The sequence below is a fragment of the Vicugna pacos genome, chromosome 11, assembly GCF_048564905.1.
Source record: "Vicugna pacos chromosome 11, VicPac4, whole genome shotgun sequence".
In the NCBI taxonomy this organism is placed as follows: Eukaryota; Metazoa; Chordata; class Mammalia; order Artiodactyla; family Camelidae; genus Vicugna; species Vicugna pacos.
In genome coordinates, this window is record NC_132997.1 from 18,932,741 (window position 1) to 19,076,919 (window position 144,179).

Below are 144,179 nucleotides of genomic sequence, written 5' to 3' on the forward strand. Positions count from 1 at the left end.
TGTAAAGGCCAGTTACTCAGAGGATGTTCACTCCACTGAAGCCAATAATTGTAGCTTAAAAATGGTGGCTTTACATTTTAATGATTAATCTCACTTTCAGCAGAAGTGGTCCGAATCTGCCCAGCTACCCGTTGGCTTCAGTTAAATGAAATATTTCTTTTGTTATACATGCAAGATGCTAGTAAAAGAAAGATTGGCTCTATAAAGTATTTCTTTTATAAATATGATTAGCTAAGACCCATCAGTTTTCCTGAAGATTAAAGATAGGGAGTTTTTTTGTTTGCTTGCTTTGTTGTGTTTTTCAACACTCAGCCTAAAGTGTGATATGACAGCAGGGCACCATGTTATTTTGTTCATTGGATCTCCACTTGGTCTTCTTTTTTTAAAAATTGAAGTACAGTCAGTTACAATGTGTCAATCTCTGGTCTACAGCACAATGTCCCAGTCATGAACATACATACATATATTCATTTCCATATTTTTTTTTACTAAAGGTTATTATAAGATATTGAACAAATTTCCCTGTGCTATACAGAAGAAAAAAAATTTTTTGTCTATTTTTCTATAAAGTGGCTAATATTTGTGAATCTCAAACTCCCAAATTTATCCTTTCTGACCCTTTCCATGGTAACCATAAGATTGTTTACTATGTCTGCAAGCCTGTTTCATAGATGTCCTTTTTTTCTTTTTCTTTTTTTAAGATTTCACATATGAATGATATCATATGGTATTTTTTCTTTCTCTTTCTGATTTACTTAACTTAGAATTATGATCTCTAGGTCCATCCATGTTGCTGCAAATGGAATTATTTTATTCTTTTTATGGCTGAGTAGTATTCCATTGTATAAATATACCACGACTTCTTTATCCAGTCATCTGTCAATAGACATTTAGATTGCTTCCATGTCTTGGCTATTGTATGTATTGCTACTATGAACACTGGGGTTCATGTATCTTTTTGAACTAGAGTTCCCTCTGGTTATACAACCAGGAGCTGGATTGCTGGATCATATGGTTCCATTTGGTCTTAATATATATGATTCCAATTACCTTCTCTATCAAAGCATAGAAAGGTTTATTTTTTTTTTTTATTAAACATTCCCTTTCCTTACCAGTAACTTTATTTGAGATCTAGATAGGTCTGAACTTACCTACCCTTGTTCTCACATAGGAGATCAGTTCTTTAAAAAAAAAACAAAAAATCTTTTTTTCATGGTGAAATAGGAACCATTTCATATTAAATCAAACTGGGTTCCAGGCACTCTAGTGTCTATCCAGCTGTGTTAGGAATAATGTGATTCACCTGTTCAGTAACCATGTAAGTTAGGCATTATTATCCCTATATATATGATAGGAAAATGAGGCTCATGGAGGTTAAGAGAGGAGTTCAAAGTGACACAGTGGAAATCAGCTAATGACGGATCGAGCCTCCTTCTGTGATTCCCGTGCCGGTGCTCTTTCTACAACAGAACATTTTGCTCATTGCGTGGAGGCAATCAGAAAGAAAGCTGATAGTGTTCAGATGATGCCCTTAATTCAGTTCCGAGCTGTGCTGCCTTTGATTTGGATTGGTCCTCTTTTCTCTTAAAAATTAAAACTAATGCCAAACTCTCCATTATAATTAAAACATCCAGGAAAGGCTGGCTTAGTCTCTTGTTGCAGCTTTTCTAGTTTAGAAATAAAGTAGGCATATCTATTATTGAGCTTTCAAAGTCAGAAGTCAAAGGAGGCAAGAAAGCCAAAATGATCTCTGGAAGTTAATGGGAACTTTCTCATTCTGCCACAGAGTCGTCATTTCTCTTGTTTAGTTAGAGACCATTTCTTCCTGCTTTCTCTTCTCACAACCAAGCAATATTTGCATTTTCTTATATGTTCCTAAGTATGGAGTTATCTTCAGTATTTCAAACTCATTCAAAAGTAGCCCTTTAAAGAAAGTTCAACATAGGAGAGAATGTGGGCTTTGTCACGGACAGACTTGGCATCAAATTCCTTACCTGAGCCACTCCCACACTGTAAGAAGAGGCAAGCTCGAAAACTCTTAGCCTTGGTTTCCTGACGATATTCGCACTACAGTGTTTTTGCTGAATAAGATAACATTAACATCATGTCTGAGACAGCAGGAAACTTCTGTGGTAAAAATTACCCCCTTTCTCTCCATTCCCCTGTGTTAGTTCATCAAGAGGCAGCTCATTTTCTATAAAGCAGCTTTCTCCATCGCTGCTCTTTCTGGCCTACACAGTAATTTATTAATTATTATTATTGTTGTTGTTGTTGTTGTTGTTGTCGTCGTGGTGGTGGTGGTGATGGTAAAACACACATAACATAAAATTTACTACTTTTACAACTTTTAAGGGTACAGTTCACATTGTTCTGCAACCATTACCACCATCCACCTCCAGAACTGCTTCATCTTCCCAGACTGGGCCTCTGTACCCAGCAAACATTAACTCCCCATTGCTTCCTCCCACCAGCCACTGGCAAACACCATTCTACTTTCCCTCTAACAATTTGACTACTCTAGGCACCTCATGTAAGTGGAATCCCACAATATTTATCCTTATTTCCCACAATGTAATGTCCTCAAGGTTCACCACTGTTATAGCACGGGTCAGAGTTTCCTTCCTTCCTGAGGATGGATAGTAATCCGTTGCATATCTATGCCATGCTCTGCTTGTACTTCCTTCTGGATGGTGATTTTGACCATAGGGATGCTTGGGCAAGAACCTGAGACTGATTTCCTTCAGAAAGGACCTCTGTAGCTCATTCTGGGAGCTGAGTAGGTTAAGTAACCAAGGAGCCCCCAGAGAAACTAGCGCTGGTGGGTTGTCCTCGGCAGCCCCCTCCCCGCTTTCTCCTCTCTGTGATCCAGTGCTGTTTGCTTGTTGTCCTTTCCTTCCTCTGTATGGGGTGTATGATTTAAATGGCAACAGCCTAACCCGCACCCTAACCCCAAGTTTTCATTCCAACAGTAAACTAGGCAGCCACCCAGCATGAGCACAGGTACGTAATAGTTACTGTGAGTTTTCAAATCTTCCTGAAATGGAGCTTGGATTGATGACTCAGGATTTTTATGCCTGTGAGATTAGGAGAGAGTCTGTTTTCACTCACCTGTTTCTCTCCTCCCTCTCTGCCTGTCTCTCCCTGCCCCTCTTTCATTTCTTACACTTGTGATAATTCTTTTGCTGTCGTGATATATTTGAGCCTACATTCTTTCCCTGAAGTGGGGGCAAAGAAATATAGTATTAACTCAGATCAATAACTTCCTAATTCAAAAATATTCCTAGGAAATTCTCCCCTTTTGGCTCATTTCATTTTGTATCTCTAGGTCTCCATATCTTAGGAGGAAGAGAAGAGTGAAAAGCTAAATGCCACAGCACATTATTGTGTAGTTTACTGGGAATTTGAAATAATGGAAAATCTGTTAAAAATACACCAAACTTCCAGGTTAGTCCTCAAGACATCTATCTTTTTACTGTAAGTAAAATAGAATATGGGACATTCATATTTCTCTTTAGAAGATGAATATATGTTAATCCTAGTTTCTTGCCTTCAGAACACTGTGAAAATTCATCAGAGGAAAACTTGTGTTCTTCTCAACCTAGGCAGCTCTCTAATTGTCTCTTTAAAAAAGGGAATGAGTGATTTTTATCAGAAGCTTTATAAAGTCCAAGTCCCAAAGCAAACATGTTTATAATCAAACTGTCCCTAGAAGCACGTCTACTACAACGCTGGATGGTTTGGTGCCATGAGAAGAATTGTGGGGTTTTAGAGTTGGAAGGATCTTGGTCCAAAACTCTAAATGGATTCTTCTCTTCTAGTTCACAAAATGGAAGAGGTAGGCCCCAAAGAGTAGGGGCTGCGGCGTGTGTGCTCCATGGTGGTTGTAGGGTGCTGGGGCGTAGGATCAATGTATTTTGGGCAGCATTAACGTGGAGGAAAGAAAGGCTGAGAGAGGGAGGAAGGAGGGGGAATAATGGAGAAAATAAAGGGAGGGAGGAAGGAGGCAGGGAAGAAGGACAGGAAGGTAAATAGTATTTATTACACACACACACACACACACACACACATATGTAATTTTTGTTTTAGAGCTTTTACTATTTAAATTATCCCAGCAAAGCACGAATAAAGATATTAATATCCCATATTTAGAGTTGAAGAAGTTTAAGTTCAAAGAGTGTGGACTCAGATATTTGTAGCTTATTGGAGAAAAGAGGCACTGATAGGGGAAGCAGAATCTCTCTCGAAGGGGACATAAGGCAGAGAAGGGCAGAAAGGATGCGTGCGATGGACCCACATCTATTAACTGCCTCCTACGTTTGACCGCGGCACTACGATGATGAGACCGCGGCCAAGCCCAGGAGTTACACAGACCCTGAATTAATATTGACTGAAATGAATCCCCTCCGTTGTCAGATATGGGAAAAGAAAAGGTGACAGTAGGATTCACCTCGTTCTTCTTTCTGCAAGTCCCAGTACACCGCCAGTGTCTCTGTTGGCCCCTCACCAGCTGTGGTGCGTGGTACCTTACAGACACACGGTAGGAAGTGGCCTAACGCACAGATGCAGTGCTTCAAGGGAGGAAAGCTTCCCTTTGATCCAGGCAGTATTCGTGCCCCAAGACGTGAGTTTTGGTTATTCTGATTTCAGCTCCTAGAACAGTGAGTGTTAGGACTGATTGGGCTAATAACTGATTTCAGGAGAAGAGAAGAGACTCCTGGAGCACACTGTGTCTGACTCCTAAGCAGGCCTTTGCTGATGTATTATTTAAATAACTTAGGAAGAGTGAAGGGCTCGCCAATTCACCAGTGCCTCTGACCTCCAGGCATGTAAATGTATTTTTCAGCATCTCACATGTAATGTTCTGAGGCTTCAGGCCAACTTCTCTGGCAAATCATTTAACATCCATGTGTCCCAGGTTCTTCCACAATAAAACGTGAAAGCGAGGCTGGTCTCTCGGGCATCTGCCAGCTCCAGCTTTCTGGGTTCCTGCAATTCCCTGTGTATGAACTGTTGTCTGTGGATGGAGTATTGGATTCACACTTTTTTCTGCACTGGTGCAAAGATTTAGACACAGACTTTCATCACCATCATCATCACCCCAGTGATTTTTACAGAGTGTGCTAAGAATTATTCCTATTTCTATTCTTAATTCTCACTATAATTCTTAGAACCGGCATTATTATCTCCAAAATGCTGATGAAGAATTGGCACTAGTTCAAGAGTGATCCAATACTGGTGACTAATTTGGGGTTGCTGTAGGAGCGCTGCAGTATGTAGAATATTTTCAGAGTTGACTCACTCAAAAGGGTTTTTGTTTGTTTGTTTCCTTTGCTGTGTTTTTTGCTTCTTTCTTTTTCTTTATTTAAGACCGCTTCCTCAGGCTAGATTCCCAAGAGAATGATTGTGTTTTCAAAGACAGGGAGGTTCAACTCCTGTTCAAGGCAACACAAATCTCACTCCATCTTGCAAGTAGCTCCTGAACTTACCTTCCTACCCACAGAATGGACCATTGACCCCTTGGTGTCATTTCTGGACCCTGGACACATTCTTGTGACAGCACCTCTAGCATTTTATCAAATTGAATCGCTACATGCCTATCTCTCCTTACCAGAGTGTACTGTGAATCCCTAAGCCAATTACTTTTATATTTATTGAGAGAGAGTTTTTAAATCTTTGTTCCATCAGTTCAATAGCACTTGATATATAATAAGCACATAAAAACTCTTGACTGAATGAATGAAGCGTTGATAAATTAGCTTTCACAGTATTGTGTAAATTTAAACTACAAGCAAAGAATGTGTGTGTTCTGTCTTTTCTGCATTTGCATCAGAGTGGAGGGCTGCCTGGGAAAATGACCTAAAGCACTCTTCCTTTTCCTGGGCACCACACTCTATGAAATGTTCCTGTCAGTACTCTCCCTTTTAGCTCAGGAAATTCTCTCTGGTCTACTTACTCTCAACCATCTAGCCCTGATGCGATTTCCATGGTTTCTGCTTCATCTTGATCCTGTGTTTTTCTTGTTCACCTGTCTCCTCATTATTGACAGCTAGTTGGATGGTTAAGTGTTGCTGCAGTTTCCACTGACAAGAGATGGAATTGGTTACCATGTTCTCTGGGTTTATACCATTATATCTTGATTGATCAACATTAGCATTAGTTTAGTTATTGGTTATAAAAATGATCCTCTTGTTCCTCCTTTTTCCTACCTACTTGTGATGGTTAATTTTACATGTTAACTTTACTGGGCTGTGGGATATCCAGGTATCTGATGAAATGATATTTCTGATTGTGTCCATGAGGGTGTTTCTGGGAGACATTAGCATTTGAGTTGGTGGATTGAGTAAAGCAGATGGCTCTCCCCAGTGTGGGTGGCCATCATGCAACCTGTCAAGGACCTGAACAGAACAAAAGGCAGAGGAAGGCTGGATGCGCCCTCCCTTTGCCTGAGTGCTTGAGTTGAGACATTGATTTTCTCCTGCTCTCAGTGCTCCAGGTTCTCGGGGCTTCAGACTATGCCACCAGCTTTCCTCGGTCTCCCACATGCAGACAGCAGGTTATGGGACCTTTCAGCCTCCATAATTGAGCCAGTTCCTCACAATAAATCTCCTTGTAGAAGATATATGTATGTATTTTATATATATAAATATATAAATATATATATAAATAGTCTCAGAAACAGAACCAATGGGATTGTATATATAATTTGTTTCTCTGGAGAACCTCCAATAGAAGTAGAATACCTATTTTTATTTCCTCTATTGGATTCATTTAAACTTATCTTCCCATCAGTACTTTTTTCTTAGTTTATACCCTCCATTTGTTGAGGAGAACATCTTCAAGTAACTTTATAAGAAGAGTACATGGGAGGCAGATTTTCAATATACTGGTATATTTGAGTATGTTTATTATTGGGTTGAACATTTGAATGAGAATTCTGTTCTAAATTGAAAATAATTTCCCTGATACTTCAAAAACATTGATCCACTTCCTTTTAGCATCACAGTTATTGTTGAAAATTTTGATGTCAATCTGGGTCTCATCTATTTGCATGTGACCTCCCTCCTACTGCTCCAGTCCTGCTCCCACTACTGGAAACTTCATGATCTCACATCCAGAATTGCACAGAATATCATTCTGTGTACAACCTAAGTGTGTATAATGACTCACTAATCCTGTTTGGCATACAATAGGCTCTTTTTTATGGGAAATTTGTGAGTCTGTGGTGTCTCAAGTGTCACTATCTGAGTGACACTTTGCCTGACCACCCAACTGAAGTTGCAGACCTGCCCCAGTATTCAGTCTGTCTTCCTTCCCTGCCTTGATTTTGTCCAGAGCACATACCAGTCTCAAAAACACTGAATAATTACTTTACCTTTTTTCCCCCTCTTCCATCACTAGAATGTAAACTCCAAGAGTGCACAGATTTTGCCTTTTTTTACTCACTACTATATGCCAAGAACTCTGCCCAGCATTGAGTGGGTATTTAATAAGCACTTGTTAAATAAATTGTTTCATATTTAAGAAAGAAGCAATAAAAGCTGCATCTGCGTGTGAAGGGCTTGTCAACTGGCTTCTTCAGTTTAGATTGGGTGTATGGGCTGCTGCCCATGAGGAGAGCCACCCATCACACTGGGAACTCTCAGGGGGGAGGTTAGAGAAGAAGTTACACTGGGGAGCAAATACCCAAGTTCTTTCCAGAGGGTTCATTCGGAAAACCAATTGAGATACAAATTTTTATTTAGAGTTATGAATAAATATCTTTAAAAATATGTAGGAGGAGACTGCACAGTGAGAAAGAGAGAATAGAAATCAGAAGTAACTCCACTTAAATATATGGTAGGATTATTGGTGATAATTTTTTCTTTGTATTTTTCAATACCTTTCAGATTTTTCTATATGTTATAGAACTTACAGAAATTAAAAAAAAAAATGTTGACAAGATGCCCTAGTAAGGTTTACCCCGTGGTTGCTGTGTCATGTGAACTGCTTGTGTGTGTATCTATTCAGTAATTCCTCTTCATTCCAAGATTCATTCCAAGCCCATCCCTGTTCCTTCCTCATTCCAAGCTGATTCTTCTCTTCAGCTCTCTTCATGTCCCTGTACCTCTTTAACCATTGGAAATACCATTTTAATTTAGACATCGGTTTATTTAGAACTCTTATATTTGATGGAGTTTTTAGCATTTCTGCTACTTAAGCAACAAAGCCTGATTTCTATCACTAACTTTTTTTTGTTTTTAGCAAAGTGAAATCTTAAACTCTTTTATTAAACTTGTAAAAATAAAAGCCAAACTTAAATATGTTCCTTTCTCTTACAGAAAAAAAAATGGGGAGTGGGGATAAGTATAAATGACTGCATGTATGACTGTGTTTCTTGGAGAAAGGAGAACAAATTTGGAAACAGAGAGAAGGGTGCATGTTTCAAAATGAAAGAAAAAACATCCTGAAGTACCAATAACATCCAGTTTTAATTTCCAAAGTTTGATGTTTCTTTTTTTTTTAAACTTTCACTTCACTATCTTATTTATTATCCAACTCCCCCATTAGTATATAAGTACTATGAGGACAGAGGTTTTTGACTGTTTTTTTAACTACTGTAACCCCAGTGCCCAGAACCGCATAGTAGATGTTCAATAAATACTTCTCAAATGTATAAAATGATAGTTTTTAAAAATTATTTTGATTGTTGGGTATGGAATAAACTGGAAGGTAACCAGAGTGGAGTGTAAAGGAGCCTAATGCAACAATCTGGGCAAGAGGTAACAGGGTTTAGACTAGAGTGATGGCAGGAGGAGGACAGTTTGGGGGATGTGTTTTGGAGGGAGAGCTGACAGGTTAGACAAATGGTTATTCTTACAGATTGGGAGAAGGGAGATCATCACTGTTCCTGGCTGAGCAATGGGTGTTGTCATTTACTGAGACAGAGAAGACCGCAGCAAACAGGTTGTGCACTGAAGAAGAAAGGGGAGGTTACGGAAACTGGTAGTTCTCTGTTTTCCTTGCTTTCTCTGTAGTGCTTAACATTCAGATAATACCTGTTCAGCTATGGAAATCTTAACATAGTGACAAGTCAATTCACCTATGACCAGAGCACCCAGAGCACTTGGATACTGTTGGAGAGTCACTCAAGGAAACAGAAACTTCATCACAGGGTTTAAAAAATAAAAAAGATTAGTGAACTGATAATGAAAACAAATTCCAAAACACCAAATTCGGCCAGAGGCTCTACTAGCATGGTGGTTACAGTGAGACGTCAGCGTTACGTATACACTTTGTGTCTTCAGCAGGGAAACGTGAGTTAAAATCAGGGTGTTGGGAACCAGGCAGGTACGAACTGAATCACACGCCACCACCTCTTAGCTGTGTGGTCTTTGGTTAAGTTACTTAAACCTCTGTGGGTTCCTCAGCTGTTCAAAAGGAAGCATTCTATCTTAACTGAGGCAATTCTTTTAACTCAGAGTTGTGAATGTCAAAGAGAACGTGTAAAGTGAAGGGCTAAGCATCCTCCCTGCCACACAGCCCAGTAAGTGGTGGCACAACCCACGACGCCTGTGGGGAAGCGCACTCGGACGTCAGGGGCAGCTCCCACTGGGAGAGCCACGCGCTCACGCTCCAGGTGTCCACCCTGGGAAGGCTGGAGGAACCCGAACTCACCGCAAAGTCATTCCCGCCTTTCTCAGATCCAGGGCAAGGCTCTGGCCTAAGGGGATACAAAACCACGGAACCCTGAGGACACCAACTACTGAAGAAGTACCAGGCCCACGGCTTGGAGGGCAGTCCCCTCGCCCTGGCCAACTTCCCTACACCTCACCCAGACTGACAGAACCAGTCTGTTCCCGGGAAGCGCAGCCCTGCCTCCCGAGCCGGCGCCCAGCTGCATCCTGAGTCCGTCATTGTGCAAATGAAGCTCCCGGGCAGACCGGGACCCTCCAGGCGACGGCGTCGCGGAGGGGACCCGCGGGAGTGCAGGGCCTTCGATGTGGGGACCCTGGCCTGCAGGCCTCGGGGCGCTGGGCGCTTCTGGAAGCGGGGACCCCGGGCGAGGGGGCTGGAGGATGGACGCAGTCCTGGTCGAGGGGTGGGATTATCCGGCTGCCACTGTCGCCTGGATGGTCCCTGCGGCGTCCCGGGCGGAGTCTGTGCAGGACTCCCCCAGCCGCTGCCTAGAAAACCGCCGGAGCCCGGCGGGAAGGGTCGTCGGCCCCGCGTGGGGACGGCGAGGCCCGGCGGCCGCGGTGCCCTGAGGGCGAGCGGGGCCGGCGGGCCCGTGTCCGCGACAAGGAGGAGCCGGAGGACGGCGGAGAGCTGCGGCGACCGGGCTGAGGGCGAGCCGGGGCTGCGGCCGGTGCGCGGGCCGCCCCGCCGCCCCGCCGCCCTCCTCAGGCCGGTGCGCGGAGTCGGAGGGGCGGGCGCCGCGGCGGCACACGGCTCCGGGGGCCGCGGCCCCGGGGGCAGCCCGGACACCTGGGGGCACCCTGGGCGCGGCCCCCGGCGCGCCGCCGCCCCCGCAGCTGCAGCCCCGGCCGCCACCCCCGCAGCCGGAGTGGCCGCCACCCCCGCAGCCGGAGTGGCCGCCACCCCCGCAGCCGGAGTGGCCGCCACCCCCGCAGCCGGAGTGGCCGCCTCTGGGGCCCGGCGGAGCGCGCCCTCGCGGCTGGCAGTCGGAGGGCGCGGGCGCGCGCCTGACACCTCCCCTCCCCCCTCTGGGGCTCCCCGCGCCTCCTCTCAGGCCGCGGCCGCAAGAGCCGGAAGGGGGGGGGCGAGGAAGGCTGCGCGCGGCCCGGCGGGGGCGCCAAAGTTTGATCAATTTCTTGAAGAGCAGACTGACTGACTGACACACACTGCACGTGAAATACACGTAGACTCATACATATACGGTACCTCTTATGAAAAACAAAAAAGTATTAAAGACGCAAATAATGATCCCAACTGAAATCCCCTGCCCTAAATTTTAGAGATACGTTCTCTAGGATGAATTCTATACTTTTACTGAGAAACTATATAGTGAACATTTACAAATCATTATATTTCTTTAAAATCAGATTCTTTTTCAGAATCATCAATGTACCATAAACTACCATTCCAATACACTTTTTCATTTAACTTATTTCCAGTTTTTGATAGTATAAATAGAAAGTAAAGAACATCTCTGTTCAAAAAGCATTGTTCACATCTCTTTCTCATTTCTAATGACGGCTTTCCAGAAGAATCCCTGGCCAACTGACCAGATGATTTTAGTCTCCAGAAACTTACCACCAAATATCTCCCCAGGAAGCTAGTGACGGACACTCCCCCCACACCCACCCCCAGTTATCTGACAGTAGCCACCACCTGACTCTCTCTTACCCTGAGTTGGCAATTAAATAGGGTTAAAGTGATGCTGAGATTTGTGAGATTATCAGAAATGTGAACTTCCCTCCATCTTTATTGACCATTGGTAATTTCTAAGTGACTTATGCCTCTTTATCCATTTTTTTCCTATAGAAGTGTTAGTATTTTTCTTAAAAATTTATTAAAACTCTAGGAAAAATGTTACCTCTTTGCCTATCATCAGTGGCAAATATTTTTCCAACTTTTTCATTTTAATGTTTCCCATGATATTCTTTTTATTTTAAGAAATGAGAATTTTGATATAGTGTTTAAAACTTTGTCATCAATTCTATCAATCTTGTCCTTTGCTCAAACTTTCCTTCTAAACTGAAAAAGATTATATATATATATATATATATATATATATAGCTGAATCACTTTTCTGTACACTTGAAACATTGTACATCAACTATACTTCAATTAAAAAATAAAGAATTAAAAGACCCTTGTCCTGAGAGTCATTTTTGTTTGTTTCTAATATTTGCATTGTTCTATTTGCTATATACATTGTTTTATACAGACATCACTGGAATTGCTTAGTGTGGGTGACATAGGGGATAAGCTAAGGACCTAGCCTCATGTTTTCATATTCCATTTATTGTGTCATCCATTCCTTCCTTTGTTTTGTAACATTGCCTTTACAGTATCTAAAGCCATTGTACATTTGAGGGTGCTTTCTTTTTTGAGGGCTAGTCTCTTTTATTAATCCATACCTGTGCAAATGCCACTCTTTACAGTTGCTTTGTAATCTATCTTCTAATGAGTAGTAAAATGGTAAAATGAGTTCACCCTCACCTGTCCTCATTAGCTTTCCTTTCCAAATTTTCTTTTGCTATTTTTATATATTTATTCTTTGAGCAAAACTCCCAAAGAAAAATCCCATTGAGAGTGGCCTCCCAGAGGAGGGCCTAGGAGTTGAATAGATTTTCCACCAGTCAGTCCCCTATTCCCAGCATGGGGCTTCCTCCCCACCTTCCACAGCCCCAGTGCCTCTCAGCTCCCCTCTTCTTAGAGGTCTGCCAGGAAAATGAGTACATTACTCAGCGGCATTTCCTCCGCTAGGACTTAGGGCACCACTCCATTGTCTCCTTTATCCTCCATCAACCAACAATTTGCTGGCTTCTTTTGCTCACATTTTAATTTTTTCACTTTAGTGAGGTTTCTACAGTGAAATAAGATAACTTTGTACATTGACTCTACCATTTTAAACTGGAGATTGGATTTGTTTGCTTTGGGTGGGGTATACAGCATCCTCACTTACCCTGTCTCATATACTCCTCACGAAAATTTTTTAAAGATGGCTCCTATGATTGGAATTTCACAGCTAAGCAAATGGGATTTCATGAAGGAAATTAACTTACCTACAATCACACAGCTGGTAAGTGGGGACCCCAGGATTTGAAGGCAAGTCTTTAAGGAATATTAGTAATAATAAGAATAATTCAAGGAAGGCTAACACCTGTCTAGCTCTAGCATGTGGAAGGCAGGATAATGGCCCTCAAAGATGCCCATATTCTAATCCCTGGAACTTGTGAATGTGTTATGACACCTGGTAAAAAGGAATTAAGACTGCAGGTGGATAGAATTATTTGCTAACCAGATAATCAGCAAGGGGGATTATTGTGGGCTATTTGGGTGGGCCTAACTCTGCTTAGCTACAAAATGCCAGCTGTCCCTAAGCTCCAATTGCTTACTACTCACCAACAGTCCATGTACAAAATAGAACTATGCCCAGACTGGCAGAGAAGCCCTGGACAATACTGCAGATTCAAGAATTATCAGGACTATTCTAATGCCTTTCAGCTAAAAATGCTTCAATTCATTATAATTTCTGAGTATATACTTATAGAATCAAAGTTTTAAATTTGTTTAGTTCTGTGTGCATGTGTGTGTTCACAGGAATTCAGGCTTTTTATCTACAGTCTGAAAAAACAATATTGAACTCTAATGCCTCAGTGATCTGCCAGTATGATTTGTAATGCCAGACCATGTCCCTCCTGGCAAAAACGGCCCTGATAGCCACTAACTGAAAACTGTTTACGCTGGAGGGAAAATTCTGACATGATCCCCCCACCACCAGCCTCTTTCTCCTGATGTTGACATTCCCTTCACTGTCCTCCATTCACAGAGGCCTTGGTTAAGCACTTACTATGTGCTCTATGCCAAGTGCTTTAGATGCATTATCTTATTTAACATTCATAAGAGTACTAGGAAACAGATATTATTGTCATTTTATAGATAAATAAATTCATATTCAGAAATTATGAACCTTGATTGAGGTGACATAAACACTGAGTGTTGACGCTACCTATTTCTCTATGTACTGATTCAACCCCAAGATACACATCTTCCCTTAATTCAGACCATATGTCCAACTGCCTTATTGATCTCTCCACTTGAATGTCAAATAGGTATCTTAAATTTAGCACACTTAATAATCCAAATCAGAAATTTTGTGTTGGTAAGGATGTGGAGAAAAGGAAATCCTTATATACTCTTGGTAGGAATGTAAATTGGTGCAGCCACTGTAGAAAACAGTATAGAGGTTCCTCAAAAAAATAAAAAATACAACTATCAGGATCCAGCAATTCCAGAAGAAGCAAAAGCACTAATTTGAAAAGATACATGCACCCCAATTTCATAGTAGCACTATTGACAATAGCCAAGACATGGAAGCTACTCAAATGCCCATCAACAGACAAATGGATAAAGAAGAAGTGGTACATATATATAACAGAATATTACTCAGCCATAAAAAGGAATGAAATTTTACAATTTGTAGCAATGTGGATGGACCTAGAGAATATTATTCTTAAATAATTAAATAAGTCAGAGAAAGACAAATATGATATGATAACATTTATATATAGAATATAAAAATTAATGCAAATGAATGTATATATAAAACCAAAACAGACTCACAGACATAGGGGGAAAAAACACATATGGTTACCAAAGGGGCAGAAAAGGGACAAATTAAGAGTATGGAATTAATGCATACAAACAACTATACATAAAATAGACAAACCACAAAGTTTTGCTGTGTAGCACAAAGAATGTTACCCCATATTTTGTAGTAACCTATAATGGACTATAATCTTCAAAAATCAACTAAATCACTTAGCTGTGCACCTGAAACTAATGCAATATTGTAAATCAATCATACTTCAATATTTTACAAAAAGACAGGGACCAAAAAAAAAAAAAAAGAGGGAAAAAAGAATTTTTTGTTTCCCCTTTTTATTCCCGTCTTCCCAACATCAGTCAATTGCACCACACAGTTGCCAAAAACAAAAGCTTGGGTGTCATCTTTCATTTCTCTCCTTTCCTCAAAACCAACATTCAGTTTCTCAGCACCTCCTGCCTGGCTTCTGTCCAAAACATAACCTCAATCAGCCCACTTCTCTCATCACCATTGCTACTAGCCTAATCTGAGCCATCTTCAACTCCCACCTGAGATAAGAGCTTCCCGACCGGACTCCCTGTATCTACACACCTGTCCATCCCATGGTATCTGTCACCATCTCTAGGAAAACTCACCACTCACTCCTTAAACCTGCCCCAGGACTTCTTCCCATTACACTTAGAGCCAAACTCCACCACAGCCTTCAAAATTATACTTGGTCTGGCATCCCTGCCAGTGTTCTACCCTCATTGTTGTTGTCCTTGTTGTTATTGTTGCTGCTGTTGCTAGGGAAGGGGAACCCAACAACAGAGGGCTGTGTCACTCACACTCCTTAACACATGGTGCCAAATCATCTTTGTCACACATGATCCACACTTGTTTGTTAGTTGGTTGGCTTATTTCCTTTTGCCCATATCCCCCTTTGCAATTCCTCTCCTTAAGGGAAGCAACTATTCTAATATGGTTTTTTCTGTGTTATTATAAATTGTATATTGCTGTTTTGTATACATATATTTTTAATTTATGTAAATGATACTGTGTAATAAGTCACATTCTGCTTCATACGTTTTTCACTCAGTGTCATGTTTGGAAGATCCATTTATGTTGCATGTTGCCTCTAGTCTGTGTCTTCTAACTGCTGTGTAGTAGTCTCTGGTGCATCTGTCACCTTTTGAAACATCATCCCCTGAGGAGTGGACCCCCAGGCTAGCCTGGCTCCTGCTCCCCAGCACCACAAACAATAAACATCCCATTACTGGGAACTCATCTGAGCATTGCTTTGCAATAGATATCAGAGTGGAGTTGCTGGTAAACTGCACTGCCAAATTGCTATCCAGAAGGCTCTCACTCTATGTTCCCCCCAGCAATGCGTAACAGGGCCATAAATCCCCTGCGCTGTGTCCCTGCCAGCCTAGGTATAATCTTGCTTTCTGAATTTCATCCCTCAAATAGAGGAAGGTTTATGATAGCTAATGGCTTTGAGCATCTTTTATGTGTCATAGAACTTTAGGTTTCCTCTTCTGTAATTTTCCTGTACACAGCCTTCACCAATTTTTTTCCACTAGAATTATATGTTTTCCTTGCTAATTTTGCAAGAGCTCCCTGCAAATTCTGCGTATAGTCTCTTGATCAATGCTAGACAATGAAAATACTTTCTCCCAAACTATCATCTGTCTGTTAATTTTATCAGTGTTATTTCCTGTTGAATCAATTCTTTACTTTGATAAAATTGAAATTATCTTTTCTTTTTTTCTTTATGGTTTGTGCTTCTGAATATGGTTTAGGAACTCCTTTTTCATGACCAAGATGCAAGTAATCAGGGCTTTTTATTTTTCCCTTCCAACACTTGCAGCTCTTTTTCCCTCTCTCTTTTTCCTAGGAAAAGACCTCCAGTTTATATTACAAAGAAGCAATGATAGTGAGTATCCTTCTCGTGTTCCCAATTTTAAAGAAACTAAATCTTCATTTCCCAGAAGTATAGTGTTTGTTGTGGGTTTTCAGTTAAAGTGAGTCCCTTCAGTCCTTGTTTCCTTATGGGCTTATCATAAATGTGTATGGACTTCTTTATGTTGTATCAAGTGATTTATCTTCATCACTTGGGATTAGTACTATTTGAATAAATAGTTATAAATATTAACATTTTTATAGTATTCTGATGTGATGAATCAGGTTGATAAACTTTTCTCATGTTAAACCATCCCTTCACTCCAAGATAAAATGGATAATTAATCTTTCAAATAGAGTTTGGCATCTATCATCACAAGTGAAATAGACCTATCATTTTCTTTTGAGTATTTAACATTTTTTTGTTGAGTTATAGTCATTTTACAATGTTGTGTCAAATTCCAGTGTACAGCACAATTTTTCAGTTATATATGTACATACATATATTCATTGTCACATTTTTTTCCACTGTGAGCTAACACAAGATCTTGTATATATTTCCCTGTGCTGTACAATGTAATCTTGTTTATCTATGCTGCATATGCCTGTCAGTATCTACAAATTTTGAAATCCCATTCTTTCCCTTCCTACCCCCAAACCCGTTGGCAAGCACAAGTTTGTATACTATGTCTATGAGTCTGTTTCTGTTTTGTATTTATGTTCTTTTTTTTTTTTTTTTTTTAGATTCCACTTATGAGCGATCTCATATGGTATTTGTCTTTCTCTTTCTGGCTTACTTCACTTAGAGTGATATCCTCCAGGAACATCCATGTTGCTGCAAATGGCATTATGTTGTAGGTTTTTATGGCTGAATAGTATTCCATTGTATAAATATACCACTTCTTCTTTATCCAGTCATCTGTTGATGGACATTTAGGCTGTTTCCATGTCTTGGCTATTGTAAATAGTGCTGCTATGAACACTGGGGTGCAGGTATCATTTTGAAGTAGGGTTCCTTCTGGATATATGCCCAGAAGTGAGATTCCTGAGTCATATGGTAAGTCTATTCCTAGTCTTTTGAGGCATCTCCATAGTGTTTTCCACCGTGGCTGCACCAAACTGCATTCCCACCAGCAGAGTAGGAGGGTCCCTCTTCTTCACAGCCTCTCCAGCATTTGCCATTTGTGGACTTTTGAATGATGGCCATTCTGGTTGGTGTGAGGTGATACCTCATTGTAGTTTTGATTTGTCTTTTGAGTATTTCTTGTGTCATCCTTATCTGCCTGTGAAGTCATTGCACTGGCCTACTAGAGTAATCTGGGCAACTCATTTCCTGTGTTCTGTAAGTACTTTTATAAGACAGAAATTGATTACTCCTTGAAATGTTAGTAACACTAATGTGTAAAACAGTCTGTACTTGAAATGTGAGGGGATGGTTTGCCTTTCAGACAACATTTCAGCTCATAACTATTGATATATAAGTATTAAGTATTATTGGGATTTAACTGGAATATTTAAGTTCTTCATTTTTTCTCATGCCAACTTTGACATCCTGTAATTTCTTGGCATCTGTCTAATATATATAGGTTTTCTAATGCTATTTGGTAATAACCCTTAATTATTTTTTAAAATCTTTGTTGAGGCTGACATTTTTGCTTTTTAGTTTTGATTCTTATTTATATTCTCTATCATCATGTATTAAGTAAACATTTTACTGAAGTAAAACATATGCACAGAAAATTATGTATCATAAGTGTGTAGCTCTATGAATTTTTGTGGGGTATATACCTAGGAATAGAAATGATGGATTAAGCACACATATGTACAAAAAACACTTCTACAAAAATCATTATAGCAACATAACTTGTAACCACCAAAAGTGAAAGCAACCTAAATGTTAATCAATGATAGGATAAAGACACTTTAGTGTGTTTACACCATGGAATACTATGCAGCAATAAAAATGTACACTCCTCCTACTCACACAAACATGGAAAAATACACAAACATAAGGTTTGACCGAACAAACCAAAAAAAAGGGGTACATATTATATCACTTCAGTTATGTAGCATTTAAAATAGACAAAACCAAAATATGGTTATGGGAGTCAGAATAATGGTTAACTTTGCGGGGTCAGGGACTTGGAGGGGCTTCAGGGAGGACTCTGGCGTGCTCACAGTGTTCTGTATCTTTTTTTTTTTCCCCACCTACAACTTCCATTACTTCTGAGCACCACAGAGGACTAACAGAGACGACTACCATAGTCAGGAGTATCCAGAACACGCATGTCAATTTAAAGACACTGTCAAAAGGCAAATGCCCTCCGCTGCGGGACCTGGTTATGCGCAGCACCACCCTGCACGCAAGTCGTGCCCATGACCGCAGCAGCCGCTCGCAGCCACTCCAGCCTGCAGGATGAGCGGAGAGCGGGCCTGGCCGCCTTGGCCCTGTGCCCTGCAGTCCAAGCCTCCTCCCCAGGCACGTGTCTCCCTATCAGCCCCGCCCCCTGCCCGGCCTCCCGCCCGAGTGACTGATAATCTGCCCCCACCCAGGACCCCCTTAGCCTCGGCCAGGAGCCCTAGGGGCTGCTCTTCGCTCGCAGCCCCTTCTCCACTGATCCCGTCGGCGGCGGTGGCGGCCGCCGCAACGAGGGGATCACAGGCGCCGAGGCGCTTCGCGCCGGGGGCCCCGCCGCCCCGTGCATCCGCCCGCGCTCCAGCGAAGGCAGCGGCGGTGGCGGGTCCTCCGCCCCCTCCCCCGCCGGAACCCCCCACGCGTACATCCCCCAACAACGGCCGCCAGGCAGGGCCGAGGGGGGCCCGCCTCGCCCACCGCCTCCGGCACCGCGGGGCACACTCGGGCCCCACGTTCTGGCCCCGGCAGCCGCCCCTCTGCCTCCCAGCTGAGGCGGCCGCCCCGACCCCGACCCCGGAATCCAGGCCCCTGATCTGGCCTGGCCTCGGGCGGTGGCCTCCTCCCGGCCCACCCAAGCCGGGCCGCACAAGACCTGCCGCCTCCTTCACCCTCTGCCAGTGACGAGGGACCGCAGCCTCTGCCCGAGAACTACTGATCTACACCTTGATCTGGGTAGTATTCACAGACGTGTTCACTTTGTAAAATTCTGTGAGCTATGTGTACTTATGATTTATGTACTTTCCTACGTGTGAAAGTACTGAACGGGATACAGATGAATATAATGTGATAAATAAAAGCACAATATTTATGAAGAAGTTATAATACCATAAGCTTTCTTACACTTAATAAATTAAGAGTTAAATACATATAGCAAACTTATTGGAATCTATTTAAAATGTAATTAGAGTGGGAGACATCAGTATGCTTCTTTTAGACTCAGAGAACCTGGTACTCAAAAATAAAGACAAGGAGAGACTGAATAATATACCAACAAATTCAAATTAATAAATCTTTAGAATAATTTTGGAAAACTCCAGTGGACAATACAGTCTTCATATACAAAAAGTATTTACAGAAATCAGTAACAGACATATCCAAAAAGAAAACAGCATACATTAAGGTTATTAATAATCCCATAAAATTAAGAATAAATAATAAAATGGTGACCAAAAGTAGAAAACATTTAGTACTTGCAAAGTAAGAAATATATTTCTAAATAGACATTAGGTCAAGAAGATTTCAAACTAAAATGATAAACTCTATAGAAAGCAATGAAAAAGGAGGACTCTTCACACATGAACTTATGGGTCAAAGATGTATTCTGAGCTAAAAAATCATCATAATGGTCATAATGCTTTAATTATTTTAAGTAAGAAAGGTAAAAGACAGGGGGAAGATACAGCTCAAGTGGTAGAGTGCATACCTGGCTCAATCCCCAGTACCTTCATTAAAAAATAATTAAGTAAATAAAACTAATTACCTCCACTCCCACCCCTAAAAAGAAAAGAAAGATGAAAGATGAAGAAATTTGCTGTCTATCTAGGAAATTTTAGAAAGATTAGTAAACTTTTTAATTTTGCAATTTAGAAAGAGAGAATTTATAGAGATAAAAATTGAACCTGACGAAATGAGAAAAAAAATTAGTAGAATAATTAGTGAATCCAAATGCTTGTATTTAAAAACAATAATAAAATGCATAACCTAGTGCAAACTTGCTTTAAGAAAACAGAAGTAAAAATATGAATAATTAGCAATGAGAAAAGAGACAAATTACAATATAAGAGAGTTTTTTTTAATTATAAGACAGAATTATATGAAGCTCCATGGCAACAAATTTGCAAATCTAGAGGAAATGGATAATTTCTCAGTAAAATATAAATGACCAAAATTAACCCAGGATGGAGGTATGAAAAAGTTTGAATAAACCAGTTACCACAGAAGACATTGGAAAATTCAAAACGACCTTTAACTAAAAATGTTACCTACTGGTTTTACAGCTGAGATCTATCTAACCTTTAAAGAGCAGATAGTTCCTATGTTATTTAAATGATTCTAAGCCAGAGAGAAAAATCCAGAAGCTCCTGATTCATTTGACAAAGCCCACTCAACTTACTGCACAAAGTTTTACACCAGAACTTTGTAAAGAAGAAATGGATAACTGTAATCTCTTTTCCGAAAAGCAAATAGAATCTAGCAGTGTAACTAAAGAATAAAACAACATGGATAATTAGGATTTATTCAAAGTGCAAAGGCTGCTGTGCATTAAGAAATCTATCAAAGTAATCTGTTAGAGCAACAAGGGGAAAATCTGATCATACCAAAGATGCTTAAAAAGACACAATGAATTCAGTAATCATTCCTATAATGATCCAGGTAGGGGGTGTAACTTCCAGAATGCCTGAGTTCAGAAAATACTATCCCCAGAAAACTGTGATAAAACTTGACAAAATTGTCAAGAAAAAGTATTATTTCAAACTCTAGAAATTAACCAAAGCACACAACAAATTAAAAAGTATGATTTACTCCTGGTTACATTCCATGCTGTGAAACCTCTTTTGTCTGATATTAATGTAGAATTCTTTACATTGGTGTTTTTTATCTTCTCTCCTATTTGTAACTTTACATGCAAAGTGGATTGCTTGTAGAAACCTCATGTCATTTACATGTAATGCTATGAATAATATTAGATTTAAATACACTCTTTTGCTATTTGTTTTCTCTCTGCCCCATCTATCCTTCGCTGCTTTTTTCTCCCTTTTCTACTTAAAAAATTTTTAGTATTCCATTTTATCCACTATTAGCTTAGTAGGTACAGCCCCTTTTTCTTTTGTATCAGTTGTTCTACAATTTATAAGATTCATATTTTATCATTGTCTACCTTCAAATAATTTTATAACACTTCCTATATATTTTGAGAACCTTATAACAGGGTACTTCTCCCCTCAAAAAATGCATTATTGTCATATATTTCAGTTCTACATATGTTGTAAACCTCACAACATATGCTTACTTTCCCTAAACAAATATCTTTTAAAGAGATTTTAAAAGTGAGGAAAATGTATCTTATGTTTAATCATAAATTACCATTTTCAGTGATCTTTATTATTTGGTGTAGATCCAAATTTCTTCTAGTTTCACATCCTGTCTGAAGAATTTCTTTGTACATTTGAACATTATTTGTAGCACAGGCCTGCTGGCAATAAATTTTCTCAGTTTTTATTCACCTTTAAAAAGTCTGTACTTAACTTTCATTTTTGAAGATGTTTGTAGTTTATTGAATTCGAGATTGGCACTGTTTCCTTTCAGTGTTTTAAGATACCACCTCATTGTCCTCTGGCTCTGACCAGAAGTCTGCTGTCTGCATATTTTCATTTTTCTCTCTATTATTGTGTCCTCCCTCATCCCCACCTGCATTTATGATTTTCTTCTTGTAGCTAGTGCTTTTCAACAATTTGATCATGATGCGTCTTGGTGTGATTTTCTTTGTTCTTTGTTTGTGGTTCATTGGGCTTCTTACATTTGCAAGTTGAGAGTATTCATCAAATTTAGACTTTTTTTAGCCATTATTTCTTCAAATAATTTTTCTCTCTCCTCTCCCATTCCAGGATTCCAGTTACACATATTTTAACTGCTTGATATGATCTCACAACACTAATGTTCCATTCAGTTTGTCCTCAGGTTTTTCCCCTTCTGCATTTTATTGGATGTTATGTCTTTGCCCTGTGGTGTCTCAGCTACTGTTAATCCCATTCAGTGTAATTTATACTTCAGGTATTGCACTGAGAAAAATAAAGTAGGGAAGGGAGATAGAATCCAGGTGAATATTTTAACTATGGTCATCAGGGAAAATCTTAGGTGAGATTCAAGCAATGTCCTGAAGGAGGTGAGGTCAAGAGAGTCAAGTCTTCAGCATCCTCCAAATCTTTTTCTATTACTTTAGCATTTTTTTCTATTTAACCTGTTCTTTTCCCTAATGCAGTAAGGATAGTTTTCCTTTGTCTCCTGTATGCTCCTTTTTGTCTCAGAGTCTGCTTAATTATGTTCTTTCACATTTATCTCCCTCTTGCCTTCTTTCCCTTGTTATTGAGTCCTTGTGGCTTCTGGTTCTATAATGGTTTTATTTTACTCTACTCATCCTTTCCAAAGCTTTGGCTTCTCACTCATCAGCTCCTTCCTTCATATATTTGAATACTTTCCTCTCCTTTAACTTCTTATTTCTAGAGACCACATTTTCTTTAACTTAGTTGATAATTAAGGGGAAACATATTCCATGGCATGTCTTCATCTGGTGAATATCCATCACCTGATTTTTGCTTGTCATGTACTTTGTTTTTCTTTGTGGCTTTTTTTCTGATTATTACTCAATTTTGAATGGTACCAATTCCTTCTGGATCAATTAATTAGGGAAGGTTATACAGGGAAGTTTCGTGAACTGAGTAGAGACAGAAGTCAGCTTGGACTTAGGACTTTCTCACTCTTTTGTACCATATACATTTACACATTGCATGTTCTCAAAGTCTAACATTCTAGAACCACTTTTGGGGTAAGCAGAAAGTTTGCTTGTCTCCTGTATGCAATGGTTTTTCGGTATGGTAATTTAGTGTTTATTGTTCCTGATTATTTTGTTTATCTAGTATCAGCAGCAGCTGAGCTCATTGTCACTTAGGCTCATTCACTCATTTACCCCATTAAACTGATAGCCTCTTGTAGAAATGATAGGTCCACACAGACTTTCATTTAGCCTTGCATCTCCTGCCTCTCTATGGTGCTAGGCCTGGTTTGGGATACTCCCAAAAGCCCACCTCCATCCTGCCAGACCTACTGGTACAAGAGAGTAAATATGGTCTGGCCCTCAACGTGGTCAGCTTCTTAGAAGTCCATGTGCTCCTCAAGACCTGCCAAGGCATGTGCCCATCCTTGCCAAGTCCCTGTGTTTGGTCCACATATTACCACAGTTGACAGGTGTCCCTCATAGACCGTTGCTCCCTGGCATTGCTCCTCCTTTATCTCATGTTCTTCTCTGTGGGTTGCTATTGTTGTTTTGGAATTGCTGGTTCTTTTCCTTTCTTTTTTTTTTTAACATATTTAAAATTGCGTTTTAGTCATTTTACGTTGTGTCAAATTCCAGTGTAGAGCACAATTTTTCAGTTATACATGAACATACATATATTCATTGTCACATTTTTTTTTTTGCTGTGAGCTACCACAAGATCTTGTATATATTTCCCTGTGCTGTACAGTATAATCTTGTTTATCTATTCTGCATATGCTGGTCAGTATCTACAAATTTTGAATTCCCAATCTGTCCGTTCCCACCACCTCGCCCTTGGCAAACACAAGTTTGTATTCTATGTCTATAAGTCTGTTTCTGTTTTGTATTCATGTTCATTTTTTTTTTACATTCCACATATGAGTGATCTCATATGTTATTTTTCTTTCTCTTTCTGGCTTACTTCACTTAGAATGACATTCTCCAGGGACATCCATGTTGCTGCAAATGGCATTATGTTGTCATTTTTATGGCTGAATAGTATTCCATTGTATAAATATACCATTTTTTTATCCAGTCATCTGTTGATGGACATTTAGTCTGTTTCCATGTCTTGGCTATTGTAAATAGCGCTGCTATGAGCATTGGGGTGCAGGTGTCTTTTTGAAGTAGGGTTCCTTCTGGATATATGCCCAGCAGCAGAATGACTGGGTTACATGGTAAGTCTATTCCTAGTCTTTTGAGGAATCTCCATACTGTTTTCCACAATGGCTGCACCACTGTGAAGAGCAGAGTGTAACAGAAAAGCCTTGATCCCAGTCTTAATTGGTGGTCTCCAAATTTCAACTCAATAAATATTTACTGAACACCACAAGGAATAAGGTGCTGTGTTTAATGCCAGGCAGGGTAAGAAGATGGAGGTAGAAAACCATGGCAAATGTCTGAAAACACAAGCAATCCCATTCTTTTGGACACAAGCATAAGGAAACAAATCCGCATCTGTCTTTGTAGTGGGAATAGGAGTGTTGTTTCAGCAGAAAAGTCTCTGCAACTTTTCTTTAAGTGCAACAGTCCTATTCATGTGCAGGGCACCCTCAAGACTGCCCTAATATTACAATGCTTGGGATTATTAATAAATGATGCTGAACCATCCAAATAATTGTAACTAATATTTTGTGTGTTCTTTGGTCGGTGCTTTCATTCAGAACTATGTGGGTCACTTAACAAAATAGAATTTTATGACCAAAAAATATCAAATTAGAAGAAACAGTTCTCTGAAGTGGCTCCTTGCCTAGCTAATAATGTGACTGTGCCCTGCAGACTTAAAGTAATCATTCTGTGGTAATTAAGCCAAAAAAGGCTTGGTGCCTCTTCAGGATACCAGGTGAAAAGTAAGTGGGACCAGGGGCTTTGGGGACCCTGATGATGCTGCAGGGGAGAAGTGGATTTGAATACAACTAAGCAGGAAAGGGGGGATGTGGCCACTTTTATTCTCCTTAAATCTGGTGATATTGAAACCAAAAGTTAAACTGCAAGATGTCATGAGGTTAAATTGTTTCTCTCTTCTTCCCCAAACCATGATAAAAACCCTTCACCTCAAAGAGTGAGTAAATGATTCCCACAGCATTTGCTCATTCATTGCCCCCTCCAACTGCCTGGCCATCCCTTTCCTCTGACTCCTCTGTATTTCCCCAGGAAGCATATTTTGCTCAATCTCTGGGTTCTGGGGAGAAGCCAATGAAACTCTGACCTGCTATTTGTAAAACAGATCTTACAAGGTGAACAGTAGGCATTTTTCCTCTTTATGAATCTTGTGGGATGTCCTACAGATGGATTAGCTATGGGAGCCCTTGAATTGAAGAGGAACCTGGGGTGAAAAGCCTTAAGTGCTGCTGGTCTAACATCAGATATTGGCTTTCAAAAATATAAGTAAACTTGGCAAAGTTGTGATAGATGGTTCTGGACTGGAAAAAGCTACATGTAAGCAGATTTCTAGAGACTATATTTGATTACATTAGCAATAATAGTTAGATGGATCTTATGGGGAGAGATGGAAGGAAGAGAATTACAGAGCTAAAGCCTCTTCCAGGAATTATGGTTCTCTGAAATGTGGTCCCCTGGGCAGCAGCATCAGTATCACCTGGAAAATTGTTAGAAATGCAAATTGTCAGTCCTCACTTCAGACCTGGTGAATCAGAAATTTTGCAGGAAGGACCCAATAATCTGTTTTAACAAGCTATCCAGGTGATTCTGTTGTATCTGTATTCTGTAAAATTTGAGAACCAATGCACCAGGGGAAGAAAACAAACTCAAGTTGCAGATATGTAGTTTTCAAACTTCTTTATCTAGCATCCAAATCATCTGGAGAGCTTATTAAAACAGATTACCAGGTCCTACTCTAACTAGAGTTCCTGATTCAGTAGGGCTAGTTGGGGTGGAAGATACTTTGCCTGCTAACATGTTCCTAGGTGATGCTGATGCTGGTGGACCAGGAACCACACTTTGAGAACCCCTGGTCTACATAAAAGATTTGAGTAAAGGCAAGACTTCAGGTTAGAAAAGGATTTTCTGGAGTGAAGATTTGAGGGTGGGTTGGGAATGGGAGAAGAGGTACAACTACATTCACGTGTCAATGATTTACAGTGAGAATGGCTCTGTCTGCTTTGTGCTCTGGGGAGGCAGCAAATCCTAGTGAGTCAGGGATTGTATTTCGCTCATCAAGTTTCTTGCTGCCCATGCTTGAGAGTGGCAGGAAAGTAGTAGAAAGAGCCAGCAGTCCAGAAAGCACCAGGGAGACATTCTTCCAAGGGCCTGCATGAACCAAGGCCCAGGAACCAACCATGGCAGTCACACATCAGTAGACACCTCTGGGGAGAGATGAGTTCATCAGGCAGATTCCCCTCCTCAGACCCTGACAAGTTAGCACCTCAGAAGCCTCCAGAACTGAACCAGAACTGAGGGAAAGTGCTGACATGTCCAAATGGACTTAGATTGTTCTCACCACCATGTAGGAAGAGGGCCAGGGCCATCCCTGAAAGGGTGAGGGATCCAGGGGCCTACAACAGAGACATGGCATTTGAAAGGGTCCATGCTGTTAGTGTCTTTCATAGGCTCTTTGAGAGACTGTTAAAGACAGAAAATTTGAAATTTAATTTCAATGATGCTTCATCAACATGGGTAAGGGGCAGCGCCTGTGACAAGCCCTCAAGCTTGGGCCTGAAATGACCGCCGCAGTTGCCTGACCCAAGGGACTGGCCTGGTGGAGGCATAAAATAGAAATTAAGTTGGGTTCTGAGGCATAAAATGACTAATTATGAAGAAACAGTTGATAAAACTCAAACTGAGGGACATTCTACCAAACAGCTGGCTTGTACATTCAAATGTGTACTGCACACTAGATTATGGAATTGTGACAACAGTTTCCTAAATTTGAACAAAAATGAATCTGAATTTGTCTATGGATGTAGCAGGTCCAAACCACAATCCACAGACCAGTATAGTGAAGTTCATAATTCATCACAAAGAACTTACACATCAAGAATAGAAATTGTTTCTTTTTCATTTTTAAAAATTATTTTAGAACTTTCAAGAGTCCATGGTTGAGTTCCTTCTCTGGGTGGTTGGCAGGCTGTTCTCAGAGTGGGCAGTGCTGGATCTGTCCAGGGCAGGTGTGGAATATCACACGGTCTTGATCTCAACTTTTCCCAGGGTGATAAGAGGCATAGAGTTTACTGCTGACATCTGAGACAGGAAGAGCAGCTTCATGAAATACCTTTCAAAGTAACTGCTCTTTGATTTCTCTTCTTGTGTGATCTTTCTTGTTTCTGAGACTCTACAGTGCTTGCAACCTGAACCAAGCACCCGAACACTTGATTTTATCCAGCCTGGTGTTCTCCCCAGTTGTTTCGTGTATGTATCATTCATCTCCCAACCCAGATGTAACCTCTTCAAGGCAGGAACTGTGTCTTCCATTACATTTTTATCCTGAATACCATTGCCCTGTACCGGACTCCTGTAAGCACAGAAGAAATATTGGTCAGTTTATCCACAGAAAGAATGAATGTATAAATTAACAGCAGTGCACTTTTCTCCTGTTATGCTAATTGAATAAATAATAAAAAAAAAAGCTCCCCCCAGGAACATGTCCATTGGATTTGAGAGAATTTGAGTAACAAATTATTTACTAAAAAATGTAAGAATTCTCCATCTATATATAAGTTGTAATTTGCATAATTAATGGTTGCCTGTATATTTCTTTCAACTTCTAGTTAGACAATTACAGCGTGCCTCATTCTTAGATCCAGTGATGATGCATCTATAAGCTTACGCACTGCTTATCTCAAGTGGGCTGTTGGACTAAGTCAGGCTAGACTGTGAAATAAGCAAAATCTAGCTCTGCCACCCCTCCTTCCTCTGGCTGTGCACACCCTCCTAAAGTATCCCCTGTCCCCACTCTCCATCTTCTTCCTAACTAGTAGCCAACCAATTAATTAGCTGTAAAGAGCTAACGTACTACCCCTGTATAGGACTATTTGTCTTTTAGAAAATCATTAAGAGCTAGCTTTTAGAATCTAAGAAGAATTATCTCTAATTGTACACTTTCATATATTGAAAAGCCAGTGGGAGAGAGATTTAGGGATCAGGTTCCTTAAATCTCCCCTTCTAGGAAGAACCCAATTTTACCTGTGCATGAAGAAGCACCCATTTCTTTTTCTTTTTTTTTCTTTGGTTCTCCATTGTAAAATTTCCTTTTTTTTTAATTGAAGTATAATCAGTTACAATGTGTCAATTTTTGTTGTACAGCACAGTGTCCCAGTCATGCATATACATACATATATTTGTTTTCATATTATTTTTCATTAAATTTTATTACATGATATTGAATATAGTTCCCTGTGCTATGCAGAAGTTTGTTCTTTATTTTTACATATAGTGGTTAATATCTGCAATCCTCAAACTCCCAAATTTATCTCCTCCCACCTTCTTTACCCCAGTAAGCCATAAGATTGTTCACTATGTCTGCGACTCTGTTTTGTAGATGAGTTCATTAGTGTCTTCTTTACTTTCTTTCTTTTTTTTTCAGATTCCACATATGAGTGATATCACATGGCATTTTTCTTTCTCTTTCTGGCTTACTTCACTTAAAATGAAAATCTCCAGGTCCATGCATGTTGCTGCAAATGGCATTATTTTGTTTTATTTTACTTACTTAGTTTCTAATGGAGGCACTGGAGATTGAACACAGGACCTCGTGCATGTTAAGCACACACTATCACTGAGCTTTACGCTCCCCTGAGGTGTACTTCTTTTAGTGGTGGGTCCTGCTCTTCCTGGGCCCTTCTGTAAAGATACCTGTTTTACTGGGATGATCCCTGGTAGAGCAACCTGGACTGGGGAAGGGATGCTAGAGGGTCGGCAGTAAACAGGAGGCAGGCTCCGAGCCCCCTGCTGCCCAGGCCTGTGTCCGTGAGACAGTCGTGCTCTGCCGGCACCTGCTGGGCCGGCACTGTGTGCCCTTTGCTCTACTAGGTGTGGATGCTGCCAGGAACCCCTGCTGACTTACCCAGAGGAGCTGGGTGGGCAGAAGAGGGGCCCACAGCTAGAAGGCTTCCTGCACTCGCCTGAGGCTGTCTGTACCCATGTGAGAAAGGTCACCCCCAGGAATAACCTTGGACAGGGCTGCAAGTTAGCCTTGCCTGGGAGGGACAACCCAGCAGTGCACTGCCCCTGAGGACCACCGCCCACCATGGGCCTCGCCTCCAAGCCAGCGATGGTCCACCAGCCCCTTCCCTGGGAGCTCCAGCTGGCGTCATTGGTGGTTGATTTAGAAATGGATGCCAGGCTTGCCTGTGCTGGGGGTATGTTTGAATCAGGCAGGAGGCAGTGGCCGCCTGACAGATTTTTGGCTTGATTCACTCATCACCCCCAGTCCTAATCCCAGAGGCCATGTCAGAAAGGGGCATGGGCACTGCTGTCTCCTTTTGGAAGGAATCTTAGCAGAGATTGTGTGTTGCCTCCTTAGGCACCAGGATATAATTCACCCCTTGATATCATTGTCTCATTGTTTGCCTGGATTGTTGTGTTTATTTTCATAGGAAAGATCAAGGGTGTCTGTGGCTCAGGAGTTGTCAGGTCAGAACATCAGGCCCAAGTGGGGTGGGCTCCTTGGCACCACCTAGTGTCAGGCACAGCCGTCGGTGAGGAGAATGCTCACAAAATGGGATTCGCCCACCTCCTACTTAAATTCTTGGGTCCTGGCACAATGGGAGTAGACAGAGCACTTTTCTTTCTTCCTAAAGATAATAGTCAAGTGGCAGTGACTGAGCTGGCATGAGTGAAATAATGCTACATGGTAGTGAGCACAAAGAGCTCATGCGGAACACACTGGATCATCCTGAGAGTTCAGAGCAGAGGCCATGGGTGTGAAGGGATGACCAAGACATGGACAGATGGAGGAGGAAATGCAGAGTGAGGGGGTGAGTGCAAGTGGGGCAATCAGTTTACAGCAGTGGCTGAAGGGGAAACCAAGATAAAACTGGAAAGGAAGATGAGAGCCTCCAATGCTGGAAGATATAGTTTGAAGCTCACCTTAAAGTTCCGGGGATACTTGAAAACTTTCAGCAGGGAAGTGACAGGTTGAAAAGGGTGGGTTGGAATATTGATATGGTCAGATCCCACCTGTGACAACCATGCAGGGCCAGCAGTGCTCTAAGGAATGCAGAACAAACCAGGAGCGGAGACATATGAAACAGGCAGACCAGGGAGCTGTTGAGCGCATTTCCAAGGCTGGATGAGTTCAACCTAAAACCCACCTCTCTGATTTTGGCAGCCAGCTCTCCTCCCTGGGGCCTGAAGGTTTCAACATCAGAGTTCTGCAGCCACACAGCCAGCCCTGTGTGGGGGTAAACTTCTTCAGAAGCTGGAGTTATTAGGCTGAGAATGGAACCAGGAGGCTGACTCCTGGATTTCTGGCTTGCCCTGGGTTGCTTTTGACCCTCCATCCCCAGAGGCAGCCTTCCAGGCCACAAGAGAGGTACCCACAGCTTCCAGCCATCTCTAGTCTGGCAGGAGCTGCCCCAGGCTCTTGGCTTTACCCTTCCTCCCACAGGGCTTAGCTGGGTGCTGAGTTTGTGGAAAATGTGCTTCCTGAATCTGGGGCTTCCCCGTGGAGCTTGACAGTAATGGGCATCCCTGGTCTCAGCCTGAGGGGTGACTGTGAGGGGGCGGCCACATGTCTCAGGAACTCATGGCAGCTGCTCCCTCCTCAGGTGGGCAGTGAGGGGGCAGCTGTGTGGCCCCTTCCACTCCTTCAAGCATCACTCAGAGGAAGATGATTCTTCTCCAGTGGAAGGCAGGATAAAGAAGGGACTGCAGAGGGGGTCATGCACGCCTCAGTACCCTCTGGGCGCTGAAGTCCTGACCTAGCTCTGGGCATGGGCCTGCCACAGTCAGGGCGGCAGAAGGCAAAACGGAGGGCAGCATGTGGCCCCTGCCAAGGGGAATCCCAATCCCCTCACCGGAGGTCTCTGCCATATCTGCACAGGGAGCGGGTAGTGGCCCAGAGGGGAGTGTGGGTGTGTGTGTGTGTGTGTGTGTGTGTGGTTTGAGCCAACATGGAGCCTCACGCTGCAACACTGCATTTCTGCTGGCAGAGTTTCCTGCTCCAGATGACTTCCTGCCCCAGATTCACCATGGAGACTGCTTGAAATTTGGTCCCACACTTTCCAAATTCAGGACAAGATCTGGCAAAGTTTCCCTCCCTTTACCTCCCACCCTCTCACTTTGCAGGGAGGAAGCCACCTGAGCAGCCAGCCCTCCTCCACTTCTCTCTAGGGAGACCCAGGCTGGGATCTGCATGACTGTCAGATTTGAATTAAAGCAGTTTCCCCTCTGTACCTGGGAGAGGGGGATGGGGGCAGCTGCTGCCCAGGAGGATAGGGTTGGGAAGGGGCAACCCAGAGGACTGGTGGCTGGCAGGGAAGGGTTTGGCCTGAAAATCAAGGTATTAAAAATGGCTGGTAATTCAGGCACTTGGCTCATTCTTCCCATGGCTTGGCTGCAGGCCTCAGTTTCCCCAACTTAGAAAGTTAGAATCTTGCAATTCATGACTGACTGATGAGGTCTCCTGAGTTGGCTGTTGGAGGAAGGGTAGGAGGGAGCAGGAGATGGGCAGACTGCCTCCTCCCTCCCAGTTAATAGCCACTTGCTCCTCAGGCCTCCAGCTACAGCCCCTCCCCCAGAGGCTCAGGTGCAAGTTTGCATGTCCACCAGCTCTCTTGTCTCCTCTAGGGAAGTTGGGTCCTGCTGGGATTTTTCCAGCCAGCTCACCTTAGAGGCCACCAACCCATCTGGTCACCAGGCTGCCTCCCTTTTAGCAGCTGTCAGGGCTCCCTTTCAGGGTCAGGGGTGGTGGTATCCCAGGGACCAAAAGACGGTGGGGGTGGGGACAGGGAAGCCTCTGGGCTGCTCCCCTGACCCCCCTACCCCCGGCTCACTTCCTCAGATCCTGAAGCCCCCCCCCCCCAGCATTAGGGTACTTGAGTGAGGAAGAGATTTGGGCCGAGGTGGGATTTAGATCGGGCCCAGGACACAAGGCTCTACGCAGTTGTTGGAAAGGGTTTCCCTGTGCTGAGGTTCACTTCCCTCTCCGATCTCACCAGGTTTCTGAGAGGCTGAGTGACTTGCCTCACGGGACACAGCTGGGAGCGCGGGGACGCCAACGCCCAGGTCACCGCTGTTCCCACCGCCAGCACGTGCGGCTGCGCTTCCTTCCGCGCTCCCATCTGGTCGCTGTCGCCCCCCACCCCCCGCTCGGTTTCGTTTTGGCGTCAGGAGGGCAGACCGGCTGCTGGGCCGAGGGCGGGACCTCCCCAGGCGGGGGTCCCCGCTCCTAGGCTGGGGGCGCGCAGGACAGCAGAGCGGGGCCTGTTCCTGGTCGGCACTGGGGGCCCCCCAGCCCCCCGCCCCCCTGCGCACCGCGCCCCCGACCCCCCCAGCCCCTCCCCGCCTCCGGCTCGGGGTGTCCCGGGGCCGCGCCCAGCCGCCCGCCCGTTTGCCCGGGAGCGGCGCGGCCGAGGCGGCGTGGAGGGGCCGTCCCGGGGCCACGCGGGGCCGGCGGGACGTCTTCGCCGTGGAGCCGCTCGGCGGCCGGGGTGAGTCGCCCACCCCGGGCCCACCGGGGCCTCTGCCCCGGCGCCGACTCCCGCGCCCCGGCCCGGGTCTGCGCTCCCCGCCCCCCCGCAACAGCCCGCCCGAGGCCCCAGACCTCCCGGCGCCCCCCTCGCCACCTCCCTTCGGAAGGGCAGGGGGATCGCGCCTTGCACGTTGGGCACTCTTGGCGTTAAACCGGCCATCGCCGCTATCCCCCTTCCTCTGGGTCCACGTCCCTCTAATCCCTAGTCTGGATGCTCCCCGCCCCCCGGCCCCTGCCCCAGCCTGCAGTCCCGAAAAGTTCCCCCGGCGGCGGTGGCTGCGGACCCCTTGCCAAAGGAGCCGCGCAGGGCTGGGCTTCCTGGCCCACTTTCTTGCCCAGACGGGCCTGGTCTGGCACCCAGCCCTCCTCCCGCTGGCCGGCTGGGAGACGAAGGCAGCCCTCCATCCTCTCCAGGTTCAGTTTCTGCATGTTTACAATCAGGGCATCCAGATAGTAGCAGAGCCCGGCCAGGGGGCTTGTACTATTTTATTCTTTTTTTATCGCAGTTTAGGAACCCCCCCCTTTTTTCCCTCCATTTCACGTAAATATAATCATGCTTTGGAGAATGGATGTGGGATAATGAAACTTACAAATCACAGGTTTATAAGTCAGAAAGTCATTAATTCACTTGTTTATGCTTTCTTGTTAGAATAGCCATGTATTCTACTTAAGACATAGATGTCAAACACCTGGTAGAAGCGCCAACAAGTTCTCCTAACATGCTCATCGCAGATGTTGCCAATCGAGCATGGCACGCCTTTCCTTCTCCACACCAGGCTCCAGGCAGCCGTCGCCATCGCCCGGTGCTGGCATGCAAGATCAAACCCTCCTGCCACTGCTGTTCTTCCTAATAACAAAATACCTATGAAGCAACAATTTGTCAGAATATTATTTGAAGTCAGAGCAAATGACCCGTTACCAAAAAATACAAGGAGGAAATAAAATAACGCAAGTGAAAATAAATTAGAAGGAAGGACTTATAAAAAGAAGTGGGAAGTCAAGGGGAGAGGATGGACAGGGTTCCATGTAGTTAATGTCAGAACTTAATTACATCAACCGCATTCAGAAGTTTAAATAAAAGAAAAAAGAAAGAAAGAAAAGAGGAGGGAAGGGAGGAAGGAATGGGAGACGTTTTTGGAGGGAGTGTCACATGAGGGAGGGATGAATGATGTTAGACAGTGTCCTTATTTCTGTGACAGATGCAGCAATGAAATTCATAAGGCTGCCCTTCAGTAAATGCCGAGGGCGTAAGCCTTAGGCATAATTCAACGAAGGCAGTTTTATAGTGGGTCAAGATAATGTGTTCTAATTTGATACCAAAAAAAGAACCTAGACGACTGAGACACATGAGTGGGTAATCCCAAAGGGAATTGAGTGGTTTTGCAGAATATTTCCTACATTTGGGATATTACTGCCAACCCATTACACAGTACATACAACTCTGCCAACTCACTACAGAGTATAACTTTCTAATGACTATAATACCCCAAACTAGTATCATCCTTGGGTAAGCCCTGATAAAACATTACCCTTCCTCTCTCCCTTTTAAGTCACTTTTAGAGTGCACCAGAAACTTCTGTCACTGCCTTCCCTCACAACATTGCTATGTCCTACAATAAGGCATTTCTGAACTGGTTATATTTGAGAAGAACTGTTTCTTGCAAACATGTGAAACATATTAAACTGACAATGTCTTTCTTCGCCGTGGTGTGACACATGCTGGTGCTGTGTCCTCCGACATGGCAGCGGTACTTCCAGTTGCTTCCCAGTCAAGAACGGTTTCTGACATAACTCAATAGATGGTGCTCCATGAATATGCCTTGAATAAATAAATATCAAAGACCTTCTTATGTTTTTTTTAAATTTATTTTTATTGAGTTATAGAGAGTTTACAATGCTGTGTCAATTTCTGGCATACAGCACAATTTTTCAGTCATACATGAATATATACATATATATTATTTTCATATTCTATTTCCCTGTGAACTACTACAAGATCTTGAATTAATTTCCCTGTGCTATACAGTATTACCTTGTTTATCTATTCTATGTATACCTGTCAGTATCTACAAATCTTGAACTCATAGTCTGTCCCGTCCCACCCTTCTCCCTCCTGGCAAATGCAAGTTTGTATTCTATGTCTGTGAGTCTGTTTCTGTTTTACATTTAAGTTCATTTATCTTCTTTTGTTTTTTGTGTTTTTTTAGATGCCACAAACGAATGATTATCATATGGCATTTTTCTTTCCCTTTCTGGCTTACGTCACTTAGAATGACATTCTCCAGGGACACCCATGTTGCTGTAAGTGGCATTGTGTTTTCATTTTTATGGCTGAGTAGTATTTCATTGTATAAGCATACCACTGCTTCTTTATACAGTCATCTGTCAATGGACATTTAGGCTGTTTCCATGTCTTGGCTATTGTAAATGCTGCTGCTGTGAACATGGGGGTGCAGGTGTCATTTTGAATTAGGGTTCCCTCTGGATATATGCTCAGGAGCGGGATTCCTGGGTTACATGGTAAGTCTATTCCTAGTCTTTTGAGGAATCGCCATACTGTTTTCCACAGTGGCTGCACCAAACTGCATTCCCACCAGCAGTGTAGGAGGGCTCCCCTTTCTCAACAGCCTCCCCAGCATGTCATTTGTGAACTTTTGAATGATGGCCATTCTGACTGGTGTGAGGATACCTCATTGTAGTTTTGATTTGCATTTCTCTGATAAATAGCATTGAGCATTTTTTCATATGCCTACTAGTCATTTGTATGTCTTCATTGGAGAATTGCTTGTTTAGGTCTTCTGCCCATTTTTGGATTTTTTTTTCATATTAACTTATGTGAGCTTTTTATATATTCTGGAGATCAAGCCTTTGTCAAGTTTCATCTTTTGCAAAACGTTTCTCCCTTTCTGTAGATTGTTTTTGTTTTGCTTGTGGTTTCCTTTGCTGTGTAAAATCTTTTAAGTTCAATTAGGTCTCATTTTTTATTTTTGGTTTTATTTCTATTTCTTGAATAGACTGCCCTAGGAGATCATTGCTGACATGTATGTGAGATAATGTTTTGCCTATGTTTTCTTCTAGGAGGTTTATTGTTTCTTATGTTTATGTCTTTAATCCATTTTGAGTTTATTTTAGTGTATGGTATGAAGAAGTGATCTAGCTTCACTGATTTATATTCTGCTGTCCAGTTTTCCCAACACCATTTTTTGAAGAGACTGTCTTTATTCCATTGTGTATGTTTTTGCCTCCTTTGTCAAATACTAATTGGCCAAAAGTTTGTGGGTTCATTTCTGGGCTCTCTGTCCTGATCCATTGATCCATATGTCTGTTTTTGTACCAGTCCCATGCTGTTTTGATGACTGTAGTTCTGTAGTATAGTCTGAAGTCTGGAAGGGTTATTCCTCCAGCCTCATTCTTTTTCTTCAGTAATGCTTTGGCAATTCTAGGTCTTTTGTGATTCCATATAAATTTCATTATGATTTGTTCTAGTTCTGTGAAATATGCCCTGGGTAATTTGACAGAGATTGCATTAAATCTGTAGATTGCCTTGGGCAGTATGACCATTTTATCAATATTGATTCTTCTAATCTAGGAGCAGGGGATATCTTTCCATTTTTGAAGTCTTCCTTAACTTCCTTAATCAATGTTTTGTAGTTCTCTGTGTATAAGTCTTTCGCCTTCTTGGTTAGATTTATTCTTAGGTATTTTATTACTTTGGGTGCTATTTTAAAAGGGATTGTTTCTTTACTTTCTTTTCCCATTGATTCATCATTAACATAAAGAAATGCAACTGATTTTTGTACATTAGTCTTGTATCCTGCTACCTTGCTGAATTCTTTTGTTAATTCTAGTAGTTTTTGTGTGGAATTTTTAGGGTTTTCTATATATAGTATCATGCCATCTGCATAGAGACACTATTTTAATTCTTCTTTTCCAATTTGGATCCCCTTTATTTCTTTTTCTTCCCTGAATGCTGTGGCTAGGACCTCCAAGAGTAAGTTGAATAGAAGTGGTGAGAGTGGACAACCTTGTCTTATCCCAGATTTTAGTGGGAAGGTTTTCAGTTTTTCACCATTGAGTACTGTGCTGGCTGTACTTTGTCATAAATAGCTTTTATTATGTTGAGATACGTTCCCTCTATACCCATGTTGGTGAGAGTTTTTTACCATGAATCGGTGTTGAATTTTATCAAATGCTTTTTCTGCATCTATTGAGATGATCACATGGTTTTTGTCCTTTCTCTTGTTGAAGTGGTGTATTACATTGATTGATTTGTGTATGTTGAGCCATCCTTGTGCTCCTAGGTTGAACCCAACTTAAATGGATAAAGCACATTTACAAAAAACCTACAATTAAAACCATTTCTTATGATCAAAGACTGAAAGCTTTCTCCCTAAGACTGGGAGCAAGGCAAGGATGTTTACTCTCATAATGCTTATTCTTTATAGTACTGGAAATTATCGATGCTGCAAAAGGCAAGGAAAAGTCACACCAGTTCTAATGGAAGAAGTAAAATAAAATTATTGCTATTACAGGTGACATGAGTATCTATGTAGATGGAGATAATCCAAAAAAAATCTACAAAAAACTTCTAGAACTGATAAGTGAGTTCAGTAACATTGCAATAATAACATTCAAAAATCAACTGCACTTGTAAATAATAAAAACAAATATTCATAACACATAGTTTAAAAATGAAACACCAGTTGTAATTACTGAACCAAATGAAGTACTTAGGTGTAAATCTAATAAAATACTTATAGAATTTGTATGCTAAAAACTATTAAGTGCTGATAAAAGAGACCAAGAGGTTCTAAAGAAATGAAAGTCACTGTTTTTATGATTTGGAAGACTCAACAGAGTAAAGATGCCTGTTTTCCTTAAACTAATCATAGATTCAAAGCAATTCTTATGGAAATCTCAGCAAGCTTTCTCATTTTGTTTTGTTTTGTTTATATGTATATTACTAATAGGATTTACTTTTTTAGAGCAGTTTCAATTTCACACAAAAATTGAGCAGAAAATACAGAGAGTTCCCACATAACCCTCCCCACCCACACGTGTATACTCCCCTACCCTCAAGATCCCTCATCAGTGTGGCATATTCGGTGCAATCAATGAACCACATGCACACATTATTATCAACCAAAGTCCACAGTTTACATTAGGGCTCACTCTTGATGGGGTACGTTTTATGGATTTTGACAGATGCATAATGACATGTAGCCACCACTGTAGTATCACACAGAATAATTCCATTGCCCTAGAAATCCCTTGTGCTCCATCTGTTCATCCCTCCCTCCCTCTCCCCAAACCCCTGGAAACCACCATCTTTTTATTGTTTCTGTATCTGTGCCTTTTCCAGAATGTCATTTGGTTGGAATCGTACAGTTGGTAGCCTTTTCAGACTGGCTTCTTTCATTTAGTAATATGTCTTTTAAGTTTCTTCCATGTCTTCCATGGCTTGATAGCTCATTTCTTTTTTTTTTTTCCCTGCACATATATTTCTTTAATTTACATGTATGTACTGTTCATTGTTTCTAAGAATGTGTAAAGCATTAGCTTTTTTAACTTCCATAGTTATTAGAGGAATAAAGCCAATGAGAAAATAAGAATTAATTCAGAAAGATACATACACCCTACCATTAACAGCAGCATTATTTATAGTTGCCAAGATGAGGAAGCATCTTAAGTGCACACCAATATTTGAACAGATAATGAAGATGCAGCATATATATATGTAATGGAATACAGCTCACCCATAAGGAAGAAGGATATTTTGCCATTTGTGGCCCTTCATTCCCTTTTTTTTTTTTTTTTGGTTCAAAAACCAGAATTTTATGACTGGCATAAACATTTCCATTACATCACAAACAATAAAATACCTAGAAATAAACTTAACCAAGGGGGTTACCTATACTCCAAAAACTGAAATGACACAAGGAAATGTAAAGATTTCTTGTGCTCTTGGATTGGAAGAATCAACACTATCTAAATGGCTACACTGCCCAAAGCAACCCACAGATTCAACACAACCCCCATCAAAATACTCGTGACATTCCTCACAGAACTAGAACAAATAATTCCAAAATTTTTATGGAACCCCAAAATCCCTGAACAGACAAAGCAATCTTTTGTAGGTCAGTTTTTTTTTCTCTTTCTTTTTGTTCTCTTTTCTTATGGTTTAATGTCTAGAGAAGGTCCTTTAACATTTTTTTGTAAAGTTGGTTTAGTGATGCTGAAATGTTTTAGCTTTTACTTATCTGTGAAGCTTGTGATTTCTCCATCAATGTACACTTAAACTTTAAAAAATTAAAAAAAAGAGAGAGAAAGAATGGATTTCAGATAATAATGTGTCACTATTGGTCACCAGTTGTGACAAATGGGCCATAGTAATATAAGATCTTAATATTAGGGGAAACTGGTTGAAGGGGATAGGGGACCTCTTTGCATTGTCTTTGCAACTTTTTCATAAATGTAAAATGATTCTAAAATAAAAATTTTATTTAAATAAAAACAAAGAAATAAAATGTACTGAAAATCATTGTATTGTCCCTTGTAGTAAGTGAACTTCATAGTATATAAATCATACCTCAATAAGCTGTTTAAAAAGTTAATAAAGTCAGAATGGGATCAGGGCTGGGCTCAGGCAGGGTCAAAGCCAGGGTCAGGAAAGGGTCAGGGCCCAGGCTCAGGGGCCAGACTCAGGGCTGGGTCAGGCCAGGGTAAGGCCAGGGTCAGGTGGGGGTCAGAAGCCTTGGAAATGGGCACGGAAGCATGGATCCCCAAAGGCTGAGGCCAGCTTGGGGCCCTCCTCTGGCTGCTGCTGCTGCCGCCCACGGCCGCCCTGGAGCTGTGGGGGCCCACCCCCAGGGGTCCGGGGCGCAGCCCTGCCCTCCCAAGTGGGGGTCCTAGAGCCAGGGCTGTCTTCATTAGCCCTCTCCCACTTTTAGAAATGGAGGGTCCTGAGTCAGAGAGGGGGAGTGACTTTCCTCAGGCCACACAGAAACACAGACTTCTGCCTGTGAGCCTATTTCCCTGAGATACTGGGATGACATGGAGGGGGCATGAGCCCTTAGCAGCCATGACCTTGAGCAAGAAATACTGGCAACCTATGAGGCCTGTAGTTCATTGACCTGCAGAGCAGGCCCTGAGGTGTGCTGAGTGAGGGATGCAATGGTTGTGATGGTCCAGCCCTTGGCAGGCTCCCTCAGGGATGTCTGTCACCCTGGAGATGCTGCTGTCACCTGCTGTGGCTGCCCTTGGTCCCCCTGCCCTGCCCACCGGGCCACTGAGCCCTCATCCCCACAGGGCTTGCTCAGTTGTGCTCTGCTGTCCAGTTCTCAGTGGCACCCTGGCATTGTGGCCAGGCCTCTGGATGCTTGGCCTTGGTTTCCCATCTATGAAGCGGACAGGGCCTCCCCGGTAGTGGTACCTGGGGCACTACCAGTGTCTCTGTCATAGGAGACAGGGGCATCCCCACAGTGTGCGGGAAGCCCAAGGTGACAGGGAGGATGCACGGCGGCCGGGTCACGGCGGTGGGCCCGAGGCCGTGGCAAGCCCACCTGCTGGGCCCGGTCTCGCGTGTCTGTGGGGCCGCCCCCATCGGCTCCCGCTGGCTGGTTGCTGCCGCCCACTGCCTCCTCAAGTGTGTCCTCCTGCGGTGCTAGCGGAGGTGCTGGCAGGGGAGGGGTGTGCGGGGGAAGGGGAGGAAGGGGGTGATGGTCACCCCATAGCAGTCCTCTGGGGCAGTCTGTGGCCTTCGCATGCACGTCATCCCTGCCTTTGCCCTGTGTGCCCTCCACCTGGACTATCCACGCCGCTCACTCGTCTGATCCTCCTCATGCTGTGCCCTCAGCCCTCGTGCCTGTCCCCCCACACAGATGTGCCCGAGGAGAGTGGCAGTGTCGGTCCTGGCTGCCATGTGGTGTGGACCAACCTCAGACCACAGCTTCTTCTCAGTGTCCCCACATTCCTGGCTGTCAGCCTCTAGGCGGGGGACTGGAACTGCGTGTATGGCCAGCAGCTGGGCCACTCTTCTTACTTGTGCAAAGTGACTTCCCAGGAGGAGCTGTGGTCACTGATGTGAGTGGGGGGACCCCTGCTGCCAGGCTGCATAGGCGGGAGATGGGGCTCCCTGGAGAGTGACAGGAGTCTAACTCACTGCCCCTCTTGGGCCTGGCTCCGTGCTCAGCTTCTGAATGGATGAGGAGCGGTCTCCAGGGAGCAGGGGCATCATAGCCTAGGGCCAGGTGCTGGAGCTTTGACAACCCAGAGTCCTGTCATGCCTAGTCTGTGCCACGCTCCATACACACCTCTCTGTGGCATCGGGGGCAGCAAGACCCCACCTCACCCTGTCCCCACCCTGTCAGAAGGGAAAGCCCAACATGGGTGAGAAGGGCAGACCGCACGGTGGGTGGGGAGGTCAGGAAAAGCCCTGCGCACCAGTGGAGAGGGAGGGGCTTGCTGGAGGGGGCATGGGCAAGGGTGTCCGGGTGGATGAGCCACGCATGCAAGCTCAGGGAGGTGGGAAGTTTCACCACCTGTGTTCAGGGAACAAGGCAAGGTTCCATTTCCTGTCCTCATTGGCTCATTTAACAAATCTTTTGTGAGTGCTTATAACTAGTGAACAAGCAGCGCTTGGGCAAGAAGATGTTTAAAGAAAGGAGGAGTCGGGAAAAGTGTGGGGCCAGAAGGTGGAATGTAGGGAGCCCTGGGAAGGGTGAAGTCAGAGCTGAGAGTGAACCAGAACTCCTCCTGCATACAAGCACAAGGCCTTCATTTGATGACCCCCCTACCCCCCATCCAGCCCTAAGATTAAATGCTCCTCCAATTCTAGGGTGTGATGGAGAAGCCATATGCTGAGGTTGTAAGTAGAGTATCAATTAGCCTCAAGAAAGAAGGGCTCCTGACCATTAAAAATGGGGAGGCAAAAGCTGCCTGGCATCATGTGGGTTAGAGGGGTCCAGAGGGATGTGGGCAGTTAGATGAGGATTCAGGGAAAGAGAACTAGCTCACACTCAGACATGATGGTGACAATGTGCCTTTCCTCCTCAAGAAAATCTCACATCCTGGAGAAATACCAGGTTTTGTTAGGAAACCCCCAGCTGTACCAGCACACCAGGTGCACCCAGAAGATATCTGTGAGCCGTATTATCATATACCCAGACTCTGATAAATGTCATCCCTCTGGGAATGAAAAAGCCATGTTGCAGCTGCTCTTTCCTGTGAACTTCACCTCCTGCATCGTACATAGTACTGGAAGTCCTAGCCACAGCAATCAGACAAGAAAAGGAAAACACATAGAAATTGAAAGGGAAGAAGTAAAACTGTCCTTATTTTCAAATGACATCAAAATATATAGAGAAAGCCCTAAAGTATCTATCAAAATATCAGAACTAATAAACAAATTCAGTAAAGTTTTCAGGGTACAAGATTAATATACAGAAATCTGTTGCTTTTCTATACACTAATAATGAGCTCTCAGGAAGAGAAATTAAGGAAAATGTCTGATTACAGTTGCATGAAAAATAATAAAATACATAAGAATAAACTAGAGAAGTGAAAGACCTATGCTCTCAAAACTATAAAATATTGATGAAGGAATTTGAAAATGATAACAGAGAAATGGAAAGATATCCTATGTTCTTGAAATGGATGAATTAGTATTGTTAAAATATCCATTCTACCCAAAGCAATCTACAGTTTGAATGTAATCTCTATTAAAACACCCATGATATTTTTCACATAACTAGAACAAATAATTCTAAAATGTATACAGAACCATAAAAGGTCACAAATTGCCAAAGCACTTTTGAAAAACAGAAAGTGCAAAGCTGGGGCTATCATTCTCCCCGACTTCAGACTATAATACAAAGCTACAGTAATCAAAAGAACATGGTAATGGCACAAAAACAGACACAAATCAATGAAACAGAAATAAATCCAGGCAGTGATGATCAATTAATTTACAACAAAGGAAGCAAGAATGTACAATGGAGAAAAGATAGTTTCTTCAATAAGTAGTGCTGGGCAAACGGGAAGGGGGCATATAAAGGACTGAGATTAGGCCACTGCCCCCACACCATGTACAAAAAACAAACTCAAAATGGATTAAAGTCCTAAATGTAAGAACTGAAATAATAAAATTCCTAAAAGAAAACATATGCAGCACATACTCTGTAATAAATTTGGAGCAATAATTTTTTGGATCTGTCTCCTAAGGCAAAATAAATAAAAGCAAAATAAACAAATGGGATCTAATCAAACTTAAAAGTTTTTGCACAGTAAAGAAAAATGTTAACAAAACAAAAGAGACAACCTATTGAATGAGAGAAAATATACAAACAATTTGACTGTTAAGGGGTTAATATCTAACATATATAAACAGCTCATAAAACCCAACATAAAAAAAAAAAAACCAACTTAAAAAAATGAGCAAAAGATTTGAATATACTTTTTCCAAGGAAGAAATGCAGATGGCCAACAGGCACATGAAAAGATTCTCAGCATCACAGAGCATCAATCATCTGTCAGAATGGCTATCATCAAAAATAAAAAATGAATGCTGGTGAAGACGTGAAGAAAAGGGAACGTATACACTCTTAGAAGAAATGTAAACTGGTGCAGCAACTGTGGAAAACAGCATGGAGTTTCCTCAAAAAACTGAAAGTAGAAGTAATACATGGTGGTGCAGCAATTCCACTCCTGGGTATGTGTCCAAAGAAAACAAAACAGCTAATTCCAGAAGACACTTGCACCTCCATGTTTATAGCAGCATTACTTATGGGAGCCAAGACACAGAAGCTCTACAAACACCCCTCTACTCGTGACTGTGTGGATAAGCCGTAACAGCAATGCAGTTCTGCCGTTTGCAGCAACATGAACGGACCTAGGGAGTGTTACGCTTAGGGAGGTAAGTCAGACAGAGAAACACAAATGCCCTATGTTATCACATACGTGTGGCATCTAAAAACCAAATGAATACATATAACAAAACAGAAACGGACTCAGATACATGAAGAATACACTAGTGGTCACCACTGGGGTGAAGGAAGGCAGGTGAGGCAAGGTTGGAATATGAGATAAAGAGATACTGATTACTATGTATAAAATACATAAATAACAAGGTTATATTGATCACCACATGGAAATATATTCATTATTTTGTAATAATTCTTAATGGATATAATATGTAAAATATTGGATCACTATGCTGTACACTTTAATATAATATTGCAAATCAACTATATTTCAATTAAAAAATAAAATAAAGTTCACCTTAAAAAGGCAGGAAAACACAGGTTCTCTATTAGTTTCCTAGGGTTGCTGTAGTAAAGTACCATCAACTAGGTGACTTTCAACAACAGAAATTTATTTTTTCACATTTCTGAAGGCTAGAAATCTGAAATTAGGATGTGCACATGGCCATGTTCTTGCTTTGAGGGCTCTGGGGGAGAGTTTGTTGCATCCTTTCTCACATTCTGAGGTTCTGAGGACATGAACTGTGGCAGGATATTAAGAACAAGTTGTATCTCTCAACCAGTTCCTTGACTCAAAATCATTGAGAAAAGCAGGTACCACAAATTTAGTGGCTTAAAACAATACAATTCTACTGATCAGAAGTCAGCATGGGCTCAACAAGATTTACTGCTTAGGGTCTCACAAGACCAAATTCAAGCTGTCATCCAGTCCAGGCTATTATCTGGAGGGTCTGCGAAAGAATCTGCATTCAAGTCATTCATGTTGTTAGCAAATACTGCAGAGTAGTGGAAGGGAAATTCTCTCCTGGAATTAAAAAGGAAGATTAAACTTAATTTCACTTGGGGTATTGTCAAAAGCAGAGATTGAGTAAGAACACGTATACAGGTAATTTGCTGGAAAAAATCCCAGATAGTGGAAAGGAGGCCTCTGGGAGATCTGCTATGGAATGAATCTTTGTGTCCCCCCGAAATTCATACTCTAAAGCCAAATATCCAATGTGATACTATTTGCAGTTAGGTCCCCTGGGAGATGATTATGTCATAGGGCAGAACTCTCATGAGTGGGACCAGGGCCCTCTTTAAAGAGACCCATGTTGTCTCTCTGGTCCTTTCCACCACGTGAGGGCACAAGAGAAGATGATTATCTATGAAGCAGGAAGTGGGTCCTCACCAAACACAAAATCTTTCAGTGCCTTGATTTTGGTCTTCCCAGCCTCCAGAGCTGTGAGAAATAAATGTTTGTCATATAAGCCGCCCAGCCTATGGCTGTTTGTTATCCCGGCCAAATCAGACTTAAGACAAAATGATGGAAGGAGTAAAGACTGAGGGCAACAAAAACTTGATCCCACGGGAACCTTCAGAGGAACATATAGAGTGTCTCTTCCAGTTATGTGTGTGAGAGCCGCCAGGAGAGGTGTTTACCCATTGGCTCTGATAGGGCTGCTGTCCAGGGGAGTAAATCTCCCCACTACCACTTCCAGATCATGGCGGTGCTTCTGTGCTTGACCGTGGGCTGCGGTCTCTGATATCAGTCTTTCTTTGCAATCTATTTTGCATCTATCTTTGTTTCTAGCAATCTATCAATGTTTCTAGAAACATACAGTTTTATTAACCTATAAAATATTTAACCTTGGCTTTGTTATATTTTCTAATTTTATTTTTAAAATTATGAATTCATGTCTTTAGAACAGTTTTAGGTCCACACAGGGAAAATGAGGAGAATGTACAGATACTGCCCATATACCCCCATAGATGCAAAACATATTCTGTTATCAGTATTCTCCACCAGGCTGGTACAATTGTTACTGTTGATGAACCTGCACTGAAACATTAAAATCACTCAAAGTTCATAGTTCACATTACCATTTACACTTGGTGCTATATATTCTATGGCTTTGCACAAATGTATAGTTAAATATGTCATACAGAGTATTTTCAATGTCCTAAAAATCCTCTGTTCTCCACCTAGTCATCTCTCCCCTCTGCCGAGCCCTGGAGCCCACTGGTATTTTTACTGTCTCCATAGTTTTGCCTTTTCCAAAATGTCATATAGTTGGAATTGTGGGGTAAGTAGCCTTTTTAGGTTGGCTTTTTTCACTTAGTAATATGCATTTAAGGTCCTTCCATGGCTTGACATCCCCATTTGTTTAGTGTTGAATAATATTCCACTGTCTGGATATACCATGATTTATTATTTATTCACCTATTAGAAGACATCTTGGTTGCTTCCAAGTTTTGGCAGTTATGAATAAAGCTGCTTTAAATGTCTGCGTGTAAGTTTTTGTGTAGAAATAAGTTTTCAAATTCTTTGGGTAAATACAATTTCTGGATTGGATAAGAGTGTTTAGTTTTATAAGAAATTGTCAGACTATCTTTCAAAGTGGCTACAGCATTTTACACTCCCACCAGAAATGGATGAGATTTCCTGTTATTCTGCATCATCTTTGTTAGTATTTAATATTGTCAGTGTTACAGATTTTGGCCATTTTAATAGCTGTGTAGTGTCTCTAACTGATGTTTTAATTTGCATTTTCATGATGACTTATTATGTGGAGCATCTTTTCATGTGTTTATTTGTCATCTGTTCATTTTCTTTAGTGAGTTATCTGTTCAGGTCTTTGGCCCATTTTAAAAATTGTGTTGTTTGTTTTTGTATTTTAGGATTTTAAGAGTTCTTTGTATATTTTGGATAACAGTCCTTTATCAGATGTGTCTTTTACAAATATTTTCTCCCAATCTGTGGCTTGTATCCTCGTTTTCTTGACCTTGTCTATTGCAAAACAGAAGTCAGTCAGCAATAGAAATTTAATACAAGTAGTTATGCAATTGAAACAAATATGCTTGTTGTTAAAATGAGGGATTTCTTCCCAATTCCTGATGCTTCTTTCTATGCAGTCTCCTGTAGTTGTAACACATTTCTTTCTTTCAACCTCATTCACTGCTCTCCCACAGAGGTGTGGGCTGGGGATGACCTATGTTATTGGTGAGTTTTGAAGGAAAAGCTGAGCAGGTATGTCCCAGTTCCTCTCTTTCTGCTTCCTCTTAGAAGCAATCTGCCCCACAGTTCTTCTCTATTTCTCCAGTGGCAGGCTCCCCCATGGGGTCATTTTTGCCCCCAAATTCAAAGCAGTGCATTATAGGGCCCATTTTTCTGCACCCTCATCAGTACTGGATACTAGTGCACATCAGGGATTTGCCATTGTATAGGCAACATCTGGATCTTGCTCTTTTAAATGATTTAGAATGAATTGGATTTATCATGTGTATTTTTGATTGAAATTCTACTTTCGTCCTTATCTAGTCCTATCTTTGACCATATTTCTTTCAGTGCTTATATTTTACTTGTTGATGTGGATGATCTATTTGACATATTAATAATATTATTTTTTCTCTCATATACTCCCAATAGTTTTTGATATACGGAAGTTTAACATTTTACATAGTTAAATCTATTATCTCACTATTTCTTCCTCTCCTTCACTTCCTTCTTCTTCTTCTTTTTTGTATTCAAGTTATTTACCATTAAAAGATGAGTTAGTCATCATAGTTTTCTGGGATTTTATTGTACATATTTAACTTTTTAATTCAAGTAGAATTTATTTTATAATCTATTGTGAGCTGAGTAGGTATTTTTGTAAACACTTTAAATAACAACACTTGTTTGTAAAGCTATATTTACTACATGTTAATTTATTACATATTTAGAGTTTATTTCAAACCTGTTTTTTCTGTTCTGTTAAATAATAATACTTTTATTTGAAAATGTTAGCCAGATGATAAAGCCCAGCATATCAGCTTTTAAAATCATAGCCTTTATTTCAAAGGTAAAGGGAACAAACATGTGCTAGGCTCCTCTGTGGTTTCAAGCCACTTCACATGAGACAGACTTCAGAGGCAAAGCCAGTGAACACAGTGACACAAATGCAAAAAGTGATAGAAAGTTGTCCTCAGTTGTCCTACTCCATACCCACTGTGTCTCTCTGCCTCTCTGTACAGACACAGGGTCTCATAAAATTCACTCCAGCTCAGTTCATTTTATCTCATCTCATCTCACTAACTTCATAGCATTTTCTCTGTCTTCCAGTTTTTCAAAGGGCCATGTTATCCTAATAGCCAGAGAAGTGGTGGAGAGAGATGGGAGATGGAGTAAGACGAATACATGTTATATGAGAGTTGAGGAAGAAGGCCCTATAAACTCAAAAGATCCCCAATTAATCAACAACATGTACTCTAAGTCTGCAGACCAGCCTCTTGCAAAAGCCTGCTCACTAACCCAGGGCATCATTAGCACAAAGGCATATAATTCCTCGAGTGGACAGTCCCTCTGGGGCCTCCACTTCCCCAGGCACACCCTCACTCAGCCTGCAGATTTTCCTCTTAGTTATCATAATTCCCTTGGAGCCCATCTGTCTCTGACCTACTATGGGAAGTTAACAAAGGCTCCTAGAATAATCTATGGCCAGAAGTGTTTCCTGAAAACTTGTTCCTGATCCTTCAAGCTCCCTAGAAGCACTCACTGAGAGACCTGCTTCCATGAGATAAAAAGCCCGTAGAGACAGGTGGGTAATGGCCAAAGCCCAGGATCCCTGAGGATGTTTCCAGGGCTCGGTCTCCATCTCCAAGTTCCAGAACCTTCTTTTTGTTTTTACCACAGACTTTCTGGGAGTAATTAATACACAGGAGCAATATCAGAAAATTACTGAGCCAGAGTTCCAGGAGGTAGCCCTCCAGGGTGACTCCATTCTGGGCTGAGGAAGCACAGGCCCCTCCCCTTGACTGTCACATCTGTCTCTGCTGTTTCCCTTGCTCCTCCTGCTGAGTGCTGGGCTGTAACAAACACCAAGTGCAGAGGATGACGTGTGAGGAATCAGGGTAGTCAATCTGAAGTCCTCTTTTGGAAATCTTAGTGTTTCCACATTGCCATGTGTTTTAATATTGATAACTAATTGGCAAAATGAATTTCTTATATATTAGCTTTCATCCACACAATGGCCTCAGGAATCAACAATTTACTAGTGTGGATGCTGTGCCTGGGACACAAATCTTTGCACATAGATTCCTATGTACTGGGCCTTACGTTCTGTAGGAAGCATCTCCCAGGTGCGATTGCTCAATCAAAGGCTATGCCTGCTTTAAATGTCACTGGGTACTGTGCCAAGGTCTACTCTACTCTTACTTAGTGCAGACAACAATAAAACAGGGAGAGGACAACATGCGTGTGATGTCTTCCCTCCAGTGAGTAATCTCAGCAACACCCCTCCTCACCTCTCAGATGCAAGAGCATTCCAAAGGTTCTGACAGTATTGTTATATAGAGTCATCCTCAGTAGATCATAGACTCCATGGCTCTGGCCTTGAGAGCCGCTAGAGTCACAGAAGGAAATACTGCTGGACAATGACAGGCCCACCTGTTTGGCTGCATCCCTTACCACTTTGCCTTTACCTCTTTCCTGTAGGAAATTCGCATCCCAATTCTGGGTTTGCACTCAGCTGTGGCAGATCTTTCCCATATATGTTTCCCACCTCAAGCATGTGTATCTCTTTCCTTCTCTACCCAAAGTCTTTCTCTGGCATTCTAGGAACTTGCTCATCCCAATGTCAGGAGAAGTCTGTGAATGATTTAACACATCACCACCCCACCACGCCCCATGTCCAGGAAGTAACCCTCAATCAAGGAGGAATTGGAGTCAATCGATAAATATTGTATATCTAAGATCTCTCTGCCTAACCCTAAGAATTTAAGAATTTCTCCTTGGTTTTCCTCTAAAAGATTTATAGCTTTTCATTTACATTTCGATCAATAATCCATTTTGACTGATTTGAATTAGGTTTAAGGTTTTTTTTTTCTTTTTCATATGGATACCCAGTTGCCTCAGTTCCATTTGTGGAAAGTTTATCATTTCTGCATTGAACTGTCTTTGCAGCTTTTCACAAAATCGATAGACCATATTTGAATGAGTCCATCTCTGGACTCACTATTCTGTTCCATTGATGTATGTCTATATCTTTACCAATACCATGATGTCTTTATTGCTCTGGTTTTTTAGTAATTCTTATAATCAAGTAGTATGTCCAATTTTATTTTCCTTTTTCAAAATTGTTTAAAGTGTTCTAAACCTTTGCATTATAATATTTTGCATTGTAGAATCAGTCTATATCTAGTATAAATCTTGCTGAGGTTTTTATTCAAATTGAATTAAATTTTAAGAATTGACACCTTTACAGTATTGATTCTTCCAATCCATGGACACAGTATTTATTTAGGTCTTCTTTTCTGTCTTCATCAATTTGTGATTTTCAACAAACAAACCCTGCACATTTTATGTTGTATTTATTCCTGGGTATTTGATAATTTAAAATAATGTAAATGGCATTTTAAAAAAAATCTGCTTCCAAATACATGTTGCTAGTATGTAGAAATATGAGTGATTTTTGTGTGTTGAACTTGTACCCTGTGGCTTGTTGAACTTATCAGTTCTAGGAAGCTTTCAGTAGTGTAGGTTCCTCGGGTTTTGTATAATTACATCATGTCATCTGCTCATAGGCATAGTTTTATTTTTCCCTTTACAATCTGTGTGCCTTTCATTTATCTTTCTAACATTATTAATACTGGTGGCTCCTTATAGTATGATATTGAATAAGGTTGGTGAGAGAAGACATCCTTGATTTGTTGAACTCAATGAAAATATACTCAGCCTTTCACCATTAAATATGTCAAGTGAAAGTATTTTAAAATACCCTTTTTTCCAGGTTGAGGAAGATTACTAAGAAATGTTCATCATGAATGGATGTCGAGTTCTATCATACCCTTGTTCTGCATCAATTGGTGTTACGATGTGGCTTTTCTTTTGTCTGCTAATATTGTGCATTATGTTTACTGGTTTTCAAAATTGAACTGTCTGTGAATTTCTTAGATAAACCCTGGTTTAATAGTCTTAATATAGTCTTGGATTTAACTTGCTAATATTTTATTGAAGTTTTTGTATTTATATTCATGAAAGATACACATCTGTAGTTGTTTTAACACCTTTATTGTGGCATGATTCCTGTAGAGGAAACTACACATATTTCAGATGTACAATTTGATGAATTTTGGTAGAGGCAAACATCAATGAAACCACTACCACAGTCAAGATAGCTAACATTTCCATCACTCCCCAAGAGGGGCAAATTTTGAATTCCCAATATATCCCTTTCCAAAAGCTTTATCCTCTGATAACCATAAATTTGTTCTCTATGTCTGTGAGTCTGTTTCTGTTTTGTAGATGAGTTCATTTGGGTCCTTTAATATTCCACATATAAGTGATATCATATGGCATTTTTCTTTCTGTTTCTGGCATACTTTACTTAGAATGATGTTCTCCAGCTCCAGCCATGCTGCTACACATGGCGTTATCTTATTCTTTATTATGGCTGAGTAGTATTCCATTGTGTGTATGTATGTATGTATGTATATATGTATAAATACATACCAGATCTTCTTTATCCAGTCATCTGTCAATGGGTATTTGGGTTGGCTACTGTAAATAGTGCTGCTGTGAACACTGAGGGTGCTTGCATCTTTTCAACATATGTTTTTCTCCAGATGTATGTCTGTGAGTGGGATTGCTTGATCATATGGCAAGTCTATTAATAGTTTTTGGACTACCCCCAATACTGTCCTCCATAATGGCTGCACCAATTTACATTCCCACCAACAGTATAAGAGGGCTCCTTTTTTCTCCACATCCTCTCCAGCATTTATCACTGGTGGAATTTTTAAAGGTGGTCATTCTGACTGATGTGAGGTGATATCTCATCGTAGTTTTGATTTGCATTTCTCTAACAATTAGTGATATTGAACATCTTTTCATGGGACTGTTGGCCATCTGGATGTCTTCTTTGGAGAAATGATTTCTTAGGTCCTCTGTCCATTTTTTGATGGGATTGCTTATTTTTTTATATTAAGCTGTATGTGTTGGTTGTATGTTTTGGAAATTAGTCCCTTGTCAGTCACATCATTTGCAATTTATTTTCTTCCATTCTGTAGGTTGTCTTTTCATTTTATTTATGGTATCCTTAGCTGTACAAAAGATTTTAAGTCTAATTAGATCTCATTTATTTATTTTTTGCTTTTATTTCCATTAGTCTAGGAGCTGGTCATAAAAAATATTGCTGTGATTTATGTCAAAGAGTATTCTGCCTATGTTTTCCTCTAGAAATGTTATAGTATATGGTGTTACATTCAGGTCTGTAATCCATTTTCAGTTTATTTTTGCACATGGTGAAGAGATGTTCTAATTTCAGTCTTTTACAGGTAGCTGCCCAGTTTTCCCAGTACCACTTTTGAAGAGACTGTCTTTTCTCCATTGTATATTGTTGCCCCCTATGTCATAGATTAATTGACTGTCAGTGCAAGGGTTTATTTCTGGACTTTATATTCTGTTTCATTGATCTAGGTGTCTGTTTTTGTGCCAGTAACATACTGTTTTGATTTCTGTAGCTTTGTATTATAGCCTGAAGCCAAGGAGGGTGATTCGTCCAGCTCCATTCTCCTCTTTTAAGACTGTTTTGGCTATTTGAGGATTTTTGTGTTTCCATACAATTTATAACAATTTTTTTCTTCAACTTTGTGAAAAATGTCATTCATAAGTTGATAGGGATTGCATTGAATCTGTATATTGCTTTGGGTATTATGGCCATTTTAACAATATTGATTTTTCCAATCCAAGAACATGCTATATCTTTCCATCACTTATGTGTCTTCAAATTCTTTCCTCAGTGTCTTATAGTTTTAAGAATACAAGTGCTTTGTCTACTTGGTTTGGTTTAGTCCTAGGTATTTTATATGTTTTGATGGAATGGTAAATGGTATTATGTCCTTAATTTCTTTTTTCCCATTTTTCAGTATTATTAGGTAGTATTGCTACAATTTGACTGCACATATACAATGTATTGCATGTAAATACATATACCCAATATACTGTACATTGTTTTAAAATTTACATATATGTATTTTTCATTGTTTCTAAGAAGTTTTAGAGCTTTAGCTATTTAAACTTACATTGTTATCAAAGGAAGAAAGCCAACAACAAAATAAAAATTAATTGAAAAAGATAAATACACCTGCTATCGACAGCAACATTATTTTTATAATTGCCAGATATAAGTACCAAGGTATGGAAGCGTTATAAATGCACATCAATAGATGAATGGATAAGGAAGATGCAGCATGTATATGTAATGGAATAAAACTCACCCATAAGAAAGAAGGGTATTTCGCCATTTGCAGCCCTTCATTCACTTTTTTTCCACTTCAAAAACCAGAATTTTATAACTGGCATAAACATTTCCATTGCATCAAAAGTACCTAGAAATAAACTTAACCAAGGAGGTTGCCTATACTTTGAAAATTATAAAACATTGACAAAGGAAATTGAAGATGATACAAAGAAATGGCAAGATATCTTATGCTCCTGGATTGGAAGAATCAACATTATCAAGATGGCTGTACTACCCCAAACAATCTACAGATTCAATGCAACCCCTGTCAAAGTACTCACAATATTTTTCACAGAACTCGAGCAACAATTCCAAAATGTATATGAAACTATAAGAGACTCTAAACTGCCAAAGTAATCTTTTGAAGGTCTTTTTTCCCCCTGTTTCTTCTTTTTGTTCTTTTCTTATAGTTTGATTACTAGAGAAGTTTCTTTAACATTTGTGGTAAAGCTTGTTTGGTGGTTTGGTGGTTTGGTGGTGCTGAATTCTTTTAGCTTTTGCTTATCTGTGAAGCTTTTGAATTTGCCATCAAATCTGAATGAGAGCCTTGCTGGGCAGAGTATTCTTGGTTGTAGGTTTTTCTCTTTCATCACTTTACTATATCTTGCCACTCTCTCCTGGCCTGTAGAGTTTCGGCCAAAAAATCAGCTGATGGCCTTATGGGTGTTCCCTTGTATGTGATTTGTTGCTTTTCTCTGGTTAATTTTAATACTTTCTCCTTATCCTTAATTTTTGTCAGCTTGCTGACTATGTGCCTTGGTGTGTTCCTCTTTGGGTTTAGTATCTCTTCAAAAAATATCTCAAGTTCTTTCTCTCTCTCTTCTCTTTCTGGTACCCCTATAATGAGAATATTAGTAAGCTTCATATTGTTCCAGAGTTCTCTTAAATAATTTCTTTTTCTGCTATTTGCTTATTAGTGGATAGAAATGCCACTGATTTCTGTATATTAATTTTGTATCCTGCAACATTACCAGATTCATTGATAAGCTCTAGTAGTTTTCTGGTTGCTTCTTTAGGGTTGTCCATGTATAGTACCATGTCATCCACAAACAATGACACTTTTACTTCTTCTTTACTGATTTGGATTCCCTTTTTCTGCTCTGATTGCTGTGGCTAGGGCTTCCAAAACTATATTGAATATAATGGTGAGAGTGGCATCCTTGTCCTGTTTCTGATGTTACAGGAAATGCTTTCAGCTTTTCATCATTAAGTATGATGTTAGCTGTGTGTTTGTCATACATGGCCTTTATTATGTTGAGGTATGTTTCATCTGCATCCCATTTCTGGATAGTTTTTTTTTATCATAAATGGATTTGACTTTTATCAAAAGCTTTTCCTGCATCTATTGAGATGATCATATAGCTGTTACTCTTCAGTTTGTTAATGTGGTGTATTCACATTGAAAAATCTTTGTATCCCAGGGATAAATCTCACTTGATCATGGCGTATGATCCTTTTAGTGCATTGTTGGAGTCCATTTGCTAGTTTTTTGTTGAGGATTTTTGCATCAATACTCGTCAGTTATATTGGCCTGTGATTTTCTTGTTTTTTGATATCTGTCTTGTTTTGGTATCAGGGTGAGTGTGGCCTCATAGAATGAATTTGGAATTGTTCCTTCGTCTTCAATTTTTTGAAATGGTTTCAGAAAAATAGATGTTAACTCTTCAGTAAATGTATGGTAGAATTCACCTTGTGAAGCCAACTAGTCCTGGACGTTTGCTTGTGGATACTTTAAAATTACTGACTTAATTCAGTACTGGTAATTGGTCTACTTATATTTTCTATTTCTTTCTGATTCAGCCTTGGCAAATGGTACCTTTCTAAGAAATTGTCCATTTCTTCTAGGTTGTCCTTTTTGTTGGCATATAGTTGATCATAGTAGCCTCTTATGAGCCCTTGTATTTCTGTGATATTGATTGTGATTTCTCCTTTTTTATTTTATTAATTTGGGCCCTCTCCCTTTTTTCTTGATGAGTCTAACTAAAGGTTTATCAATTTTATTCATCTTTTCAAAGAACCCACTTTTAGTTTCACTGATTTTTTTTCTGTTTGTTTTTTTTCTTTATTTCATTCATTTCTGCTCTGAATTTTATGATTTCTTTTCTTCTGCTAACTTTGGGTTTTCTTTGCTCCTTTTTCTCTAGCTGCTTTACATTTAAGTTTAGGTTGTTTAATTGAGATTTTTCTTGTTTCCTGAGATAGACTTGTATTGCTATAATCTTGCCTCTTAGAGCTGCCTTTGCTGCATCTCAAAACTTGTGGACTGTTGAGTTTTCATTTTCATTGATCTCAAAGTATTTTCCAATTTTCTCTTTGATTTCTTCAGTGAGTCATTGATTGTGTAGTGGCATTTTGTTTAGCCTCCACGTATTTGCAGTTTTTGCAGTCTTTTTTTTCTTTTCTTGTAGTTGATTTCTGACCTTATAGCCTGTGGTAAGAAAAGATGCTTGGTATGACTTCAAGTTTCTTAAATTTACTAAGGCTGCTTTGTGATCCAATATGTGATTGATTCTGGAGTTTACTTCATGTACATTTAAGAAGAATGTGTATTCTGTTGCTTTCAGTTAGAATGCTCTTAGATATTAATTAAGTCCATCTGGTCTAATGTGTCATTTGGGGTCTGTATTTCCTTATTGGCTTTCTGTCTGGATGTCCATTGATGTAAGTAGGTGTTAAGGTTCCTCACAATTATTGTGTTATTGTTGATTTCTCCTATTATGTTTGTTAAAAATTCCCTTATATATTGAGGTGCTCATTTGTTGGGTACATATATATTTACAGTTGTTATATCTTCTTGGATTGGTACCTTGAGTATTATGTAGAATCCTTTTGTGACTCTCATAACAGTCTTTATTTTAAGATCAATACTGTTAGATAGAAGTATTGCTACTCCAGCTTTCTTTTGGTTTCTGTTTGTATGGAGTTTTTTTTCCCCATCCCCATCCCCAACTTTCAGGTTGCATGTGCCTCTAGGTCTGAAGTGGGTCTCTTGTAGACAGCATACATATGGGTCTTCTTTTTGTATCCAGTCAGTCTGTATCTTTTGGTCAGAGCAGTTAATCCCTTTATATTTAATGTAATTATCAATACATATATTCTTATTGCCATTTTGTTAATTGTGTTGGGTTAATCTAACAGATTCCACTCATATCAAAGTTTCTTAGGTCTTTTTCCCTTCAGGGATGTTTTGCATAACTTTGAATATAATTAGATTATTTAGTCACATTCTATATTCTATTCTGGGGTACGCTGATCTCCTAGCTATTTTTAACTTTTATACATCAATATTTATTTTTTATGCTGTGAAGTTCTGTGAGTTTTGTCACACATATAACATGTACCTGTTTTTAAAATATACAGATGGTTTCACCAAGCTAAAAAATCCTCTAAGCTTCACCTAGGAAACTGATCCTTTCCTCTTGTCCCCTGAACTCCTTGCAACCACTGATCTGTTTATAATATATATAGTTTTGCTTTATTCAGAATGCTATATAACTAGAATAGTACAATATGTAGCCTTTTCTGATAGGTTTCTTTAACTTAGTGATATTCATTTAAGATTTATTTGTATATTTTTGTGTCTTGATGGCTCATTCTCTTATTCAGTAATATTCCATTGTACGGATGTACCACTGTTTGCTTACCCATTCATGTACTCAGGGACATCCTGGTTGCTTTTAGTTTTTGGTAGTATTGAGTAAAGCTGTTCTAAACATTTATGTGTTGAATTTTATATGGATATAGCTTTGAAATAATTAAATCCCTATGAGTGTAGCTCCTGGATTATATGGTAATACTATGAACTTTGCAAAATACTGCTAAATTGTCTTCCAAAGTGGCTCTACTATTTTCCATTCCCAGCAGGATTGCATGAGAGTTCCTGTTACTCTGCATCCTCACCAGCAACTGGTACTGTCAGTTTATGGTTTAACCTTTTAGAAAGCTGTGTAGAGATAACACGTTGCTCTGTTAATTTTCATTCTCCTAATAACAAATGGTGTTGAACATCTTTTTATATGCTTATTTACTGTCTGAAAATCTTCAGTAGTGGTCTCTTTTGATCTCTTGTTCATATTTAATCAGATTATGATCTTATTGTTGAATGTTAAAAGTTCTTTGTATATTCTGAATACAACATATATAATGTATATTCTTCTATTGTTCAGTAAAGCATTCTGAAATTGTAAATTTTACCTTTTTAGTTAATGGTGATGTTCAGTTCTTCCACGTACCTGCTGACTTTCTTTTTCCTAGTTGAATCCAGTACTAATAGAGGGGAATTGAAGTCTCTAATCATATTTGTAGGTTTGTTTATTTCTCCTTAACTCTGCCCTCTTTGTTCTGTGCATTTTGAAACTCTTTTGTTAGGTATATGTACATTTAGGAATCTATACTTTCTTGGTAAATTGATTAAGTTTATTATGTAATGTTCTTATTCTTGGTAATTTTCATTCCTTTGAAGTATACTTCTTTGTATTAATATAGTCACTTCAGTATTATTTTGATTAGTGTTTGTACGCTATATCATTTATCATTCTTTTACTTATAACCAATGATATTATATTTGACATTGGTTTCTTATAAACCACATATAGTTTGACTATGTTTTATTTATTTGTTGGATGTTTGTTTTATTCTGACAATTACAGTATGTTTTATTGTGTTATAAATACATAAAGTTTATCCTCTTAATCATTTTAAGTGTACAGTACAAAAGTGTTAACTAAATGCACATTGTCATGTAACAGATCTCTAGAAATTTTTCATCCTACAAAATTCAAATTCTATATCCATTAGGAAGGTAACTTTCATCTGCTGACAACCACCATTCTACATCCTTTTTCTAAGAGTTTGGCTGCTCTAGATAACTCTTATAAGTAGAATCTTACCATATTTATTGTGAGAGTCTGTCTTTTAAATGATGAGTTTAGGTCATTTAAAATTAATGTAATTATTGATATGTTTGGATTTAGATCTACCATTCTATTATGTGTTTTTCCTCTGTTTTTCCTTTGTTTCCCCAAGTCCTGCCTTCATTTGAGTTATCTGAATACTTTTATTATTCAACTTCATTGACTAAGTGTGTTTTTTAGTATGTCTTTGTATAAATAGTTTTTCATGGTTTCTCTGAAAATTACTGTTTACATATTTTTTTAACAGTCACATTGAAATGAATACTTTTCTCCTTAAGTGGAATTTTGTCTTACAACCATATGAATCTCTTTAACCCCTTTATATTGTGGTTGTATTATATATTACATCTGTACACATTAAAAAACCTACAGATAGTGCTATTATTATTTTTTCTGCTTTCAACCATCAAATGTATTTTAAAGAATTTAAGAGATTAGTCTATTATATGTACCATGACAATTAACCATTTCTCTTGCTTACTATCCCTAAGATACTATTATCTTCTGATATCATTTCCCTTCTATCTGAAGAACTTCCCTTTAGCAGTTCCTTTACAGCAAGTCTGCTGGCAACAAATTCTCTCAGTTTTCCTTCATCTGAGAACACTTTAATTTCACCTTGTTGCCTGAGGTCTTTCTTACTAAACATAGATTTTCAAGCTCTGTTTTTTCAGCAATTGAAAAATATCTGCACTTCCTTCTGTAGTTTCTGGTTAGTCATTCAAAGTGTTCTCCTACAGGTAATGTGCCATTTTTTCTGATTGATTTCAATATTTTTCTTTGACTTTAGTTTCAACAATTTGACTATGATTTGTCTAAGCATGGAATTTCTTTGAGTTTATCCTGTTTAGGGTTTGTTCAGCTTCCTGAATCTATAGGTTTATGTGGTTTGCCACACGAATGAATTTTAGAGATGTTATTTGTTGAAATATATTTTTTCAGTACTGAACTTGTTCTGCTGTCTTTCTGGGACTCTGGTGGCAAGAATGTTATGCCTTTTGCTATTTTCTCACCGGTTCCTCTGGCTCTGTTAATTTGTCTTAAATATCTTTTTCCAGGTTAAATAATTTCTATTGATCTATTTTTCAGTTCCACTGACAATTTCATCTGTTATGCACTTTATGCTTTTGAGCTTATTTAGTGAGTTTTATACTTCAGTTATTTTATTTTTCAGTTCAAATATTTCCTTTTGATTTTTTTTTAAGGAGTGATGAGAGCTTTGTTAGCACCCAGCAGACAGGCCAATGGATGGGCTGACAGGCCAATGGTCAGGTGTTCGCACAGGCAGCAGGGGACACGTGGGAAGGTGAGCATGCGTCAGGCAGGTAGGCAGGCAGCAAGCAGGAAGGATGCAGCTGGGGGCTTCCCTGTGAGGGGTGTGGCATCCCTCCAGCTGCTGCCTGCTGGGGCCTCAGTCTGTGGATTAGAACTCGGTGTCCACCACCTGGAAAGCTGGCCTGCCTTAGTCAGGCATTGATGAAGACCGAAGCCTGGCCTCATTTTGTAGCTGGATCTCCTCTCGTGCAAACATGGAAGTAGTTTCAGGAGGTTTGTGGATGCGGTTCCACAGACTGAGGAAGAACAGAAGTTTCATGGCATCCTCTGCGGAGAACCAATTGCGAACTTCAAGCTGCAGCAGCTTGGTGAGGAGGTCAGCCCCGCCGCTGTCAAGTCTACAGCAAGGACAAGGGGACTGGGGATAGCAGTAAGTCTTGAACTCTTCACTGAACAGGATGTCTGGCCACGTCCCCTCAGTTGGGTTCCCAAGACGCGGAAGATGAAGTGCAGCTGTTCCTCCACCGTGGAGCCCGGGAAGAGGGGCCGGCCCGTGGCCATCTCATAGAAGATGCAGCCCACACCCGACATGCCAATCTGAGAGGAGTAGTCCGTGGACCCGAGCAGGATGTTGGGGGCCGGTACACAGCGTTACAACCTAATTGGAGTAGGTCCTCATTGGAACAGACTCGGCCTGGGCCAGGCCGAAGACGGCCAGCTTGAGCTCTCCTCTCTCCTTGATGAGCAGGTTCTGGGGCTTGACGTCTCGGTGTAGCACCTACTGCCGGTGGCAGCAGACCAGGCCGCGGAGCAGCTGGAACAGGAAGAGTTTCGCACTGTGCATGTTGATGACGTTGCCACAGCCATCCAGGTACTGCGTCAGGTCCTTGTCCAGGTACTCAAAGACAAGGGTGAGCGACTTCTCTGAGGATAATGTCGTGTAGTGGGATGATGCTGGCGTGTTTGAGGTCCTTGAGCAGGGACGCTTCCCAGATGGCGGTGCAGGGCGCCCCCTCTTCGTGTTCAGTCTGATCTCCCTGGGCGCCACAAGGTTGTCTGTGAGCTTGCTTTTGCCTTTGCAGACGGTGGCATATGTACCCTCTCCCAGCTTGTCCAACTTGATGTAAGTCTCCAGTTTCCCAAAGTCGATCTCAGGCAGGCTGACAGGGCGGAGGCGGCAGCCGAGGGGCTTGTCAAAGACGGGGATATTGGAGTCAACTTCTCAAGGGAGCCATCGGGCAGCCGGATGGGGGCTGCTAGTGATGGGCACTTGTTGACATCTTCCGTGGAGATCTTGCACGGGAGTGGGGGTGGGGTTGCGCATGCGCACCCTCCCTGGTGCCTGCACCTCACGCGAGGGCGCGGCGGAAGCCTACCCCCTCTCCCCGGCGACCCCACCTTCCAGTCCCCGTGTACAGCCTCTGGTGCGGAGCTGGGCGGGCCGCGTCCAGAGCGGGGCTCCCCAGGGGCAGCACGTGTGGGGGCCTCTCCCCGGTCACCGCCGCCGCCGCTCTCACCCAGGCCTGTCTGTTCAGGGGCACCACTGGTCTTGTCTACACCTCGGCCGCCCCGGAGTGTCACTGACAGCCGCCTTTTGATCTTCTTCAGCGGATCCGCGGCGCCCGGCGGGGGCGCGCGAGCCACCTCAGCGCCGCGGGGTCGGCAGGTCGGGCTGAGGCTGCGCGACCTCCTTCCCCTCCTGTTCGCCGCAGGCGCCCGTCCCAGGGGTCTTAGGCGTGGCTGCCGGGCCCGGGCTGCCGCCCTCTGAGGAGGAGGAGGCGGCGGCGTCCCGCTCAGCCGCCCCTGCGCTCGGCCGCTATGGGCGGCGGCCCCGGGCTCCTGGGCGCCGGCTCGAGTCTGAGAGCTCCCGGCGGCGCGCGGTTCAGTGCCGACAGCTGGCGGAGATGCGGTGGACCCCCTTCTGATGCTTCTTTATACCTCATTTCTGAATCCTCCAACCTATCTATTAATTTTAGGAGTGCTTGCAATATCTCGTTAGAATATTTTAAATAACTTTCTATTTTAAAATCTTTTTCAGGTAATTCTATTAACTTTGTCATGTCAACGTTGATGTTTCTTAATCGTCTTTTCCCGTAAGAATTGAGAGTCTCCTGTTCTTCATATGCTGAGGAATTTTGGACTGCTATATCATGCTTTCATACACGGAGGTTTTTTTTTTTTTTTAATCCTTTGAATAAAGTTGGTATGTTTGTTTTGGCAAGAAATTTACCTGGTTAAATTCAGGCCACAGGTTTCAGCCCGTCTTCTTTGGCTCTGGGTTGAATGTCAATTCAATTTCAACGCTTTTGCAGAACTATTCAGATCTCTCCCACAAGTGCACGTCCAACGGCCAGCTGGGTCTGACCAGAAGTCTTTCTGATAATCAGGTTTTACAAGTCTTTATTATTATACTGATTCGTATCAGGTCCAGCCATGCACACAACGTTTGGGATTTTTCTAAGATTATTTAAAAATTTACTGAGATTTCTTTCATGAGGTCTCCCCTCATCGTAACCTCCCCAGTACACTTCATGTCCCTGGAGTACTTCTTTCAGGTTCTGTATTCAGAAGCACAGGGCCTTAGTTATTCTGTGCTGCTTACTTTTGTGACCAAGAGGTGACAGGACCAGAGGATAGAAAACAGGGTAACTTTACCAGAGATTTGCTGGTACTTTAAATTCTGGTCTTCTTTCCAATTCTCCTGCTGTTACTCAGTTTGCAGAGTCCTCTAACAGCTGCTCTGTGCATTCTGTCTCAGGGCTGCACTCAGTGGTACAGACAGGGTGGAACATGTTTTTGCCTGCTTACCTGGAACTGACTCCCACAATTATTTATTTACTTTTTATTTCTGCATATTACCTGCACCCAATCTTGGCCTTCTAGTTTCTGAATACTTCTGGTCTTGACTCATTTTCCTTCTTCGCCATTCAATGCCTAATACTCAGTCACTGTGTTATTAAATGACATTAATTCCTTTTATTTTGTAACTGCTTTGCCTAGCCTCACTCCAAGTTCAAAGGGCAGGCTCACTGAGATTTGGGGGAAATGCCTGGTAACTACTGTCCTGCGTTGGTTAATTAGAACATCAACAAGATTACAAAGCAATATTGTATGATTTCCCATTGGCATGTTTCACAGAAAACATTTTCAAGTTGAAGTAAATAATGGAAAGAAGTACTCGCTAACAAATTAATTACCTGTTAGTTTATCACGAGTGACTGGCAAGCTAGAAAATAAATTTATTACTTTTTATCTTAAGCTGAAGTAGACAGAGAATTTCTGTGTGCAGCTCCTTACACGTGGTGTTCAAGGATGACAAGTTCCCTATGTAGAAGCCCTGGGAAATTCTCTGAAAATGTTCCATCACCGTTTCCACTAGGTATTTCTGCTCGTGGCCCTCAGAGACAGCTACACACAAAGTAGGGAAATGTAAATAAACTTCCTCTTTCCTCTCTCTTCTGCCTCTTCAGAATTTCTATCTCCACTTCCTACAAATGTCTCAAATCTAACAAGCCCTTCTATTGAGCCTACTTCCTGCTAGATTTATTTAATTATATTCCACTTCATTTCTGGATGTAAAACAGCCTATTATTTCCTCAGCTTCTTTTCCCTCACTGCTAATCTTCTTGAAAGATTGACATACTCTTCCCAGAAGAGAACTGGAATGATGTCAAAGGAATGAAATATTACATTGGTTCTCGAAGTGTGGTCCCTATACCAGTAGCAATACAGCACCTAGTAACTTGTTATAAAGGCAAATTCTTGAGTCCCACCTATAGAATCAGAAACTCTTCAGGTGCAGTCCCACAATCTGTGTTTTAACAAGCCGCCTAGGTGATACTGATGTACGCAAAATTTGGGAACCATTGTAAATAGGGAGTTAATAATGGCCTGGTACTGGTAGAATGAAGGGGAAGGGTGTGGTCTGCATGTGGGTTGCTTGTCAAATTGTGAGGACTTATTGAATTGGTTATTCCATGCTTGAAATAATTCTTGTCACTAGCACCCTGAGTGGCTGTGCGAAGTGCAGGAAGGGAAAGCAAAGTATAAATGGTGGGTGTGAAGGGCTGACAGCACCCAAAGTGTCTTTCATCTCTGCCTTCTCCATCTGGTGGCCTGCAGAGTGTTCTCCCCAGCTACTGTGAACACTTTGGCAATTATTCCAAGGGGGCATTTTTCTAATAATAACCCACTCATTGTTCCTCCAGGGTTTTTTCTCCTTCAGTGGCCCTGGAAGCACTAGGCAAACACATTTTTAATGACCAGAATTCACAGATACGGTATTATCCTCCTCTCCATGTATGATTTCAGTAATCTGCTGAGACTTCTTGGCTGGCTTTTTACAGTCCTTAACATCACATAAATTTTGATTCAGCCAAATAGGTTTCCTTAACATAATACAATTATTTCAATATTATAAGATAATCATAAATCTGAATCATTATGTCTTGTGATGGACACAGAATTATATGCTGTGCCATAATTTATAATTGAACAAAGTCGGTCCTTCTTACCAAAGCATTCTTTGATATCACTGAAATCATCAAGAGAAATAAGGAAATGGTGACTGGCTAAACAAAACTTCTATTGTAAGAAAAAATCTTTCTTCAGAGAGATATTGAGCAAGTGGAATATATGTTCATGACAGTACTGAAATTGACCCCAGCGATCCTACGTTGGTGTTTCCATCTAAACATCATGAAAATACAGTATATAAAAGTGTGTGTGTGTATATATATATATACACACACACACATATATAAATAAATACACTACAATTCACTATCAATAGAAACACCAACCCCTGGAAAACACTCAGTATTTTCTGGAAGTTTCCTCACTGTTATCAAACAAGAGATAAAGTTATTTGAACATTAGAGTCAGGGAGAAATGCCTGTAGTTATCTTGTAAGTATCTATGCACTGTGCACTGTTCCTCCCATTAGAGTAGCAGGAAGAGTTTTACAATGGGTAATTTTTTTTCACAAACATATGCTCACAACTCAAAAGTTGATTATAATTGACCCTTGAATAATGCAGGAGTTAGGGGCACTAATCCTCCTTGCAGCCAAAAGTCTGTGTGTAACTCAGAGTTGGCCCTCCATATACCTGGTTCCTCCACATATGTGGTCCCCCTTTGGTAGACTCAAGCAACCTCAGGTCATTTGGTAATGTAGTATTTAATACTGAAAGAAATCCCTGAATAAGTGGACTCATGCAGTTAAAATACATATTGTTCAGGGACTGACTGAATAATGCTTTGTTTTAGAAGATTATCTTTATAAATAACAAACTTTGATTTCAGCTTTTGTAAGTACTTTATATTTTGAGAAAAATTATGTATTTGCTCATAATTTATATTAATATTTTCAGCTTATTTTATCATTTATTTTTTCCATTTCTCTTTTTTGGGGGCTGTGATTTACCTTTAATAAAAAAACACAGTTGGTAAGTTTAAAGTTTGACGGGTTTGACAAATGTATACACCTATGTAACCACCACCTTAATTAAGACACACAGCATTTCTACAACAAAAACTGTTTGCTTCTCTCTTTTCCCAGTTTCTGCCTTGCACCCAGAGAGAAAAACCGCTGTTCTGGTTTTCATTATCATATATTAATCTTGTCTGTTTTCAAATTTTATATAACTGGAATTATGTAATACATACTCTTTGTGTCTAGCTTGTTTAACTCTGCACTTTTTGAGATTCCTGTGTGTTATTGTATATGTCAGTAGTTGATTTCATTTTATTACTAAGTAGCAATTAATTTCCATGACTAATGACTTTACCCACCTTTTCATATATATTTTGACATTCATTTATTTTCTATGTTGAAGTGTTGACAGAAAAATATCCCCCATCTCTTTACTGGGCTGAGTGGTTTCTTACTGAATTATCAGTGTTCTTGATATGTTTTGGATATAAGTTCTATATCAGATATGTGTTTTGGAAATATTCTCATGAAATCTCTGGCTTATCTTTATTTTCTTAACAATTATTTGAAACAGGCTTAAAACAACAAAGATTAATTACTTCTCTATTCTGTGGTTTTGAAATCTTGGTGATTTTCTTCCTGATCTTGCCTAGGGTCACTTCTGTGGCTTAACTGGAAATGAAACACCCAGAACAACCTACTCACATATCTAGAAGTTGACGCCATCACCGTGTGTGCCCCAAGGAGGCCTCTCCTCTTCTAGTAAGCTAGTGCAAACTTCTGCAAAACTTGGAGGCCTCAAGATCTAAGAGAGTGAAAGCAGAAGGTGTGATGCTTCTTAAGTCCCAGTATCAGAAGAAATGTAATATTAGTTGTGTTGCATTCCATATTTACTCCTTTTATGATTCCTTCTTCACTCCTGATATTTCAAGTTTCCTTCTGGTGTCACTTCCCTTCTGCCTGAAGAACTTCTTTTGGGAATTTTTAAGAGCAGGTCTACTGGCAACAAAATTTCTTAGTGTTCATTCATCTGAGAATGTCTTGATTTCACCTTTATTCTGGAAGGATAGCTTTGCTGGATGCAGAAATCTGGAGTAATATTTTTTTTTCTTTCATTGCTTTAATAAAAGTGTGCCACTCCCTTCTGGGTTCTGTGGTTTCAATTGAGATAGCTACTTTTCCTCCTTGTAATTAGTTCACCTTTTCTCTTTTATTACTTTTGAGAGTTTTCCTTTATCTGTAGTTCTCAGAAGCTTATTTCTGGTGTGACTTGATAATGCATTTCTGTTTGGGGTTCACACAGCTCCTTGTACCTGTAAATTTATGTTTTTTGCCAATGTGGGATGTTTTTAGCTATTATTTATTTGAAAACTATTTCAGTCCCACATTTTTCTCTTCTCCTTTTGGGACTCTGCTGATACAAATGTTAATTTTTTGTTGTTGTTGTTATTTTTCTATAGGTGAGTCCGTGTGATACTATTAACTTCTTTCAGTCTATTTTCTCTTTGTTTTTCGGTTTGGGTTATTTTCACTGTTCTGTTCTGTCTTCAAGTTCCATTATTATTTTCCCTGTGATAGTAATTCTCAATATTGATTGTTGGCCTCTCTGGTGACTTTTTAATTTTGGTTAGTGTATTTTTCAGTTCTATAATTTCTATTTGATTTTTTTATATCCTCCATTTGTTTGCTTAGATTTTCTATCATAGATTAGAAAATCAGTATTTATATTAATTGATTCAGGAAAGATCATCAGGAGATGCTAAAATTAATGGATAAATGCTTGAAGAAACAGGGTTTATACACAGTGTCAAAGTTTTGCCCCAGAAAACAATGATTAATTACTTTTTAATTGATAAAGTACTTACACATATCAGTTAATAAATAAAAATACTTATTAACTAACTTTAAAGTGGAATAACCTCACTGACATTATCTTAGCCAAGTGACAAAAGTTAACATCATCAGTCAGAGACACATGAATATCATGGGTCTTTTGTTATGTTGCACTGAAAAGACCACAGGTTGACTTCTCCAGTATTCTGGCCAAAAATGCATATGCTTAATCTGATTATACAAAAATATAAAACAAACCTAAATCAAAGGAAATTATATGAGATGAATGACCAGAACTCTAAAAATGTTAAGATCACAAAAGATAATTAAATATTAGGGAAATCATTCCAAATTAAAGGTAACTAAAAACATACGACAAATAGATCAATATATGATCCTGAATTGGATCCTGGAATGGAAGCAGAAGGGTGAAAAGAGAAGCTCATTTTTGTTTGTTTTATTTGCTTTGTTTATTTGTTTTGTTTTTGCTATAAAGAACAAGGCTGGGAAATCAGAAAATCTGAATGGGCCTGGATTAGGTGGTGGTATTGTATGAATACTAATAATGTCTTGATGTTAATGGTTGTGCTGTAATAGGGGAGTGTGTTTGTCTCCTGGTACTGTCATAATTTACTGTCAAAAAATTACAAATTGAGTGCCTTAAAGAATAGAATTTTTTTTTCAGAGGAAATACTTCATTTTATTTCCACTCACAATTCCCCAGAAAGGGTCAGTCCCTGCCCCTCCCTCACCTTGATGCGGCCCCTCCTCCAACACCTTCACAAAACCCTGACTTCCTCCCAGAGCTAAAATGAACACCCAGTCACCAATTAGGCTGTTCTCCACCCCGCCCACCTCCCCATCTGCCTGTATATCCACCTGCTCTGCGAACTTGGCCACCTTTTGGTTCCATCCCCCAAATGTAGTTCCCCAAGGTCACCTGGCTTGTTTGGCTTACATTCTTTGGGCACCATTCTTAAAACTTTTCTTGGCTTAGTCCCCAGATGGTTCCCCTGTCCTCGTATGCATCGTCATTCTGCAGAGCTTCCTGGCCTCATTTCCTGTTTGGGAGACTAAGTTTCCAAGCTCTCCCCTGCTCCCCAGGTTCCCTGTAGGGCTCTGTTCCTCAGCTGTTCATAAGGATGTACATGTTGACTGAGGCCAAACATGCCTTGATTCTGGGGAGAGAGGGGAGCCAATTCAGAATGGACAGGAGAGGAGACAAGGATCAAAGGGGAGAGAGAAAGGGGGGGTGGGAGGAGGGAGGGAGGGGTTTGACAGGAAGCTGGATGCAGGGGGATGACAGCGGGATGGATCCTCCCACCTCAGCCCCAGAAAGACAAGGGAGCCAGAACTGAAGACCAGCGCCCCCTACCGCACAAAGCCCCTGCCTGGCTAGCTGTTCCGGGTCCCCTTGCTTCAAGCCTTGTGCACTTAGATGAGCAGCCCCTTGATATACTGGATTTCCCACTCCGCCTAGTCAGCCGTCTCCCTCAGCTCCCGGTTCCGCGCCTGCAGCCCCTGGCACCAGCCCTCCAGGGCCTCGCCCTCTGGGCGCTTCCTCGGCAGGCACCTCAGAGCCGCTGATGTGTTCTGGTCCCTCTCCTTTTGCTCGTGGTCCCTGTGGGTGGTGGCAGGATTGGGGTAGGGGGCTGGGCGAGAGGGTGGACGTGGACAAAGGGGTTGCTGGGATGGGGGCCGGGTTGCCAACCCAGAGTCCCCTGGCCCACCCTCCCTGCAACAGTAGATGGCTAGCAAGTCAAGGGTAGCCAGGGCAGGGGGCTGGGGGAGGTCAAAGATGAGAAGGGGGAGGGGCGGGGGAGGAAAGGTGCTGGTGCTGGTGGCGGTGGCAGCAGCGGTTTCGGACTTGGGGATGATGGTGGGAGGAGGAAGCATCAAGGAAGAAGTCTTCCATCTGCTCAAGTTCCTTTATAGGAGGGAAGCTTAGCTTCCAGATCTGGGAAGATGTGGGGAGGGCACCTGAGGGCAAGGGGGCTCCAAAGGGAAAAGGGCTGTGAAGTAGGCCAGCTCGATCATCCAGTCAGAGAAGCCATCATCTACCAGGGAATCTCCCCCACCCGGAAGCCCGCCCTCCAGGGCTCCCCCAAGGACCTCATAGGGGCCCAGTGGGGCAGGGGCCGGGGGGTTCCCATAGTCTATGAGCCAGCCCAGCCCGCTAGCTGGGACCAGGGTCCTGTGCAGGTCCAGCCCCAGGGTCGCCAGGAGTAACATGGATGTGGTGCGGGTGCTGGGCATGGATGGCAATGAAGGAGGCTGCGCCAACAGCTAGGAGGAGATTCTGGAAGCTGCTCAGCTGGGCGAAAACAGGCACCAAGGCAAAAGTGGAGGACTCCATGGCTGCAGAAAGGAGAGGCAGCGGCGGCCTCAGGTGAAGAAAGAAGGCAGGATCCGCGAGCACAGGCACGCAAGCGTGGAGACTGGCCTGGGGCGCAGAGGGGCCGCAGCGGCAGAGCCATGGCCGGGGCTGTGCAGGCGGAGGCGGTGTCGTGGTAGCAGGAGGAGAGACCTTCATCTGAGGCTGGGGAACGAGGCAGCCCTGGGGACTGGGGACAGATATAAGCAACAGAAATTTAATTTCTCACTGTTCTAGAGGCCAGAAGTGCAAGATTAATTTGCCAGCAAGGGTGATTTCTCGTTACACTTCTCTTCCTATTTTGCAGACATTCACCTTCTTATTGTGCCCCCAAGAAGGCCTTTCCTCAGTGAGCATGGAAGCTCCCTCTCTCTCTTCCTCCTCTTATAAGGTGTCAGTCCTTTTGGATTCGGGTCCCACTTTTATGACCTCCTTTAATCTTAATCGCCTTCTTAATGGCTGTGTTATCAAATGCAGTCACGCTGAGGGTTAGGGATTCAACATAAGGACTTGGGGGAAACACAGTTGAATCCATTACAAAGTCTCCTTGGTTTTAGGAAATAAATACACACTAAAATATTTATAAGTAAGGAAACAGCATGTTTGCTATATAATTTAGGGGAAAACTGGAGAGAATATTAAAATAAAAAGTGATAATATGTTCACAATTGGGGAACTGAGATGAACTCTATATACTTCTTTGTAACAATACTTTCAACTTTACTGAAAGGTTTCAATTATTTCAACATAAAAAGGTAATAGAAAATGACACATGTATTTCTCTCCATCCACTGCTTCTACCAAAAGTGACTGAATGCATTCAGATGCTCAGTCTTTTAGCTTTGTTTTCATATACAAGCCATGAGCTTACAGAAGACAAGCCACAGTCTTACCAGCTTACCCAAGATTGCTGAGCAGAGTATAAAGCCAAGAGGATGGACTTAGCCATTGAATTCCTCCCAGAGTTACTTTTCTATCACAAATAAAACTTGGCTTTCTGAAGCTGCAGCAAACTAAAATGATATGATTTTCCATTGGGCTATTTCTCTGTTCTTGCACAAACTGCCCAGTCTTTTAATTCTATCTTAGCTCGTGTATATTCTCTAACTTCATGGTAATTTGTCAAGATTATCTTGGCCATTCTTGGTACTTAGACTTCTAGACAAGTTTTAGAATCAGCTTACTAATTTCCATAAAAAATACCTGCTGTAATTTTTATTGCAACTGCATTGAATCTGTAGATCAATTTAAAAAGAACTGACATCTTTACAATATTGAGTTTTTTTAATATGTGATTATACTATGCTCTGCCACACTAATTGAGATAGTCTTTTATTTCAACAATGTGCTGTAGTGTTCTCTGTAGAGGTTTCATGTGTCTTTTACAGATTTATCCCTAGCTATTTGTTGTATTTTGATGAGACTATAACTAGTATTATTTGAAATTGTTTTGTTGCTACGTATAGAAATACAATTGGTTTCTGTATGTTATGTATCTGGCAACTTTGGTAAATTCACTCTTGGGTTTTCTTTATAAACAATAATATCATCTGTGGGGTTAAGAGGTTTATTTATCTCTAGTCTTATTACAGTGAGTAAGACCTTGATTTATTACAGTGAGGAAGACCATTATAAATTAAATAGACGTGGTACTTGTCTCAGTCCTAATCTCAGGAGGAAGACATCAGTATCTCATCATCAGATATGATGATTCCTTGAGTTTTTTTTTGTTATTGCTGTTACTATAGTTCAGATTAAGGAAATTCACTTTTGTCCATATTTTACTACGTGTTTCTTTAAAAAAATTTTTTTTATTGAGTTATAGTCAGTTTACACTGTTGTGTTGATTTCCAGTGCAGAGCACAATTTTTCAGTTAAACATGAACATACATATATTCACTGTCACATTCTTTTTCACTGTGAGCTACCACAAAATCTTGTATATATTTCCCTGTGCTATACAGTATAATCTTGTTTATCTATTCTACACATGCCTGTCAGTATCTACAAATTTTGCACTACCAGTCTGTCCCTTCCTACCCCCATGCCCCCGGTAACCACAACAAGTTTGTATTCTATGTCTATGAATCTGTTTCTGTTTTGTATTTATGTTCATTTGTCTTTTTCTTTCTTTTTTCTTCTTTTTTTTTTTTTTTTAGATTCCACATATAAGCGATCTCATATGGTATTTTTCTTTCTTTTTCTGGCTTACTTTACTTAGAATGACATTCTCTAGGAACATCCATGTTGCTGCAAATGGCATTATGTTGTTGTTTTTATGGCTGAATAATATTCCATTGTAGAAATATACCACATCTTCTTTATCCAGTCATCTGCTGATAGGTATTTAGTCTGTTTCCATGTCTCGGCTATTGTAAATAGTGCTGCTGTGAACTTTGGGGTACAGATGTCTTTTTGAAGTAGGGTTCCTTCTGGATATATGCCCAGGAGTGGGATTCCTGGGTCATATGGTAAGTCTATTCCTAGTCTTTTGAGGAATCTCCATACTGTTTTCCACAGTGGCTGCATTCCCACCAGCAGCGTAGGAAGTTAGGGTTAGGGCTTTTTTATTAATGAAAAGGTGCTAAACTTTATGAGATTCTTCCCCCACATTTGCTATAATTATGTAGTTTTCTTCTCTTCTTTCTTAATATGGTAAATTATATTGATTGACTTTGAATCTTAAATCCACCTTTTACTCCTTGGACAAAGCTAACTGTATTAATATTTAAAATATGCCTTATTTGATATGCCAATATTTTGTTTGAGGCTTTATGTTTCTATATTTATCAGGTGCATTATTCCATAGTTTTCCTTTTTCTGGTAATATTCTTGTCAAGTCTATTATTAAGACTACGATAAGACTTTTTTAAGGTTAGCATGTGATCAACTTTGGTAGATGTTCCATGTGCACTAGAGGATAAAACTACTCTATGACTTTTGGATGCAGTGTTCTATGTGTAAATGTTTAAATGTATGGTTTAAATATTCTATAGCATTACTGATATTTTTGTTCTGTCAGTTACTGTGAGAGTTCTTTAAATCTCCATTTATGATTTTAGATTTAATTTTAACTTTGAGAGCTGTTGCTCAGTATATTTTTAGGTAAATTTAGAATTTTATGTCTTCCTGTTAAATAAAATCAATAAATGGATTCACTGAAGTTGCAAGATACAAAATCAATATATGGAAATCTGCTGCATTACTATAGGCTAATGAAAAACTCAAATTGAGGGAAATTAAGAAAACAATCCCATTTACAATTTTATCAAAAAGGATAAAATACCTAGACTAAAATTATCCAAGGATGTAAAAGACCCTTTATATTTAAAACAATAAGACATTGATGAAAGAAACTAAAGAAGACACAAGTAAATGAAAATATATTTTGTGTCCATGGATTAGAAAACTACTATTATTAAAATGTCCATAGTACTGAAAGCAATCTACATATTCAATTCAAACTTGATCAAAATCCCAATGGCATTTTTCACAGAAATAGAACTAACAATTCTAAACTTTGTGTGGAGCTATGAAAGACCTCAAATAACCAAAGCAGTCTTGACAAAGAAGAACAAAGCTGGAGGATCATGAGACTTGATTTCAAAGATACTATAAAGCTCTACTAATCAAAACAGTATGGAAAAGCAACCTACGGGATGAGAGAAAATAATTGCAAATCATGTGTCTGATAAGGCATTAACATCCAAAATATATGAAGAACTCCTACAGCCCAATAACAACAACATCAAAACCCCCCCAAAATTGAATTTAAAATGGGCAGAGGATCTGAACAGACATTTTGCCAAAGAATATGTACAAGTAAACAACATGTACATGATAATATCCTCAACATCACTAACCATCAGGGAAATGCAAATCATAACCACAGTGAGATGAAACTCACACCCGTCAGAGTGGCTTTTATCAAAAAGACAGGAACTGGTATTGGCAACGATGTAAAAAAAAGGGAACACTATGCGCTGTTGGTGGGGATGTACATTGATAAAGCTACTATAAAAAACAGAATGGGGGTTCCTTAAAAAATTAAAAATAAAATCACCATATGGTCCAGGAATCCTACTTGTGGGTACATTTTCCAAAGAATTACAATCAGGATCTGGAAGAGGTATCTGCAGCCCATGCTCACAGCAGCAGGATTCAAAACAGCCCAGATGAAGAAACCTCCTAAATGCCCATCCACAGAGGAAGGAATAAAGAATGGGAGATATGTAGGTATGTGTAAATATACATGTAAATATGTGTATGTGTGCATATATATATATATACATAATGTGTATCTAATTGTGTATGTATGTGTATAAATATATGTGTAATATATAAAGTGTATGTATGTGTGCACGCATGTGTGTGTGCATATGTGTGTGTGTGTGTGTGTATATAATTAAGCCATGAAAAAGAATGAAATCTTGCCATTTGCAACAACATGAATGGACCTTAAGGAAATTATCCTAAGAAAAATTATTCAGATAGAGAAAAAAATCATATGATCTTACTTTAATGTATAATCTAAAATTTTGAAAAGAAGAAAAAACAAGCTTATAAATACAGAGTGGCGGTTGCCAGAAGCAGAGGGTTAGGGGTGTGAGTGAAATGGCTTAAGGGAGTCAAAAGTTACAAACTTTCAAAACCTCCTACACTGTTGATGGGAATGCAGTTTGGTGCAACCACTGTGGAAACCAGTATGGAGATTCCTCAAAAGACTTAAAATAGACTTACCATATGACCCAGCAAGGCAAGGCAATTTAAGAAAAGACAAGACAAAAGACAAAGCATCAACTGTAATGGCCAGTTCTTCAGAACTGAGAAGTTGGACTTGCTTCCTTTGTCTGAGATTTCCATGCAAAATAATAAATCATTTCTGCCTGGTTGGAACAACTTACTTCAAAGTAAGAGTTTTGTTACCAAGTTCTGCTTCTCCTAAAGGAAGTAGGAGAGCTGACAAATGAAATGGAGGTAGAAGCTGCCACTCGCACCTTCACCAAACACCCCCTCCCCATGGTAAGTGTAACAAAAGCAGCAAAGTTGAATATTAAATAGTAAAGAAGAGCAGGGGCAGAGGTGGTCAATATGCACAGCCTCACTCGGGGAAAGTGCCTGGTTCAACACCAGCCAAGATGCAGCAGCATGCTCTTCTTGGTCCAAATATCTTACATCCATCCTTGCCATACAGTGCAGCTGTCACTCACACTACAGCTCATGAATCTTGACCTAACAGCTCTGACAACCGGTCCTCGAATGCTGATCCTGCTGATGGAGAACCTTCCTGTCTTCTGGTTAAAATCCTACTCCACAGAGTTCCTGCTGAACTGCTGACAATAACATGATGACAGGATTCCCAAGGTCCAGCCTCCCACCTGACTCCCAGGGTAGTCTCCATTCCTGAAGCATCTCCAGCCACTGTCTATATGCACTCATCCTGCAGGTCTCCGAAGATACAATTTTCCCCTAAACACTGAAGTCTCCTGGAGCACCTCCAAAGTAAACCCAGGACAAGACAGCACATCTGGGCCTAGGAAAGCATCTCCAACATATCCTCCAGAATAATGGCTCCTCCTGGGCTGAAAGCTCACTGAGGAAGTACACTTGGGACCTCTGGCCCCACTGACAGGATTTCCAACTTTGTAATTTTTTGAGCCTTTACTACACTTAACTTCATGTTAATATACAAAGTAAAGCAAAGCAAAACACAGCACCCTTCATTAATTCAAATGTTGTGTTTTGCTTTGTGGGTGTGATAACATGAACCCTCACGTCTCTGACACTTGTTGACAGACCAGACTGTGAAACCAACGTTTAGTAGCACACACTGTGGGAAATGCCGGTCTGACGGCAAGACGGTGGTCAAGAGGTCGAAGACCTAGGTCTGGCTCTATGTCTGTGTGTGTGACTTAGGGCAAATTTTATATGCTGTGTATCTCAGCTTTCTCATCTGTAAAGTGGGGAAAATAACGCTTGTCCTAACTGCCTCATAGAGGAATTGTAATGGATACAACTGCTTCAAAAAGCATAGAGTACACGTGTGAGATTCTATGATGGTGCCCAGGGTAGAAGGGCACGCTACCTGAGAGCTGCAGGCTGCCCAAGCTTCCTAGCGAAGACCACAGCTGTCCCTGGTACCTTGGGAAGCCCAGGTGCTCTGTGACCCGTGACCATGCCCTCTTCTTCTCTGAAGGACGAAGGAGATGCAGGCTCTCCAAGCCAGGCCGGGTTACTCAGGATGAAGCAGGGCCTGCACAGGCCCCTCTCCCGACATCTCACAGCAACAGCCCACATCAGTATCTTCAAAAATACACACGGCAGAGTTACCAGGGGAGAAGGGCCCACTCAAATTTCATTCTCAGATCTCTTCCACCTCCTAAATGCTTCTGTGAGAGGAAGACAGGCAAGCAATGGACAGGAGGGAGAGAAGGGGAGGAGAAGATAGGAGGAGAGTGTGGTAGGTTGATTTGCTCAGAAAACAGCAGAATGAAAAAAATGACTATGATTCCTGAGACACTGGTCAGGAAAACACTCCAGCCCTGGCCGTGACAGCACACACTGTGTCAACTGTGCTGGAAACAGAGACTGGAGGACAGGAACCTGCACTCAGGCTCTCCACATCAGCACATTGTGCAGCAGAACTAGTGCAGAACCAGACTGGGCAAAAATAGCATCGAGGACTGGACAGTTTATTTATATACAACATTTGACAATGAATCTCAATTATGACGCCCCCAAAACCTCTGGTTCATTCTATTTGTAGCTAAAATAAATAGTGACCTTTATTACCAGTTATGTGAGATCTATATGGTCAGTTATTTCTTTTACAAAACAGTCTCAATGAACATAATGATGTCTCTTGATGGTGAAGGCACTGGGGGTTTTTATTTTCTAGCTGCATGTTGTCTTGTTTGCTGTTGTTAAAAGAAAGAGCGTGTACAACTTTTAAAATCAGAATGAAGCTGCTTCCTTGGCGGGGGGAGACCTATACTTACTCCTTTTTCATGCATTCATTCAAAACACTGATTTCCTCCCAAGTGTGTGTATGACACACACACACACAGACACACATATAAATACTTACATAATCAAATAAGATGAAGTTACAAACTATATCCTTAGATTTTTGTTTTTCCAGGAGACAATAGCTCTTTTTCTTAAGCAGGAAGTGGAAAAAAACAATCATTTGATGGTAGTTTGACACAAAAGCAGTAGAACATAGTGGCTGAGGAACATGAGCCTGTTGTCAGACAAACCTGGATTCTAACCCACTGCTGGCACCTAGTGAACATGTGACCTTGGCTGCATCACAAACTCTCCATGCTTTAATCGCCTCCTCTGCAAAATGCGGATAATCATCATCACTTCAAAGGGGCTTTATAAGAATTAAAATGAGATAAACACACAAAGCACTTGTAAATACAAAATGTCAAGCCCACATCTAGCCTCTGACTCCAGGCAAGTCAAATGCCATGTGACCTCATGTTCCCACCCAGCGCCAATTTGAAGAGAACCCAGTTGTGGTATGTTTTTTAGACAAAACACATCCAGGGCACTGGGTCTTAATGTTTATCCAACCATTATTAGCAGTAGCAACAAGAGATGCTGTCACTTGAAGGTGAAAGTCATCCAGGGCACAATCAAGCAAAATAAGTTTAGCCAGAAGCTCAAGGACCAGAGCAGGACTCAGCCGTCACCTACACACAGACACACACACACACAGACATACACACACACACAAAGGGTGCTCTAGTTAGGCAAGACAGGGGCCTTGCTGGGTTATGTCCTGGGCACCAACATTTTAAAGTCCATCAGGCGAGGGTGTTGGGAAAAATAAGAAAAAGATACAAAATACAATCAAATGCTTGGGCACTTCCCTGGAGAAAGCAGAAAGGGAGCTGGGCTTTTCCAGGGTGTAGTAAGTGGGTGGAGTGGACGGAGCACCATTGAAAACCTTAGCCGGGTTTTGTGACCCCCCTCCTTTACCTTGGGTAAACCCAGGAGACATAATGCTTCAAGGCAAAAAAGTGAACAAAAATAGAGTGTAACAGCCTTCACGCTTGTTGCTGAAACACACTCCTTCACCTTTGAAAGACAATCATGAGAACTTGCGGAGGGCTGTCCTCGTGTAATAGGACAAATTGTGTTTAAATTGGGAAGCCAGCTGCTCCTTGATCAGTCATCCTTTTATCATCAACAGAACTTTAATTAGCCTCCCTCTGCTTCCTATTTTATGCCACAAATCTTAACTTTCACTTGTCTGGAACCAAACTGCAATAACTACACCCATAGTAAATAAAAACAATGAACTTTTCATACAACATGCAACTAATTCTCATTAAGTTGACAAAGGGCTATTCAAAATAGTGCCTAATTCACATCAACTATTTTCCCATAAATGACAATGTTCTATACTAAAATTTCAACAGAAACTGTCTCACCCACATCTTCTTGCATGTTTTCCAGTAAGAAGGTTTTCAAGCTGTCTGACTTCCATTTCCTGATTTTACTCATAAGTATGGGGCCATGTCAGGTCACATGGTAACAATGGACAAATTTCAAAAACACAATGCTGACTTAAAAAAAAAGTTGCTGAACGATACCCATTGACACCATTTATATAAATGTAAAGGGGATGTGACTATATAGGATTTATGGACCCACACAGTAAACCAATCAGGGGGCAGGCTTCTCTAAGAAAAGGAGCCCCCAACACCCCACCTCTGGATCAGTGACTCTGGGGAGGCAGGAGGGTTTCAAGCAAGATGGGGGATATTTGTTAAAACCACGTGGAGGCACGTGGTTACTCATTATATTTGCCTCTGTGCTTTTCTAGATGTTGGGGATATTTCATCAAGTTGTTAAGAGAAAAACAAATGGAGGGTGACAGCAGCCAACAGGTGAGGAGAGTAGGTGCCCTATGCTTTCTGACCCCACCCAGGCACACGCCCACCTGAGAGCTGTTGTAGCAGGGCACATGCCACCCCCAAACTCATCCTTTGAGAAAGGCTTAGTAACCGTACATGTGCCTCAAGGGCAGGGGCCCTGCTCCCTCATCTTGAATCTCCCCATGCTAAGGACCTGAAATGTGAATATTATTTGAGTCGATCAATATCTGTCAGAAGAGGATTTCTTGTGCTGCTATTTTCTAGCCCAATAACCAAGCACGTTGAGTCAAGTTCCCTTTCCTGAAGGAATCTGAAAAGATGAGTGGGTTACCACTCCAGACTAATGACCAGCCTGTTGAAAACTAAAGCCCTAAAGCCCCTGGTGAGGTTGGGATCAAACAGGTAAGGAGTGGGGCCCAGACTCCCTGTATTAGGTCATAACAGTGAGAGTCACCAGGCTTGGGAACACCGGGACTAGCTCCATGCCCCACATTTCTTTCAGTTCTCAGATTCTAAGAAAATCACTCACCTGTGTTATTCCATACAGATTCTGGTTCAACATGAGGGCAAAGTCCCAGAATATTCTTAACAAGTACCTCGTCTGACAGGCAAGTTTGAGAAACGCTGTGTTAGGGTGCTTTGGGGTCATTAACATCAAATAATAAAAGGCAACTTATTAGTATGATTTTATTTAATAAGTAGTTAAGAAAGGATGTTTATAAAGTTATGGATAAGAGCCAGTTTGTTCTAAGATCAAACTTTAAATCATCATTGTTTTTCAGAAAGAAAAACAGAAGCATCGTTAGTGAATAAGGACGTGTCAACCTCACCTTTCAATTTCCTGGAACTTTCCACCCCTGCTTTCCTATTTAATATGTAGTATTTCCTTTGGACACACACGCAGCCAACTTCACAATGCAGGCTTTACAAGGTCACTGCCCCAGATACCAAAAAGCCAGCCAGGGACTCAGGTGGGGGGAGCCCTGCTGCAGCCTGACTGCACCCACTTCCATGGCTCCTGCTTTGGCAGAGAAAGGGTAATCATACCTTGTCAAACACTGATGTCACCTCAAATTCCTTTTCATTTCTGACAAGCCTTCTGATGCAGGATGGAGATGGACTTCACACTTGCTTGAGGAAATTAACAGTGGAATGTACTTTCATGGGATCAAAGGCTCTGCACACAGCAGAGCTGAGAGGAGGTCAAGTGAGCCTGACTCAGGTTAATGCAGAACAAAAGGAGCGTGAAATCCCATCTGGCAAAACAGACCCCAGCAGGCAGCAGTTTCCAAGGGCTGAAGGCAAAATCTGTACGACAGAGGTGCCTAGGTAAGTGCGAAACTATCCTGGCTGGTCCGTCACATCAAGGTTCACACCACATAAAACATCTTTTGGAGGTGTTTAGTGCACACCTTTAACAAGTTCCATGTTTGAGATGAGGCCATTCCAAAAAGGGGCTCCTTTCAGGGTGTGCCCAAGTGATCTGTGAACCCTCCTCCCCATCCCACGGCCAAAGGCCAGTCTTCCACATATGCTGCATCCGCTTCTCCCCTAAATTCAAGGCTGTTGTGATGTGAAGGTCTTTAAAGAATAAAAGTGGGAAAGCTCTCAGGCTAAAAACTCAATTATAATCCATAAAGTTGTGAAATCAATCAATGAGGCCAGCTTTTTTTTTTAATTAATGAAATAGGAAACTTGTCTATTTTGTAAAACTGTCACACCTTGTGTGTGCACATGTGCATGGAGTCATACTGGAAAATGGGTTTCTTACTAACTATCAGGCTGAGGGGAAAATGAGAAAGCCACGAAAACAGAAAGAAATGTAGTACTTCCCTGAGGACAGGCGTCCCTCTCTAGGAAAGTCCTAGTGATGAATCCTGAGACAACGGAGCACAGCTCCACCCCCAGGGTCTCTGGAATCTCCCAAACCCTCAGGGAGCCCCCACTCTGCAGGCAATAGAGGGGCCTTCTTCCCTGCTCCTCGCAAGGCGGAATGACTCACCGTCCAGACAGGGAAGACTATGGGCTGGGAAAGCGTGGTGTAGTAGTGTGTTTTTTAACCAAATAACTTCTGGGTGAGTTAGTTTCTTATCAGGAGACCAAACATGGTATGCCAAGCCTTCACAGAGTGTGATTTTAAAGAAATATTTCTCAAGTCTCCATCTTTCCTTTGTGTGGGTGCAGAGTCAGCACAAGGAAACCGTGGCTCAGGCAAGTGAGAAAAAATGAATTTAGATTATGTTTACAAGCCAAGGAAAGGAGAAAAGAAGACACGCTGAACAAATCCTCTACTGGAAACATTGCTAAAGAGTTTTTAAACTGAAGATTATGCCACCACTTAAGATATTTTTCTCTACTATTTTGCCCAGCAGATGACAAAACTGCATCTAGGACTGAAATAGCAGATTGCCTCAAGAGCAAATGACAGTATTTGTACCAGGAGTGTTGGCAGCCAGCGGCACAGCTGGGTTTCTGCACAGCAAACTTCAAACTGGGGCTCCAAGAATAACCTCACCTACTGCACCAATGCTAAAGTGCTGAATCCAAAGTCAGAAGGGCTCATTATTCCATATTTTTTCCACCACCTCCTTCCCAAATGCACGTGTACCTGCCTGACCTCCTCTGCCTGGGGAAGGCTGAGAATGAAGAAGAAAAAGAGAGTGAGAGCAGGCCAGAGTGACAAGGTCCCCAGGCATCAACAGGAGTGAATGGTCCATTATCCACAGGATGCAGGAACACAAAAAAAGATGGAAAACTCCAGATGAGCCAAACAGTTACTTATATGAATGGTTTTAATCTTCCCCTGCAAATACAAATTAAAAAATATTTATTCAAGTTTCATCTCCTCTTCAAGGCTGGGTACCTTCATAAAATAACATCATTTTTATTAAAAGAGACTCAAGAGTGGAGGGAGGAACTTGTAATAACCTTAATAATTAGTAGGATGGTCCCAAAGGCAGTCCTTCTGCACCTATAGCACAACTCACTAGACAAAAACCAAATCTCCTTTAAGGGCTTGAGGAAAACAGCCACCTTTAAACAAAGATGCCGGCACTTCCTTGTCTGTGCTCACTGACTGCCAATGACGATGCGCTGGTCTTCCCCGTGCCTCTGCAATTTCTACCAAAAAGTCTGGAAAGGCAAATTAAACAGAAGTCTTTGCTTAAGGAGACTTTAATTATGAAACCCATCCAATTAAAGTGCTGTAGCTGGCATTCACGGCATCCCTTCCCTGTCTTTGAAAATCACAGCCAGGGCTTTGGCAGTGGAAATGGGTCTCTCTCTTTTTTTTAAAAAATTTTTTATTGAATAATAACAGCTTTACAATGTTGCATCAAATTCCAGTGTAGAGCACAATTTTTCAGTTATACATGAACATACATATATTCATTACCACATTTTTCTTTTGCTGTGAGCTACCACAAGATCTTACATATATTTCCCTGTGTTGTACAGTGTAACCTTGTTTATCTATGTTGCACACACCTGTCAGTATCTACAGATTTTGAACTCCCAGTCTCTGCCTCTGGTACGTAGGCTGACCTCCAAGCAAACCATAGGCTCTTCCATACCAAAGAGAACAAATGGACAAACTTTTTCAGGTTAGGACAGTGCTTTTCAAACTACATAATGCAGAGTACAGAATACTGTATTATGTTGCATATGCCCACATCTCCCAAGGCGCAGAAGGTCCAGAATCTCACAAACTAAATTCAATTGGCAAAAGGCCAGGGGTTCAGGTAAACAGAAGCCTACATTTACATAAATGTTAATTTAATCCTAGGGAAACCAAGAGTGGAGGATTAAGGGAGAGCTAAAACTCCCACCCTTCCTCTCCAAACCATCAGTGTGCTCCTAAGACAGGCTCTGCTTATGACTCCCTGAACTATACTTCTCAGGAAGGTCAGGTGCACCTGGAGAAAGGGCCTCTACCTACATTGCCACGCCTTGACTCAGCTGAATCTGGGTAAGCCAAGTGACGTCAGGAGTAAAACAAAGCTCTCTGCCTTCCTTTTCATTTTGCACTGAGTTAGCTAAAATCCCAGTGAAAAATGAACGTGTTAAACCCTCCACAATCCTCACTAGCAGAAGCAAACAATGGTCACAGAATCCCAAAGTTCAGGGGAAGAAAAAAACAAACTTTTTAGCTTTTGAATACATTTTCATCCTTATATTAGACTGAATGTACAAGATTTGGGGGGAAATTTACTCCAAGCCAGAAAGTCACCCCAAGAAGACCCCACTAAAAAAGAGCTGGGAGGCAGTATGATTATTCCCATTAGACATCAAATCTCCTCAACCCCCACTGGTAGAAGGCACCAGCCTAACAAGAGCAGCCCTCAGCCAAACCCTCTCTGGAGAACTCAGAACGCGCAAAGGAGCCTTCCTCGGTAAGACAAAGGGCAGGCCCCTCATAGTCAATGAGACAGTGGTTTGGAAATCCTGCTGATGCAAACAGCCCATCAGTCAGTCAGGGGAGAACATCAAGAAATGACTGCAAGAGTACCTGACACTGAAAGGAGCCTCAGACACTCCCATCCATTCTCATAAACAGTTCCAGACAAGTCTCATTAACTCTACACAAGAGACTGGCATGAAATTTACATTTTCTCCCCAGTCAAGGCCTTTCTCACCAACAATGACATGGAATAAAAAAAAAATTACCTAAGCACAGTTAGTATTATTTTTAGAAACAACTCTTCATTTCCATTTTAATTTATTTAAAATTCAAAACTTGCTAATAATAGAAAGTATTTCAGTATCATTAAAACTGGAAGTTGCTGCAAAATAAAATATGGTATTTCAGAGTCAAACTCAAGGATCTTGTAAAATATTTGGTGTTTGTTACTCTCTCAGCATTCAAATTGTAAAAAGGAAACATGTTCCAGGCTGGTTAATTAACCAGTAACGTAAGTCACATAACGAACGCTGCTGCATCCTAAATAAATCAGAGTAGATTAACAGAATCCTTTGAGTTTATTCTGTCTCAGAACACATTGCAAACCCACCAAGGTGACTCTAACTGGAAGTTACAAAAGAAGAAATGTGCTTCCGTGTGTCAGCAACAGAGGTTTGCAGGGGAGCCACTGTTCCCAGGTGAGGGGCCCGGCTGTTCTGGGCTGGCTGGAGTTGCTGCCAGATGCCTGGGGCTGGTCACCAGAGCATGACTGGACCAGACCAGAAGCAGAAGATGTTCGAGGGGTGCTTGGAAACAAGATGAGGACGCAAATATGAGCAATTTGGAAAGTGACAGGTCTTACTCTTTTGCCATAATCTGCAAGCGAGAAGTAAATTTTAGCAAAAGTCTGCAGTCCTGTCCCGTGGCAGCCTCTCTCCCCCTACTGCTTATGGCCCTTACCCAACTCCTCCTAGTGTCAGCGGTGTTCTTTAACAACCCCTCCAGCAAGTCTGAAAATGTAACAGATTTGAAAACCATCATTTCTGTCCCAGAATGACTACTCGAGCACAGTGACAGAGAAGAAGCCTCCTCGGATAAACAAAAAACCTGTTTTCACAAAACAAGGGATTGGATTAGACTAGTACCATCTAACAACACCTTAAGCTAAAAGATGCAAACAAAACACTATGAGAGGTATTTACACCAAGGCCTAAATGCCACAAACAGAGAAATCCTCTCCTTGCTGACTCCTGGGTCCCATCTTACAAAATGACACCTGGCAGTTACTGTCTCTAAAAGAGCTTTCCTTCCAAAATGAACATTATCCAAATGCCCACCCCTTCCAGAGCAAAAGTAAAGCATTATGTCTAAAAAATAAAAAAAAATCTACATACCTTAATTTTAAAATAATGCTGTTGGAAAAATGGTGCCGACAGACTTGCTCCACACAGGATTTGCCACCAATCTTCCGTTTGTGAGAAATGCGGTATATGCAAAGCACAGGAAAGCAAGGTACTCCTCAGTGGGAACCTAGCAAGGGCTAAAATACAGAAACTCAAACCCAGAGGTAGTAAAATCTAAAGATTAACCAAAAGCAGCACAAACCCAGAACATTCAAAAGCCAAAGTTAAGTTTTCCACCTCCTCAGTAGAGGTTAATCCCAGCAGTCTCAAAGTCTAGATTTGTTACATTGGCTTAGATTTGCTGGTAATGAAGTGACGAGGATGAGGAGAGATGTTGAAATGCCAATCCAGTTTAAACACCACGCTGAGAACTGTACTAAGGCCTTCTGTGCAGCTATTTTTTTTTTTTTAAAGAAAATCAAAGTGCTTTGGGGACTGGAATAGATTTAATTTAACTAAACGTTTTGCCTGGCATGTGACAATTTTTCATTTAACATTCCTCTTTATAAGTAGCCCAGTAAAATCCTCTTTTACTTAATGTGCACTCCCTTCTTCCTTTTATTCCCTCTGGTTTTCATGGTGTTAGGTATTGCTAAAAACAGAATGCATAGATTCTAGAAGACCTCTGGAGGGCTGAAGCATGATTGATGAAAGGAGGAACAACAGAGGCCAAAAGGACTAGCAGTCTCAAGCAGAGAGCAGGACTAGTCAGGGAGTTCATCAGAAGCCCATCACTTTCGCTCCACAAATCCACTAAGAAGCACAGAGACCCTCTGCCAACAAGTAAGGAGAAGGGTTGCTGGTTGTATGTTCTTTCCTGAGGACAGCACATAATTTAAAACTATGGAAAGGTTATTTGAAATGTTTGGTAGCGATAGCTCAGTAAATAAAGCTTTGCAAGCAGATTAAATGAAATAAAACATTAGCCTGAATTCTCAGAAACTGGAATCTCCACCCACCACATTCGCATGTGTTTCGCCCTTCCCAGAAGGGGGAATCACAGCGTGCTGTCCCCATCTCATGTAATTTTCACCCTGCTCCCATCTTCTCCTCCAACAGCCTTCAGATGACCAAACTGTGGACAAACTAATGTGAGAACCTGTGTACCTGCCATCCATTAAAAAAAAATTATATATATATATATCTATTTCAATCAAAACTCAGGACACAGAGCTGCTTCCTGCCCACTGCACAATTTGTTTTGTGAACTAGACCTACATGTCTTCCAGGGAGTTATCTTAATTTTTCTAAAGAAGCAGATCAATTTGTATTTCAAAGATCCATAACAAAGAACATTCTCTTTTAGAATGGCATTCAAAGCAGGGAAGAAGCAAGACTTAACCAGAAGCCTGCCCTGCTTACTACATTCCTCAGGAACATTTTCTGAATAGCTCCAATTCTACAACTAGAACTGTAGCATCAGGTGACCCCTGCCTTGGATGTAAGCTCCTAAATGACTAAAACTCTGTTACTCTTGTTTATCTTTCTGCAGTGCTTAGCACAGTCAAGAAACCAGACTTCTAATAACTGAAAAGCCTCTACATTATTCCCTCCTTCTTCTCAATTTCAATAGTCCTAATTCCTATTTTCCAATTCCTTATATTACTTTACTGCTTAACAGGGATGGCAGACCCCTACTGTCTTGCCATGAAATATTAAATAAATATATAGGAGGCAATTCTGGGTCTCACATTATTAAACATAATAAAAGGCACATGGCTTATGATATTTCCAATCTAATAAGCAATCATGTCACAGCCTACAAAGCAGTTATGTTTATAACACTTAACACTGATAAAATATCAACTACACCTGAAGAAGAGAAGGAAGTATTTTGAATGAGATCATTTCAAATCCAAGACTCAAGGTGGAGAGGTACTGAACCTTGGGCCACACACATAACAGTGATTAGAAAACAGTTTACTTCCAGGGTCTCAAGCACCAGTGTACAAACATTCCAAGATGTTACTGCTTTCTGCCTAGGTAATAGTAAAAGGCTTTTCAAGATGAGTAAACATCCTGCAAAGAAAAGCTATTACCACTGTACAGTGTGCTTTAAAAATATTTTAGTTCAAATCTGAACCCTAGCAATAAATAATACAAACTACTTGGACATTCCAACCTATGGGATGGTTCTAACTTAAACCACAGGTAAAGAAAACTGAAAATTTAACTTTTTGTTGTTTCCTACTTTTCCAAACAGCAATTTATTATATAAAGAATCCTTTAGCATTCCAATAAAACTTACCTCAGTATAACAAAAATCCAGGATTTTGGATCCTTCTCTGACATCCTTATTTGCTCAATTAGATGCTTCGTAGGCTTTCAAGTGAAACCCAACAGTTGGTTCCGAGATCACTTATGTGTAGCTAGATCATTTACATGTGAGTGGCCCTGTCACCTTTAGAGCACTGCCTATAATGAGGTCCCCTCAGACAAGGGCTCACTGGACAACAAGCCACAATTGGATAATACTAAAATGATCCAAGATTTCCTAATTTCTCTGAATTTGGAGAGGATTTAGGGAAACCTCCTCCCTAAAAATGGGAGGATAAAGAAAGGTAATATTTCTAAAAGCGGTATCTTCTGTTTGAAGGGCCCCCAAAGAGCTGCACCATTATCAAATGAGCAGCAATATACATCCAAATACAGTCACAAGTTCACCTCCAAGTCCTTCGACGTGGAATCCGACTCCTCCTTGAACAGTTAATGACAGTTCACAAAAACCCCATGAGGGTCACCTCTATGCTCTTCTGGAGTTTCAGGAGGTCCATGAGGGCAGAAGGAGCTGAGCAGAAGGTAAGGCATAGGGTGGAGGAGGAAGAGAAGAAAGGGGGGTTGGTGTTAGAAGCAGGGGCAGAAGTGGCCCTGGGTCATGAAGAGCTGACTGGAGAGGATGGAAATGGGCTGGGAGCATCTCTGGAGTGTTGGAATCCAGTGCCTTCATTTTGAGGGTGAGGAAACTGAGGCTGTGGTCACAAAGCCAGTAAGTGACAGGAATCAGGCCCAGGTTGCCTAAGCCCCACCGCTGAGAAGGCAAGATGCAAGGACAATAAATGAAGAGGTTCGAACTGCACGGTGTGGAGCACCTTTCTCCGTGTTCACCTCACACTCCCCTCCAAGGAAGAACACTCAGTGAGGCAGCAGAAAAGGGGTGCATGCTGGGGGAGGAGGAGGATATGATTAGTTAATGGGCTTCTATCTTCAATGATAGCTCCATCAGATATATTTGTATTGGGCTCTGATTTTTATACTATTAAGAGTCCAAGATCAATGCTTCTCCCCAGATAAAGGAACACGCTACTAGCTTTGCATTACAAGTGGAGGAAAGTGGAGTGATTATGAAGTTGAGTAAGTAATAAGATGCTGCTAGAAATGGTAAAAGACCTCTTTGATGCTACACAGCTGTGCTTGAGACTTCTGCTCTTTAGGGACTGGCTCTAAAAATATAAGATTGTATCCTTGAAACAGGCTTTGCAGAGAAGGAAAAAACCTCCATTCATTAAGCTTAACCATTAACTTGGAGGGGGCTAAGTACCATAAAACCCAGTGCTTCTCATGTTAAACACGCACAGGAATCACCAGGGATCTTATCAAAATGCAGGTTCTGGCTCCATACGCCTGGGATCAGGCCTGAGATTACAGCAAGTTCCCCAGCGATGCTGATGCCACCAGCCCAGCCCGTGGATCATACTTTAACCACAAGACCATTAAAAAAAAAAGGTACAAAAGCCACATTTCAAGGTATGTTTATCTCACAACTTAGACTGCTGGCTACAAAAGAGTGACATGTGTGTCTTCTTCCTTCTGGTGAGTGACAGGCTCTGCAGAAATGGCAACATAACTTCTTTTCTGGGAGGGGGAGGGGTTCGAGTCTGCAGGTAAGCATAACAGCACGCGGTACACGGCACTGTGATTATTTAATGCAACAGGAGTTGCTCGGGGTTTGGGAATGGGAGGGGAAATCACCTGTGCATCACACAACAAAGGGACAGTAAAGGCAGGAGTAGGGAACCTGATGTAAGTCCTCTTGGGTGGCCAAATGGATGACGTGTTCATTTTCATGAAAGCTAATCTTTCCCATTTGCACTCAAAATGGGCCCTGTTTTACTTTCCAGGAGTCCTGAGGCCTTTGTTCTGATAGCCCACAGGAAGGCCTGGAAAAGACCATGAGCAGGACTGCTCCAAGCCAGGCACACAATTATGTCTGCAATACCTGGCACCATTTCTTTCCATGGTCTCACATGCCTTAGTGGAAATGTAAGCTTTCTGAGGACTATCTTGTAGTCTTTCTGGGCTAGTCCAAATTTGAGGAATAAAATTTTTAAAAATAGACTTAGGAAGCAATGTGGCTTTGAAAATCTTGACTCAAATACCTGACAGTCACTAGTTACATGACCTTGGATAAACTGCTTAAGATTTCTGCTTCCTTAACTATAAAAGAGGATAATGGCCACCTAGTGAGGGTCCAGTAAGCTCAGGTACTTTGAGTACCTGGCAGCTCAGTGGCTGGCCCAGTGAGGTTCAACAGCAGGAGTATCACCCGTACCATCAGTGCCACCTTCTCCAACTAAGCCAACCAACGCCAGTCCTCACTATACTGAACAGACAGGCTACCGGCTAGGCCCTGTGCTCAGCAAGCCTACATTGCAAGCCAACAACACATAAAAGTCACACCCACTTTTTAAGCATCGTTGATGAGTCTCAACTTCTACGTACTCATCATCTAAGCACTGTGGTGTTCTGGAGAGAAAGACCATAATATACACAACCAGCCTCTTCACTATCCCCAGTGCCATCTCTTCACTAATCCTGTCTTCCCACCACATCTCCTCATCCTCATTCTGACAGCACAGCACCCCAAAGAGGAGGAAGAGAGCCTCTCCTCTCACCCCATCTCCCCACTACATGCCCCTCCTGGGCCAACAGCAACTCATCTTCCCCAGCATAGTGTGAGAAGGAATGGCCTGCCCCCTCCCTGCCAGCTTAGTACTGACCACATGGAAAGGCTACTTACCAAAAGCAAAACCCTGGAAGACCATTATTTACAAGTAAGTGCATATGATTAATGCTTTAAAGTCCACAGTCTTTCCATATATATTATCCCAATCAATCCCAACAATAACCCTGTGAAGCTTCTAGGGTGCTATTCCTATTACTGTCATTACAGATAAAGGCTCATGGAGTCTGATGTAAGAGACAAGTTCATGGCCACTTTCTCTCAGTATCTAAGAGAGATCTCCCCAAGAAGTCGGTGGTGAGAACATTCCAGAACAATCCATGTAATTCAATTACACACATCTTTTTGATAGAGACCACTGGAGCCCATTTTATCAGCCTCAGCTGTTCTGCTCCAAGTTATCAGGATCTGTAAACCACACCCTACCGTCGAGAGCCCTTCATCATACCCAGAACAAGGTCTCCTGTGTTGGGATGTAAATAGCAACGCTGAATCAAGGTTGAAGTCAAAACCCTACATTTTCCTCAGTGAAGGAAGTGCCCTGCACTAAGAAGAACCTTCCCCTGAGCTTGGAAAAGTCTCTTTGAATGATTTAGAGCAAAGGGAAACTTGCCCAGGTGCTAGACACTAGGAGATCCCACCAGGTGAAGTGCTGGGCAGTTGTCCCTTTCCTCACCTACACCAGTGTGTTCTCAGCTCTCACTTAACCAGTTTGTTTATCCATTAATCCAGCGACAGACATCTGAGTTGTAACCATACTTGCTATGAGCACCTGTGTATGAGTTTTTGTGTGGATCATTGTTCTCATTTCTCTTTGGTGTATATCTAAAATTCGAAGTGATGTTAACTGTGTTAATTATATTTCAGCATTGCCAAACTTATTTCCAAAGAAGCCGCACAAATATGCATTCCCACCACAGTGGAGAAGGGTGCCAATTTCTCCACATTCTTGCCAAAATCTGCTGTTTTCCATTTTAAAATTATAGTAATGACAGTAGGTGTGAAGTGGCATCTCACTTTGGTTTTGATTTGTATTTCCCTAATGACTAAAATCGCTGTGCACATTTTCATGTGCTTATTGGTTATTTGTGTATCATATTCAGAAAAATGTCTATTCAAGGCCTTTGCTCATTTCTATTTGGGTTATTTTCTATTATTCAGTTATAAGTTACTTAACATTCCAGATATAAATTTCTTATCAGATTTATAATTTGCAAATATATTCTCCTACTTTGTGGATTATCTCTTCACTTTCTTGATTCTGACTTTGAAGTACAAAATGTTTCAATTTGATGTTCAATGTATTTGTTTTTCCTATCTTGCTTGCTCATGGTGTCATGTATAAGAAGTCTGCCTAATGCAAGTTCACATAAATTGAACCCAATATTTTCTCCTAGGAGTTTTATAATTTTATCTCTTAAATTTAGGTATTTAATACATTTTGAGATAATTTTTGTATATGCTGTGAGGTAGGGTACAAAATTATTTTTTTTTTGCAAGGGGATTTTCATTGTCCCAGCACCAATGTTGAAAAGACTATACTTGCTCATTGAATTATCATGGTACTTTATTGAAGGCTGTTTGACTATAAATCTAAAGTCTTCTTTCTGGACTTTCAAATATGGAATCATTGAATAAAGATAATTTTACTTCTTCCTCTCTAATCTAATGTCTTTTATTTACTTTTCTTGCCTAATTTCTTTTGGGTTAAATTTTAAAAATGATTATGTTTTATGGTATATCTACCTAAAAACAGTTCCTCCAGATTTTGGGTAACATGAAAATTCAGAGTTCTGCTAAATCAAGTTAAATGATGGAAATTCACTGAATGTCTGGATCATTTTTAATGAAATAGAATAATGAAACATTAATTGCTATAGAAGTTATGTTTACCTACAAAGATGAGGCAAGAAGAGCAAAAGAGAGCAAGTGAGATAAGGAGGAGAGGGACAGAAACAGAGAGAGAGAGAAGCTGTGACAAAGACAGAGATTGAGATTAAGAAAAGCAGAGACAAAGACAGGTGTAAGGAGAGACTCAGAGTTCAAGACAAAAAGACCAGCAAGGAAACTGCCAGGGCTCACAGTGAGAGGAAGCTGGAGAGACAGGGTGCATTAGCTAGCTCGTCCTGGCCTTGGGAAGGCCAGCATTGTCTCCCCAGTCCTGGGTACAGGGGAGATGCCTGCAGGAGAAATGATTCCTTTCTTTGACTGCAGATGGTGTATTTTCTGGAATCCTGTGTTCTTATTCAGAAAAAAAGCATTATTCTTCATATAGACTAGAAACACCGCCAGAGGACAGCTGGAGCCTATCCCAAACTGGTGCTTGGTACTAGCACAGGTCTTTCTAATCCCACCTGCTTCTTAGTCTTTCTAGGTGGTTTGATGGGTTCTCCTGATATTGAGATGTCACTGCTTTAAATGATGTCCTAAATTTTATTGGAGTAGTTTTTGTTAGGATTTGAAGTCCTAAGAGGGTACTTGTATATTTCCTAGGCAGGGACCCAGGGGGAAAATTGGGAGGAACTAGGTTGGCTGTCTTTTTGAACACTAAGCTTAAATTGGAAATATGTACATGTGATCTGAATGAACTTTTTGCTAGTGACATGAGAGACTGAGCCTGCTCATCTCTGAAGAAGAGGGACATTTGCTTTCTCCAGCTACCGGCATTCTCAGGCAATGGAGAACCATGTGGAAGTGTCTGAGGATCAGTCCTCTTGATGGTTATTGGTTCTGCAGGGGATCCCACTATAGCAATTATGTTAATTCTGCTGGACAGTGGGCACCATAAGTTGGATTGCCTAGTGCTCCGAATCCCCATGCAGTTTCAGCCACAGAGAGAAACCAAGACAAGTAGGAGAGACCAACAATGAGTTCTTGGGGAACTAGACTCAGAAGCAGCAAACTTTGGATCCATCATTGGGGCCTGAGAACATTGTTCGCATCATAACTGATTTAGGACACAGAGTTAATAATTGGAAACTGTACCTCAAATTTGGAACAGTTCCTGGACAGGCTGGATCTCTGGCTGGCTTCCTGTGTGATTGCAATGAAGCCAGTGCTGGCAAGAGCTCAACTCTGAAATGCTACAATGGAGCTTTTTTTGACATTCCAAAACTGTAGATAAAACTGACTTGATAAGACATCTTTTCAAAATGCTGACCTTGAGAGAGCAAAAGTATTCCTAGTAGAAAGACTGAAGTTATAGCTCTTAACATGTCCTTGAAATGTACACACAGCCCCCTTCACTTGAGACTATAACCTTGGCTTAACTAGCATATAATGAAAGGGAAAGGGAGAAAAAAAAAGAAGGAAAGAAGCTTTTAAACTCAAGCAGGAAAACTATAAGATCTCTGTTTGTGTCCATCTGGATGGATGTCTGTCTGTGCATTTGTTATAAATGATATGTCCCTACCTTCAGAGGGTGTTATCAAAGTGAATTTGTAAAAGAACTTTATTTAATTGACTTATATATAAATGTCACTTAAGTCCAAATTTTGAAGGATCACATGATCTAAAATTAATCCTTAATGAATAGTAATTATACTTTAGGCCAGATTTTTTTTAAAAAAAGGAAAAAACCTATTGTGTCTGTTGGAGCGAAAATGTCCAAGCATTGCATTAAATGCAGCCTCAGTATTTCCTTCATTAACTTTGACCCCATCTCTGTTCAAATGGTCAATTACTGCTCTGATTGACCAAGGAAGAGGCAAAAGGCAAAGATGCTGGTTAAATCCAGTAGCGTCAGTTTTTTATCCAGATATTGTCAGTTTTATAATTTGTTTGTCAAAGTAACATGCCGGTGTGCCTTCCACATTTAATATCCTCTCCAAGTCACTTTGATCAACTCTGACTCATAGATCACTTCCTAATTTTATTGAGACTTTGTTTCTCTGTTGGTTGGGTTGACAAGCCAGGGGGGATTTCTGAGAGTGGGGAGCTCAGACCTGAATGTTCCATGGTCTTTACCAGAAAATAGACCTGATTCTGCCAAATGCTCATGTGCATCACCCATCAAGGTTCTCCCACTTGCTCAGTCAATGGGACAGCCCAGGCAGAGGTGGGAAAGAGAAAAAGAAAAGCAAACACAGGGATTCACCCAGAAACTCAGGTAGGAAACATGCTGATGTGAAAGGATGTTGAGGGGGTCTTAAAAGTTACCCTGGCAGAAAGGTGCAAGGCTTTGTGTTTGAGACTCCAAATGAGTTTTACAACAGTAACATTTTAACTGCCAATCAACAGCCTAGGGTAGTGGATCACAACTTTTGAGTTTCATGGATTTTAGGAATGTGGTTTGCATTGGGCAGTGACTTCTCCTCACCATCTGGCCCAGCTCTCCCTTGAGGAGGAACAGAGAGAGGGAGCAGGGCAGACTCCTTCTAGTTGGTACTGGCTGGTGTCTCCTTTGCAGCTGCTACCTGCTCCCTAAACCGCCCACCCAGCTGGGCCACCAACCAGGGTGCCGTCATCCACATTGGCAACAGCTTCTGCCAGCCTTTCCTCCATGTCCTTCAGGTGCTGACTCGGTGGTGGCTGCACGTAGTCCTCGCTCAGACCTGGTCTCACGATCCCCACTCTCTGCTCCACTCCTGCCCAAGCCAGGTTCTGCTGGCACAAGTGGGCGGTGGCATGCATGGCTCACTGGCTGACAGATTCCTCATTTCTGAAATAGTCATTTCAACTCACCCGCAATCAAATATCAAATCTCTGCTCCTGAAGTAGGTACTGTGGAACCTTAAGCATATAGTTCATCACTCTGCCCATCACGCCATCCTGTTCTCCCGATTTGGTGCTGCATGGGGAATGGGAAGAATGTAGAGATTTTCATTACTTTTTATGACACTAACAATACTAACAATAAAATTAAAATGTATAGGTATTTCTTTATTGAGATACACTGTTGGCTATAATATTTCTGAGCCAAGCTACCCGGCTCGTTCTAAAAATATCAACTCTTAAAAGCACTTAAACCTATACATGAATAAATGAATTTTATCATGGCAATATAAAAATGACTATATTAAGAAAAGAAGAAACAAGGGGATTAACTTGTTTTTACATGTAATGCAATCTTTCAGTGAGAATCTATGTGGAAAACATGACTTACGTTTATCATTAGTTAAATTGAGCAGCACCCCAGTAATGGCCCTCATGCAGTCTTCCACTGCTTTGCCCATGTGATTCGCGATGTTCTGGTGAGGCAGAGGCTGACTGTCAGGTAAGTGTTTTCTGTTCTCAGCACGGTTACACTGCTTAATGAATTCTTCACAATGTTGTAATGCTCTAAGGGAAGACAAAGTAGAGACTATTATGCTAAACACATAGTTATGCTAAGGATTTCTATCTACTTGGACCTTACTGTTTTAAATTTGTCATAAATGCTACCAAATTATTTTTTTTCTATTCCACAACTTATAATGTACTATCTATTCAATCACGTATCAAGCATGTCTGATAGTCACACTAGGTGTTGTTTTTGCTTCATTTGGGAAAACTTGATAATATAATTTTTAAGCAAAGTTAAAATTATAAATTCAATGAATAAGTATATAACTTTACTACCCACAGTTGTACACATTAAATGCCTTTTTATGTAAAACTAAACAAATTTAAATTGGTACCAGAAAAGTCTTAAATGGAAGAAAGTTGTTTTTTTTTTTAACCATTGGCTTATTTCAGAGAAAATTCATTATTTAAAGTAGTCGATCATCTGCTAGTTCAATAAAACACATACTGGCACTGTTATTTCTACCATACAGAGGCTCAAGGGTGAGACTGTTAAACCAAAGTGTACACATATTTCAAACATAGATCAATATATCAAATGAATTTCCCACAAAGACTGTAACAAGCAACAGCGCATGAACAGGGTGTGGGTGTGTCCAAATTTTTGCCTGATGGCAAAAAATGGTATCTTATTGCTTCACTTTGTATTTTTCTATTTTTAAAATGAGCCTGTTTTTATGTATTTATCAGTTTGTATTTCTTCTACTGTGAGTCTCCTGTCAAATATTCCTTATTTTCCAGCAAAGTTTCTTGTCTTTTTCATATTGTTCTCTATATTTTCTTATCTATTCTGAATAAAAATCCTTTGTTACATTTAGAGTTTCAGATTCATCAGTTTTAAACTTTACACTGCACCATTAGCAGCTTGGATACCCATCATGTGGCCACCATGACAGCATTATACACAAATAATGATTTAGGGCCACCACTAAAGGGAGTACAGAGTAGTCAGAGCCATATTTATAAACTAGTCTACTTTTTTCCTGTGTTTGGTTTTAATCATGTGATTAACCCTTTAACACAATATAAGGAAGTTATAATGGTATTTACCATCCTAATAAATTCAACAGATGATGGAGAAAATTCAAGGAACAGGTTTATCATCATGTTATTTAAAAGCAAATGCCTGGAAAGAATCTAAATGGTCAACAACATGGGAGATAAACTATTAATAAAGGTATATTTATTCAATTATGGAGCAAACTAAAATTATAGGCTCAAAAATGTCTGTTAGACCATTAAAAATTAACATATATATAAATGTTCAAAGTAAAAAACTTTTACTTTTAAAAGTAAAATATATTTTTAAAATAGCATACAGAGAGTTTGGTGAGGTAGAAGCATTGCTTCTCTACAATCTGAGCTCTTTTCTAGTTTTAGTAACTGAAAGTACTGAGGTACATGTCAATTTTGTATCCTGCCTTTTAATGGTAACTCACCTTCCCCTTCAAGCCCCACTCTACCTGAATCTATTCCCTACTTTACCTTAACTAAACAAGGCAATAACCCTGTCATATGTGGCTAACACAAGGAATTCTGCAACTTTTGAGGCAAATGCTGCAATCTTCAGTTTTGTGAGCAGTAGAAAAACCAATGCTTACATAGTTCAGATGTTGGAAATATATGAAAGTTGGGAATATATAAATTTTTTTTCAAATGACAAGACCAATTATCTTCTTCTGGCCTACCAATCTTTAGGACAAGCTTTAAAAAAGTCAGAAGAAAGTAGAACTAAAATCATCCAAAAGCAACATAGTATTCTTACCTTGGGCAGTTGCACTGAGCATAAGGGTAGCCACAGCCATGACCCCAGGATAAGAGACACTGCTCCAGAGAAGGGCAGGTGCCTAGAAACCTTCCTTCTGAATCTTGATCTCTTGCAGTGGTTAATCAGACATCCTAAGACACTCTAGAATAAGTGAATACTCATTGAAAATGGCTTTCAAAAATCCTTTGAATCTTTATTCCGGAAACCTATAAAGAGTAAGAATTCAGATTCCTACTAGCTTCAATGTACTTACATTAAAAACAAACAAACAAACAAAAAAGGGAAAAGGATTAGGCAAAATACAATAAAAATTGTTACTGAGAAAAAAAATCTAAATACTGATGGACCAGTTTGGGAATATCAGGCAAGAAACAGAATTATGTTCAGCAAAACCTCAGAAGAGTTTGCTGAATTATAAACCAAGAGGTTAAATGATTTGTCCAAAGTCACATGGCAACTATGACTAAAAACTTCCTGAAAGTAATTTTTATTTTATAATGGAAGGAAGGAATCCATCATTATATTTTCTAGGTCAAGGTGCTTGTTGTGTACAGTTTCACAGAGCCTTCACATTTTTTCTTTAATTTTATTCATGTCTTTTTCATTCAGCAGCTTAGCTGAAGAAGCATCTTGCTCCAGTTCTAAAAGTCAAATCATTAGATCCATGCTAGCTCTATCAAGATCCATGTTCAAATGACATCTACTCAGTAAGTACATGAGGGCAGCTGCACAAAGGGACGTATTCTTCGACAGGCAAAAAAAAAAAAGTCAGCAATTAGTGGTAACTTCAGGAGATATGATCATTTTGACATTTGTTCATATTTTGGAAATCTTGAAAATGTTTTATGCAGTGAAAACCTCCCTCTTTAAATATTCTAGGAAAATGTGAATTAGATAAATACATAAATAGGGCACCATTGTTTAAAATTTTCCTTCCTTCAGAACTTCCCTATATAAATGTTCTAGCTCTGGGGCATTTAAGTGGAATTACATATTTGGGGGGTCATTCTGTGCTAAATGAGTTTACAAAATATTTTTTCAGCTATACATAATCCTATTTTAAAATATCCTTCACTCTGTGCTCTCTATGATACAGTAACATCAAATTTCAGTTTTAAGTCAATAACTAAGTACAAAAGTATAAATGTAAAATCTGTATCAGAAACAGCTATTTTTTATGTAAAATAAACACAGCTGAGTTTGTGTCAATATATAAAGCTAGGATGCTCAAATCAGCATATTGAGACTCATTTCTTTACAATAAATATATCAGGCCTGGCTGAAGCAAGTAATTTTTAGAAAACCATTAATATAATATACTCTCAAAATCATTCAGATAGGTAGAGTTAGGACACTCTGCTTATAATAAAACCTACATGTATTAAAGGTGATGTAGGTAAGCATTAATATAACAAAAAGGTCTGGGTTGGGATATTCGAACATGTGGGACATTCTGTACTTAACACTTATTTCAATGCACAGAAACAGAATTAACTATCTAAAGATTTAAGCTTTGAATACTCAAAATTCTGACTAGGTAACTAAATGTTTACAGAGCAAACTATTTTGGGAAACTAAAATGTCATAGGCCTTGGGAGATTTCCTTGAAGAAAAACATAATAAAGCCATCTGAAAATACCATGATTAGTAATGATTTTTTTCTAACTTCAAAAATGTTAAACCCAACTTTTATATGTATGCTTTACTTTTAAGAGAATGTGTCAAAGTCCTAATGAAAATTAGGAATTGATTCTTTTTCATCATGGGCTATGTCCTATATTCAGCATCCAGACAGAATGTTAAAAATTGTTAATATCTTTTTACTTTTTTCTATGCTATTAATATAAAAAATTAGTAAAACATTTTTTCAGTACTTTTTCATTACAGAAAATCAATACTTACAGAATTAAATCTCTGGTATGGGATATGAGCTATGATAACTAAACAGCATTTTAATAGTATAAACTGACAAGTTAAGGGAAGAAAGGTCATGAGAAAATAACCTTATATAATTTATTAAGAAAAAAATCTGGCATTAAGCTCTAAATATTTAGCAAGTAAGACTAACTCAACCCACAATTAGGAAATACTTATAGATGAAAGAAAGTATATTTTAATAGCCAAATAAAGTAGGATTTTTAAATAATGCTTCTCAATCCCAGGAACTTCAATACCTGATGCTGCTGTGACTCATCCAAGGTTTTAAAGAACATGGCAGAAATAGAAGCAAGAATAAACAAATGGGAACTCATGAAACTTACAAGCTTCTGCACAGCAAAGGAAACCATAAGTAAAACAAAAAGACAACCTACGGAATGGGAGAAAATTTTGGCAAATGAAACTGACAAAGGCTTGATCTCCAGAATATACAATCAGCTCATCTGAGTTAATAAGAAAAAAAAAACAACCCAAACCAAAAATGGGCAGAAGACCTAAACAAGCAATTCTCCAAGGAAAACATACGAATGGTCAATTGGCACATGAAAAAATGTTCAATATCACTAATTATCAGAGAAATGCAAATCAAAACTACAATGAGGTATCTATCACCTCACACCAGTCAGAATGGACATCATTCAAAAGTCCACAAATAACAAATGCTGGAGAGACTGTGGAGAAAAGGGAACCCTCCTACACTGCTGGTGGGAATGCAGTTTGGTGCAGCCACTGTGGAAAACAGTATGGAGATTCTTCAAAAGACTAGGAATAGACTTACCGTATGACCCAGGAATCCTGCTCCTGGGCATATATCCAGAAGGAATCCTACTTCAAAAAGACACCTGCACCCCAGTGTTCATAGCAGCACTATTTACAATAGCCAAGACACGGAAACAGCCTAAATGTCCATTGACAGATGACTGGATAAAGAAGATGTGGTATATTTATACAATGGAATGCTATTCAGCCATAAATACCAACAACATAACGCCATTTGCAGCAACATGGATGTTCCTAGGGAATGTCATTCTAAGTGAAGTAAGCCAGAAAGAGAAAGAAAAATACCATATGATATCACTCACATGTGGAATCTAAGAAAAAAAAAACCAAATCATAAATACAAAAGAGAAACAGACTCACAGACATAGAATACAAACTTGTGGTTGCCAAGGGGGTGGGGGGTGGGAAGGGACAGACTGGGATTTCAAAATATAGAATAGATAAACAAGATTATACTGTATAGCACAGGGAAATATATACAAGATCTTATGGAAGCTCACAGCGAAAAACAATGTGACAATGAATATACATAGGTTCATATATAAATGAAAAATTGTGCTCTACACTGGAATTTGACACAAATTTGTAAAATGACTATAACTCAATTTTGAAAAGTTAAAAAAAATAAAGAACATAGCTAGCATTCCATGTGCTCTTGGGTACATTAAAGAACTGGGCATGGCACATTTAGTAGCCAAGCTCGTAACACTAGAAGAAAAGAGACTAGGTTAGGGGAACTGAAAATACCTAGTGCATTCATTTTTTGTTTGCGTAGTACCAAAACAAGCAAAAGGACATGCGGTGGGTTGGGGGTGGGTGGTGTCAAAGCTTCATCCAAACAGATCACAATAAAAAAAAATTGAGCAAACCAAATTATTAAAAACTTATTGATGCATAGTATGTGACTAGGCACATTACATTAAAAAATATAAATAAAACACGATCACTTTCAGTGTATTCCTTACATTATTACTACCATTAAATTAAAAGCAAAAGTAATCTCAGCTACCTTTCATAATGCTTCTCATTGATAAAGGTTCTAAATCATATCTAATTGGACATATTCCAAATGTCTAGATAATTCAATCAAATCGATATTAAATCCATTATAGTATGTAAAAGATGATTCCAATCAAATCATACTACAATCAAATTTATCATTTGTACATGTAAAATTTGGGGTAAGAAAGAGCTGAAAAGATTCTTTAGCATAACACTCTTTTAAGCATCTGGAAGCTGAATCCTATTCTATCTTTTTAAAAGACTACATCATCCAACTTCCCTCCATCCATGTATAATCAAGTCCCTTAAAAAAATCAATCACATTTTAACTCATCACTGGCTATAACCTACACCGATGATAACAAAATCTTAAATGTTTTGCTCTGCCAGTTACAATTTTTTACTGAGAAATAGGATGCATACAATTATCAAATATAAAAATAAGATCTTACCTAAGGCAAAGTACGTTTAGAGGCTGGGAGCTCTTTAAGCCACTTAACAAGTACTCAGTTTCACCAAATTCCACCGCATCACTGAAGTGCTTCAAATCCTGAACAGCACAGAATATAACCACCAAGGAAACAGAAGTCCACTTCCTTTGTAACTCTGAAGTAGCGTATTTAAATCTGTGGGCTTCCTGGGCTCTATTTATCAGATGGCAACCAAAAGAAATGCTGTAAAACATTGGTAGTAGTAGGACAAGTTCGTGGTTCAAAATTGAGAACCAGGGTACTAACGTGTGTTCAAGACATTAAAAGGCTGGATAACACACAAAATTCTATCTAAGTGCAATAAAACTGTACATAGTTGCCTACTTCTTTGTCTCCTTTTCTGCATTTCAGTGCAGTAACTACATCTTGGTAGGGCTGAGTAGGTATTATCACAGTTTTTATCACTTTGGGTGGTGGTGCAGGAGCATTAAAAATTCCATCATCTTTTTCACTTGGTTCCTTTGAAGACAGCCTCACCTATTAATAAAGGTATTAAGTTAGCTGATCTAAATGAATATATAAAAATAGCAACATGTCATCTACTTGGCAAATTTAGCTTAATAATAATAACCCCCCCTCTCTCTGCTAAAGGAAGGAGGAGGCCTCTGAAAGGTCATTAGGGATACTTTAAAAATTCCATGCACTACAAGGAAAGCCTCATGTATGTTTCATTCACAAAAGAAGCACTCAGGAATTCCTTCTGGTCTTTTAAAGCTTACATTTCATACAACTTGTTATTTGTCCCCAGGACTACTAGGATGAATAAACAACCACAATTACACACATAAATAACACTTATAAGCAGCTCAGGATGGACAGGAAAAGTACAACAAATGAACAAAAGAATTTTTAACTAGAGGCATCGTAGTTTAGGGCAGGAAAACATAGCCGTCATATGCACAGTGATGGTTCTATACTAGCAACAGGAGTGTAATTTATCAACTTAAGAAGACAAGGGACGATACATTATATTTTAGAATGATTTCTACCCCTATTTTGTTGTTAAAAAGAACTCATTCTTTGACAGCTCCAGATGGCTGAGGTGTTACCATTAATGAGAAGCATTAATGTATGGTCCTATCAGTCATTCTGAAGAAAATAATTTGATAAGAATCTTTTTCAAATGTGTTTTGAATTGAAAGATATTACTGGAATGCAGGGGAAAGTTCTACTCTGAAAAGCAAATTAATCACTCAAAGCCACTTTAAGTTCAATGTAATTTATAATATAGCTCTTAATGTAAACATGAAATATACAATACTGCATTTCGATAAAGTGTGGGTCAGGAGTAAATAAAGTCATTTAATATTTTTAAGGCTTTCATTTATAACCTAGTAATACCAGCATTTCTGTTATTCTGTCCACAATCTTTACTTTTCCAACGAATTAAACTAAAGCCACTAATTTTTAGAGAGGAAGTCAAAAATAAAATGTTAGAAAAGCAAGAGACTCTCAAATTATGAATGAAGAGAGCAACTGATTTATTAATTTACAATTCATTACACAAACATGAAATTGTAAAGTACAGCTCACTTACTGTGACACTCTGAGGTTTTACTCCTGGTGGCCCAGGTAGTTCTTCTAAGTCTGGATCGTTCCAATGTCCAGCATTATAAAGAGCTTTTGTAGGAGACTGAACAAATGAGAAAAAGATCAACTGTTTCCACCTTACTTTGCTTCCTTATAAAATTACTTCATTTTAAAAGTTAAAAATTATAAAGAATAGTTGAAATACAGAAACACACATCCTAGACAGAGGACAGACAGTACCTGGCCCCGTAGCAGACATGGTGTCACTGGGCTTTTCTGCCACAAAATCAACATGAGCACTCGGGTAAAGGGATCCAGGTCCCAGCCTGTCTCCTAATGGCTTTATGTTCTGAGAATGTAGAAATGGTACAAACAAAACAGAGGGAAGGGGAAAGAGAGAACTGACATATGATGCAACTAAAGTTTTAACTTTTCAGAAGTCACAGCTACATCTATATTATATTTATCTTAGGATACTGTAGCTTTTTTTTGAGGTAGAGTTGGCACACAACATTAGGTTAGCTTCAAATGTGCACCATAATTATTCCATACTTGTACATATTGTGAAATAATCACCACAACAAGTCAGTTGAAGAGTCCAAGTTGGTACTGTTTGCCACTTAACAGGCCAATAATCGAGAGAGGATCTGTTGGGACAAGGAATAGTGACTTTATCCAGAAAGCCAGCAGATGGAGATAATAGCAGACTGGTGTCCCAAAAAATCTTCTTACCCAAGTTTGAATTCAGGTTTCTTTTATACTGAAAGGGGAGGGGTTATGGTTGGTTGGGGCAAACCTCCTGGTGCCTGAATCCTCTGCTCGTTGCTGTAGATCTGGTCACAATATTCCTATAAATCTCCACAAGACAAATGTTATTCTCTCTTTTGCAGTTTTTTCCCCTCTTTATATGAAAGGGAAGTTGTTCTTTTTTAAAGGTCAGAGCCTTGAGAATAGGCTCTCCTGTACATTTCAGGCTAGAGGCAACATTCTTTCAGTGATTACTTTGTAGCAAAAGCAATAGAACACAAAGGTTAAAATCAAAGAAACAGATCAATATTGGGTCAGGTTTGTTCTTTCCTATTTCAAATCTAGATGACACCTATCACCATACTTACATAAACAATGTTTTTCTCTGATGAGAATTCTGAAGGTCAATTCTCGAAAGCTTCAAATATGCAATCTATTATTATTAAGTATGGTCACCATGCTGCTTCTTACATCTCCATGCGTCATTTGTATTAAAACTGGAAGTTAGTGCTCCTCTTCACCTTCACCCAATTCACCACACTCACCTCCTGACTCTGGAATGACCAATCTGTCTCTGTATCTATAAGCTTGGATCTTTTTTTAAAATTCCTCATATAAGTGAGATCCCCTAGTATTTGCCTTTCTCCAAGTTTTTTTTTTAGCATAATGCTCTCGAGGTCCTTCCTGTTGTCACATGGCAAGATTTCATCCTTTTATTTGGCTGAATAATATTCCATTGTACACCTATATCACCATTTCTGTATGCACTCATCTGTCATTGAACACTTGGATAGTTTCTATATCTTAGCTGTTGTAAATAATGCTGCAGTGACCATAGGGATGTATATATCTTTTCAAGTTAGTGTTTTCCTTACATGCATGACTAGGATATTGTATGATACACCAGCAAGTGACACATTGTAAATGACTGTCATTCAATTTAAAAAAAAGTTAATGTTTTCCTTTTCTTTATAAACCCCAGAAGTGGATGGCTACTTTGTATGGTAGTACTGTTTTTAATTTTTTGAGAAAACTTCATTCTGTATTCCATAGTGACTGCATCAATTTACATTCTCATCAATAGTGCACAAGGCTTTCCTAATCCCAACATCCTCTCCAATATTTATTTTTTATATATCTAATAGCCATTGTATTTGGTGTGAAGTTATGTCTCATTGCAGTTTTCATTAGCATTTCCCTGATGATTAGTGATGTTGAGCTTCTTTTCATGTACCTATTGGCCACAGGTATATCTTAATAATATTTTTATAACACAGGGAAATATATTCAAGATCTTGTAGTAGCTCATGGTGAAAAAGAATATGAAAATGAATATATATATTCATGTATGAATGAAAAATTCTGCTGTACACCAGAAATTGACACAACATTGTAAACTGATTATAATTCAATAAAAAAATTATTTAGCCACTCTACCCATTTTTCATCAAAGCACTTGTTTATTTTTTTGTTTCCTACTGACTTGTATGATTTCTCATATATTTTGGATATTATCTGCATATCAGTTATGATTATCAAACATTTTCTCCCATTTGGATCGAGCTTTATTTATTTATTTTTTTTGATGCTTTCTTTGGCTGTGCTGAAGATTTTGTGTTTCATATAGTCCCATTTGTTTATTTTTGCTTTTGTTTCCTTTGCTCTGGAGGCAGATCCCAAAAAATTATTACCAATGCTGAAATCAAGAAGCTGACTGCCTTTGTTTTTCCCTAAGAGTTTTATACTTTCAGATCTTACATTAAAGGCTTTAATCCATTTTCAGTAATTTTTGTGGATAGTGTAAGATGGTGGCCCTGTTTCCATTTTTTCTCTTGTGGCTGTCTAGCTTTTCTATCAGCATTTACTGAAGAGATTCTCCTTTCCCTATCGTATATTCTTAGCCATTATTTTGTAAATTGACTTAAGTAACTGATGATATATGCATAGGTTTATTCCTGAGCTCTGTATTCAGTTCCATTCACCTGTGGGTTTGTGTTTATGTGAATTCCATACTGTTTTGATCACTAGAGCTTTGTAATATAGTTTGACATGAGGGAATGTGATGCCTCCAGCTTTGTTCTTCTTTCTCAAGATGGCTTTGGCTATTGGGTGTCTTTTGTGGTTCCATACAATTTTTAGGATGGTTTGTTCTATTTTTGTGAAGAATGCCATTGGATTTTATTAAAGATGGCATTAAGTCTACAGATTGCTTTGGGTATATGGGCAGTTTGAAAATATTAACTCTTCTAATCCATGTGGATGGAATATCTTCCCATTTATCCCAATTATTTTCAATTTCTCTCATTGATGACTTAATGTATTATGGATATTGTTCACCTGAGCTTTAGTGTGCATCAGTTGAGATGAAACAAATGACTACTTGGATATTTTAATTCAATGATTCCCTGTGTCCTTGAGAACCAGCTTTCCCAGTAAGGAAGAAAGGAGATATAGATGTAACAAAAGAGATTCAGTAAAAATCTTAGAGTTCACCAATTGAATTGACTGTACCTCTATCAACTATTGAGTATTTTATCACATATCTAATATCTGGCTCAAGCCAAAAGCAGGGGGAATTCCAATGTTCAGTAAATATTCAATATCACTTCCCACTTTGAAAGAAACCAAGATTTCTAGAGAAATGATTGATTCGAATCATGAGCAGGAAATATACAAGATAAGCTGGAAACATCTTACCAAACCAGATATCAAGGGAGCATTCCAACAACTAGGGTCACATTAAAAGGACTTAAGAGTGAACCTGAAGAGGCCCCACCTGGTTAAAGATGAATCAGTTTGAACATCAACAGAAATAATAACTCAATGTATTAAACTCCATCAAATGTACTTTAATCCTTGATTTCATCATGTTTTAAAAATTATTTCATCATCTTTGGAGAATCATAGGAATCACTGTTATCTTGATGATGGATAAATAAGTGAAAATAAAAAACCATCTGACCTGCCTTTCCTCTATGAACTGTTTCAACGGGTGACCCAACAGTAGATGAAGGGAAATGTCTCTTTATAAAATTAAAGATGCTGACAAATGAAAAATAACTGGTGTAATCATTTTTCTGTTCCAAATGGATTAATGAATGGTAAGCATTGAGTATCATTCCTGCTCACATCTCAAACAAGGCAAACAACCAGACAATATGTGGCCGTTGATGAAGATGAAAGAGCACATCATTACCTCGGGTCTCATCAAATATCCTTATTCTGAGTCTGATCAAGCCTTGAAGATAGCTGAATATCTGCAGGAAATGGAGAGAAGAGAGGGATGTGCTGAACTGTGTCATGAGTACACAGTCTGCAAAGTCCATCCTGGGAAAAACTATAGAAGGAAGGGCTTAGGATTTTCCATGGATATAGTTTTAGCCAAAGAAAGGAATGGAGGAGGCACGTACAGACTAAAAGTGATTTAAAGACATCAACACAATGAGCAAGCCTCATCTAAAGGGTCTAGAGAGGCACACTTGGGTGGTAAGAATAAAGAAACTCAAGGAGATTAATGACTGTAAAAATCAGGATAGTGAGTACTTTTGGAAATAGGGAGCTGGTTGAGATTGGAAAGGGGCAGAGGGAGGGTATTCAGGGTTGGCTAGAAAAGGACAATTCCTTGGCCTGGATGGAAGTTAAAAGAGTGTTCTTTTTTTGTGGCATACTTGATTTAACATATTATACTGGTTTCATGTGTACAACATAGTTTCAAATTTTTATAGATTATACTCCATTTAAAGTTATTTAAAATATGGGGCATATTTCCTGTAGTATACAGCGTATCTCTATAGTTTGCATATTTGTTCATTTATCTATCTGAAAATATTTATGCTGAGTGAAAGCAGCCAGTTACAGAAAGATGTCCTTCATATAAAACGCCATGTTTTCTTTAGATGAACATTGTCAGGTTCCTACTGGACCATGTGTTGCAGAATAGAAATGATATGAATTCCTGGGCTGAAACCTAGGCATTGATCACATATTGTCTATCATGCCTGAGTGCCTTCAGGCATGAAATGCATCATTTGGGGGAACTTGATTTTCTTATTTACCAAAATGAGAAGGATATCTATCTCAGTTTATTTTAAAAAATGGGAATTTGATGAGATAACTACCATCAATGCCAGACAAAGAGTAGACAATAAATGCTTAGGAAAAATTTTTTTGATGCAATATATAGAAAAAACTAAAAGCAACACACAAAAATTACTAGAGCTGATAAAAGGATATGGCTAGGTTGAAGGATACAGGAGTAACATACAGACATTAGTAACATTTTTTTACACTAATAGTGAATTATTACAAAAAGAAAGTAAACAATGCCTTTTAAAATCACACCCAAAAACATAAAATACAAATAAATTTGACCAAGGAGGTGAAAGACTTACATGCAGAGAATTAAAAAAACATTGATTAAGGAAATTAAAGATGACTTAAGAAATGGGAAAAATATCTCATGTTCTTGGATTGTAAGCAGCACTATCGTGAAAATGCCCATAGCACCCAAAGCTATGTACAGATTTAATGCCATCTCTATCAAATTACCCGTGACATTTTTCACAGAACTAGAACAAGTCATCCCTAAAAATTACATGGAATCACAAAAGACCCAGAATCACCAAAGCAATACTGAAGAAAAAGAACAAAGCTCAACAAATAACTCTCCCTGATTTTAGACAATACTATGGAGCTACAGTAATCAAAAGAGCTGAGTATTGGGAGAAAACACAAATGGATCAATAGAACAAAATAGAGAGCCAGAAATAAACCCACAGAACTTTGGTCAATGAATCATTGACAAAAGAGGTAAGAACACACAATAGAGGAAAAAAAGACAGTCTCTTCAGCAAGTGGTGTTGGGAAAACTGAGTAGCAGAATGGAAATCAATGAAGTTAGAACACTTCCTCACACCATACACAAAAATAAATTTAAAATGGCTTAAAGACTTCAATAAAAGACAAGACACAGCTAACATCTTAGAAGAAAACATAGGCAAAATATTATCTGATGTACATCTCAGTAATGTTCTGCTAGGGCACTCAACCCAAGCAATAGAAATAAATGCAAAAATAAACAAATGGGACCTAATTAAACTTATAAGATTTTGCACAGCAAAGGAAACCATAAACAAAACTAAAAGACAACCTACAGAATGGGAGAAAATATTTGCAAGAGATGAGACTGACAAGGGCTTAATTTTCAGAATATATAAACAGCTCATACAACTTTATAATCAAAAATCAATAACCCGAACCCAAAATGGACAGAATTCCTAAACAAGCAGTTCTCCAGTGAAGACATACATATGGCCAATAAGCACATGAACGAATGACAATGTTGCTAATTTTCAGAAAAATACAAATCAAAACTACAGTGAGGTATCACCACAGCAGGCAGAATGACCATCATCCAAAAGTCCACAAATTATAATGCTGGAAAGGGTATGGAGAAAATGGAACCTTCAAACCCTGCTGGTGTAGATGTAGTTTGGTGCAGCCATTGTAGAAAACAGTATGGAGATTCCTCAAAAACTAAAAATAGACTTACCGTATGATCCAGTAATCCCACTCCTGTGTATATATATGGAGGAAATTATAATTTGCAAAGATATGCACCTCAACGTTCATAACAGCACTATATACAATAGCCAAGATATGGAAGCAATGTAAATGTCCATGGACAGAAGACTGGATAAAGAAGTTGTGGTATTTATACAATGGAATACTACTAAGCCATAAAAAATAATGAAATAATGTCATTTGCAGCAACATGGATAGACCTGGAAATTGTCATTCTAAGTGAAGTAAGCCACAAAGAAAGAGAAAAATACCATAGGATATCATTTATATGTGGAATATAAAAAAAAACAAATGAACTTATTTACAAAATAGAAACTGACTGACAGACATAGAAAACAACAAGGTTACCAGGGAGAGAATGAGATAAGGAGGGATAAATTAGGAGATTGAGATTTACAGATAGTAACTAATATATATAAAATGGATAAATAATAAGTACATACTGCATAGTACAGGGAACAATATTCAATATCTTGGAGTAACTTATGGTTGAAAAGAATATGAAAATGAATATATGTATGTCCATGCATGACTGAAGTACTCAGCTGTACACCAGAAATTGACACTTTGTAAAATGACTATATTTCGATTATACACACACACACACACAGACACAGACAGATACACATAGAAAAAATACACAAATGGGACCTAATTAAACTTAGAAGCCTTTACACAGCAAAGGAAACCATAAATAAAACAGAAAACAACCTATGGAATGGGAGAATATATCTGCAAATAATACAACTGACAAAGGTTTAGTTCAAGAACATATAAGCCACTCATACAACTTAATAATAATAAAAAAAAAACTCACTCCAAAAATGGGCAGAAGACCTAAAGAAGCAATTCTTCAGTGAAGACATACAAATGAACAATAGGCACATAAAAATGCTCAGTAACACTAATTATCAGAGAAATACAAATCAAGACTACAATGAGGCATCACCTCACACCAGCCAAAGTGGCCATCATTCAAAAGTCCACAAACCATAAATTCTGGAGGGGGTGGGGAGAAAAGGGAAACCTCCTACAGTGTTGGTGGGAATAGAGTTTGGGGCAGCCATTATGGAAAATAGTATGGAGATTCCTCAGAAAACTAAAAATAGACTTACCATATGGAGGAAATTCTAATTCAAAAAGATGCATGCACCCCAATTCATAACAGCACTACTTACAATAGCCAAGACATGGGAGCAACCTAAATGTCCATCCACAGATGATTGGATAAAGAAATTGTGGTATATTTATGCAATGGAATATTACTCAGCCATAGAAAGAATGCAATGCCATTTGCAGCAACATGGATGGACCTGAAAACTGTCACTGTAAGTAAACTGGAAGGAGAAAGAAAAATACCATAGGATATCACGCATATGTGGAATCTAAAAAAAGAAAAAGGAAGACACCAGTGAACACAGCTGTGAAACAAAAACAGACTCACAGATGTAGTAAACAATCCAATGGTTACCAGGTGGAAACTGGGTGGGAAGGGGTAAATGGGGAGTTAGAGATTTGCAAATGTTAACTACTACATATAGAAATAGATTTAAGAAAAAATCTTCTGTATGGCACAGGGAACTATACTCAATATCTTGTAGTTAAGTTTTATTGAAATGAATATGAAAACAAATAAATATATATATAACTGAAACATTATGCTTTATAACAAAAATGGATACATTGTAACTAACTATATTTGAATTAAATACATAAATAAATGAATAAAATGCCATGTTATATACAGTGGAAGAAAGCAGATTGACTGAGGACAGGAGGAGGGAGGTATGGATTACAAATGGGCACGGAGAAACTTTGTAAGATGGTCTGTATTTTTCTCTTAATCAGCCTGATGCTTTTATAGGTATATACGTATGTCAAAACTCATGGAAATGTACAGTTTAAGTTTGTGCTGTGTTTTATATCTCATCTGTCTATCCATTAAGCTGTGAATAAAGAATCACAGACTGAATGATTTGAAGCAGTATTTCCCCCACCTTTGCTGGTGTTAAGCAGCCCCTGGTGCCGTAGAAAGTCCGTATTCCTGGTCCTGCTGCTGAGCCCTCTGGAAAGCACCAGGTGAACTGTGCTTTCCACAGGGATCCCAGGAACTCTCATGCTCAGAGAAGTCAGGAAACACCGGTGGAAACTAAGTGGTAGCAGAGAAGGAGCCTTCCTTGAGCTTGACCAAACTATCATAAGGTGAAGCCAAATGAAGCTTTACCAGCAACAGCCAGGGAGAAACAGATCTTAGATTTCCTAGTGTTCCCCACAAGTACATGATCATTAACTACCATGTAACCAAGATTTGTCACCAGTCTCTCCTTGAAGGAAATTTCAAAGCCCCCAGCATCTTATATCATTGGAGTAACTGGGAGAAAGCTAAGCCAATGGGGGAAGTGGCTCCCCCTGAGAACCAGGTTATTGCAATGATCCAATCAGGACCCCGCCTCCTATAAAAGAACATAAAGAGCTGTGCTTAACTTCTCATCTTGAAGGGTATTTGCTGGTTTCTGTTGTGAAAAAAAGGTGACTTTAATGCCAGGTAAGGCATACAAGAATTTTTTAATATTTATATAAATGTAGCGGTGTGATTGGAAGTCATTAAATATTTTTTTCTTAAAACTAGGTAAATTCAGGTATTTCTTTTGATATTCATTTGAGTATTGCATTTCCTCAGATGTGTTATACCCTGTGTCAGTTTTTCTTTATATTTTAAATTAATCTGTGGTATTCTTTATATGACATTGAGTTTAACTCCTTGTTTTATCGATGCTGAAAATGTATTCTTCTCTGTATCACTCAGTATAACTTTGTTTCTTATGTCTGTTTGCCTTTATGGCAGCTGTGCTTCCATTTTCTAAGAAAAAATATAAACAGTTTTCTTTACTTAAGACAAATTACACAAAGCATGCATTCAACATAGGAATTGAAGTCAAATTTATAAACTTTGGAAATGGAGGAGAAATTTAATACACAAAACTTAAAATTACCAGTTGGAAACAAACCAATTTGCTTGATGGGTACAAATAGATGTTTGTTTCTGAAAAAGGAATATATTGTTTTTCTAACTGAAAATAGATGAACCCTGTAAAGGCAATTTTTAAAAGTTACTTTATTATGACTAAGACAAAAAATACTGCAGCCAAAAAATAAAAATCTAAAAAAGACAATGAACAATTTCATAGCTATAATTGGCCATGTTAGGCTATGAGAATAATTTTCTGGAAAACAAAAGTTACCAAAATTAAATCTAGAAAACACAAAAACTCTGTTAACACTTCCCTTTCTTGAAAGAATTGTAAAAGTCGTCACACATTCACCTCAGGGTGGGCTGAGGAGCTGATGCCTTTGAGTTGCTTGGAAGCTTGGCAACCATTTTACAAAGGTAGCTTCTCCCCACCCTAGCATCCACCAGCTTCCCCAGGATGAAACTGGAGCTTGTTTAAGTTTAAAACATACAAGCAGAAATTCCTATAGACACAGAGCTTATTTAATTTATATTTAGTAGTTTGTGTCCCTTAGTACTTTACCCCTTCTTGTCCCACCCCCTTCCCTCTCACCACTAGAAACTAGTTGGTTCACTATATCTGTGAGGCTGTTTTGGTTTTACTATATATGTTCACTTGTTTTATATATCAGATTACACATATAAGTGATAACATCCAGTATTTATCTCCTCTGATCTATTTCTCTAAGCACAATATCATCTAGGTCATTCCATATCATTTCAAGTGGAAAAATGTCATGCTTTTTTATGACTGAGTAGTACTCAATCATTCATACACACACACACACACAAATAAAATGCATTATATATATGGTTTATTTATTCATCTATTGCTGGACACTTAGGTTGCTTCCATTTTGGGGCTATTGTAAATAATGCTGTTATAAATATTGGGTTGCAACTATCTTTCTGAATTGGTGCTTTTCTAGTCTTCAAATATATATCCAGGTGTGGAATTTCTGGATCAAATGATTGTTACATATTTTGTTTCGAGGAACCTCCATATTGTTTTGCATACAGGCTACAACAATTTACATTCCCATCAACTCTGTACCAGGGCTCCCTTTACTCCACATCCTCATGAACATGTGTTCCTTGTGATCTTTTTAATGATGGCCATTCTAGCCAGTGTGAGGTGATACCTCATTGGGGTTTTGATGTGCATTTCTCAGATGATTAACAATGTTGAGCATCTTTCCATGTGCCTGTGGGCCATCTGTATGGCATCTTTGAAAAAAAGTCTATTCAGTCAGACCTTGTGCCCATTTTTTAATGAGACTGATATGTTTGTTTGGAATTGAGTTCTGTGAGCTCTTTACACATTTTGGATATTACCCCCAATCAGACGTGAATTGCAGTTATGTTCTCCCATTTGATACCCTACCTTTTCTATTTGTGCATGGTTTCCTTTGCTGTGTAGAAGCATTCCAGTTTGATGTAGCCTCAGTTGTTAATTTTTACTTTTATTTCTTGTACTTTTTGTAGTCAGAGCCAACAATTAAAAACCAAATCTGATGTTAAGGAGCTCACTACCTAGTCTTTCTTGTTATATGGTTTCAAGCCTTCTATTCAAGGCTTTAACCCATTCTGACTTCCGTTCTGTGGATGATGTAAGAGAGCAGTCCAGTGAGAGTCTTGTGCCAGTAGCCGTCCAGCTTTCCCCACACTATTTGTTGTACAGACTGTCCTTTCAACTACTGTGCGTTTTAGGCTTCTTTATTGTAAATCTCTTGAACATACATGTGTGGGTTTACTTCTGGGCTCTGTATTCTGTTCCATTGATCTGTGCATCTGTTTCTATGCCAATATCACACAGTTGAGTCACTACACTTTTGGTTCACTTTCTCCTTCTCTAAATTCCACCTGGAAAACCAGCAGTGGGGCAGGGCTCCTGAGCGCTTCAGGGGCCTTTTCCCATGGAGTCAACAGCAGGCTCTAGAGCCCTCTGGGCTCACCTACAAGCCAGCTGCAGGATGAGTCATGGGACTCGGGGCCTGAGGGCCTAGAGCCCCAGCTTCCTGCCACCTCCCAGGCAAGTACTGGGGCCCATGAGGCCCGATCTCCTGAGGCTATGAAAAAGACCCTGGGGGAGGAACTCAGGGCCAAGAGCTGAGCAATCTCCAGCATTTGAGGGAAAACTGAAGGAGGGGACATCCAGGTAAAGAGCTCAATTGGTTCAGAGACTATAGCTTTTGAAGGCTGGGCAGGGGGTGGTCCTTGGAAGAACAAACACAGGCCAGTGTGGTTGACTGAGGGGCCAGGTGGGTTGCTACCAGGAGGCGGGGCTTCAGGTCTGGCTGAGGATCAGGGCTTTTCTCCAAAGTGTCCCTGAGAGACTTCCTCTGTGTTAGCAGAGTGAGAGGAAGAGATATGCTTTTTAAATACCCCTCCCTTGGATCAGAGGGTGTGACAAAGGGAAGTAAAGAGCATGAATCTGGGACAGTGTCAGTGGTGGTCTGAACAGGGAGAGGGAGGGACATACAGAGGGGTGATGCATGCAGTTGGTGTTGGGACCCAGGGACGGGGGAGGAGCTGACTGCATGTGGGGTAAGGAAGACCGAGGGGGCAGACATAGCCCTGGGTTCTGGTTTGAGCAGGTGGGGAGATGGAGCTCCTGCATGGATGGGGGAAGAGTGGGAAGAGAGTTCCAGAAGGCAGCTTGGGGCCACTTAAACCTTGGACACATGAGATTCAATCAGTTCTGATGCACTTTATTTACTTCATGGAAGTGTATTTGATTTACAGTGTTGTAGAACAGCATAATGCTTCAGTTACACACATATATGTGCTTTTTCACATTCTTTTCCACTATAGGTTATTACAAGTTATTGGTAGGTCCTTGTTGTTGATCAGTTTTGTATGTACTACTGTTTATCTGTAATCCCACACTCCTGATTTCTCCCTCCCCACCACCACTCCCCCCACCTCAGTAACCACAGAGTGTTTTTTCTATGTCTGTGAGTCTGTTTCTGTTTCATAAATAAGGGCATTTGTATCACTTTTTTATATATTCCATATATAAGTTATATATTTGCCTTTGACTGTCTGACTTACTTCCCTTACTACGATAGTATCTACCTCTATTCCATTTAGTTGGAAATAACATTCTTCCATTCCCTGTTACGGCTGAGTAGTGTTCCATGGTGTACATATACCACATCTTCCTCATCCATGCATCTGTCGGTAGACATTTACTTTGTTTCCACATCTTGGCTGTTGTAAATAGAGCTGCTATGAACATTGAGGTCTATGTCTGGGAAACCTAGAGATTATCATACTATGTGAAGTAAGTCAGACAAAGACAAATATTATATGATATAATTAGTATGAGTAATCTAAAAAAATGACAAAAGTGATACCATTTTATAATAAAGCTCACTGGGAGAAACTGCTTCCCAGGGGGTTTCAAGCAAGCGGTGGGACATGGCTGATGAAAAATACTCTGCACCTGATGACCTGGACTCTGTTTATATTGGGTTTGGACCTGGATAAAAGCTGACAGCCAGCCTAAGTCTTGAGGAGAGTCATTTAAGGACAGGAACATAAAGGAAGCAGCAAATGACACTGACAAGTCTGTCTGGCGATGGCAGCCATCATCTGCCTGTCTGTCTCTGAGCCACTCTGCATCCAGCCAGAGAAGCCCAGGCTGCCGGGCTGTGTGCTCCGTGAAGGGGACAGTCTCCCTGCCCCCAGCACTGTGTTACTGAGTGTGGGCAGTGGAGCCTGACTGTCTTTGAGTCTGTGATTCCATCTCCAGCCCCTGATACTTGGATGGCCTTGACCTCCGAGCCAAGGGACTCAACACCTCTTATGGGGTTTGCTTTGGAAATTAGAAACTCAGACCTCAGGATGCTCTTGCCCACCCCTCCCACATGCAGGAAGTTTTATCATGGCCACATAGAGAGTGAGCACTGGCTTAAATGGCTGCGCACGCACACACACACACACACACAAACACATGAACATTGACATTAAATATGGGCTATGAGGTGGAACAAGAGAAAAACATGCACAGGGGTGTTAGTAAAAGAAAGAAAAAGAGTGTCGGAGGCATCACCCGTATGAGACACCACTCCCCCATTCTTCAGGCCTTATTCCACATACGCCTGAGGATGTCCCTGGAAGTACCTGGTAGAATCACCCCCACTGTGTGTGTGTGAGACAGACAGGCCTGGACAGACACCAGGACTTATCCAGGATGGAGAACAGGTAAGAATGAAGAGCTGAGTCTGGAAGACACGTGATCTCCTCACAGCTGTGCACAGAGCCTCCCCGGGAGCCATGGAGAGGGCAGGGCTGCTGTAACTGTGGAAGAGGTGGGTCTGTGTGGAGAAGGGGGTAAGGAGGCAGCAGCCCAGAGGGCTGTGTGTGGAAGTGTTGTCTGAGGAGGGTGGTCAAGGAAGTGGACCCCAGGAAGTGAAGTCACCTCTATGACAAGAGACCCCCAACAGAAATGGAACCTGGTTACCAGGCACCCACATTCTAGTGATGGCCTCAGAGCCACCTCACTTGGCTGCAGACAGTTGACAGAGAAAGATGTTCTCTGTGTTCTGATTTCCTGGGGTTTCTGTTTTAGGAAAGACTGGAGTGACAGGTTTTTCAGATGCTGTAGACATTGGTTCAGTCCTCAACCCAGATGCCTTTGTTTTTTAACCAGGAGGTCACCTAAGGTAACACAATGTGGCCTGGAGCAGGCCAGTCCTGGCCTGGCCACCTCTGGGAGCCCTCCCTGGGCAGGCCCACTTGCCCTTGTATCCATGTCAGGGAAGTGGGACTTGAGGGGAGGTGACCCCTCTGGGCTGAAACTGGTTGTTAAAACCACTTGGAAACCTGGTGCTCCTGTCATGGCCACATCCAAGAACAGGGCTGGTGGGGGTGACAGACGACTCCTGAGTGGCCTCTTATCTGTGCCAATGGGAGTCCAAGGGCCTCAGTTCTCAGCTTTTTTGTCCTCGATAGAGGTCTGTGCAGAGAGTGGTGTGTGTCTGTCTGGAGTGGAGATGCTCTGTGGGTCTGAAAACCAGCCAAGAGAGCCAGACAGGGCTCTGAGGTTTCTGCCTGGCTGCTGGGCACTGTGTTTGCAGGACTCCACAGAGGAAATGGGACAGGACCTGGTGCACGGAGTCCCCTGCTCCATCTCCATGCAGGAGGGGCAGGTGCCCGAGGACACCAACAAAGCCCAGGACGGGGTCAGGGTGAGTGTGAGGGAGCAGAGCTGCCCTGCTCCTCCCCTGGGCTCCCTCTTAGATACCTTTCAGCAAAGAAATCTGATTCCCCGTCTCTCGCACCTGCCCTCCAGCCCAGGCCCTACCTTGGCCAGATGTGATGTCAATGTCCAAACATTAGTAGCAATCTCAGGAAGACACTCTAATAGAATTTCAGTTCATGTTAAGTCAACGTTGTTGCTACATTTTTCTACAGAATTTCCTGTTTTTACTTCATCCTCTAATGCCATGTTGGGCTGACAATCCTGATCCCTCCCACCCCAGGAACTGCCTCTGTGTTCTCGTCTCTACAATGGGATGTTTTCATAGTGGTCACAGGGATGATGTAGTTCATGCAGGGAGGTGCTGTCACTACTGTGCTGACATAATGTGAGAAACTGATGAATTTAACCATCACCCAATGGCACTTGGCCTGTTGATGCTGAGAACCTTTATTCTGCTGAGGGCTCTCCTCTCCCACCTCTTGGTACAAGTTCCTGAGGCTTGGGAATTCAGTCTGAGCTGCAACCCTACCCCCTCTGAAGGTCCATGGAGCTGCCCTGACTCATGTCTCTCATCTTCTCCACATGAGAAGGAAGATCCATCATCCAGGAGCAGGAATTTTCCCTGTACGGCATGGAGCAGCCACAGAGACAGGCTGGAAAAGCTTGTGGCAAACCTGGTGCCTGCTGTCCTGGGCGGTGACCTCTTCTACCTGCACACATTCCTGGGCACCTATAGAGCTTTGGCCACAACCCAGGAGGTTCTGGACCTTCTGTTCCAAAGGTGAGCATTGGGAAAATTGGGTGAGCAATGACCATGGGACATTGGTGACTCAAGCACCTACTAGCAGTGAAATGGGGTAATGTCACTCTACCAACCTGAGCCTGTTTGCCCCTATGTACACTGGGGTCAAGAGAGGATCAGGCCCTAGGAGAGTAGGAATAGAGGGGCTCCTTAATGGAATGTGCTTTTGGGGGACCGGGCCCCTGGACAGGTCAGCTGGAGGGGCTGTGGTTGTGCTCATTGGTCATTTTCTGCTCCCCATGAGGATGCCTCTGCCTCCTGTGTCACTGGGTCTTTGGCTTAGGGTTGAAATGCTTTCCCATTTCAAAGATGACTTGTGATTCCATTGCTGTCCCTGTCCTAGGACAGTGAGAGCAGGGATCCCTGGGAGGAAGAAGTGGGATCCCAGACCCACTCAGGTGTGTGTGATGTGGCTAGTTGGGGGTCGTTAATTCCTCAAATAAATAGCAAGGTCCACTAGGGACAGGAATTTTTCTAGGAACAACCATCATTTAATGGGTCAAGTACATAAGAGCCCTGCCTCCAGGGCTTCCGTTCTCCCAGGAGTCACGTCACACTAGACATCACATTTGGGTATTGTTCTCAGTACAGTCCTTGTGATGTCTTTCTGGCCTTGTCTAGATATGGATGTGTTCTGCCTTATAGTGATGAGGACGGTGGACCCCTGCACCAGCTGAAACAGTGAGTTTATCTGAATGAAGAAGGAGGGTCTCCATTCCCGAAAACAATGTGGAGCTTTGGACTGTGTGGATGGGCAGGGCAGGCAGAACCTTGGATCCCACACATTCTCTGATTCTGACTTGAGAGCAGAAGTCTTAGGGCTTCTCCTAGCAAAGAGGAAAGGAGACCCATAGACCTGTGGATGGGGCTGTAGTGCTATGAGGGACATCTGAGAGGTCAGAGGTCAGAGTCAGCCCCTAAGTGAACCCACAGCCATCCCTCCTCCATCCCAGCCCTGCCCCCACCCCCATCCTGGGACCCAGAACACAAGGGGTGGAGAGCATCCTGCCAACCATCTGGTGGAGCCTCAATGGTGAGGACTCAGTTGGTGTTCAGGTTACCCAGTGAGCCTCAGGGGACAGCTGAGCCCACCCTGTGGGAGGTGAGTGGCAGGGGCAGGAGGGGACCCAGGCAGGATCCCTGGAAGATTAGGCAGCAGGCAGGTGCAGGAGCTAAAGTCTGGGGTGTGAGGAGGCCCATGGGAAGCCTGGGTGGCAGACACAGCCTGTCTGTTCCCTCCTGGGTCAGACACTCATGGAGCAGCTCCCGTGTTCCCGAGATGGCAGTGCCCAGAGCAGACAGCCTGCCTGTCCTCACAGAGGTGCTATCCAGTGGGGAGGGGCTGGGAGATGGACAGAGCAGTGTGACAGGCATCCTTGAAGAGGTAGAGAGATAGTCATACCATTGAGCAAAGGCTGTTCCTTCAGAAGGATTGTAGAAGCCCCTCCTCTGTGTCCAAGCCCACCTCTGCCCAGACTGCCAAGTAAGATGGGACATGGAGAAGAACTGCCTCTGGATGGGCAGGAGCTGAAGGCAAAGAGGCCCAGGTCCCCAGAGGTCTTCCCTGGGAGTGCAGCCTGGAAGTAAAGGCCAAGCCTCTGACTCTGGTGCCCTCATGACTACCCCCAGGGCCATGTCCTCCATCCTGGGCACCTGGCTGCTTCAGTACCCAGAGGATTTCCACCAGCCTCCAGAATTTCCCTGCCTGAAGATGATACTAGCTTACCTAGAGCTCAGCATGCCTGGCTCAGATCTGGAGCACCAGGCCCACCTTCTCCTGGCACAGCTGAAGCTCCCAGAGACAGAGGGTGATGGTGAGGAGGATGCAGGGTGAGTGATGTGGTGAGTGGAGAGGGGAAGGCTTTGGACCACATAGGGCAGAGCCTCCCCAGGCTGGAACTGGCCCAGGAGTGATGTGGAGGCTCAGATCACTTTTCCCCTGGATTTCAGTCTGGGAAGTCTTCCTGGGAGTGGGACCCTGGTCTGAGACTTCACTGATTGGCAGTGAGAACTTTCCTGACTTTTGGGATACAAGTGAGAAAGCAGTCCTATTGATGAGAGTTTCCCTTCTTGGAGCTACAGCACCAGCTCAGAGCAAGCTCTGGAAACACCTGGAGACCTAAAGCCTGCTGCACCTCTCCTGCCCAGGACAGCTCCAGAGCCAGAGCAAGCTCAAGCCACAGCCCTTGCTCAAGTTCAAGGGCCAGATGAAGGGATATACCAACTCCAAAACCAGAGCCAGAGCCTGCTCCCGCCCCAGCTCTCATTTAAGTTCAAAGCCAAGAAAAGCACCTGCACAGGCTCCAATTCTAGAGGAGGTTCAGGCAACAGCTGTCCTCTATCTCAGAGCCTGAAACATCAGGAACAGCTGCTCTAGCACTTCCTCTACCACCTCAGCCAGCCGCCTGCCCTGCCTCACATCCAGAGCCTCAGCCAACCTCAGCCAGAGCTCCCCCACTGGCCCTGGGGTGCCACTGTGCTTTGGCCCAGCTGTGACCCCACTGTGCTTTGGCCCAGCTGTGACCCCACAGGGTTATCCAGTTCTAGATCAGAGACCACAGCACACCCAGTTCTCCTAGTTACTCAGGTGCTAGAGCCAGGTCCTCCCCGGATACACCTAGAGCTGCTACCCGATCAGCAAAGAGCACCAGCACATGCAGTGCCTTCAGGGCCGTGGACTGAGCTGCCCCGGGTGCCAGCAGCAGCACTGGAGACACCCTTCCCCTTCCCTGTAATTCCTTCTTTTTTGAAAAATAAATTTGTTCTTATCTTATATATACTAAATTATTCTGTGGTATAAAGTTACCTTAAACTTTAAAACTTTTAATATTTTAAATTCTACTTGTACATGGTATTAAGCATATTCACAATTTTATATAACCCCATTTAATATCTATTCCAGAACATTCTTATCAAAGAAAGTGCTGTAAGTATCAGTCTCTCCTGATTTCCCTCACCTTCAGTGCTGTGACAACCAATGTTCCTGATGTGTCTATGAATTTACAATCCCTGATTATTCTTATTGGTGATAACATATTGTTGTGGCCTGTTGTGTCTGACTGAGCAATATATGAGGAACCTTATTATCATCATCTTTTGCTTTAAATACAAATTTTAAATATTAAAAATAAGGCTGGTCACCAAATGAAAGACAAGGCCTTGGATGGGTTCCCCCCCAGTGGAATTTCCTAGCTGCAGCACCAGCTCCCACTTGAGCTCATATGAGCAGAAAGAGTTGTAACAAAACATATCAGGTGTTCAAGGAAACTGCAGGAAGGTCAGAGTTTAAGGCAAGGTGACTGGGAGCTGAGCACAGGCCCTCCCACCCCTCAGGCTTCTCTAGCAGTGACTCTGCCCCATCCCTGGTCCAGCCCCTTCAAGGCTGCCATTCAGATTCTGCAGGGGAAGGAACTCTGCCTTTTGCCCCAAACCACAAATGGAATGGAAGGTGGGCCAACATGTCCATCAAAGTAAGTTCAGGGGATCCCATGGTCTGAGTGACTGAGAAGACGGTCAGCAACCTCCCTCCTCTCCGCCCACAGACAGAGCCCCCCAAGCAGAGAACATAGGTCCTCACAAAAAGGAAATTCCAAGCTCTCCCTGGAGGAGGAAAGACAGAAGCCCCTGTAAACTGGGAAGCAGATGAAGTAGAGATCCAAGGGCCCAGGGGAAGGCCTGCTTGGGCTGAGGCTCTACACTGAGGCTTAGGAGCACAGGCTCTGTGTTGGTTTGAAGGAAGTGACAATGAATCATCACATCAGAGTCTCTTTGCAAAACCAAATCTGCCTCCAGAAAACTCCCTCAGTACAGATCCCCAAACATCCATTTTCCACTTGGAGGCTGTGGACTTTTGAGATGTTGTGTAGCTCATAAATAGGGAGAAGGATAGTGGAGGGGGTATCCACAGAGTCAGGTCAGGGCAGCTAAGGTTGTCTGACTTCACAGGAGGGGACCACTCTAACTGGATGCCAATATTTCCGTAATAGAGCAGAAAACTGAGAATACCAGGGGCAATTGGGAGTTTTTTTCCATCCTCATGGAAAAGAACTACGAGTGTAGAGCGTTCATACTGTCAATAGCACACCACTGTAGCCAGCCATTATCTGTCTTTCTGCCCCTTTCAGCATTTTTAGCTGGTGTCCATCCTCAAGGCTGTCTCTTGGTCTGAAATGGCTGCTGGAGCACGGGACTTGATCCGCCAACATGCCTTCACCTCTGAGGCAGGAAGGAGGAAAGATGAAGGGCCAAACGACCAACTCAGCTGCATCTACTCTATCTAAACAGCCTCCCCAAAATCCACACAGTCCACATGATCCTTTTGCTCACTTCTAATCTGCCTGACATTCATCTGGCCACTTTCAGCGACAAGAGACCTTAGGAAGTCAATCACAGAATTGGGGAAATTCTGTCCTCATTTAGACCATTTTTCTCTTCTTAAGTAAAAAATGAAAGCCATGTGGTGATGACCTGGGCTGTTTGCCTACACTAAACAGCAAGAAGAAGGGGAGGAGATGGAGTGATTTTCAGATGAGTTGGGTTTTGTTTACCCACCATACAGGCCCTCTGCTTGGTGTCTCTTCATTCCCAGGGGAATTAGAGATGCAGATTCTAACCAGGATTTTCTAGAGGCAAAGGTGCTTTCATTTCCCAGGCAGGCGGCTGGAACCACAGTGGGGCTTTCATCTGCCTGTTCCCTTGAAGCAGCTCAGAGAAGATCCTCTTCTGTTCCCTGATGAGGTGGGCAGAGGTGAAGGATGGGAACTTTGGGGGAAGCAGTATGTCCAAATCGCTGGATCAAAATTGAGATCTGTCCAAAAAAATCTGTATCATAAAAAGTGGACCTATTTGACACCGACACTTTCAGCCTAGGGATATGTGGGCCATCAGGGTGATTATTAGTAAAAGTACTTCACACCCAATAAAACTCCACATGGTCAAATGTATTATTCACTGATAATTTATGGAAGGAAAATACACTACTGAACAATTTTGATATCTGCTGTTTGACTTAGGTCAGTAGCCAGGGTCCAAATAATGATCACTAAGGAAATCTTACAAAGACAGACTCTATAGTCACTAAATTATGTTTTGGACAAGAAATCTTGTCACTTATTTCCTTTACATTTGATCCCAGGTGAAATACTTTCAGTAAATGAAAAATAAACATGGTTACCCCTGGAGCAGTCCTGAGGCTGGGAGCCGCCCCCAGCGCCCCCCCCCCCAGGAGCCAGTGCGCAGGCGTGAGCAGAGGCAGGTGTGAGGGCTGCGGGGAAGGGGATCAGCCGCTGAACTGTGTGGGTTCCTGGGAGGCCCTGGGTCCTGAGAAGGGAAGATGAAGACTGAGTGGGTCACCAACTATGTGACCCTCCCTGCGAGGGAGAAGCTCTGAGACTTTTAAGTGCAGCTCTGCCTGTTGCTTCTCCCCACCTGCCTGCGCACCAGCAAGGGGCCTGACTCTCCAGCTACCAGGCTGTGATCCTACCCGGATTCTCAGTTCCGGGGCCGCTACCAGTCACAGCCCCTCCATCATCGGCAGGGTAAGGACCCCGGGCTGGGGCCACAAAGTCAGGCATTGAGTGGAGGGCGCCCTGCGTGCTCACAGCCCTCCCTCCAGGGCGCCCCTGGGGCATCCTGGGCGGCGGGACTGTCCTGCAGCGCGCCTGCCGTGGACGTACGGCGGGACCTGGCCCTGGTCTGCGACTGCCTGGGCCTGTATTCAGAGAGAACTTCTCAAAAGACTTAAGGAGTAGGATCAGCTCCAGAAGTCTCCAGGTTACCTTTGAGCATTTTCCCTCCTTATTGACTCAAGTGACAATTAACCAATTGGAGGGCAATTGGTGGTGACATACTAACATCTAACCATAATTAGAAAGACATTGCCAGCTTTTGATATTTTTGCATCTGGAGGGCCTCTTGAACTTTGTGTGTGTGTGTGTGTGTGCTTCCTGTTGGTGGTACTCTTTTCCAGCAACAGGCCGTTTTTTGGTGAACCAGGGTTGCTCTAAGTTAAATCAACGTTTAAAAATTCATTTTGAGCAGTTATCATAGACACTCAAATATTTGAAAAATTTATTAAAATGCTCTGTGGCTTTTTGTTTTGAGGGGTCCTGTGGTAAATTATTCATGAGGAAGGGAAGCTTACGGAAGCAGGAGAAATGCTTATTTCATGACATTCTGCTGTGCACTGTTGCAATTTTGAATAACTAATTACAGGTGAACCTCAGATTGGCTCCAGAAAATGAATATTTTCTTTTGAGAATACTTTGCTATTTGTCCTCTGGATTTGTATGTACTATTTTGTTGGTATAAATATGCCCAGTTAGCAGACTTCAAACGATAATAGCAGGTTGTTAAAACTAGGGAACTCTGTAATTTAAAATGCTTTGTAAGACAGAGATTGGATGTCTTTCTCTATTAAATTTTTTTCTTGAGGTACCAAACTTTCCACACAAAACACTCAGAAATGACTTTAAAAAAGAAAAAAAAATGCACTGTCCTTTGTCTCTGGTAGTGAGGAAGCCAGCACATCATCTCACTGTTGAAGACAATGACCTGCGATTGAAAGATGGGGATGGAGTACAGAAGAGTCTCCTGACCTAGAAGTGGCTGTGGCCTGTATTCACCAAGAGGTCACTCACAGTCAATGAGTCTTTCCCAGGCAGCATGGGATTTTAATTACTGTCATCTGGGTTTAGTGAAGTTTCAACAGAGGCACTTGCCAGTGATTGTGTTTTAGAAAGAGCCCTGCCTGTGGGAACCTAAGAGAGGCAGAGACATGTTTATCAGGCATTGACCACAGCAAAGGTGAGGCAAGAAGAACAAAACAGAGCAAGTGAGAGAAAGGAGAGAGAGAAGAACAGAGAGACACTGTGACAAACACAAAGACTGACAGGGAGCGAAAGAGAGACTTACAAAGACAGGTGTAAGGAGAGACTCAGAGTTCAAGACAAAAAGACCAGCAAGGAAACTGCCAGGGTTGACAGTGAGAGGAAGGTGGAGAGAGGGAGTGTGTTAGCCAGCTCAATCTGGCTTTGGGAAGGCTAGCATTGTCTCCCCAGTCCTGGGTACAGGGGAGATGCCTGCAGGAGAAATGATTCCTTTATTTGACTGCAGATGGTGTGTTTTTGATAATTCTGTGTCCTTACTGAGAGAGAAAAGTATTATTCTTCAGAGAGTCTAGAAACACCACCAGGGGACAGCTGGAGCCTACCCCAAACTGGAACATGGTACCAGCACAGGTCTTTCTAACCTCATGTGCTTCTTTGTCTTTCTAGGTGCTCTGGTGAGTTCTCCTGATATCAAGATGTCATTGCTTTAAATAATATCCTGAATTGTACTGGAACTGTTTTTGTTAGGACTTGGAGTCCTAAGAGGGTACTTGTATATTTCCTATGCAGGGACCTAGGGGGAAATTTGGAAGTGGGTTGGCTGACCTTTTTCAGTATTAGGCTTAAACTGGAAAGATTATGTAAATTTGGTCTGAACAAACTGTTTGCTAGTGACATGAGTGATTGAGACTGCTCATCTCTGAAGAAAAGGGACATTTGCTTTTTCCAGCCACAAGGCGTTCTCAGCCAACTGAGAACCTAGTGGAATGTCTGAGGGTTCATCCACTTAACGGTTAGTGGTTCTGCAGAGGATTTTGCTATAGCAATTATGTCAATTCTGCCAGACATAAGGTAGATCACTTCGTCCTCCAAATACCCCCAGCAGTTCCTGTCAGAGGGAGACAGATGAGAGAGTCCAACAGGCCCGAGTGAAACCTTGGGGAGCGAGACTCAGAAGCAGCACACTTTGGATCCATCAATTGACCCTCAGAAGGTTGTTCAGATCATAGCTGATTTAGGATACCAAGTTAATGACAGGAAACTGTAGCTCAAAAGCTGAACAGCTCCTGGAGAGGCAGCCACTTGCTGGATCTCTGGCTGACTGCTTGTGTGATTGGAATGAAGCCAATGCTGGCAAAAACTCAACTCTGAAATGCCAGGATGAGTTCTTTTGACATCCCAAAACTGTTGAGAAAGCTGACGCGGTAAGACATCTTTTCAAAATGCTGACCCTGAGAGAAGAAAAGTATTTCCAAGGAGAAAAATTGAAGTTATAGCTCTTATTATGTCCTTGAAATTTATATACAGCCCCCATCACCTGAGATAATGGACTTGGCTTAATTAGCAGAACTTGGAAGGGGAAAGCAAAAACAAAAAACAAAAGAGGCTTTTTAATTTTTTTCTTTTTATTGAGTTATAGTCAATTTACAATTTTGTGTCAATTTCTGGTGTACAGCATAATTTTTCAGTTATAAATTAATATACTTATATCCATTTTCATATTCTTTTTCACCAAGAGCTACTAGAAGATCTTGAATATATTTCCCTGTGCTACACAGTATAAGGTTGTTTATCTATTTTATATATACCTCTTAGCATCTGCACACCTCAAACTCCCAGTCTATCCCTCCCACACCCCTCCCCCATGGCAACCACAAGTTTGTATCTATGTCTGTGAGTCTTTTTCTGTTTTATATTTATTTGTCTTTTTTCTTTTTTTGGATTCTATTTATGAGTAATATCATATGGTATTTTTCTTTCTCTGTCTGGCTTACTTCACTTAGAATGACATTCTCCAGAGACATCCATGTTGCCACAAATGGCATTATGTCATCATTTTTTATAACTGAATAGTATTCCATTATGTAAATATACAATGGTTTCTTTATCCAGTTATCTGTAGATGGACATTTAGGTTGTTTCCATGTCTTGGCTATTGTAAATAGTGCTTCTATGGACATTTGGTAGCAGATGTCTCTTCGAACTAGGATTCCTTCTGAATATATGCTGAGGAGTGGGATTGCTGGGTCATATGGTAAGTCTATTTTTAATCTTTTCAGGAATCCCCATACTTTTTTCCCACAGTGGCTGCACCAAACTGCATTCCCAACAGTGTAGGAGGGTTCCCTTTTCTCCAGACTTTCTCCAGCACTTATCATTTGTGGACTATTTAAAGATGGCCATTCTGACTGGTGTGAGGTGATACCTCATGGTAGTTTTGATTTGCATTTCTCTGATAATTATTGATATTGAGCATTTTTTCATGTGCCTATTGATCATTCATATGCCTTCATTGGAGAATTGCTTGTATGGTTCTTCTGACCATTTTTGAATTGGGTTGTTTGTTTTTTTTCTTATTAAATCATATGAGCTTTTTATATATTCTGGAGATCAAGACGTTTTCATTTTCATGTTTTGCAAATATTTTCTCCCATTCTGGTTATCATTTTGTTTTGTTTATGGTTTCCTTTGCTGTGCAAAAGTTTGTAAGTTTAATTAGGTCCAATTTGTTTATTTTTGCTTTTATTTCTTTTGCTTGGGTAGAGTGCCCTAGGAGAACATTGCTGAGATAAATGTGAGATAATGTTTTGCCTAAGTTTTCTTCTAGGAAGTTTATTGTGTCTTGTCTTATGTTTAAGTCTTTAATCTCTTTTGAGTTTATTTTTGTGAATGGTGTGAGGGAGTATTCTAACTTCATTGATTTACATTCTGCTGCCCAGTTTTCCCAACACCATTTGCTGAAGAGACTGTCTTAATTCCACTAAATGTTCTTGCCTCCTTTGTCAAACATTATTTGACCAAAAGTTTGTGGGTTCATTTCTGGGCTCTCTATTCTGTTCCATTGATCCATATGTTTGTTTCTCAGGAGTGCTAAAAGGACTCTTCTCCCCTGAACAGGAATTAGACTTGTGAGAAGAGGGGCAAATCATGTGATTTCACACCACCTGATTAGGATGAGGGGTGATCACCTATGGGAGCCTGCGCTACTGCTGGCCTGAGAAGGGAAGCCACACAGACAGTAAAGAACAGCTTTTCTTCTCAGGAATGCCATAGGAATTTTTCTCCCCTGAACCAGGGACTTAGTCTTGTGAGAAAAGGTGCAAATCTTGCAAGATTTGACTCCAACTAAAGAGGATTCAGGATGATCACCTGAGAGAAACTGGGCTACAGCTGGCCTGAGAAGTGAAGGCATATAGACAGAAAAGAAAAGCTTTTACATTCAGGAGAGCCAAAGGGATTCCTCTTGCTTGAATAGGGTACTCAGGCTCTCAAGAAAAGGGGCAACTCTCCTGAGACAGCTGGGGTTTCTGTGAGAGGATGTGTGCTCACTGAGATGAGTCAGACTGGATTCATGATCATGTAAGAAGAAAATGCATCCTTACAAAGATAGGTGTTGTCTCCAGAGCTATGAGTAACACCATCTGGGGATGGAGCCCTTTCATCCCTTCAAAAAAAGAACTGACCTGATTTCCAATAAGGGAAATGATTTTACACCAGAGGAGAGGACTGAATTTGGCAAGTAAAGGGGAAAATCTCACGAGACATGGTTCAACCTTAAGAAGTTTCAGGATGACCACCTGAGAGAGGATGGGCTACAGCTCGCACAAGAAGGGAAGATATACAGACAGTAAAGAAAAGCTTTTATTCTCCAGAGGGCCGAGTGATTACTGCCCCCTGAAAAGGGGACTAGGTCTAGCAAGCAAAGGGGCAAACCTCGTGAAATTGCTGAGGCTTCTGTGAGGAGATATGTACTTACTGAGCCAAGGGAAGCTGGATTCATGCTTCTCTGAGTGCAAAACTCATCCTTATAGAGGATAGGACTTGGTCTCAGGAGTGAAAAAGGGCACCATCTGAAGATGGAGTCCATTCTTCCCTTCAAATAAAGGACAGGAGTCATTTCCAATAAGGGACATGACTTTCCCAGATAGGAGCAGCAAGAATCCATGTGAAAAGTGGCAACTCTCATGAGACTTGGCTCCACCTAAAGAGGATTCTTGTGATCACCTGAAAGAGGCTGGGCTACTCCTCGCCTGAGTAGGTAAGGAATACAGACAGTAAAGAAAAGCTTTCGTTCAAAGAGTGCCAAAGGGAGTTATCTCCCATGGTCTGGAGACTTAGTCTCATGAGAAAACTGGGGCCTCTCTCAAGATTTGGCTCCACGTGATTAGGATTATTGGGGATCACCTGTCACAGACTGGGCTACTGCTCACCTGAGAGGGCCAGCCACACAAAATGTAAGGAAATGCTATTATTCTCAAAAGGGGAGAAGGGATTCCTCTCCCCTAATCAGGGGACACATTCTCAGAAGAAAACGGGGCAAATCTCAGGAGGTTTAGCTCCACTTGAAGAGGATTCGGGGTCATAACCTAAGAGGCTGGGCTACTGCTCTGCTGAGACTTTCCACCGCCACTACCACCATTGAAGCCTATGTACTGCTCTCCACAAAAGAGGCACATCAGTGTCACCCAGGGCTCTGTGACTTTTCTTCTGTCTGCCAGATTCTGTCAACCTGCCAGGCCTTGAGAGAATGCAGTACACCACCCCTGCCCTATTTCTTAAAATGTAGAAAGCTCTTGGTCTCCTCTACATAAAACCTCTTTTTTAATGCCTTGATTTAGAAAATGCCATAAAATGTGGAGAAGACAATGACGATCGCTTTTGACACCACCTCCATGTTCTCCCCCGCCCTCCTGCAGCTAAAAGCTGCCACGTGGCCCTCTCTGCACAACTACATTGGCTGAAGCTCTGATCCTGGATGATAAAAAGGTAAAGACCCCAGGAGAAAGGCTTTTCCCTTCCGCCTTCCCCGTTCTTCCTTCAGACCTAGAATGTGGATGGCAGATCCAGAAGAGGCTGCCATGTGACCTTGCAAAGCCAAGCAGAGACTGACAGCCTCACCCCAGATGGCAGTGCTGCCAGATGACAGCAGTCAGCATTTTCAGCCCTGGACACATGACACATGAGACAGTTCAACCCTCTACTGGTTCAGCTCCTGCAGTAAACTTTTCAGTTATTAGTAACACAAATGCTAACTGTTAACCACCAACATGAAATGACTGTTTATCTTATGATGTTTCTCTTCCTGTCATTTTCTCTATTCAGTTGTAATTTTGACATACAAGCAGACAACAGGATCATCCATGAAATAATTTTTTTTCATTTTTTTATTATCTTTCTCCCCATAGAGGGATAAGACTCATGAAAAGAAAGATAGGGTATATCTCATTTATGATTTTACTTCCTGTATCCAGAACAATGCCTGACAAATCTCAGTGTTCAATAAATGTTAGTTAAATTAATGAATTAATTAGTAAATAAATGAACATTTTAATGTAAGCCCTTTCCTGGCTGTGAATTTATTTTCTGAAATCTTTTTTTTTTCCTCTGATGACACATCTCTCCTATACACATGCAATTATATATTTAACCAGTCACTTGCTAGTGGACTTTTTACGCTACTATAAAAGTACTCATATGTGCATTTTGGGTCTTATGCAATTATTTTTATGATAAAATGATTAGAAAGGTATGCATAATTTATATATTTTAATACATATTTCCAAAATGATCTTTGAAAGCAGTTTTTTAGAACCAATACTTCCAAGAGAAAATCATGACTGTTTCTTTCTCTGCATCTCCACCAACATTAGGCATTATTAATTTCAAAAGTTTTTCATTTTGGTAAGTGAACAATTATGTCTCAAAGTTGTTTTAATGTGTGTTTCCTGATCACTGGAGTCACAGAGTGTTCTTTTGCCAGTCTGTGGTTATTTGGCAGGGTTTTTCAGGTCCTAAGCTTCTAAAGGAGGAGGGGACCTGCATCTGCCATGGTCTATTGGACATATGTGACCATAGATGGTTAAAGTGGGGTTGGCCAGTATTCAGGGCCCTCCAGGAATTATAGGGGAGGAAGCCAAGAGCTAGACCCCTGAAGTCCTTGAGATTCCAGGACTAGAACCACTGAGCTGGGACTCCTCTTTACTGGAAGCAGGACCACGTCCCTGGTCCCTTGCTAAGGGCCATGGTGGGACAGATACTTCTTCTGGTGTGAGGTTCAGGCCATGATGGCAGGAATTTGGGTAGCCCCAGATGGGGCTAAGACTGCTGTTGGGGGCTGAAATGGGCCAGAAAAAGTGAGCTACCTTGAAGTCTGTTAAGAACTTCTGAGAAGCCCAAGCAGGGTTAGAAGATGATGAAGAAGAAAGGGAGGGCCATTCCAGGACACAGAGGAAAAGGCACTGAGCCTCTTCAAGAATGAGGTGCACTCATGTCCAGATCAGCCCTATCTTCAGGACCACACAGCCAGCCACAGCCTGGAGCCATCCTCATGGCCACACTCTACATCAGTTGGTCACATGTCCAGAAATACAACCCCCTACTCCCCATTTCCCCATTCCCTTAACACACTCCCCATACCCCAACCAAATGACATCACCTCCCAGCCCAGCCCACTCCATAAAGAAGGCCATGGTGGAAGTTGTTAAAACATCTCCTACCCCCACCCTACAACCCTAAGCCAAGCCCTGCAATGCAGCACAGTTGTTCCCATTTTACAGATGAAGAGATTGTGCACCATGTCAAGACCATCTTCTAGTGCCTCCAGGCTGCACAAAAGGCAGAGAAAGAGCAACACGAGTCCCACAGGGTTGGGAGCCTCCTGAAGGAGGATGCCAGGAGCTGTACTGGCAGAGACAACAGCCACCCATGCCCAGCATGCCAGGCAAGAGGAGATCCTGCCAGGTACACAGACCCAGACTTCTCAGGCTGGACCTACTGCTCTGAGCAATGACAGCATGGTGCAATGCTGACCTATGCTGGCAGCTTGGGATCAGGCCCTGTTATGATGGCCATGAGAACCCCAGGAGACAGGACCTGGCTGGGAGATACAGGCACCTTGACCTGGGTGGGGATTGCTGTGGGAAGCTGGGCAGTAGTTAGATCAGAAGCTGGGTAGGTCCTGATCTCAGTGAAAATGACAATACTGGCCATAATTTTCTATGAACTAGGCACACCTCTTATGCTTTATGTATATTATTAATGCGTTTACTCTTAATTCTTAATAGGGGAAACATGCTAATTATTCTCATTTGACAGAGGAGAAAACTGAGGTAATAGAAGGTTATGTAAGTTGCCCACCTAGGAAGTGACCAAGTAGGATTTGAACTCAGGCAGTCTGACTCTACCACAGTTTGAGCTATCTGCTTGTCAAAAACAGGAATAGGAGAGTCTGCTTTTATATGTCCCAACATGGTGTCACTTTCTGTGATTTCTAGAGCCTACCTCACCCCCCGGCCACTGCTGCAGAAGAGCAGACATCCTATAGCCCTGATTATATACCATTCTCTGCCTGGGTCACTTGGAAGGACCAAAAAACCCTGGATATCATATGGGCCTGGGACTACTTTGAGCCTTCCATGGAAGTTAACAAGGTGAGGATCTTGGCAGAGCCCAGACTTTAAGGGAGTGACCTAGATCTTCCTTGTCCAAGGCCACCCAAGATCCAGAGAAGGAGAACCAGGTGGGCCTTTGTGTAGAACACCTGTATGTGCAGTGTGCATCCTCTCTGCTGCAGAAAGCTCTGCTCCTCCTCTACTCTTGCCCTGGTTTTGCAAAAGTTTCAAGCTCAGTCCTCTACAAACCATAGGTCAAATGATAACATCCTGCTTAAAGTCTTTACTGCAACTCAACAACACAAAAAATAAGTGAATTAAAAATGGATGAAAAATATGATCCAGCAATCCCACTCCTGGGCATATATCCAGAGAAAACTCTAACACAAAAAGACACATGCACACCAATGTTCACAGTAGGACTATTTACAATAACCAAGGCATGAAAGCAACACAAATTCCCATCAAAAGATGAATGGATAAAGGTGTGGTATGTATATACAATGGATACTACTCAGCCATAAAATAAGAATGAAATGTTGAAATTTGTAGCAACATGGATCTAGAGGTAATCATACTAAGTGTATTAAGTCAAGCAGAGAAAGATAAATATCATATGATTTCACTTATATGTGGGATCTTTAAAATTAAAACAAATGAGATTATTTATAAAACAGAAAGAGACTCAGACATGGAAAAGCAATGTAGAGTTACCAAAGGGGAAGGGGCGGAGGGATAATTTAGGAGTTTGGGATTAGTAGATACAAACAACTATATATAAAATAAACAACACAATTCTACTGTAGAGCATAGGGAACTGCATTCAATATTTTGAAACAACCTATAATGAAAAAGAATATATATTTATATGTATGTATAATTGAATCACTATGCTGTACACCAGAACACAACATTGTAAATCAACTAACCTTCAACTAAAACGGGTGAAGGATTTTAAAAGATATTTCTTCAAAAAAGATACTTAAATAGCCAAAAAGCACATAAATAGAAGCTCAGCATCTTTAGTTATTAGGGGATGCAAATTAAAACCATCATGTGACATAGCACCTCACAACTATTAGGATCTAAAAAAATTTTTTTTAAACAAATGTTGGTTTATGTGAAATATGTGAAATATTTCAAATATGTGAAAAAATTGGAAACTTTACGTACTGTTGGTAGGATTATACAATGGTGCAGCTGCTATGGAAAACATCTTATCAATTCCTCAAGAAACTAAAAATAGTATCACCACACATGAAAAAAAAATTGTGTAACTACCTATGGTGGTGAATGTTAACTAGACTTATTATTGTGATCATCTCACATTGTATACAGATATTGAATCATGATGATGTACACCTGAAACTAATACAATGCTATTTGTGAATTCTATCACAATAAAAAAAACTAGTAATATACAGACTAAAAATTACATATGATCTAGCAATTCCACCTCTGGGTATATACCCAATATAACTGAAAGCAGGATCTCAAAGAAATATTAGTACACCCATGTTCACAACATTCACAATAGCCAAAAGGCAGAAGCTACCCAAACGTCCATCAAAAAGATGAATAGACAAACAAAATGTGGTATATATGTACAATCTGACCTCATAATGGAAGGAAATTCTGACCTGCTACAACATGGATGAATCTTAAGGACGTAAGTCTTTGAGGATAAATAGGTCAAAAAAGATAAACACTCTATGATTCCATGCATATGCGGTCCCTAGAGTAGTCAGATTCATAGGGATGGAAAGTAGAATGGAGGCTGTAAAGAGCTAGGGTTGGGAGGGGAGGGAAAATGGGGTGTGGTGGTTTAATGCGTACAGAGATTCAGTTAAGGAAGTCTATAAAAGTTCTGGGTCAATGTATAATTCTATGTCGTAAATTTTATTCAAAATTTATTCAAAAATTAATTTTGTTTAACCTTTTTACATTTAATTATATAAAATGCTGTTTAATGTACATAAATATGAAACATCTAACAGAATCATCTAAATAATATTTCAGTATCTAGTATGTTTAGGTAACACAGATGTTTTGAATTAAAACTCATGCTGATGGCCTCCTGGAATACCAGTTAGAATACAGATAAAAGGACTCCACTTACCTTGCTTTATCTCTTCATGGGAAAACACTATGTATTATTAGATTAAGTAATTGTACAACTAAGGTTGAAAGTGACAGCAACATTATTCACTGAACCAGTGTGTATTTTATTACTAATTAATCAAGCTATGAAAATTATACATGCCAGATAAATACCAATTTTACCAGTTTTGTACCTTTCAGGGCATAGATGGCCTTCCAGATGTTTTCCATGAGTAGTTACCTCCCTCTGTATTCATAAGCAACACAGCAAGTTCTTAGTCTAGTCCATCATTATATATTCCCTGGGAATCCCCTCAGAGATTGACAAAAATGATAAATTAGCTGTTGATTCAAGATCTGTTCTTTTTCTTTTATGTAATTTCCTAAGAAGCTTGAAAGTCAAAATTCTACCATATAACTTGTAATAGAAAATATCCAAATGTACAAAATGGTGCAGAGGGTGTGTAACTAAAGTGGAAGAATTGATAAACAATAAAAAAAATCATGCTGAGTAACTTATATCATTTACCACAAATAAGTCAAATAGCAACTTGCTTTTACAGCTCTGGAGATGGATGGTTGAACATCTGTGTGACTATACTTAAGGGCCGTTGAGTCGTTCACTTAAAAAATTGTTAAAATGACAAATTTTATGTTATGTGTATTTTATCACAATTAAAAATTTAATTAAAATTAATTAAATTAAATCAATCCTATACTGGCTCCTCTGACTGCCAAACAAAGGTCAGACTGCTCAAGCTGCAGTGAACACCTTCAGGACTGGCACCCAGTAACACCTCCTCCCCTGGGAACTACACTAACAGTCAGGGCTGCAGCAGTAATGGAGGTCTTGCAAGAGCCTGCCCCAGGCTACACACGATTGGTCTAGAGATGGCCACTCATCCAAACTAAGCCAATCAGCACCCTTCCCAAAGGCTTCCCCTCTCCCATCCAAACAATTCAGTACCACTAAAGAGCCATGCTCTTTCCCACCTTTCAGCCCTGGCTCATGCTCTTCTCCTACAAATGGCTTCTCTCCTGAGTTGTCCAGTGAAAATTTACTCAACCTCTAAGATAAATTCAAGCCCCACCAACCAAAAAGTCTTTGTGACCCACACCCCGGACAGCTCATAGAACCCACCATCCTGTACTGCCTTTGGCTATAACACTCCCCTCCGCACATGCCTGTTAACAAGTCTACCGAAACTCAACTTGCTGGAAGAGTCTCACAAACAGAGGCTTAACTTTGTGTTCATACTCTCCAGGTTAGTATCTGGCACCAAGTGGACACTCCGAGTTTACAGAATAAACACATAAATTCCAAGTAAATATCACCAAACCTCTTTCACAGAACCAACATCTGAGGCTCAAAGATGTGGAAATCCCAGTTTAAATTTCTACAAATTCTATGCATCTCTGTGCCTCATCCTATCCCCCAGGCCTCTGCAACTGCAAAAACCCATCACTAAGCACTTGGAAGTTCTGGTCAATCACATAGTCAATGAAAAGCCCACATATTGATATAATGTAGAGCAACAATAGAAAACTAAGACAGAGAAAATTCTTTAAAGAAGACGGAGAAGATAACAGACTCCTTAGACTGACAGTTGACTTCAGTGTGATGCATGCGTGCGTACACACACACACACACAGGGCAGGAAATAGTGGTATGAAACTTTGATGTACTAAAGAACATTCCTGACCCAGAATTCCAGACTGGGGGAAAAATATCTTTTGAGAAAGACGGTGAAATATTGATTTTCAGGCAATCAAAACTCAAAGAGTTTATTGAGAAGCAGGTTTGCACTAAAGGAAATGCTAAAGGAGGTATTTCATGCAAAAGGAAAGTGATCCCAGGAGGAAGGACTGAGACACAAGAAGGAATGGAAAGGAAAGGGCATTTAATAGGTTGGTAGATATAAATGAGCACTGTCCACACCAGTAATGGCTGTGAAGTAAAGTAAAAGTAAAAGAATGAAAATACAAGGCAGCTTATGAGTTGTCCAGGAACATAGTAAAAATATCGGTTAATTGTAGAATTGGTAAATTAAGAATGCAGATTGTAATTTAGGTGAAAACAACCGACAGACACAAAGAGGGGCAGTGAGGAAAATTCAGGGAGGAAAATGTACAGATAGATATAAACAAACCCAAGGGAGCAGGAAAGGAAAGGAAAGAAAAAGAAAGATGAAAGAGGATGATGAATAGAAAGAACAAAATAAGATGTTACTTTTAACATGAACACATTAATAACTATATCAAATGTAAAATAATTAAATGCTTTAGTTATATGGCAAATAGTAGTAAATTGGACTTTTAAAACATTCAACTGTTTCTTTACAAAGGTCACATCTAAAACATAAAGATACAGAAAGACTGTAAGTAAAAGGAATAAAAGTAATATGCTGTGTGAACACTAACCCAAAAAGAGCTAGTGTGGGTATGTTAATATCAGACAAAATATATTTTAAAGTAAAAAACTATTACTAGAGATTAAGAGAGTTATTATAAGATAATACAAAGTTCAACTTACCAAGGAGATGTAACAATTTAAGGTTGATATGTACTTAAGAAAGTAATCTCAAAATATATAAAACTCAAAACTACAGATATGCAAAGACCAAAATATCAATGGAAGGATTTAACACAAGTCTCTCAGGAATAGATAGAAAAAGCAGTCAAAAGCAGTTAAATTCAGTGAAGAAATAGACAATTTGATCAATATAGCTATTAACACATTTGACCTAATGACACACCTACAACTTGCACCCAGTGAGTACAGAATACACATTCTTTTCAGGCCTATTTGAAACATTTACAAAAAGACCATGCTTAATTGAAATACTAGTAAACATGATTTACAACAATGCAAATCAATAATGGCAAGACATGATGAAAAGATAATGAGAAATTCCCTATATATTTGAAAATGGAGAAATACATTCTTAAACAACCCAGTGGACAAAAAGGAAATACCAAATGGAACTTAGTAACTCTTTGGAACATAATAATAACAAAAATTCCATAAATAAAATTGGTGCAGCCACTATGAAGAACAGTATGGAGCTTCTTTTAAAAACTAAAAATAGCGTTACCATATGATTGAGGAATCCCACTCCTGGGCACATATCTAGAGAAAACTCTCACTCAAAAAGACACATATAGCAGCATTATTTGCAACAGCCAACACATGGAAGCAACCTAAATGTCCATTGACAGATGAATGTATAAAGAAGATGTGGTAAATATGTGTGGAATACTGTATGAATTAATGCCATTTGAAGCTACACGGATGGGCCTAGAGATGATTATCCTACGTGAAGTAAGCCAGACAGAGAAAAAGTAATATCATGTGATATCACTTACATGTGGAATCTAAAAAAGTGACACAAGTGAATGTATTTATAAAACAGAAATAGACCCACAGACATAGAAGACAAAATTAAAGTCACCAAAGAGGAAAGGGGAGTGAGGAGGGATGAATCTGGAATTTGGGATTAACAGATACACACTACTATATATAAAATAGATAAATAATAGGAACCTACTGTATAGCACGAGGAACTAAATTCAATGACTTGTAATAACCTATAATGAAAATTATCCAAAATATATGTTTATATATGTATAACTGAGTCATTTGCTACATACATGAAACATTATAAATCAACTGTCAATAAAGAAAATTTCAATGTTACATGCCAAAATTTGTGCTTCTAAGTAGATTTTTAGTCTTGAAGTAAGAAATGCAGCAAACTAATTAGAAAGCATCCATTTTAGACATTAGGGATAAAAAGTAAAATAACTCAAAACCATACAATAAATAAAATAATATGAGTGGAAATTAATAACATATAAAAAAATGCAACATATAAAATGGAGGGATCAAAAGAAGAGAAAAAACAAGGTTCTTTGAAATGACTAATAAAGTTGTAAATCCCTGGGTGGCAAGACTGATCAAAAAACTGAGAAAGAGAGAAAGAAAACAAAAAAACCCCCAAGATTTTAAAAAAGAGAAATTAATTAAGAATCCTACAGATACGGGAAATAATGAGAAAATACTATGAACAGTATTTAAAATTCAGATGACATGGATATATTTCTCTCAAAATTACAATTACCAAAATTTATATGAAAAGAAATGTAGAATCTAAATAGTCCTATAATCATTAAAGAAATACACATCTTCCAGGTCCAATGACTTCACTGATGAAGTTTACCAAACATTTAAGGAAGAAATAATATCAACAGTACAGGAACTCCTGCAGAGCAGAAAAAGAGGAAGCAAACCCCAGCTTGGTCACAAAGCCAGCGTAGCCTTAATACTAAAACTTCACAAAGACAGAGAAATAAAAATTACAAGCCAATAGTCTTCAAGGAAGTAAACGCCAAAACTGTAAACGTAACAGCGGCCAACCAAATCCAATAGTATGTAAAGAGAATAATACACTATGAGCAAATCAGTCTATTCTAGGCACAAAAGCACTTTAACACTGGAAAATCAATCAGTGATATTCATCACATTGTAATGGGTTGAAAGAGAAAAAGAAATAGCATTTACACTGGTGTCAAAAACTATGAACAATGTATGGACTGTATGGATTGAAAGTGTGCAGGAAGAAAATTTTACATTAGCCTTTATTGGCAAGTATCAAAGAACACCTAAGTAGATGGAAAGATATGTGATGAATAAACACTAGAAAAGTAAGTATGGCATAGATATCAATCCCAGTCAAAATCCAAACAGAGATTTTGGTAGAAGATATCAAAAGATTCTAAAATTTGTAGGGAGTGTAGTGCCAAGATGGCCAAGACACTCTTAAAGAATGAGATGGGAAAACCTAATCTACTAGATAGTAACACCTATTATAATGCAATAGACATTCAGACAGCATGCTACTGATCTAAGGATAGAAAGACAGGATGGAACAGAACAGAGAGATCAGAAAGGACACTGACATACACCAACATTTGTTATCTGACAGAAATGCCACAGCAGGACAGTAGGGAAACAACATTCTTCTTAATAAATAGTACTTAAATATTCACACAGGAAAAAGACTACTCTTCACACCACACACCAAAATAAGTTCCAGGCAGATTAAAGACCTAAATAGGAAAGAAGCTAGAAAGCTTTCAGAATTAAAAAAACAAAACAAAACCAGAGTTTTTTATATGTATAATTTTTATTCCAGTCATCACTATTAAGAGTAGGAAGCACAATTCAGTTTAAATTTTAATATTGGAATCTACATTTTTCTACACAATTATCTTGGCAAAGGAAGTAGTCAAATGACACTTCAAAAGAAAGAAAACTCTTGCTTATTGACACCTGAACACTGCTAAATGTTGGGATTTTTTGTTTGGTTGGTTTTTGCCACTTTATTTTTAAAAATTGGTTTTTCCTGAAGGCTATTTGAAGTGACTATTCTAGCCTGTAGGAGAACCTCAGGCTCAGAGCCCCACAAGGCCTCTAGTTACAGGCTGCACTTAACTTCCTGGTGCAGTTTTTTATTTCCCCTTCAAGGACTTCAGACTTAAATAGTCTCAGCATTCCTTTAATCCTATAGAATTGTCTTTCCCAAGTTTTTCAAGTTACTATTATTGCAATTACTTTAGTGCCTTGTATGTGGCCTTCAGAAAAAGACAAGGTCAAAGTAATGAATACGGTGTGCAAATTAATCAAATTTTGTCAAAGAAGATTCTCAAACCTTAAAGGCACTTTTGTTTTTAATTCAGAGATTTTTGTAGGTTTAAATGTAAAAGTAAAATAAATGCAGCAGCTGCCTTAGGTCAGACCAGGAAGAAAAGCCACCAAAGTAGAAGTTTGAAGAAGTTTGCATCACTGATTCAGCAGATAACCAAGCAGCAACATTATGTAAATAACGCTTCAAGCTGTGACTAATATTTCTTAGGACGAAGACAAGTTAACATCAGTGATACTGGAAGGTACTGAACGTACACCAAATGGCAATAATGAAATGGCTTCCCAGGTTCCAGACAAACTACTTTATAACTCAGCTATCTGAAAAACATCAGCCCAGGCTTTATCAAAGGACAGCCATCACTTTAAGTTGCTGTCTAGTTTGAGCCATGGCTATTCATGACACAAAGCTCTCATTTCACCAGAACCACTCCTGGATTTCCTTTTGCAGACCTCTGCTTACCAGCAGGCCCGCCTCTCTTCATTCACTGCTCACAAACTGGGGGCGGGGTGGGGGAGGCCACAGATGTCTGGAAGATACAAAGGAGGAGGCAATGCTCCCTCCCAGAGGGAACAGGAAACAAAGGAAACCACTACACCCGACAGCCAAAGCTTTCAAGCTTTGCGGATTCAGAAGCGGGCTGTGAGCACTTGACTTTGAAAGTCTCAGTTCCCAGTCTCCCCAGACAAAACACGGACCGAAGTTGCAACACCGGAATCTCATTTGGGCAATTTCACAGCGAAGTGGGAGGAATCACCCTGTTGAAAAATGCTCTAAAATCAAGTTTAGCCGCCACTAAACTATCTGAATAATCCCTATGAATAGCATTCTCAAAGTAGTCAGAGCCCAAGGGTCACTTGATAAGGAACACTAAGCCAGTCGCCCTCGCCCTTATTTTTACTAGGATCTAACACCCACCGTCAGAAATCCAAAAGAACTCTCACAGGACTTTGCACGCCGCTTTCACTCACCTGCAAGGTGCAAAAAAATACAGGGGCAAGATATGGATTTTATATGTACAAACCTCCCTGGCACATCGCACTGTCTGTACTAATAGTTTGGATCCTTTAAGATTTAAAGTTGCTTGGATTTAGACAAGCGCCAGCGCCTAACTCATAGGCATGACATTAAAAAAGACAGTAACAATTCTCCTAAAAATTCATCCTTAAGAAGGAAGGAGGGGAGCTGGAGGAAAAGTCCACTGGCCCCATCCCCAAGGCGAACAGGACCTAGGGTGGCGTCCTGTCCCAAGCCCAGCGCCCGTTTCCCAACGGCCGGCGGAGGCTGGGAAGGCAGAGTCCCGCATTCCCACCCGGCCCACACCCTGGCCTGGGCGCATCCCGAGGCACAGGGTCCCTCCTCCCTCAGACTCGGCCGTGCCAGAGCCCCGGATGGAAACCACAGGGCCCGGAACCCCAACATCCTGCCGGCCAGCCAGCTCCCCGACGAACCCTCACAGTGCTCCCTCCCCAAAAGTGGAGCCCCAGGGCCCCCAAGGAGCGGAGCCGCCGGAACCCGGGCCTGGCCACCGCCCTCCGTTCCCTGGGCACGGCCAGCCCCCGCTGCCTCCTCGGAGCCCCCAGCCCGCATCCCGAGGTCCCCACCCCAGGCCTCCGGGCTGCACCAGGCAGGCTACCGGCCGCCAGGGCCAGGCGCCCGCGATGAAGTTTGGGTCCGAAGAGGGAGCGGGAGGAGCTCCGAAAGGGTAAGGAAAGGAGCGCCCCACTACATCGGGGGATCGAGCTCCTCCCGCCGCGGTAGTCCGACCGCCCTCGGCCTGCAGCGGTGGCTCGGCGGGGGCCGCCGCTGCCCCTCGGACCCTCCTCCGTCTCTGCTTCCTCTCCCTCTCCACTCCCCGAGCTGGGCTAACGCGGCTGCCACAGACCCAGAGGCTTAAAAAACTAGAAAGTTTTTAAGAGAATATTTTCATGACCTTGAGGGAGAGAAAACCTTCTTCAACAAGACTCAAAAAGCACTAGTCACTAAGGGGGAAAAGACATGAAGAGAGAGAAAGCCACTATGGGAGATGTCATTCCAAACCATGGAACTGAGATTAGATTAACACAGATTATACAAATTCTGTAAATCAATAAGGATAAAGTGGACAAGCGCAGGAGATGAAAAATGACTACAAATTGCTTGCTGGTCCTCTCACTGGAGGGTGGACTCTAATTTCCCTTCCCTTAAATCTCGGTTGTCCTCACAGACTTGCTTGATGAATAGACAAGGCTGGAGCATGCATGATTAGATCAGAAGAAGCCTTGCAGCTCCCCTGCCCCACACACAAAGATCACTGGCAGTGCTCCCTGCGGGGGCACTGGCTGCTATGTAAGAAGTCCGACGATCCTGAGACCACCATGCTGTAGGCAGCCATGCTCCAGCTAGTTCAGATCCCAACCCTGAAGCATCCCAGCTGAGGCCAAGTCCTGCTCCAACTGAAGACTCGTGAGCAAAGGACAACTTTGTTGCTGTTTAAGCCACCAAGTTTTGGGGTGGACTTTATGCAACGATAATGAATTGCAATAACAACCCATAAAAAAAAAGTGAACAGGAGATTTGAACAGTGGGTTCCAGGGGCATAGAGAGAGATTGGTAAAAGAGTACAAGCCTTCAGTTATAAGGTGAATAAGGTCCCAGAATCTAATGAATAACATGGTGACTACAGTTGATTACACAGTAGAAGCAGATCTCAATTTATTTTAATTTCCTGTACTGTTCTTTGAAGATACTGTGTTGTTTTACACATTAAATGTTTGTGACAACCATGTCAAACAAGTCTGTGAACACCATTTTTTCCAACACTATTTGCTCCCTTCACGTCTCTGTTTCACATTTTTGTGATTCTCACAATATTTCAAACTCTTACAACATTATTGTAATTGTCATGGTGATCTGTGATCAGTGAACTTTGATGTTACTATGGTAATTGTTTTGGCATTTTAAGCAATAAAGTATTTTTTAATTAGGGTAAGTATATTGATTCTTTAAGACATAATGCTATTCTAGTTTGAGCAGGTGGGGAGACGGCGCTGTTGCCTGGACAGGGAAATGGGTGGGAAAAGAGTTCCAGAAGGCATCTTAGGGCCGACGGAACTTTGGACACTTATGAGATTAGATCAAATCTGATACACTTTCCTCATGAAATCACTGGGAGAAACTGATTACCAGGGAATTTCCACTGAGACTGAGGGTCTTCTTACTCCAACGGATAAAAAACCTGTTGTTCCTGGGGAAAGTGACTGTTTATACTGGGGTTGGAACTTGGGGAGAGGCATGTGAGGACAGGAACATAGAGGCAGCAACAAATGAGACTGTCAGATCTCTCTGGTGACAGCAACCCTTCAACTGCCCGTCTGTCCCTGGACCACTGTGTGTCCAGCCAGAGATGACCCTGCCAGGCTGTGTGTCCATGAAGGGGACAGTCTCCCTGCCCCCAGCACTGTGGTTCTGAGTGTGGACAGTGGAACCAGACTGTGTGAGTCTGTGATCCCAGCTCCAGCCCCTGCTGCCTGAATGGCCTGGGGTCACGGTGCTCTGACCTGCTGGCCAAGGCTTGAACGCCTTTCACCAGGTTTGCTTTGGAAATTAGAAACCCTCAGACCTCAGGAAGCTCTTGCTCAACCTTCCCATGTGAGGGCAGTTTTCTGCTGGACACACAGAGAGTGAGCTATGGCTTACACGTGTGCACAAGCACACACACACAAACACACACACACAGACACACATGCACAGTGACATTAAATAAGGACTATGGGGTGGGATCAGGAGAGGAACAGATGTGTAGGTGGTAATAAGACAAAAAAATCATGGGGTCAGAGGCATCACCTACAAGTGACACCACTCCCACACTTCTCAGGTCTTATCCCACGTGCGCCTGAGGACGTCCCTATAAGTATGAGCTGGAATTAGCCCCACTGTGCAGGTGGGGAGACCGTCCTGGAGAAACAGCAGGATAAGTACAAGATGGACAACAGGTAACAATGAGGAGTTGAGTCTGGAAGCCAGGTCGTCTCCTCACAGCTGCACACAGAGCCTCCCCGGGAGCTGTGGAGAGGGCATGGCTGCTGTAACTGTAGAAGAGGTGGGTCTGTGTGCAGAAGGGGGTGAGCAGGCAGCAGCCCAGAGGGCTGTGTGTGGATGTGTTGTCTGAGGAGAGGGTTCAAGGAAGCAGACCCCAGGAAGTGATGTCACTTCCTTGACAACAGACCCCAACAGAAATGGAACCTGGTTACCAGGCACCCACATTCTAGTTATGGCCCCTGAGCCAACTCACTTCGCTGGAGACAGTTCATAGAGAAACATGTTCTCTTTCTGTTTCACAAACTCCCAGGGCTTCTCCTCCAGGAAATCCTAGAGTGAGTGGTTTCTGAGAAGCCGTAGGCATTGGTTGAACCCTCAACCCCAACACTTCAGGTCTATTATGAGGAGGACACCTAAGGTAACACAGGACGGCCTGGAGGAGGCTGGTCCTAGCCCAGCCTCCTCTCGGAGCCCTCCCTGGGCAGGCCCACATCCCCTCAACTCCATGTGGGGAAAGGAGGACTTGAGGGGAGATGTCCCCTCTGGGAAGGAATGGGTCATTGAACATGTGGTAACCTGGTGGTCCTGTCATGGCCACATCTGAGGACAAGGCTGGCAGAGGGGAAAGAGGAATCCTGAGGGGCCTCTAATCTGTGCCAGTGGGAATCCAAGCCCCTCAGGTTGTCAGCTTTTTGTCCCTGATGGAGGTCTGTGTGGAGAGTGGTGTGTGCGTGTCGAGACTGGAGCTGTATTATGGGTCTGAGAACCAGTCAGGACAACCAGACAGGGCTCTGAGGTTTCTGCCTGGCTGCTGGGCACTGTGTTTGCAGGACTCCACACAGGAGATGGGACAGGACCTGGTCCATGAAGGCCCCCACTCCATCTCCTTGCAGGAAGGGCAGGTGCCCCACAACACCAACAGAGCCCAGAACAGGCTCAGGGTGATTGCCAGTGAGGAGACTCCACACCCAGGAAGCCCCGGGTCCCAGAGCTGCCCTGCTCCTCCCCTGGGCTCCCTCTAACAGACCTGCTGGCAAAGGAATCTGATTCCCCATCTCTCCTACCCGCCCTCACAGCCCAGGCCCTGCCTTGGCCAGATGCAAAGTCAATGCCCACATAGAAGTCAGAATCTCAAAAAGAAACTTGGACAGAATTTCAGTTCATGTTAAGTCAAAGGTGTTTCTGCATTTTTCTACAGACTGCCCTGTTTCTCCTCCATCCCCACATGTCCAGTTGGCCTGACGATCCTGAATCCTCCCACACCGGGATGAGCCTCTGTCCTCTCATCTCTAGAATGGGATATGTGACAGCAGTCTCAGGGGTGAGGTAGTTCATCAGGGAGGTGCTGTCACCGCTGTGCTGACACAATGATCTGAGACACTAATGTATCTAATCATCACCCTCCGCCCTTGTACTGGTGATGCCAAGAACCCTGAATCTGCTCAGGGCTCCCCTCTTCCACCTCTGGCACAAGATCTTGAAGCTTGAGCATTTGGTCTCAGCTCCAGCCCAAC

At 41.1% G+C, this 144,179-nt stretch overlaps 2 pseudogenes; both read right to left on the reverse strand.

Annotated features, from left to right (window-relative positions):
* Nucleotides 1–59,333: 59,333 nt before the first annotated feature.
* On the reverse strand, nt 59,334–61,067 carry LOC140699881 (cyclin-dependent kinase 16 pseudogene; annotated as a pseudogene).
* A 6,780-nt stretch (nt 61,068–67,847) lies between these two features.
* LOC140699180 (cyclic AMP-dependent transcription factor ATF-5 pseudogene) lies at nt 67,848–101,331 on the reverse strand (annotated as a pseudogene).
* Between the last annotated feature and the right edge of the window lie 42,848 nt (nt 101,332–144,179).